Here is a 121,896-nt window from a genome sequence, read left to right on the forward strand (position 1 = left end):
AGCTAACTGAGAATTTGCTGTTTCTGTCCAAACACTCTTTGCTCTCTCAGGCCATCTCAAGATTCCAGCTCTTTACTCTTCTTGGGACTAAAGATGCTGGAAATGTTGGCAGTCATAAGGCTGCTGAGGCTCTAGGAACCCCTGTCCCATTAAGAGCACTGATCTCCCACAGACTAGTCATCTGAGGTGACACCTAGGCTGCCTCCTGAATGCCAGGTAGTGTTCAAGCATAAATTTCTCCTCCTGAGAAGCACTAGAATTCTGCAAGAAAGGGGAAGACGAAGATCTGACTCCTTACCACTCTACTTCCAACCACTGACTCCACAGGAACAAAGAGCGCATCTAAAAGCCATGTGGTCTAAAAGCTCTTGGCATCTTTATCAGCATTCAGAATCCCTCTATAAGTCTCAGGGATGGGGTTGAGCTTTCCAAGCCTCTGCAGCCTGAAGACTGCCCAAAAGCCTCCAAGGAATGGATGTGTAAGAGGTGCGTGGCATCCATAAGGAAAGAGGAGAGGAAGGACAGAGATGTGCAGCAAGTGGCTGACAGTCCAGTCACAGAACACTCATTGGTGGTGTTGGGCAAGGCCCAGAGAATCAATAGCCAGAATGGAAGATGGCTTCCCTCTAAAGAATGCTCAGTTTGGGCTGTTAGAATGCTTAAAAGATATCTAGAGGCCAGGCATGGTGGCTCACACCTGTAAACCCAACGCTTTGGGAGGCTGAGGTGGGAGGATTGCTTGAGCCCAGGAGTTTGAGACCAACCTGGGCAACAAAGTGAGACCCTGTCTCTACAAAAAAGTAAAAACAAAATTAGCTGGGCATGGTGACACACACCTGTAGTCCTAGCTACTCTGGAGGCTGAAGTGGGGAGGATCGCTTGAGCCCGGGAGGTTGAAGCTGCAGTGAGTTGTGACTGTGCCACTGCACTCCAACCTGGGCAACAGAGCAACTCTGTCTCAAAACAAAAAAAAAAAAAAAAAAAAAGAAAAGAAAAAGAAAAAAAGCCAGGCGCAGTGGTTCACACCTGTTAATCCCAGCACTTTAGGAGGCCGAGGTGGGTAGATCACCTGAGGTCAGCAGTTCAAGACCAGACTGGGCAACATGGTGAAACCCCATTTCTACTAAAAATACAAAAATTAGCCAGGCGTGGTGGCACACATCTGTAATCCTAGCAACTCCGGAGGCTGAGGTACGAGAATCGCTTGAACCCAGGAGGTGGAGGTTGCAGTGAACCGAGATTGTGCCATTGCACTCCAACCTAGGTGACAGTGAGATTCCGTCTAAAAAAAAAAAAAAAAAAAAACACTGAATGCAAAATCAGTTGTATCATCTAGGTCTTATTTTTCTTTTTGCTATAAACTCCCTGAGAACAAAGACACTTGCCTGTTAGTTCTGAGCCACTCCCTCATCAGTATCATCCATAGCTGGGATTTGGGCCTGGAGTTAAAACAGAAGTAACTTCCCTGCAGCCCTCACCCCTAGCATTTTTCTTCAACAAATCTGGTTAGAAATGACATCTAAATTAGTCTTGAAGGGAAAGAAGTGCTGCCACATAATGCAGCATGGCATTTGGGATGTTGGGTGTTGCCAGGCAGCTGGTGAGCTCTATTTACATTGCCTGGTGGAAGAGAAGGGTCAGGGAGGGGAATATAATGATATTATTTAATTTTTAATTATTTAATTTTTAATTTTAATTATTTAATTTTTTAAATTAATAATTTAATTAATAATAATCATTAATTAATAATGATATTATTTGATTTTTTAAATAATACCCTTTATTTAGAAATAACTCATATGCCATACAATTCACCCATTTAAAGTGTACAATTTAGTAGTTTTAGTACAAAGTCATGCAGCCATTACCACGACCTAGTGCCGGAACATTTCATCACCCCAAGAAACCCATACTCATTAAGCACTCAGTCCCCATTCCCCACTCCTCGCAGCACTAGGCAACCATGAATCCACTTTCCATCTCAATAGATTTGTCTATTCTGGATGGAATCATACAATATATGATCATATATGACCTTTTGTATCTGGTTTCTTTCACTTAGCATGATGTTTTCAAGGTTCATTCATGTCGTAGCATGTATTAGTACTTCATTCCTTTTTATGGTAATACTACACTGTATGGATCTATCACAGAGAAACAGAACCAATTGGCACAAGGGGATGGGTGGAGATATATTTTAAGAAATTAGCTTATGCAATTTAGGGGATTGGCAGGTCTGAAACTTGGGGCAGGCTGGCAGGCTGGAAATTCAGAAAAGAGATGGTGTTGCAGTCTTGGATCCAAAGGCTTGAAATGCAGGCAGAATTTCTATATCGCAGCCTGAAGGCAGAATTCCTTCTTCTTCAGGAGACCTCGGCTTTTGCTCTTATTGCCTTAAACTGATTGGATGAAGCCCACTGACATTATGGAGGGTAATCTGTCTACTGATTTTGTTAATCCCCTCTGAAAAATACCTTCACTACAACATCCAGACTGGTGTGTGACCAAACAACTGGGCACAATAGCCTAGCCAAGTTGACACATAATATTAACCACAACAGGATTGTCTCCACTTCTTGGCTCTTATGAGGATCATTTGCAGGAATATGTGTTTTCAGTTCACTTGGGTACATACTTAGGAGTAAAATGCTAGATCATATGGTAACTATGTTTTGAGGGATCGCCAGACTCTTCTAAAGTGGCTGCACCATTTTACATTTCCATCAGCCGTGTTCAGCCGTGTATGATGGTTCCAATTTCTCCACATACTTGACAACAATTTTTATCTGTCTTTTTAATTATAGTCATCCTAGTGGATTTGGTTTGCATTTCCCTGAGAGCTAAATGGATTGACTGAGAGAGTGTGTGTGTGAGAGAGACAGAGAGAGAGAGAGAGAGAGTATGTAAGGGCATTTGAACACCAGCTGGTTACGTTCATTCAGTTATTTCACTTTTCTTCTTTTTTACTTAGTCAGATATAGCATTGTGGGGCATTCAGTTACTTCAATAAACAATTATTTGTAAATATTTATAATTGCAATCAGCAAGACAAAGATCTTTGCTCTTAAGGAGGTCACACAGTATAGTGGACATTTGTCCTTTGTGGGGGTTGCTGTCCAGCATATGAACCCCTTTATTTGGGAGAGAGGGCTTAGGAATCTTGGTGGGAAGCAGGTACCCCTTGCAGTCAGAACACAGGCACATGACCTTGGCTCACCCAATCCAAGGATCCATGCCTTGGACTGGGAGCCAGCGACCCAAAGCAGTGGAAAATCTCTGATTGAGACAGCTATGAAAATGTGCCTTTCAGTTCTCCCAGCATGGGGAATGTAAATGACCTTGGCCCTAGCTGCTAGGTTCTAAGTTCACCCCAATATTTGCAACTTTTCTTTGAGGCCACATTGCTCCCAGCCAATGACTGAGCACAGCAGTGATACTAAGTCAGATCCATTTCTGGAAGACAGAACTATTCCAATAAGCAGCTTTGGCTAAAGGACTACCATCAGCTAGGGCAAATTTTATTAGAACTGCTCTTCAGGCCAAGACTCTTCTTTCCCAACCTTCTTCTTGCCTTCTCTTATCCATAAAGATCAGATTTACATTGCAGTCTGACAGTTCTTCCAGCATCTTCCAGTTCTCACCCTCTCTGTCATGGGCATTTCCCTCAATCAATCTCTTGCATACCTAATTCCATCTTAGTATCTGCTCCTTGGAGAATCTGAGTTAACACTGATGGCAGTTAGAGTGGTGGTGGTAGGCACTCACTAGTGCTAGGGAGGTGATCTGGTAATGGCCCAAGATTCATGATCTTTCCTGTTGCTTTCTACTCTTAGCTTGTCCATTGAGTCATCATGTAGTCTAGGGAGATTCCCTTTCTCCTCTTGGTGGTAGTAACAGTGGCAGCTGTGATGTTGGCTATATAGGCCTGAGTCTAGTTCTCCAGTCCAGCTGGTAATTTTGTGAGCTATTCAATATGATTTCAATATATACGTTTTCTGCCTAAATTAGACAGTCAATTTCTGTTGCTCACAACTGAAAACCCTCTGGATTATACAGGGAAGTGACAAAAACATTCAATCACAATACAGCATGATAAAGGTTGTGTATTAGTCCATTCTCACACTGCTATAAAGAAATACCCATGGCCAGGCATGGTGGCTCACACCTGTAATCCCAGCACTTTGGGAGGCTGAGGCGGGCGGATCACTTGAGGCCAGGAGTACAAGACCAGCCTGGCCAAAATGGTGAAACCCTATCTCTACTAAAAATACAAAAATTAGCCAGGCATGGTGGCATGCACCTGTGGTCCCAGCTACTTGGGAGGCTGAGGCAGGAGAATCAATTGAACCCAGGAGGCAGAGGCTGCAGTGAGCCGCGATCACGCCACTGCACTCCAGCCTGGGCAACAGTGTGAGACTCTGTCTCAAAAAAAAAAGAAAAAAGAAAAAAAAAAGAAAAGAAAAAGAAGGAAGGAAGGAAGGCAGGCAGGCCGGCTGGCCCAAGACTGAGTGATTTATAAAGGAACGAGGTTTAATTGACTCACAGTTCCACATGGCTGGGGAGGCCTCAGGAAACTTACAATAATGGCAGAAGGGGAAGCAGGCACCTTCATCACGAGGCGGCAGGAAAGAGTGAGTGCAGGAACGAGGAAGTGCCACACTTTAAAACCATCAGCTCTCATGAGAACTCACTATCACAAGAACGGCATGGGGAACTCACTATCACAAGAACACCCCCATGAACACCCCCATGATCCAATCCCCTCTCACCTGGTCCCCCCACCCCTCACACGTGGAAATTACAATTCGAGATAAGATTTGGGTGGAGACACAGAGCCAAACCATGTCAGGTTGTAACAGAAGCACAGGGTCTGTGGGAGCACATGGGGCACCTAACACAGCCTTTTTTTTTTTTTTTTTTTTGAGACAGGTTCTCACTCTCTTGCCCAGAATGGAGTGCAGTGGCGAGATCTCTGCTCACCACAGCCTCTGCCTCCCAGGGTCAAGCGATTCTCTGCCTCAGCCTCCTGAGTAGCTGGAATTATGGGCACGTGCCACCATGTCCAGCTAATTTTTGTATTTTTAGTAGAGACGAGGTTTCACCATGTTGGCCACGCTGGTCTCGAACTCCTGACCTCAAATGATCCACCCACCTTGGCCTCCCAAAGTGCTAGGATTACAGGCATAAGCCACCGCACCCAGCCACCTAATGTAGTATTTACATCTCCCCAAATGACATTAACTGTACACGACCTGGAATTGCTAGTCAGCTCTTATCACTAATTTTATAAGCTGCTTCAAATTGAAAGACTTGTGACCATCTCCCCAGTTTACTACTTCTTAGGCAGTAGTTTTCATAGTTAAGTTCATATAAGAATAACTTGAGGGCAGAGAAGGACTACTTGCAGACTCCAGAGTGCCAACTTTTGAACAATGCAGGTGGTCAGAGGACTATACTTCGAGAAAAACTGTCCCAGGGATAGCTCTACAGTCTATTCCTAGTACAGTTTTATCCATCATCCTAGTGTTGATTTCAAAAACGTTTGTAGCAGTTTACACCTCTGTGGCCTGGGCCAGAGTTAAGGTCAACTTCAGAGTCATTCGCACACAAGGGTCTGTCCCTGACACCAAGGCTCTTGATTTCCTTGGGCTGCAAACAAAGAATATTACTTCCCTAATATAATTCAGCAATAATGAAACTATGTGCACACATTTTCATATTCTTCCTTATTGGTTACATTAAGCACTTGTTGGACCTTAAGGTGCTCAATCTTATGGTCAAGAAAAGGAGATATTCCAGCAGTGCCAAGAGGAGAAAAGGACTCTCCCTAGACTACATCATGATGACTCAGTGGACGAGCTAAGAGTAGAAAGCAACGGGAAAGATCATGAATCTTGGGCCATTACCAGATCACCTCCCTAGCACTCCTGCCTCACTTATTTGCCTTTACTACTAAAGAAAGGATCCCGAAACCATAAAGGACTTTGGTTTTAATTTTAAAAGAAAAAAGTAGTTATTATTAGAGTAGTTATTAGTAGTGTCCAGAGCAGCAGAGAAAGTAGGGAAAGTCAGGCTGACAGAGTCAGACCCTAGAAAGAGAAATCAGGTAGACAGGATAGTGACATCACAGTGGGCCGGAACAGAAATCAGGCCATGCGAAATCTCTCTCACAAACAGCAGTGTGGTATAGTACAAAGAGCTACATTATGGACTGGAGTAAAAAACTGTGGGATTGGCCGGGTGCGGTGGCTCATGCCTGCAATCCCAGCACTTTGGGAGGCTGAGGGGGGTGGATCACCTGAGGTCAGGAGTTTGGGACCAGCCTGGCCAACATGGTGAAATCCCGTCTCTACTAAAAATGTAAAAATTAGCCGGGTGTGGTGGCATGCTCCTGTAATCCCAACTACTCGGGAGGCTGAGGCAGGAGAATCGCTTGAACCCGGGAGGCAGAGGTTGCAGTGAGCCAAGATCATGCCACTGCACTCCAGCCTGGGCAACAGAGCAAGACTCTGTCTCAAAACAAAACAAAACAAAACAAAAACAACAAACAACTGTGGGATTTAGTCTTGAATCTGCCTTTAAGTCTTCATGTAATCTTGGGTTTCTCTGGAATCTCTAAGATCTCTTCTAGCTCTAACACCTTGTGACCCCCTATTTAAGCATGGCAAATTGATTCTACACACAGCACTGTGGTTATACAGCCACTTGAAGAGGTCAATCACCAAAGTGTCCTAACCAATTTCTCCTAAAGATATACTCTCACATGTGAAATATGTATAATCATGTTGATAATCACCAAAGATGAGGTGCAATGCAAATATCCATCAATAAAGAACTGCTAAAATACATTCTGGTACATCTGCAGTAATTATGAAATACTTAGATTCCACACAGTGCTGCCCTATGGCCATAAAGAAGCTCTGTATGTGCTGATATGAAACAGGCTCCAGTATATATTAAAGGAAAAAAGCAAGGTGCAGGATATCATTTATGGTATGCTACAATTTGTATAAAACTTAAGAATATAAAGAAAAAAATATAAGGTTATACATATACATACATGTACAGAAGATCTCTGAAAGGATACACAAGAAACTGGTAACTGATTGCCTCCGGGGAAGGGAAATGGAAAACTAGGGAGATGGCAGGGAATATATGTATTAATCTTGTCAAAACATTAAAAAAAGAATCTTAACCAACTGTATCATAGACCTCTCTTTTTCAACTATCTAACAACCTAAGAGATCAAAGTTAGGAGTGAATTTGTTTCTGAAAGCAGAAAGAAGATTTTGAGGCAACGTTTTGGCTCAGTCTGGCTCAGAAGTGTGTAGGTAGCTATCGTGGGTCTTAGCTGTTTCCTTCCCTCCCCGCCCTTGACTTGCAGGTGCATCTTGAGAGTTGCTTCAGGCAGCTGACAATGCAAAGGAAACTGGAGAGGCTAGAAGCCTCTGTGTCAGTGAGGCCTGGAAGAAGAGTGAAGCAGCAACCAGAAGTTCACATATTCCCAAGTAAGGCACCTGAAGAGACTTTCTCACTCCTTCAGAAACCTATTGCCGCACCTCCAGGGTAAGTCATGGGATCAGCTGACACCAGGCCACATGCCCAGATAACAAATCAAATTTTATTTCCACTATCAGTCCCCCTGAAGAGCAAAAGAGTGTCCATTCTTTTCTTCAGAAATAAATGTCACAAATAGCATCCACTGAAAGCTAGTAGCAATCTAAAAAGGACAAAGTTTAAAAAGATATATCATTCATAGCCAAGAACTAATCACAGATTAACACAATCAGTGGGAAAAACAATTCATCCTGTTTAGACTTATTTTATGAAGGATAATCATATATAAAATTAACTGAAGCATTATGCTTTGAAATACAATTCATTCAGCAAAAAGCCTAGAACTCAGTTTTAACCTACCAAATGGGCACATTTAACATGTTTTTGTGTGTGTGAAAGGTAATTGACTGGTTTTAACTATTATACAAATTGTAATAAACTAAGGAGATCTTTAGTTTAAATAATATTAATACCAACATTTATTGAGTGCTTACTATGTGCCAAGTACTGTTGTGAGCCCTTTATGATCTAATTTAACACCTGCAATGCCCTTATGAGGTAGGAGCTATAATCATCTCCAGTTTATAGAAAAGAAAGTTGAAACACAGAAAAGCTATGAAAACTTGTCTAAGCTAAAATCACTTAGGTAGTAGAGCTCGGATTTGAACCAAGGAAGTCAGGCTTTGGTCCCTGGGCCCTAGTCATTTAAAACAGCAAACAAATTATGTTGAAAATTAAAATATGGCCTGCAGGGAAATTTTAGGAGTCAATTTGACAATTCCGAGGGTACCAGCCAGAAAGAAAATCTGAATTTGTGAAGTTCATATCTGAACTACTTTAACAGTCACCTAACTGGTTTCCTTACTCTAGTTTCTACATCCTACACTGTCCCACCCTATTGAGCTTCCTAAGATACTGCTATTATCACATCACTCCCTTCACCAAAAGCTCCCATGGGCTCCTTTCTGTCTATCTAATAGATCTCAAACTTGAATGTGCATCATCAACATCTGGGGAGCTTGCTCAAAATACTGATTTCTTAGGCTCCAACCCAGAAAATTTGATGTAGTAGGTCAAGGTGGGGCCTGAGAATCTATGTTTTAAGCAAGCCTGGCAAAACATCGGCCTATGTGGACAGCCCAAACTGTGTGCTAGCATTCAAGACTGTCCATGACCTGGCCCAAACATGCCTAACTCCCAATATAAGTGCTCTATTTTAGAATAGTCATTGTCCTCAAACTTCTCATGTAGGAGATATTTTTTAACTGCAAACATTTGCCCACCCCCTCCAACCCATCAGAATAACCTCTTGCCTTCTTTCCTCCTATCCACTGTACATCCCTCTAGCTCGAGCCCAAGTTTCACTTACTTTATAAGACTCTCTTTAAATTCTCTGGCCCAGTGGATATCATTTGTTTTCTGAATAATTAAGTCTCTACTGTCTGACCCCAATTCTTTTGGTATTTAACTGGTCTCAAGAGTATATGCCTTGCTCCCCTAATAACAATGATGGCTTTTTCAGGGCAGCTAGAGCTGTCCATTAGGGTAGCCACAAGCTACATATGGCTATTTAAACTTAAGCTAATTAAGATTAAATAAAATTAAAATTTCAGGCCTGGCATGGTGGCTCATGCCTGTAATCCTACCACTTTGGGAGGCCAAGGTGGGTGGATCACCTGAGGTCAAGAGATCGAGACGAGCCTGGCCAACATATAGTGAAACCCCGTCTCTACTAAAAATACAAAAATTAGCTAGGCGTGGTGGTGCACACTTATAATCCCAGCTACTTGGGAGGCTGAGGCAGGAGAATTGCTTGAACCCAGGAGGCAGAGGTTGCAGTGAGCCGAGATTGCGCCACTGCACTCCAGCCTGGGTGATAGAGCCAGACTCTGTCTCAAAAAAAAAAAAAAAAAATTAAAATTTCATCAGTCACACTAGAGCACTAGCATATTTCAAGTGCTCAATAGCCCCACATATATGGATAGCACAGATATAGAAGATGTCCACATCACAGAAAGTTCTAATGGACAAGCATAAAGAGTCTGCTGTGGCTGTCACAGCTGCAGCTACCTTCTTACATATTCTCCCTATAAATATTGCTTCCTGTGAACTTAACTAAATATGTACCCTGAGAACAGAAAGTGATGGAATTTCTTTTTAAACTCTGATTCCCATTTCCAATAAAATTAAGGAGCTCAGAAGATGGGTTTCAAATGTAAATATCACTCAGCATTTCTTTTCTTTTTTTTTTTTTTTTTTTTTTTGAGACGTGGTCTTGGTTCACTGCAACCTCTGCCTCCTGGGTTCAAGTGATTCTCCTGCCTCAGCCTCCCAAGTAGCTGGGATTACAGGCACACGCCACCACGCCCAGCTAATTTTTGTATTTTTAGTAGAGACGGGGTTTCACCATGTTGGCCAGGCTGGTCTTGAACTCCTGACCTCAGGTGATCTACCAGCCTTGGCTTCACAAAGTCCTGGGATTACAGGCATGAGCCACTGCGCCCAGCCTATCACTCAGCATTTCTAATCAAGCCTCAAAACCCTTGCCTTCTCTCAATTCTCATCCTTCTGGACGTCTCTGCTGCATTTGGCATTCTGTAGACCAGACTTCCCTCTCCCACTCAAAATGCTCTCCTCCTTTGCTTCTCTGATACTGTAACAACAACAGGAAGAAAGATCATCACTAATTTATTAATTATTTACTTACCTTGTGCCAGGCACCATGCCAAGCACTTTACATGCCTTAACAACCATATTAGGTAAATACTATTATTATCTCCATTTTACAGATGACGTATATGAAGTTCAAAGACGTTAACTGATCTGCTCAAGGTCACTGAAATAGAGGTATTAGGACTAGAACCCAAACATCTTCCGAGGCTCTCCTCATGAGTCATTACTAGATCAAATGCATTAAAAAAAAAGCAGGTGAGATCATCAAAGAACAGAAACAACCCATTCAAGAGAGTCTCGTCTTTTATTTTCCTCCTTTTTGCCTGCCCTTCTAAAACTCTATCTCACATACTTTCTTACTCTATCTCACATACCCCTCTGGTAGATTTTCCAGGTCTTAACAGCCTGGGGAATTTAAAGGCAATTATTAGGTAATTGAGAAAAAAGTAACCACAGTCGATCCAGGAGAGCAGGGGCCATATACTGCCTTTCATTTTCCAGAATTTTATCTTATCCTATACCCTGTAGACCCTGTACATGAAAACCTATGTTGTTCAGAACTTAGAATTTTGATCCAACTACTATGCCAATAGTCCATTTTAATCACACTGGAGGCCATTTATAGGTTTTTGGTTCTCTGGGTTTGCCTCTGTATCCAGCAGCTCCTGCCAGAGCTAGTCAAACATGACTGAGAAGTGCTAGAGGAGTTCAGCTTTAGGTTCGAACAGTCACCAGCTTACTAGTGTTTCACATTACCTTGTTTACTGATACCCTTAATCAGGTCAAACTCAGCACTCCTGGCCAGCAGACAGGGGGTCTGAACGTGGAAAAAAAAGTTTATAGCAACCTTGCCCCCTGCCTTCATGTAAAAGAGATACTAACTCCACTCCCCTCAAACTCACCAGGCTCCCATAACATGTTCTGAGCTATACAAAGCCTAGCTACAGGAGACAAGAAGCCAAGTTAATGACCATGCAGACCATTTAGATTTTGAAGCCTCTATTACTTAGACTAAGGAAGAATAAGGGCCCTCCCCCTCCCCCTCCCCCTCCCCCTCCCCCTCTCCCTCCCCTTTCTTCGGTCTCCCTCTCCTTCTTTTTTTGGTCTCCCGCTGTTATCGAAGCTGGACTGTACTGCCATGATCTCGGCTCGCTGCAACCTCCCTGCCTCGGGCTCCTGTGACTCTCCTGCCTCGGCCTGCCGAGTGCCTGGGATTGCAGGCGCGCGCCGCCACGCCTGAATGGTTTTTGTATTTTTGGTGGAGACGGGGTTTCACCGTGTTGACCGGGCTGGTCTCCAGCTCCTGGCCTCGAGTGATCTGCCTGCCTCGGCCTCCCGAGGTGCTGGGATTGCAGACGGAGTCTCGCTAACTCAATGCTCAATGGTGCTCAGGCTGGAGTGCAGTGGTGTGATCTCGGCTCGCTGCAACCTCCACCTACCAGCCTCCTGCCTTGGCCTCTTAAAGTGCTAAGATTACAGCCTCTGCCCCGCCGCCACCCCGTCTAGGAAGTGAGGAGCATCTCTGCCTGGCCGCCCATCGTCTGGGATGTGAGGAGCCCCTCTGCCCGGCCGCCCTATCTGGGAAGTGAGGAGCGCCTCTGCCCGGCTGCCCATCGTCTGGGATGTGAGGAGCACCTCTGCCCGGCTGCCACCCCGGCTGGGAGGAAGTGAGGAGCGCCTCTGCCTGGCTGCCCCATCTGGGAAGGGAGGAGCGCCTCTGCCCAGCCGCCACACCGTCTGGGAAGTGAGGAGCGCCTCTGCCCGGCCGCCCAGTCTGGGAAGTGAGGAGCGCCTCTGCCCGGCCGCCCTGTCTGGGAGGTGAGGAGCGCCTCTGCCTGGCCGCCACCCCGTCTGGGAGGAAGTGAGGAGCGTCTCTGCCCGGCCGCCCCGTCTGGGAAGTGAGGAGCGCCTCTGCCCGGCCGCCCGGTGTGGGAAGTGAGGAGCGCCTCTGCCCGGCCGCCCCCTCTGGGAAGTGAGGAGCGCCTCTGCCCGGCCGCCCCGTCTGGGAAGTGAGGAGCGCCTCTGCCGGGCCGCCCCGTCTGGGAGGTGAGGAGCGCCTCTGCCCGGCTGCCACCCGGTCTGGGAGGAAGTGAGGAGCGCCTCTGCCTGGGCGGCCCCGTCTGGGAAGTGAGGAGCGCCTCTGCCCGGGCGGCCCCGTCTGGGAAGCGAGGAGCGCCTCTGCCCGGGCGGCCCCGTCTGGGAAGCGAGGAGCGCCTCTGCCCGGGCGGCCCCGTCTGGGAAGCGAGGAGGGCCTCTGCCCGGCCGCCCTGTCTGGGAGGTGAGGAGCGCCTCTGCCCGGCTGCCCTGTCTGGGAGGTGTACCCAACAGCTCCGAAGAGACAGCGACCATCGGGAGCGGGCCATGAGGACGATGGCGGTTTTGTTGAAAGGAAGGGGGTGGGGGAAGTGTGGGGAAAGGAAGGAGAGATCAGATTGTTGCTGTGTCTGTGTAGAAAGGGGTGGGCATAGGAGACTCCATTTTGTTCTGACTAGGAGAAATTCTTCTGCCTTGGGATGCTGTTGATCTATGGCCTTTCTCCCAGCCCCATGCTCTCTGAAACATATGCTGTGTCAACTCAGGGTTAAATGGATTAAGGGCCGTGCAAGATGTGCTTTGTTAAACAGATGCTTGAAGGCAGCATGCTCTTTAAGAGTCATCACCACTCCCTAATCTCAAGTACCCAGGGGCACAAACACTGCAGAAGGCCGCAGGGTCCTCTGCCTAGGAAAACGAGAGACCTTTGTTCATGTGTTTATCTCCTGACCTTCTCTCCACTATTATCCTATGACCCTCCCATATCCCCCTCTCCGAGAAACACCCAAGAATGATCAATAAATACTTCATAAATTAAAAAAAAAAAAAAACAAAAAAAACAAAAAAAAAGAAAAAAAAGGAAGAATAAGGAAAACTGGCTTCTCATCCTAGTTATGCAACTAACTGTGTGTGTGTGTGTGTGTACGTGTGTGTGTATTTAGTGAGAGCTGTTTTCCTTTTACTCTCTATGTACATACCATAAACATTAAATCTATGCATGTACCATAAACATAAATATTTTTCTTAACTTTCCTTTTACTATCTATGCATGTACCACAAATAATATAACCTATAACATAATAGGATACTGTTTTATGTTTTTATACTTTACATTAATACTATTATACAGAATTTTCTATAACTTTTTAACCTTTTTTCCTCAACAGTATGTTTCTGTGTTTTTGTGTGTTTTGTTTTGTTTTGTTTTGTTTAAGATGGAGTTTTGCTCTTGTCTCCCAGGCTGGAGTGCAATGGCACAATCTCGGCTCACTGCAACCTCCGCCTCCTGGGTTCAAGCGATTCTCCTGCCTCAGCTTCCTGAGTAGCTGGGATTACAGGTGCCTGCCACCATGCCCAGCTAATTTTTGTATTTTTAGTAGAGACAGGGTTTCACCATGTTGGCCAGCCTGGTCTCGAACTCCTGGCCTCAGGTGATCCACCCGCCTTGGCCTCCCAAAGTGCTGGGATTACAGGCGTGAGCCACCGTGCCTGGCCAATAGTATGGTTTTCATATATTTTGCTATAGTTCTGTGTTGCTACATACAGCTATAATTCATTCATTTTAACTGCTGTATGGAATCCCATCAGATGAATACATCATAGTTGATGTATTCATTCTGTTGATGATCATTTAGGTTGCTTTTCATTTCTTACTGTCTCAAACAAAATCCTTCAATGGACATCTACATATATACGTGTATCCTTATGTACATGTGGGAGATTATCTCTTGGTTAAATATCTAGGACTGGTATTACTTGGTCATTGGGGTATACCTAAGTTCAGTTTTGGTAGACACTACCAAATAGCTTTTCGGAGTAGTTTACCAATTTATATAACCACCAATAGTGTACAAAAGTTCCAATAAATCCCCATCTTCACCAATACATGGTAATGTCAGTCTTTTTTCATTTGAGCTCTTCTGATGGGTGTACAGTAGTATCTCATTGTGGTTTTAGTTTGAATTTCCCTCATTACTAGTGAGATAGAGCACTTTTCATAGATTTATCATCTGATATGCTTTCTTAAAGCAGGTATCAACAGAAACAAGAAAAGGGTGGCATGATGGACATGGAGGAGAGGTAGTGACTATGAAATGAGGGTGGGAAGTGAACACTGTAGAAAGGAGAGTCTAAGGACATTAAATCAAAGTTTTTGTTTTGTTTTGTTTTTTGAGGCTGAGTTTCACTCTTGTCACCCAGGCTGGAGTGCAATGGCGTGATCTCGGCTCACTGCAACCTCCGCCTCCTGGGTTCAAGCGGGTCTCCTGCCTCAGCCTCCCAAGTGGCTGGAATTACAGATGCCCGCCACCATACCCAGCTAATTATTGTATTTTTAGTAGAGACGGGGTTTCACCATGTTGGCCAGGCTGGTCTCGAACTCCTGACCTCAGGTGATCCACCTACCTCAGCCTCCCCAAGTGCTGGGATTATAGGCGTGAGCCACCATGCCCAGCCAAATCAAACTTTTTGAAGGCACCAGTTTTTCTGAGAACTAGCCAAGTATACATGAATTTGGGAGTTTCTAAGCACAGCAGTTAATGGTGCATCCTTGAACTCCAACCACAAAAAATTCCTCGCAGTGACCTGAGGCCAAGCTCTCCTTTCCACAACAGCAGCAGTTCATGCTGTTTCCTGGCATCTCTCACCATGTTAGTTTCCCAACTGAATCTCAATGCCCTTGTCTCAAAAATGGCAGCACTGGCTTGTCAGATTCCAGCTAGAAAGCAATATGACATCAGTGTTAAAGAGCATAGAAGGGTAAATGCTCTTTGTACCCAGCATCAATCAAACAGAACTTTCTATAGCAGTCTGTAATAGGCAGACTGTAATAACAACATGGTTTATAGTATTGCTTCTAAAATTTTCTTTTGTTTTTCTTTTTTTTCTTTTAAGACTAGGTCTCGCTCTGTCACCCAGACTGGAGTGCAGTGGTGTGAACGTGGCTCACTGCAGCCTCGACCTTCCTGGGCTCAGGTGATCCTCCTGCCTCAGCCTCCCAAGTAGCTAGGACTACAGGTTATGCACCACCATGCCTGGGTGAGATATATATATATATATATATATGTATATAGTTTATTTTGTAGAGACAGGGTTTTGCCATTTTGCCCAGGCTGGTCTCAAACTTCCGAACTCAAGTGATCTGCCTGTCTTGGCCTCCCCAAGTGCTGGGATTATGGGCATGAGCTACCGTGCCCAGCCCTGCTTCTCAAATTTTAATATGAATGTGAATCACCTAGGATCTTTCTAAAATGCAGATTCTAATTTAGTAGGCATGAGGTAAAGCCTGAGACTCTACATTTCTAACAAGCTCTCCAATGCTGCTAATCTGAAGACCACATTTTTATTTTAGAACATGAGCTATGCAGTCAGGCAGACCTGAATTTCAGTCCCAGTTCCACTGTTTTTTAGCTATGAAATGTCAGCAGGCTATTTAATCTCTCTGAGCCTTAGTTTCCTCGCCCATAAAAAGGAGATAAACAGGGAGGCTGAGGCAGGAGAATTGCTTGAACCTGGGAGGCAGAGGTTGCAGTGAGCCGAGATCGTGCCACTGCACTCCAGCCTGGCAACAGAGCGAGATTCTGTCTCAAAAAAAAAAAGAGAGAGAGAAAATTACCACTTCCTAGGGTTGCTGCGGAGATTAAGTGAAACGACACACATAAAAACATGCCTAGCAGCCAGGCACGGTGGCTCACGCCTGTAATCCCAGCACTTTGGGAGGCCTGGCGGACGAATCACCTGAGGTCAGGAGTTTGAGACCAGCCTGGCCAACATGGTGAAACCCTGTCTCTACTAAAAATACAAAAAATTAGCTGGGCATGGTGGCAGGCGCCTATAAGCCTAGCTACTCGGGAGGCTGAGGCAGGAGAATTGCTTGAACCCGGGAGGCAGAGGTTGCAGTGAGCCGAGTTGGCGCCATGCACTCCAGCCCGGGCAACAGTGTGAGACTCTGTCTAAAAACAAAGAAAAAAAAAAAAAGCCTAGCATGGTGCATGGAAAGAGTAATTAATAAATGCTACTTATTATTAATATTCCATGAACTGTCACTCTCAACACATCTATACGCTAAAGACTGCAGTTCAGAATGATTATCTGAAAGCACTGCAAGAGCCTACATTAATCAGAGACAGATTGAATCACATTTAGTCATATTTTGTTAGGCTTATTTCATTGGATTCTAATTCTTTGAAAATTGAGACCTCATCTGTATCAGTCAGGGTCCCAGCAGGAAACAGATGGCACATTCAAATTAGCATAATTGGTGGAAAGTTTAACAAAAGGACTATCTACAAAGGTGTGGGCAGGGTATAGGAAAACCAGCAGAGAGAGAGAATGCATAACTTGGGGCCATTACTACCCTATGCAGAAGAGGATGAGGGGAGAAACACATAGAAGAAAAAAGAAGAATGTGATACAGAGAGTCCCCATGAGAAAGCTGTGACCTTTAGTTAAGGGACAGTAGCTAGCCTGAGGCAATCCTGCAAGGAGGAAGCCAGAAATACACACCCTGACCTCAATTTCTTCCCTTCCTGTGATGTCCTGCCAGGGATCTCCACTGCTCAAACCCTACCAGAAGCCAAAATGGGAAAGGAACTCACTGATGTAATCCACATAGTTTGTCCTCCGGCAGCACAAAGCAGGGTATAAAAGGGTGAGGAATAGATCAGGAGGGTTAAGTAGAAGATACCTGGTACACCACCTGTGACACATATATTCAACTAAAATACATCCAAACCAGAACACTGCATTCCTCTGACCAAGCCAAGAGAGAACAGACTACTGTTTTGGACAAGGTTAAGCTCAACTAATTTATCACGAAATGGGGATCAATAATTTCCAGAGTATCTCCCCATTACATGTCCTATATCATCTAAAATCCAACACAACTAAAACTGAATTCATCTTCCACTACCAACCTAATTTAGCTTTCCCATTTCCCTACCATGGTAGCCTTTGAATATGCCAGTTTCTCAGCCAGCAACATCCTTTCATTTCCTCTGTGCGTATTTACATCTTACTTACCCTTTAAGGTCCAACTCAAATACTTCTCCCTCCTCCAACAGGTCTTTCCCCCAATTACTTTAGCCGCCACTGATTTTCCTTGTGTATGAACTCCCGTGGTGAGTAATTAGGCACTATTGTCAAGTACTGCTATTTAACTGCTTTGTGTATACATATCATCACGCTAATTAAATACTACACTTCTGAAGGGTGGGAACTATGTATTAACTTTCTTTTCCTCCTCATCAAAGGAAAGCAACTTAGACTTATTGCATATAATGAGTATACAATAAACACCTGAAGAATAAAGATAGGGAAAAAAATAGCAGGGAACCAAATTTCCAATCTCGTTTGTACATGAAAGCTTTTCAGAAAAACCCTAGCTCTCTGAGGGCCTGCCTGGCCTTATGTGGAAAGCTACAGGCACAAAGGGCAGCTCTGCTTATCATCTATCCACTTGGCATTTGAAAAAGTCTTCTAAATAACCCTTGAGTTAAACAGAGAATCAAAACAGAAATTACAAACTGTAAAAATAATCAGCAGGAAAATCAGAACCCATCAAAACCTATACTATGCAGCTACAGTGGTACTCATAAGAAAGTTGCAGCATTACATTCACTTATTTATTCCAATATATTCAAATGTATTTCAACTGATAATACATGAATTTTTTTTTTTTTTGAGACAGGGTCTGGCTCTGTTGCCCAGGCTGGAGTGCAGTGGCATGATCTTGGCTCATTGCAACCTCCTCCTCCTGGGCTCAATCCATCCTCTTACCTCAGCCTCCCAAGTAGCTGGGACTACAAGCACAAGCCACCATGCCCAGCTAATTTTTGTATTTTTTTTTGGAGGGACAGGGTTTCACCATGTTGCCCAGGCTGGTCTTCAACTCCTGAACTCAAGTAATCCAACCACCTCAGCCTACCAAAGTGTTGGGATTACAGACGTGAATGACCACGACCAGCCAATACATGAATTATTTTGATTGACAATAAATGCACTAAACAGTTACCTCAAAAATACAGGTAAGTAACAAAATAGCATAACCAAAGAAAGTAGAAAGAAAGAATTAAGTATCTTTTTAAAAAAATCAATGACCCATTTCTCACTACTCCTCCCTCTTACAATGAAACAGAAAATCTTGATGTAAAAACAATCAAGCATGGGAAGACTTTGAAAGGTGGAAAGGACGAGGTGGATTACCTAGAGACCTTAGGACCTAAACAACACTACAGTAATGAGCTGTCTACCATAAATCCCAGATGGGGCGCTGGAGAAGCCTGCAACCTGAAACTGCCAATAGGCCCAGACCCAAAAAAGAGCCCCTTTCTGTTCCCTTTAGTTAAATGACTAGGAAAAGGGTGGCCTAGCAGAAGAGAAAATCTTTTTGATAATATCCACTCTACCGTAATCAAACATCAAAGGAAAATTTCCCCCTTCCCTGTGGTGTCAGCTGTGCCAAACAGAGATACCCATGTCTGCCTCCACGTGGCAGCAGTTAGGCAGGGCAACTAAGCCTTGTGCCTCCCCCACAGGGGTGGTATCAGCAGGACCAAACAGGAGTGAACTTCCACCCTATCTCCCCAGTAGCAAAGAGGTGGAACCAGGCTATGAGAAGTGGTGCTAGATGGCCCTCCACTTTCCCCACTGGGGTAGTATTAGTGGGGCCATCCCTACCTGACAGCAATGAGTTGGTGCAAGTCATCCCTCCATTCCCCATTCCCCCACCTGGAAGGGGTCCGGCAGTGAGCTGAACTTCCCTCCTTCCCCACAGTGCCAACAAGCTAGAACAAAACAGTGTGGCAGTATTCTGCTTCTCCCTAATCCCTGTGTCAACAAGGCCCGACAGGGAGCAGAACTTACAATCTCACCCAGCAGCAACAAAGTGATGTGAGTCGGTTCTATGCTTTTGCCAGGGAGGTATCTGCAAGGCTGAGTGGGGAACTAAACTTTGACTTCCATCCATTGGCAACAAGATGGGGCAAGGTGGCTTCACTTTTGCCAGCGTTAGCAGGGTCCAGCAGAGAGCTAGATATCCACTCCAACACAGACCTGCACACCACATTTAACCCAGGGTGACTGCATGCAAAAAAGGAAAAAGAAACAGGATGTTTTTGGTTGTTTTTCTTTTGAGAGACGGACTCTCGCTCTGTCGCCCAGGCAGGAGTAGAGTGGTGCAATCTCAGCTCACTGAAACCTCTGCCTTCCTGGTTCAAGTGATTCTCCTGTCTCAGTTTCCCAAGTAGCTGGGACTATAATGCATGCACCACCATGCCCAGCTAATTTTTGTATTTTTAGTAGGACGGGGTTTCACTAGATGTTGGCCAGGCTGGTCCCAAACTCCTGACCTCAGGTGATCCGCCCACCTCGGCCTCCCAAAGTGCTGGGATTACTGGCGTGAGCCACCATGCCCAGCCAGAAATAAGATGTTTAGTCTCACAACACAATACATAAAATGTCAAAAATACAATAGAAAATCACTTATACCAAGAATCAGAAAAATCTCAACATGAATGAGAAAATAAAATCCACAGACTCCAGTGCTGAGCTGACACAGATGTTGGAATGATCTGACAAGGATTTTAAAGCAATCATTATAAAAATGCTTCAACAAGCAATTTAAAGTATGCTTGAAACAAATGAAAAGAAGTCTCAGCAAAGAAACAGAACATATAAAAAAGAACCAAATGAAAATTTTAGAATTAAAAAATAAAACAATAAAAATTTTAAAACTCACTGGATGGGCTATAGCCGAATGAATATGACAGAAGAAAAAATCAGTGAACTTGAATATAGAACAACAAAAATTACCCAATCTGAACAAGAGAGAAAATAGACTAAAAAGAAATGAACAGAGCCTCAGCGTCCTAAAGGACAATGAAGAAAAACAGAACATTCATATCACTGGAGTTCCAGCAGAAAAATAGAAAGACTAGGGGGCTGAAAAAGTTCTGAAAAAGTAATAGCTGAAAACTTCCCAAAGATTAAAATGTTGACAGTAGAAGACTGTGGTAAATTACTTATGTATAATGCAATAATTAGAACAACCACTTAAATATCCTTATAAAATATATATTCATAACCTATATAAATAAATGAAAATGGAATTATATGCACCAAACAACAGAGCTGCAAAATACATGAAGCAAAAACTAATAGATAGGAAAGTGCAAATAGATAAGTCCACAATTGTATTTAAAACTTGTAACATTTCTCTCTCAACAAATAACAAGTCAAAATCAAAAAGGATATAGAAGGACTAAACACCACCATCAACCATCAAGGTCTAATTGACATTTACAGAACATTTCACCCACCAACAGCAGAGCAGATGTTCTTTTAAAGAGCACATGCAATCTTCACCAAAACAGATCATATCCTGGGTCATAAAATAAACCTAAACAAAAGGACTGAAACCATGTTAAAAGAACTAAAGCCATAGAGTATATTTTCTGAGCACAAGTTAAACTAGAAATTAATAACTAAAAGACAATGGGAAAATCTCCAAACATTTGAAAATTAAGCAACACACATAAATATACCATAGGTCAAAGAAGAAGTCTCAAGGGAAATTTAAAAAATATATAAAACTGAATGAAAATAAAAATACAATTCTGTGAAGAAAGTCATTGGTAGCTTGATGGGGATGGCATTGAATCTGTAAATTACCTTGGGAAGGATGGCCATTTTCACGATATTGATTCTTCCTACCCATGAGCATGGAATGTTCTTCCATTTGTTTGTATCCTCTTTTATTTCCTTGAGCAGTGGTTTGTAGTTCTCCTTGAAGAGGTCCTTCACATCCCTTGTACGTTGGATTCCTAGGTATTTTATTCTCTTTGAAGCAATTGTGAATGGGAGTTCACTCATGATTTGGCTCTCTGTTTGTCTGTTATTGATGTATAAGAATGCTTGTGATTTCTGTACATTGATTTTGTATCCTGAGACTTTGCTGAAGTTGCTTACCAGCTTAAGGAGATTTTGGGCTGAGACAATGGGGTTTTCTAGATATACAATCATGTCATCTGCAAACAGGGAGAATTTGACTTCCTCTTTTCCTAATTGAATACCCTTGATTTCCTTCTCCTGCCTAATTGCCCTGGCCAGAACTTCCAACACTATGTTGAATAGAAGTGGTGAGAGAAGGCATCCCTGTCTTGTGCCAGTTTTCAAAGGAAATGCTTCCAGTTTTTACCCATTCAGTATGATATTGGCTGTGGGTTTGTCATAGATAGCTCTTATTATTTTGAGATACGTCCCATCAATACCTAATTTATTGAGAGTTTTTAGCATGAAGGGTTGTTGAATTTTGTCAAAGGCCTTTTCTGCATCTATTGAGATAATCATGTGGTTTTTGTCTTTGGTTCTGTTTATATGCTGGATTACATTCATTGATTTGCGTATATTGAACCAGCCTTGCATCCCAGGGATGAAGCCCACTTGATCATGGTGGATAAGCTTTTTGATGTGCTGCTGGATTCTGTTTGCCAGTATTTTATTGAGGATTTTTGCATCAATGTTCATCAAGGATATTGGTCTAAAATTCTCTTTTTTTGTTGTATCTCTGCCAGGCTTTGATATCAGGATGATGCTGTCCTCATAAAATGAGTTAGGGAGGATTCCCTCTTTTTCTATTGATTGGAATAGTTTCAGAAGGAATGGTACCAGTTCCTCCTTGTACCTCTGGTAGAATTCGGCTGTGAACCCATCTGGTCCTGGACTTTTTTTGGTTGGTAAGCTATTGATTATTGCCACAAAAAAGAGCGCGCATCGCCAAGTCAATCCTAAGCCAAAAGAACAAAGCTGGAGGCATCACACTACCTGACTTCAAACTATACTACAAGGCTACAGTAACCAAAACAGCATGGTACTGGTACCAAAACAGAGATATAGATCAATGGAACAGAACAGAGCCATCAGAAATAATGCCACATATCTACAACTATCTGATCTTTGTCAAACCTGAGAAAAACAAGAAATGGGGAAAGGATTCCCTATTTAATAAATGGTGCTGGGAAAACTGGCTAGCCATATGTAGAAAGCTGAAACTGGATCCCTTCCTTACACCTTATACAAAAATCAATTCAAGATGGATTAAAGACTTAAATGTTAGACCTAAAACCATAAAAACCCTAGAAGAAAACCTAGGCATTACCATTCAGGACATAGGCATGGGCAAGGACTTCATGTCTAAAACACCAAAAGCAATGGCAACAAAAGCCAAAATTGACAAATGGGATCTAATTAAACTCAAGAGCTTCTGCACAGCAAAAGAAACTACCATCAGAGTGAACAGGCAACCTACAAAATGGGAGAAAATTTTCGCAACCTACTCATCTGACAAAGGGCTAATATCCAGAATCTACAATGAACTCCAACAAATTTACAAGAAAAAAACAAACAACCCCATCAAAAAGTGGGCAAAGGACATGAACAGACACTTCTCAAAAGAAGACATTTATGCAGCCAAAAAACACATGAAAAAATGCTCACCATCACTGGCCATCAGAGAAATGCAAATCAAAACCACAATGAGATACCATCTCACACCAGTTAGAATGGCATAAATCTAATGATTTGGCAATCTAAATCATTAGAATGGCAATCTCACACCAGTTAGAAAGTCAGGAAACAACAGGTGCTGGAGAGGATGTGGAGAAATAGGAACACTTTTACACTGTTGGTGGGACTGTAAACTAGTTCAACCATTGTGGAAGTCAGTGTGGTGATTCCTCAGGGATCTAGAGCTAGAAATTCCATTCGACCCAGCCATCCCATTACTGGGTATATACCCAAAGGACTATAAATCATGCTGCTATAAAGACACATGCACACGTATGTTTATTGCGGCATTATTCACAATAGCAAAGACTTGGAACCAACCCAAATGTCCAACAATGATAGACTGGATTAAGAAAATGTGGCACATATACACCATGGAATACTATGCAGCCATAAAAAATGATGAGTTCATGTCCTTTGTAGGGACATGGATGAAATTGGAAATCATCATTCTCAGTAAACTATCGCAAGAACAAAAAACCAAACACCGCATATTCTCACTCATAGGTGGGAATTGAACAATGAGAACACATGGACACAGGAAGGGGAACATCACACTTTGGGGTCTGTTGTGGGGTGGGGGGAAGGGGGAGGGATAGCATTGGGAGATATACCTAATGCTAGATGACGAGTTAGTGGGTGCAGCGCACCAGCATGGCACATGTATACATATGTAACTTACCTGCTCATTGCGCACATGTACCATAAAACCTACAGTATAATAATAATAAAATAAAATAAAATAAAATAAAAATAAAAAAAATAAAAATACAATATATCAAAATGTACAGAATGCAGCTAAAGCAGTGGTGACAACAAAATTTATAGGACTAAACACTTACATTAGAAAAAAGGAGGACAGGGCTGGGTGCAGGGGCTCACGCCTGTAATCCCATCATTTTGGGAGGCCAAGGTGTGCGGATCACCTGAAGTCAGGAGTTCGAGAGCAGCCTGACCAACATAGTGAAACTGTGTCTCTACTAAAAATACGAAAAATTAGCCAGGCATGGTGGTGGGCGCCTGTAATCCCAACTACTAGGGAGGCTAGGGCAGGAGAATCGCTTGAACCCAGGAGGTGAAGGTTGCAGTGAGCCGAGATCGCATCATTGCACTCCAGCTTGGGCGACAAGAGCGAGGCTCCATTGCAAAAAAAAGAAAAAAGGAGGACAGAGGGAGGGAGGGGGACAAAGGTTGAAAAACTACCTATTGGGTACTACATTTGCCACTTGGGCAATAGAATCATTAGAAGCCCAAACCTCAGCATCATGCAATATGCCCATGTAACAAACCTGTACATGTACCCCTGATTCTAAAATAAAAAATTAAATTAAATTAAAGAGAATCCCCCGGGGGTGGGGGGGGGAAGCAAAAGAAAAAAAGGAAAACACTCAAACAAATAATCTAAATACCCATCTCACCTTAAGAAACTAGAACAACAATAGCAAGGCAAACAGAAGAAAGGACGTAACAATGTTAAGAGCATAAATCAAGGAAGTTGAAAACAGAAAAACCATACAGATGATGACTGAAACAAACAGGTGATTCTTTGGGGAAAAAAATCAATAAAATTGATAAACCTCTAGAAAGACTGACAAAGAAAAAACAGAGAAGACACAATTCACCAATATCAGGAATAAAAGAGGATAATAAGAGAATACTATGAACAACTCTGCGTGGATAGATTTGATAACTTAGATTAAATAGACCAATTTCTCAAAAAGCACAAACTACCACAACTCATCCAATACAAAATAGATAATTTGTGAATAGCTTTATAACCATTAAAGAAGTTAAACTTATAGTTTAAAAATTCCTAAAAGAAAAATCTCCAGGCCCAGATGGTTTCACTAAGAATTATACCAAACATTTAAAGAATTAACACAAATTCTTCATAATTTTTGCCAGAAAAAGGGAGGGAATTCCAACTGATTTTATGAGGCCAGGATTACCCTGAGACCAAAATCAGACAAAGATAGTACAAAAAATAATAATTATTATTATTATACCTCACAACTAATTGTGGTTTATTCTAGGTATACAAATCTGGTTAAATATTTGAAAATCAATGTAATCCACCTATCAACAGGCTTAAAAATAAAAACCACATGATCATATCAACCAATGTAGAAAAAGCATTTGACTAAATTCAACATCCATTCATGATAAAAGCTCTTAGCAAACTAGGAATACAAGGTAACTTCATTGACCTAGTAAAGAATATCCACCAGAAAACTAGAGCTAACATCATACTTAAGGTTAGGGGTGGCAATGGCAGTGGCACGGGGGCCGCTGGCCTCCATTAAAAAAAAAAATGTTGAAAGACAGTGCTTTCTCCTTAAGATCAGAAAAAAGGCACGGATGTGTGCTTCTCACCACGGTGATTCAACATAGTACTGGAAGTTCTAACTTGCTCAATAAGGCAAGAAAAATGAAATAAAGGAATAAATATTGGAAAGGAAGAAATAAAATCATCCCTATCCTCAGATGCATGACTGTTTATGTAGAAACTCTCAAAGAATCAACAGGAAAAAAACCCTACTGATACACACAACAAATTAGATGGATCTAAAGGGAATTACGTGGAGTGGAAAAGCCAATCTCAAAAGATTCCATTTATATAACATCCTTAATGATGAAATTACAAAGATGGAGAACAGATTAATGGTTACCAAGTTTAGGGACATGGGATGAGAAAAGGTGAGTGTGACTATACAGAGGTAGGAGGATCTTTGTGGTTACAAAAAGTCCTATATCTTTATTTTGATGGTGGTTACACAAATCTATGCACGTGTTAAAACTGCACAGAATTTTGGGACAACTGGATATCCACCTGCAAAATAACTAAGTTGGACTCTTACTTCACACCACATACAAAAATTAATTGAAAATGGATGACAGGGCTGGGCATGGTGTCTCACACCTGTAATCTCAGCACTTTGGGAGGCCAAGGGGAGGATCACTTGAGGCCAGCTGGGCAACATCGTGAGATCCTGTCTCTACAAAAAATGTTTTAAAAATCAGCCGGGTATAGTGGCACATGCTTGTAGTCCCAGCTACTCTGGAGGCTGAGGTCAGGGGATCACTTGAGCCCAGGCGTTCAAGGCTGCAGTGAGCTATGACTGCACCAGTGCACTCCAGCCTGTGCGACAAAGTGGGACACTGTCTAAAAAAACAAAAAACAAAACAAACAAACAAACAAACAAAAAACACTAAACTAAAATGGATGAAAGACTCAAGTGTAAGAGATAAAATTTTAAGACTCTAAGAAGAAACAGGCATAAATCTTCATGAACTTGAATTAAGCAGTGGTTTCTTAGATATGAGACCAAAGGCACAAGCAAAAAAAAAAAAAAAAGATAAATTGGACTTTATCAAAATTAAAAACTTTTGTGCTGCAAATAATACTATCAAGAAAGTGAAAATACAACCCACATAATGGGAGAAAATTTTTGCAAATCATATATCTGATAAGGGACTTGAATATACAGAATAAATAAATACCTCTTAAGGCCAGGCGTTGTGGCTCATGCCTGTAATCCCAGCACTTTGGGAGGCTGAGGTGGGCGGATCACCTGAGGTCAGGAGTTCAAGAACAGCCTGGCCAACATGGCAAAGCCCTGTCTCTACTAAAAATAGAAAAATTAGCTAGGCATGGTGGCATGCGCCTGTAATCCCAGCTACTCGGGAGGCTGAGACAGGAAAATCACTTGAACCCGGGAGGTGGGGGTTGCAGTGAGCCAAGATCTCACCACTGCACTCCAGTCTGGGCAACAGAGTGACTCTGTCAAAAAAAAAAAAAAAAAAAAAAAAAACCCTCTTAAAATTCAAAAATAAAAAGACAAATTACCAAATTTCAAATGAACAAAAGGCTGAAATAGACATTTCTCCAAAGAAGATATACAAATGGCCAATAAACACATGAAAAGATGTACAATATCATATTAAACATCAGAAACACGCAAATCAAAACCACAGTTAGATGCCACTTCATGCCCATTAGGATTGCTAAAATCAAAATGACAGCCGGGCGCAGTGGCTCACGCCTGTAATCCCAGCACTTTGGGAGGCCAAGGTGGGCGGATCATCTGAGGTTAGGAGTTTGAGACCAGCCTCGCCAACATGGTGAAACCCCATCTCTACTAAAAATACAAAACTTAGCCAGGTGTGGTGGCAGGCCCCTGTAATCCCAGCTACTTGGGAGTCTGAGGCAGGAGAATCGCTTGAATCTGGGAGGCAGAGGTTGCAGTGAGCCAAGATCGTGCCACTGCACTCCAGCCTGGGCAACAGAGTGAGACTCTGTCTCAAAAAAAAAAACAAAAAAAACAAACATGTGGCAAAATTGGAACCTACATACATTGCTGGTGGGATTGTAAAATAATACAGCTGCTTTGAAACTGATCTGGCAGTTCTGCAAAAGGTTAAGTATGGAGTTAACATATGACCTAGCAATTCCACTCCTAGGTATATAATAAAGAGAAATGAAAATATATGCCCATAAAAAACTTGTACATGGATATTCACCACAGCATTATTCATAATAGCCAAAAAATGAAAGCAGCCCAAATGTCCATCAACTAATAAATGAATAAACATAATGTGGTATATCTATACAATGGAACATCATTCAGCATTAAAAAAAAATTACTGAAACACGCCACAACATGGATGAATTTTCAAAACACTGGTAAGTGAAAAGTGCCTGTCACAAAAGATTACATATTGTATGATTCCATTTATATGATATATCCAAAATAGGCAATCCATAGAAACAGAAAGTAGATTCCTTTTGTCTATGGCAAGGGTAGGGAAAAAAGGCTAGTGGCTGTTAAGTGATACAGAGTTTGGGGCACGGGGGGAGTGATAAAATGTTTTTAAATTAATGGCAGCGATAGAGGCAAAATTCTTTAATATACTAAAAAACAATGAACTGCACATTTTAAATGGGAGAATTGTATGATATGTGAATTATGTCTCAATAAAACTGTTATTTTAAAAAATGCGGCCTGCGTCCTGGCCACTGGTGCGGGCGTGAACAGGAAAATAAAAAAAATTGTTTTAAAATAATAAAAATGCATAGGCCTATATACACACAAATGAGTACATGCAAAACTGGTGAAATCTGAATACAGTTTGTACATTTTATCAACACCAATTTCATAGTTCTGATATTGTACTATAGTTATACAAGTGATTACCATTAGCTAAAACTGGGTGAAGGGTACATAGGACTTCCTTATACTATTTTTACAACTTTCTGTGAATCTATAATTATTTGAGAACAAAGAGTGGCTGGGTTCAGTGGCTCATGCCTGTACTCCCAGCACTTTGGGAGGCCAAGGCGGGCGGATCATCTGAGGCCAGGAGTTCAAGACCAGCCTGGCCAACATGGTGAAACCCTGTCTCTACTAAAAATATAAAAATTAGCCAGGCATGGTGGTGGGTGCCTATAATCCCAGCTACTCAGGAGGCTGAGGCAGGAGAATAGCTTGAACCTGGGAGGCGGAGGTTGCAGGGAGCTGAGATAATGCTACTGCACTCCAGCCTGGGTGACAGAGCAAGACTCTGTCTCAAAAATAAATAAATAAAATAAATTTTTCTTTTTAAAAAAGCAAAAACAAAAATCCTCGATATGAATGTTTATAGCAGCTCTATTTATAATTGACAAACATTGGGAAACAATCCAAATGCCCTTCAAAGAACAGAATAAACTGTGGGTATATCCATACAAAGGAATACTGTTCAGCAATAAAAACAAACCATGTATACACACAACAGCTTGGATGAATTTCAAAGCCATTATGATGAATGAAAAAAGCCAGCCTCAAAAGTGATTGCACCAAGTCATGAAATCAACCTAAATGCCCATCAATAATAGACTGGATAAAGAAAATTTGGTACATATGCACCATGGAATATTATGCAGCCACAAAAAGGAATGAGATCATGTCCTTTGCAAGGACATGGATGGAGTTGGAAGGCATTATTCTCAGCAAACTAATGTAGGAACAGAAAACCAAATACCACGTGTTCTCACTTATAAGTGGGAGCTAAATGATGAGAGATGGACTCATGGTAAGGACAACATACACTGGGCACATGTGGGAGGAGGTGGGGGGAGGAGTTGCATCAGGAAGAATAGCTAATGCATGCTGGGCTTAATACCTAGGTGATGGGATGATCTGTGCAGCAAATCACCACGGCACATGTTTACCTACATAACAAACCTGCACATCCTGCATGTATACCTCTCTACTTCACATAAAAGTTTTAAAAAATTATGAATTTTTTTAAGTTATTGCCCTACTGCACTCCAGCCTGTGCAACAGAGTGAGACCCTGTCTCTAAAGCAAAAACCAAACCAAACCAAAACTAAACTAAAATGGATGGTTCCATTTATATGACAGTCTTGAAATGACAACACTGTCATTAGAGAACAGATTATTGGTTGTCAGAAGTTAGAGGTGAAGGGAGTGGATAGGAGGGTTAGACTGGAGATAAGGGCATGCAGTATGAACTCTTTTTTAAGAAAGCAGATTTTATGGAATATAGACATATGACCCTCTTCTGCCCTTTTGGACCTCTCATGAAAGTGAAGAGCGAGATGATTGACAGCATTAGATCAATTATTATTAATATCATTATGCCACTTGCTGAAAGAACTGAAGCACTTGTACAGTTTATGCAGAACTTCAGGGAGGTTTGTATTCATCAAGACAAGATTCATCTCACAGTGGTGTATTTTGGTAACGAAGGACTGTCTAAAGTCAAGTCTAGCCTAGAATCTGTCACAAGTGAGTCTAATTTTTCACAATTACACCGTGGTCTCATTGAAGGAAGAATTTAATCGTGGATGAGGACTAAATGTGGGTGCCCAAGCTTGGGACAAGGGAGAGGTCTTTATGTTTTTCTGTGATGTTGATATCTATTTCTCAGCCGAATTCCTTAACAGCTGACAGTTAAATGCTGAGCCTGGTAAGAAAGTGTTTTACCCTGTGGTGTTCAGTCTTTACAATCCTTCCATTGTTTATGCCAACCAGGAAGTGCCATCACCTGTGGAGCAGCAGCTGGTTCACAAAAAGGATTCTGGCTTTTGGAGAGATTTTGGCTTTGGAATGACTTGTCAGTATCGATCTGATTTCCTGATCATTGGTGGATTTGACATGGAAGTGAAAGGTTGGGGTGGAGAAGATGTTCATCTTTATCAAAAATACTTACATGGTGACCTCATTGTGATTTGGACTCCGATTCCTGGTCTTTTCCACCTCTGGCCTGAAAAACGCTGTGCTGATGAGCTGACCCTTGAGCAGTACCGCATGTGCATCCAGTCTAAAGCCATAATTGAGGCCTCTCACTCCCACCTGAGAATGCTGGTATTCAGGGAGGAAATAGAGACGTATCTTCATAAACAGGCATACAGGACAAACAGCAAAGCTGTTGGTTGAAATAATAATTAATGCGTTACTGTGTGAACTGCAAACCAGCACTATTTATTTAGCCTTAATTCCACTTCCGGATGCAGTGCCTCTTTTGGAGAAGACATGTTTACTTTTCCTTTCTGACATTACTTTAGCAGTTCAACTTGATGAGAGATGAAAAAAACAAATGTTTCAACACAAAGTCTCTGTTTTGTGAGAATACTGCACTATGGAATAATTGACAAATTGAAATCTGGTATTTGTCCCAAAAGTTGTTTTGAGTTAGTTCTACCTGGTGCCCATGTTCTGATTGTGTGTGGGATTGCATGGTGTCCTGATTGCATCTAGGTGGAGCGGATGGAATGTGCTGGGCCGCTGTTGGGTGGAGAGCAACACATTCTTACAGAGGAGATGAAGTGCTATGAGCATAGTGTGTGGACAGGTATCTTCATCTGCCCACCCCTGAGTCAGCATGCTTGATTTGATAGCTTGAAGAATCCTTTTCCACTGAAGCAGAGGATAATTATTTGACACATCTGAAATCCCCAATCAATCAACCAAGAGAAAGGTAGAAATAAAAACTCCTTAACTTACTGTTGCTTAGCCTCCTGAAAGTCTGTTTTTAAGCAAATGGGTAATAGTAGAAAACAGGTTAGAATCTATGGCTTGATTAAAAATATAATGTTATTACATTATCATCATGCTCAGGATTAGTAGTCAGAGTTGCTGTAGACTATTTTGCACAAACAGAAAAGAACATGGAAACCTTTTTAACAGAACATTTAATTATGTTGGAGTACAGGATCCTAGCTGTGTCTGGGAACACTAGTTTATGTGTGCTAGCTACATCAGGATCTTCCCATGGTGGTTCAGAATAGATGAGCATAGCAAGGTTTTGTTTTTGCTTTCGATTTTCTCATTTGGCATGGACCCATATGTATTTGCTTTCCTTTTTTCTAATATATTAATATATGCTACATTTGTATTTGCGTTACTATAATACTTTGAGTTGAAAAAAGAGTTTCATTGTGGGGAGAAAAAGCAAATGGTATACCACAAGATCACACTGATTTGAGAAAAGGGAGGAGGAGAGGAAGATAGTCTGAATGGAAATCTGAAATATGGAATGTTTTAGAGAAATATATCACTTGCATATAGAATGTTTTGAGGTATAAATTAATGAGACAAAGTGAAGAAGAAATTATATTCAGATAGGACTGCACTACATTATTTGTCACACATGGATCTGTTACCATCAGGTCAATTCCTAGCATGCATAAATTTTTTAACTTTTGGCTTTTAAAAGAGACCTATGTTGAATTCTATTAGTATGTAAACCCCTGAAAATTCACTGAAGAAAAATCATTACTCTTTTTCTCAGTAAATCATATCATCTGAAATATTACAAATTTCAAATTTCTAGGTGCTATATTAATTCAATATTATAATAACTCTTACCTAATTATTCTTACAAGTTTTAAGTTGTGGTAGTGTTTAGGGATTTTTTTAAAGATGTGTGAAATGTTCTCTGCAAAATCAGACCACTGTCTCCTTTTATATATTAATACAATTATGTATTATGAAGACCAGTGAATTATAATATTTAAAGTGAGATAACGTAATTATTTGCAAAGGTAAGTTACAGCTTGTTTTTTGAGAGAATCAAATGAGTTTACTTTTCCTCCTGTTGTTTTTAAACTGGCTTTTAGTTTAAAGATGGAAGCTAACCAATGGAAATGTTACTATGTTTTCGACGTTTATTAAACAGTACCAATAAAGTATTTTATTACCAGAAAAAATAAATTTTTAAAAATGGTATAGATGTGTTTTTAAAAAGTCAATTTTAATATGTGATAATTTTTAGAGAGAAAGAAAAGATAAAAGAGATAGGAAACCAGATTAAGAGAGATATTGAAATATCAAGTTTTTAAAAAATGGGCAATACTATAGTATATAGGGGAGTGACATCAGCAAAATAGCAGATTAGGTAGCTCTAAACTCCTATTCCTCCACAGAAACATAGCAAAACAAACAGAAACCGTCAAAGCCAACTTTTTCAGGACTTTGAAAAACAGTCAAATGTGAACACTGAAGCAACAACAAAAAAAGAAACTAAAATGGCAGGAGAGCTTTGTGGCATTTTTACTCATCCTTGCCCCACTCCTCTGGCTTGATGGTGGTTTAGAAGATGGCAGCCTGCATTCCCAGTTTAAGACCCTGTTCTCTGGTTCCAGAGACAGCAGAGCAAATCTTATTCACAAATTATTGTGTAGGTCTGTGTATTAGTCCATTCTCACACTGCTATTAATATAAAGAAATGACTGAGACTGGGTAATTTACAAAGAAAAGAGGTTTAGGCCAGGCACGGTGGCTCATGCCTGTAATCCCAGCACTTTGGGAGGCTGAGGTGGGCGGATCACTTGAGGTCAGGAGTTCAAGACCACCCTGGCCAATATGGTGAAACTCCGGCCCGACTAAAAATACAAAAATTAACCAGGCATAGTGGCGCAGGCCTATAATCCCAGCCACCTGAGAGGCTGAGGCAGGAGAATCACTTGAACCTGGGAGGCAGAGTTTGCAGTGAGCAGAGATCATGCCAGTGTACTTCAGCCTGGGCGACAGAGCAAGACTCCATCTCAAAAAATATAAATAAATAAAAATAAAAATAAAAATAAAAATAAAAATAAACTGCTTCAAAAGAGGCTGAGCATAGTGGTGGACACCTGTAATCCCAGGCCGAGGTGGGTGGATTGCTTGAGCTCAGGAGTTCAAAACCAGCCTGGGCAACATGGCAAAACCCTGTCTCTATTAAAAAATAAATAATAAAGTGCTGAAAGAAAACAAAATATTATCAACAAAGAATTCTATATCCAGCAAAACTGCCCTTCAAAAATGGAGTAATAAAACATTCCCAGGCAAACAAAAGTTAGGGGAGCTCGTTACCTGTAGACCTGCCCTGTGAGAAATGCTAAAGGGAAGCCTTCAAGTTGAAACAAAATGACACTAGATAGTAATTTGAAGCCATATGAAGAAATGAAGATCTCCGGTAAAAGTAACTGCATACAAATAAAAGCCAGTAATACTGCAAGTCTGGTTTGTAACTCCATTTTATTTCCTACATGATTTAAAAAGCAAATGCTTAAAAATAATTTTAAATTTATATTACTGGGCATACAACGTACAAAAATGTAAGCTGTGACAACAAAGTGGGGTGGAGCTACAAAGGAACAGAATTTTTATATGCTATTAAAACTATGCTGGTATCAATTTAAACTAGAGGGTTATAAATTCAAGATGCTGACTGTAGTCCCCATAGTAACCACTAAGAAAATATATTTTTAAAAACCCTATACTGTCTAGAAATACATACATAGATGATAAAAACCATAAAGAAACACAAGGAAATAATTAGCAAAAAAAAAAAAAAAAAAAAAAAAGTCAGAATCATGGCTACTTTTGCAGGGAAGGAGGGAGCTGTGATTTGAATGTGGCAAATGGAGGAGCCTCTGGGATGGCTCACAACATTCTATTTCTTGACCTGGGTGGTGGTTCCAAGGGTGTTCACTTTAAAATAACTCCTCAAGCTTTGTTTTGTGTAGTTTTCTCTAACTGTGCTTTATTTTATATTTAAAAACTTGTTAAAAATAGCAGAGATAGAAAGGGGAGATGAACCAAGATGAGTCAGGGAAGGCTTCTTTGAGGAGGTAACATTTAAATCGAGCACTGAAAGATAAGAAAGGGCTACTAAAGTAAAGGGTGGGGCCGGGCACGGTGGCTCACGCCTGTAATCCCAGCACTTTAGGAGGCTGAGGCAGGTGGATCACCTGAGCTCAGGAGTTCAAGACCAGCCTGGCCAACATGGTAAAGCCCTGTCTCTACTACTAATAAAAAATTAGCCGGGCATGGTGATGCACACCTGTAATCCCAGCTACTCTGGAGGCTGAGGCAGGAGAATCCCTTGAACCCAGGAGACGGAGGTTGCAGTGAGCCAAGATTGGGCCATTGCATTCCAGCCTGGGCAACAAGAATGAAACTCCGTCTCAAAAAAAAAAAAATTTTTTTAAATAAAGGGTGGGAAGAGAGTATCTGAGGCAGAGAACAGGTGGCAGAATATAAGGAGTAGGATATAAGGAGGCCCTGAGGCAAGACTATGTAGTTGTTCCTACTCCAGTAGCTAACAGTTGGGGCTGGAGTCCAGTGGGCATGGGGAAAGCTGGAACAAAGAGGAGGAACTTGAGAGGTGGGTAGGTGTAGATTGCTCAGGGCATTTTAGCATGAGAAAGGAAGTTTGAAATTTATTCAAAGTATAAGGAAAGCCATTGAAGGTATTTATTTATTTATTTGAGACAGAGTCTCACTCAGTCACCCATCCTGAAGTGCAGTGGCACAATCTTGGCTCACTGCAACCTCCACCTCCTAGGTTCAAGCAAGCACGTCCAGCTAATTTTTGTATTTTTAGTAGAGGCAGGGTTTCACCATGTTGGCCAGGCTGGTCTCGAACTCCTGATCTCAAGTGATCCACCTGCTTCGGCCTCCCAAAGTGCTGGGATTACAGGCATGAGCCACCATGCCCGGCCACTGAAGGTTTTTAACCAAGAGAGTGCCATGTTCTCATTTCGGTTTCCAAAGAATTATCTTGCCTATTAGATGGGAAAATATTTGGAAAAGGGCAAAAATAGAAATGCAATGAGGCTATTGCAGAAACGCAGGGAAGAGGTGATAGGAACTTGCAGGTAGATGAGAGCCATAGATCTGAGAGATACGGGTAGTTTCTAAATTCTCTTTTTTATAATATTACACAACAATCCACAGTTATCAACTATTAAAAATAACCACTAGAACAAAACAAAGAAAATAATAATAATCTTCCTCACTATTCCACTTTGCTTTCCCACCTCTGCCCCTCCAAGGTAACAAATGTTGTTCTGATGTTGTCAAATCATTTCTCCATGCTCATACAGACATAAACAAATATATATACATGTTTATAGATTAGAAGGGTTAATTATGTTTTGCAGAAATATAACTATCCCATAAAAATAGCCGAGCTTGCTGATGCATGCCTGTAGTCGCAGCTACTCAGGAGGTTGAGGTGGAAGGATCACTTTGAGCCCAGGAGTTTGAAGCCAACTGGTGCAACATAGCAAGACCTCATTTCTAAATAAATAAATAAATAAATGAATATTACAAAAACAAAATAAATTATGAAATAGAAAGTAAATTGTCAAAAAATCCCAGCAGAATTGATCAATAAAACTAAAAGACCAATAAATCAGAGACCTAGAGATACTGTGACAGGCAGTACTACTAGGTTGGTGGTAAATATAAGAAAATAAAATAAAAACATTTGAAAAAAGGTGCAAAAGAAAAATAGCTGGGCCAGGTGTGGTGGCTCACACCTGTAATCCCAGCACTTTGGGAGGTTGAGGCAGACGGATCACAAGGCCAGGAGATGGAGACCATCCTGGCTAACACGGTGAAACCCTGTCTCTACCAAAAAAAAAAAAAAATTAGCCGGGCGTGGTGGTGGGTGCCTGTAGTCCCAGCTACTCGGGAGGCTGAGGCAGGAGAATGGAGTGAACCCATGGGGTGGAGCTTGCAGTGAGCTGAGATCACGCCACTGCACTCCAGCCTGGGTGACAGAGCGAGACTCCATCTCAAAAAAAAAAAAAAAAAAGAAAAATAGCTTTGTTTTCTGAGTCATGAAAGAACCCTAATAGGTAACTCAGGTTGGGTTAAAAGGGAAGTGTCATACCAGGGTCAGATCAGTAGAATCCCACAACCAACAAAACTATACCCACTGGGGGAACTGCTGTATTTACTTATGCCCCTCTAATATTTCAGTTTAAAAGCTATAATTTATTCCTGATGACACATAACACTAGGCAATTCTGTTCACTCTTCGCTGATTCTATCTCTACTAATTGTCAAGATAATATTAAATAATACCATATATGCTCATCTGCTTAGATCCAATCTCGTCATAAGCCTGCTCTTCACCAATCCTCATGTTAACCAATCTAATGTTAGCCAATTAGTAACAAGAAAATGATCCCAGTTATTGCTAATATTTTACCTTGCATGAGGTCTGATATGGTTTGGATGTTATCCCCTCTAAATCGCATGTTAAAATATAATCCCCATGTTGAAGGTGGGGCCTGGTATGAGGTGTTTGGGTCATAGGGGTGGATCCCTCATGGTTCGGTGCTGTCCTTGCAATAGTGAGTGAATTCTCGTGAGATCTGGTTGTTTAAAAGTGTGTGGCATCTCCCTCCCTACTCTCACCATGTGATGTGCAAGCTCCCACTCACCTCCTGCCATGAGCAAAAGCTCCCTGAGGTCTCCTCCAGAGCCAAACAGATGTTGGTGCCATGCTTCCTGTACAGCTGGTAGAACTGTGAGCCAATTAAAACTCTTTTCTTTATAAATTACCCAGTCTTGAGTATTCCTTTATAGCAACACAAGAACGGCCTAACACAAAAAATTGGTACCGGATGTGAGGCACTGCTATAAAGAAAACGTGGAAACAACTTTGAAACTGGGTAATGGGTTGAGTTTGGAAGAGTTCAGAGGGCTCAGAAAAAAGACAGGAAAATGAAGGAAAGTTTGGAACTTCTTAGAGACCAGTTAAATTGTTGTGACCAAATCGTTGATAGTGATATGGACAGTGAAGTACAGGCTGCCAAGATTTCAGATGGAAATAAGGAACTTGTTGGGAACTGGACAAAGGTCACCCTTGTTATGCCTTAGCAAAGAACTTAGCTGTATTGTGTTCATGCCCTAGGGATCTGTGGAAGTTTGAACTTAAGAGTGATGACTTAAGGTATCTAGCAGAAGAAATTTCTAAGCAGCAAAGCATTTAAGATGTGATCTGCCTGTTTCTAATAACTTATGCTCAGAGGCAGGAGCAAACAAATAACTTACAGTTGGAATTTATAATTAAAAGGGAAGCAGAGTGTAAACATTTGGAAAATTTGCAGCCTGGCCACGTGCAAAGAAAGAAAAAGCTTTTTTGGAGGAAGGATCCAAGCAGGCGGCAGAGATCCAACCACTTGTTACAGAGTTCTGCATGACTAAAAATGAGCCAGGTGCTGATAGCCAAGACAATGGGAAAAGGACTTTGAAGGCATTTCAGAAATATTTGAGGCAGCCCTTCCCATCACCGGCCTGCAGGCCTAAGAGAAAATAACGTTCCCTGGGCCAGCCCAGGGCCCTGCTGCCCTGCACAGCCTCGGGACACTGCTCCCTGCATCCAGGCTGCTCCAGCTCCAGCCTTGGCTCAAAGGGCCCCAGATACGGTGTGGGCCACCACTCTGGAAGGTGCAAGCCATAAGCCTTGGTGGCTTCCATGTGGTGTTAAGTCTGTGGGCACATAGAGTGCAAGAGTGAAGGAGACTTGGCAACCTCTGCCAAGATTTCAGAAGATGTATGAGAAAGCCTGGGTGCCTAAGTAGAAGCCTGCTGCAGGGGCAGAGCCCTCAGACAACCTCTACTATAGTGGGCAGTGCAGAGCAGAAATGTGGGGTGGGAGGGCCCATACAGAATCCCCAATGGGGTACTGCCTAGTGGAGCTGTGGGAAGGTGGTCACTATCCTCCAGATCCTGGCATGGTAGATCCATCAGCAACTTGGACCTTGAGCCTGGAAAAGCTACAGGCACTCAACTTCAACCCGTGAGAGCAGCCACAGAGGCTGTCCCCTGCAAAGCCATGGGTATGGATTGCCCAAGGCCTTGGGAGCCCACTCCTCACACCAGAGTGCCCTGGATGTGGGCCATGGAGTCAAAGGAGACTATTTTGGAGCTTTAATATTTAATGACTGCCCTGCTGGGTTTTGGACTTGCTTAGGGCCTGTAGCCCCTTTCTTTTGGCTGATTTCTTCCTTTTGGAACAGGAATGTTTAGCCAATGCCTGTACCTCCACTGTATCTTGGAAGTAAATAACTTGTTTTAATTTTATAGGCTCATTGGTGGAAGAAACTTATCTCCAAATGAGGCTTTGGACTTGAAATTGAGACTTTTGAGTTAATACTGGGATGAGTTAAGACTTTGCAGGACTATTGAGTAGGGATGGTTGTATTTTGAAATGGGAGAAGAACATAAGAATTGAGGGGGCAGGGCAGAATTATATGGTTTGGATATATTCGTACACCCAAATCTTATGTTGAAATGTAATCCCTGGCTGGGCGCAGTGGCTCACGCCTGTAATCCCAGCACTTTGGGAGACCAAGGTGGGCGGATCACCTGAGGTCAGGAGTTTGAGACCAGCCTGGCCAACATGGTGAAACCACGTCTCTACTAAAATATAAGAATTAGCTGGGCATGGTGGCAGGTGCTGGTAATCCCAGCTACTTGGGAGGCTGAGGCGGGAGAATTGCTTGAACCCAGGAGGCGGAGGTTTCAGTGAGCTGAGATTACGCCACTGCACTCCAGCTTGGGTGACGAGAGTGAAACTCCGTTTCAAAAAAAAAAAAAGAAATGTAATCCCTAATGTTGGAAGTGTGCCTGCTGGGAGGCATTTGGGTCGTGGGGCTGGATCCCTCATGGCTTGGCCTCATGATAGTGAGTGAATTCTCCTAAGATCTGGTTTTTTAAAAGTGTGTGGCACATCCCCCCAACTCTCTTGCTCTTGCTTTCACCATGTGATGTGCCTGCTCCAGCTTCACCTTTTGCCACGAGTAAAAGCTCCCTGAGGTCTCCCCAAAAGCCGAGCAAATGTTGGTGCCATGCTTCCTGTACAGCCACTAGAATTGAGAGCCAATTAAAACTCTTTTCAGGTATTCCTTTATAGCAGTGTGAGAATGGCCTAATACAAGGTCTAATCAGAATTTAGCCTGTCTCAGTCACGTTTCCTGTCTCAGTCACATTTCCATTCACCTTCTTCAGTCAAAACTTTTCCTCCATACTTCTAAGCAGGTACCAAAGAAAATAACATGAATTCAGAGTCATCTATAAAATAAGAAAACAACTAAATCAAGATGGGGGAAAGGCACAGTAAATTATTCCTCTACCTAACACATTTCTGGGGATGACAGAAAAACAGCGGTATCAACTGGGTTACTTCCCTTGATGGCTAGCACAAGATCTCAGCTATAGACAGCTCCCCTTGGATGGCAAGTATGGAGAAAAGAAGGGGAAAACGCAACCTCCAGTTGGCCAAAAATCAATCTACATATTTAGAAAAGCCTTCAGCTGAGGCCTTTCAAAGGACTGTAAAGTGCCTCATTCAGATAAAGATAAGTGTTCATATAGAGTATCATCCAAGCCTGGACACTTTTGTGAATGAAAGGAGGCACTATTAGTAATGATTCTGGGATGGAGGTTGGCAAATTTTTCCTAAAAATGGCCAGATAGTAAATATTTTAGGTTTTAGAGGACACATACGATCTGTGTCATATATTCTTTTTCTTTTTAACCCTTTAAGAATGTAAAAACCATTCTAAGCCCAGACACCATAAGAAAACAGGCCAGGAGGCCGGGCACAGTGGCTCACGCCTGTAATCTCAGCACTTTGGGAGGCCAACGGGGGAGTCACCAGAGGTCAGGAGTTCAAGACCAGCCTGATCAACATGGCAAAACCCCATTTCTACTAAAAATACAGAAAAATTAGCCAGGCTTGGTGGCACATGCCTGTAATCCCAGCTACTCAGAAGGCTGAAGCAGGAGAATCGCTTGAACCTGGGAGGTGGAGGTTGCAGTGAGCCGAGATCGCACCATTGCACTTCAGCCTGGGCGACAAGAGCAAAACTTGGTCTAAAAAAAAAAAGAAAGAAAGAAAGAAAACAGGCTAGGATACAAGTCTGGCCATGGGCTTGGGGGAAAACACACATCAAGTCTGTTCTGGTCAAATAGATACATAAGTCACCCTAGCTGAAGGCCTGGTCTGAGATCCAATTCAAAATTTAGAATTAAGAGTAAGTATGTAGGCCAGATGTGGTGGCTAACACCTGTAATCCAAGCACTTGGGATGCCAAGTGGGTGGATCACCTGAGGTAGGAGTTCAAGACAAGCCTGGCCAACATGGTGAAACCCTATCTCTACTAAAAATACAATAATTAGCCGGGCGTGGTGGTGTGCGCCTGTAGTCCCAGCTATTCGGGAGGCTGAGACAGTAGAATTGCTTGAACCCGGGAGACAGACGTTGCAGTGGTCTGAGATCATGCCACTACACTCCAGCCTGGGTGACAGAGCAAGACTCCGTCTCAAAAAAAAATAATAATAATAATAAAAATTTTTAAAAACCTACAATGATGAGAGTATGTCAGAGGGAGGAGTCAACTGAAAGAGCTCCCCAGGCGAAAGTTGGAACAATTTGAGCAAGAAAATAAAGAGGTATTGATTATAATCAGAGGATAAAATAAATATATGTGAGCCCGTACTGTATAAATGAATGATTTAATAAACAAATGTATAAGAATAGACAGACCCCCCCCCCATACAGAAGAATTCCAAACAACTTTTGTAGATACTCCACCTCAAGGAGGTGGAGGATAACTCCCCATTCTATAAGTGTGGCCAATGCATACTGATTTCCTTCTAAAGAGTACAGGATAGAAAGTAGGGGGAGTATCTTTACAGTGGAGAAATCCGATAAACACTGCCTCGGCCAGGTGATCAAGGTTAACATCATCAGTGATAAGTCATGTTGACAGCATGTATCCTTGATATGATATGATGAGGATGGCACGTTACCTCTGTGGCCTTCCTCCCAAGAACACATAACTTCAGTCTAATCATGAGAAGAACATCAGATAAACACCAAGTGAGGGGTATTCTACAAAATACCTGATGAACACTCCTGTCAAGGTCATCAAAGACAAATACAGTGGCTGGATGTGGTATCTCATGCCTATAATTCCACCCCTTTGGGAGGCCACGGTGGGAGGATCACTTGAGGCCAGGCGTTCAAGACCAGCCTGGGCAATATAGCAAGACCCTTCTCTAAAAAGAATAAAAAATAAATCAGCCAAGGATGGTGGTGCATGCCTGCAGTCCTAGGTACTTGGGAGGCTGAGGCAGGAGGATTGCTTGAGCCCAGGAGTTTGAGGCTGCAGTTAGCTATGATCACACTACTGCACTCCAGCCTGGGCCACAGAACCAGACCTTGTCTCCAAAAAACAAAACAAAACAAAACAAAATCTGAGAAGCTTAAGTTAAAAACTAAGGAAATCTGAATGAAGTATGGACTTTAGTTAATAACAATGTATTAATACTGGTTCATTAATTGTAACAAATACAGCATCGTAAGATGTTAACAATGAGGGAAATTGGGTGTTAGGGATGGTAACTCACTGTACTGTCTTAGCAATTTTTCTGTATATCTAAAACCATTCTGAAAAATAAAGCATTTTATAAAAAGTTCACTAAGTATGATACAGTTTGGCTAGAAGAGATAGAGATACGCAGAGCAGAGGCAGTTTCTCTGGTACCTGAGGTCTGCAAGACCTTTGACCTAATACAGACCCTGAAGCCAGAATGCCTAGGTTTGAATTCTGGCTTTACCATTTATTAGCTAGGTAACCTTTGGCAAGTTATGTAACCCCTTTGTGAACAACTTCATCTCTGAAAAGTAGGAATGATAGCCCCTACTTTGTCATGCTGTAGTAAGGATTAAATGAATTAATGTGTATAAAGTGCTTTAATGAGCCCTGGCACAAAGTAAATTCTATATAAATATTTTGTAAAATTAATAAAAACTATGATGACTAAAAGTTCCTTTAGTAATTATCTATAATCATACAAGGTAAGGAGATATGAGTTTGGTTGCTATGAACCAGGTAGTGGTTGCCACAGACATGTCAGTACCTTGACAACCATTATTAGGACATTGCCATAGCTTTTATAAGTGGACAACCTGAGCTGTGTTAATCTGACAAGAAGGCTAGAAAGCTCAATGCATCTTCCTATTACTCTGCATATCTTATGTCTTCCATCCAAAAAGAATCAACTTATCAGATAAATAACCACCTCATGGTAAGCAAAATATGTCACTATCTTCATTTTACAGATAAGATAAGAAATTTGGAAATGAGGTTTAGTTGAGGTGATTTCACTTCAGGCTACCCAGAAGAGGCACTAGAAATAAAGGATCAGTCCAGCAATCCCTAATTCAATCATTTTCCCAGTTGGGTTATCATACCTACCTTTCCTTATAAAGGAAGAACTTGTCTGATGCCTATTTGACACTTCTTGGTGGCACTGACAAACACAGAGAGCCTGACATCAAGTTAGAAGGCTCTGCCAATTATTAGGAAACAGACATGAAGCGGTTACTGGCCTCTTCTCCAAGGGAGATGGCTATTAAGGAACCCAGACAATTAGGCTCTGATGTTTCAGGCTCCTGGTCATATCAGCTTCATGGCAAAACTGGAGTAAGGCTGGTTTTGATCACAGGCCATATATAAGGTTTCTCTTTTGTCTGGCATAAGCCAGAGCCATTCTCCAGGAGGTCCTTATGGGAAACCTAATGATCTCCTAGGGTCTGAGCTGTGCTATAAGAAATGCTATGAAATGTTAGTATTTTGGAATGGCAACTCTCCAAAACAGTAAATGACTGGATGACTCTGCAGAATCCTGATAAATCCATTAATAAGCTGGCACATAAACTGTGCTCATCAGATAGCTAAGCAAAGCCCATCGAAGCATTAACTGAAGTACTTTGCTAACCCAACCAGGGCTTCCTCCAGTTTTGGGCTTCAACATACAGTCGTCCCTCAGTAAACTCGGGGGAAATGGGTTCCTGAACCCCCTCATATACCAAAATCTGTGCATTCTCAAATCCTGCAGTTGGCACTGCGAAACCCATGTATATGAAAAGTTAGCCCTGCATATACGTGGGTTTCACAATCACAAATATCCTCATTTGGTTGAAAAAAAAAAGCCTGGTATAAGTAGACTCATGCAGTTCAAACCCATGTTGTTCAAGGGTCAACCATAATTAGTCATTAGGAAAATGTAAATCAAAACCACAATGAAATACCTACCTCACACCCACTAGGATAGCTGTAAACAAAAAACAAGCATTACTGGTGGGAATGTAAGATGTTGTAGCCACTTTGCAAAACAGCCTGGCAGTTCTTCAAGAGGTTAAATATAGATTTATTACATAACCCAGCAGTAATACTCCTAGGTATATACCCAAGAGAAAAGAAAACATATCCACACAAAAACTTATATACAAATGTTTATAGCAGCATTATTCATAAGAGCCAAAAAGTGGAAATAATCCACTTTCCAAGGATGAACCTTGAAGTGATTGCGTAAATTATTCTTCCAAATCCAGCTGCGCATTGACATCACCTGGGAAGCTTATGCAGCTCCCTGGCAATCTTTGGGGATGGGACACCTGGATTAATGTTTGAATCCAGACTAGACGATCTCTACGGTCCCTGACAGATCCAAAACTTGTATAAAATCTCTAATAGTGGGTCACCAATGCCCATATCTTTGAAGAAGAGACATTATTGGTACTTGGAACAGGTCTCCCAATAGGTCCTTCTAGAAGCCTAAGTTGGTTCTTCTCTTAGGCATCATCCCAACCTCCACAAGGTTGAATACAGATATTCTTAACAAGGATGAACTATGGCTGAAGGGATACGCCACATCTGATTATGTCTGTGTAGGCTGCTATACTAAGAAATCACCCCATTTTGAAGAAAGCTACTCATTAGCACAGAACTTGTCACTGCAGTTGAGAATAACCAGTTCCTCCTTCTATGACATTTATAGACACAGTTGGATAGAATGAAGTAATAGACTTCTAACAATCCCAGGCTTTCTGTTTATCAGCACCTGTTTAGTCATAAGCTGACTAAAGGCTCAGTGTTTATAATGGGACTTATTTCTTATTTTCTTTCTTCTCTTAATATTTAAGAACTAAGATGAATCATGTTCCGGCTTTTGTCCTCCTGCTGCTCTTGGCTAAAGACAACAGAAGAGAAAAGAAGGTAATATTACAATTATTTCCCTAGGCCTATTCCACTATTTCCTCCCACAAATCTGCCCATAGTCCCTCAAGGGACAAATCTTCATAATATATATTGTTAGGTGAAGTGACTAAGCAGTGTTTGTAAGATTGGGGGCAAGGTTGAGGAGGGATGGCCAATTGTACAAGGTTAAGTGAATCAGGCAAGAAAAGCATCCTTGGCGGCTTTGGTGAGGGGCTCCCATACCACCTTCTACTGCTTTGGCTGGGCCTTTTATGGTACATACATTGAGATTACTGCAGGCAGAATCCCAAACAATAAGGAAGAGTATAACTCTCTGTTTAGCCTAAAACCTACCTGTTTTAAGACTTTGGGCTCATTTTTCTTTTTCATTTACAGGAATGTGGCCATCCCTATCATTGGCTTGAACAACTCAGGCAAAACTGTTCTTGTGGAGGCATTCCAAAAATGTAAGGAACTAAGAGCATTAGATACTGGCGTGGGTCTCCCATGGACCCCAGAATCCAGTGAAATAATCATTCCTTCTTAGCATTACTTCATGGCCCTCAGTTTCCCTCTTTTTGTGCATAAACACCTCCTAACACACACACACACACACACACACACACTCTATCTCTCTCTCTCCCTCCCTCCCTTCCCCACATTACATAAACAGCCTGTTTATGTAATGTCTGTCACCTGCTTCCTTTACAAGATATCCTAATTGAAAGTCCTTTCATAGGGTCAGTAGGCATGAGTTCAAACTATGTAAAGCATTGCAGTCAATTATGAAGGATAGGATGTTTGAAATGATGTCTAGTTTCAGGGCTCAATTAAAGTGGAATTTGGTCTAGATAAGAGAGACAAGTGTGGGACGATAAAGAAGTTTAATAACATGAAATTCTGTGACAGCTAATATAGAGAGTTGGAGCTTGAGAAATGTTGTCAGTTCCGATACGTGCAAGTTTAATACCAGGTCTCTAGTTCAGTATCTTGACATTTCAAGAAGCAGTTACACAGAATTTCAGAAAGCTACTATACTACTTATTAAGGACCAATCAAAGAAGCCAGCACTGTCTGTCACAGGATGCCCTCCATCCATGTTCATTGGATAAATGAAGTAGTATGATGACGTGGTTGAGTTTTATCTAACCTGGCATCCCTGAACAAAAAAGCCTAACCTGACTCCTCTGCCACTGACCTACCTGAAGTGCTCATCAATTTCCCTGAACTACAGCAACAGCCTTCTGGCTGATCTTGTCATCTCCAGTTGTCTCCCCAGTATTCAATCCACATAGCTACCAGAAGGACTTAATACAAAAGCTGATCATGGCACTTCCCTGCTCAAAACTGTTCAATGCCATTATCTCCAAGATAAAACTTAAGTTTCTTAGCAGTACACAAAACCCTCTATGAGTTGGTCCTTGAGTCCTTCTCCAACTTCATTTCCCATGCTCTCTGCACATGCCCTCTGATACAGCCACAACAAATGACTTGCCATCCCCCTTTTCTAGTTCTGTACATGCTGTCCCACTACCTAGCATTTTACCTCCACCATTATCTACCTGCTAAATCAAAAGCCTCAAGTCACAGCCCAGCTTGACCTCAGGAATGCCTTCCCTATCAGTGCCCTCCTTCCTCAGCTCCCACTCTATTCCATGCATCGCTCTGGCATGCACTTATTACAACATCATCAGGCAATTGCAAGTCCATCCCCTAAATTGTGAGCCTCTTGAGGAGAAATAATGGATTTTTTCCTCTCTGTATCTTTAGCCTGTGGCCTTTTAGCATTTTCAGGTAGGTATTCAATAAATATTCATGGAATGGATATTCTCCCCCATTCCACCATTCACCTGAGACAACATGTTGCCATTTTCTTTGCTTTTTTTTTTTTCTCTCTGAGACAGAGTCTTGTTCTGTCACCCAGGCTGGAGTGCAGTGGTGTGATCTCAGCTCACTGCAACCTCCACCTCCCAAGTTCAAGCGATTCACATGCCTCAGCCTCCCGAGTAGCTGGGATTACAGGTGTGCACCACCACACCTGGCGATTTTTTTTTTATTTTAGTAGAGATGGGGTTTCACCATGTTGGCCAGGCTGGTCTGAAACTCCTGGGCTCAAGCAATCCTCCTGCCTCGGCCTCCCAAAGTGCTGGAATTACAGGTGTGAGCCACTGTCCCTGGCCCACTTGTTATTTTTGAGTAGTCTAATACAGATATAGCAAATGTCACATCAAAGTTTTGGCTGAAAATTATTTTATCTGAAAACTATAATTTAAAAGTTCATTGCCTAACATGAAATCAGAAGAGATGTTATAAAAATCACATTTAAACATAATAATAATATATACATATACACACATACATATGTATTCTCATTTCCAAAGACCCAAAAGCATATTACTAACTTTTCACGTTAATGACTCATTTTAGCAATGCTATGGAAAATGTCACAAGCAGATCTAAGACTTCAAATAAGAAGTTATGAATTCTAGTCTTAGTGCTCCCAGGTATGGGTGCAGAGAATGTATAAAGTCATTTTGCTACTAATGTGGGAAGAGAGCTAGGCTAGAATGGTCAGTTCAACAGACTGGAATGCATATAAAGGCTGCCGTTTTCCATTTTCCTTCTTTTTTTTGTTAGTTTTTTATTGTTTTTTTTTTTTTTTGAGATAGAGCTTCACTCTTGTCCCCCATGCTGGAGTGCAGTGGCATAATCTCAGCTCACCGCAACCTCTGTCTCCAGGGCTCAAGTGATTCTCCTGCCTCAGCCTCTCAGGTAGCTGGGATTACAGGCGTGTGCCACCGCACCCAGCTAAGTTTTTTTTTTTTTTTTTTTTTTGTATTTTTAGTAAAGATGGGGTTTTGCCATGTTGGCCAGGCTGGTCTTGAACTCCTAACCTCAGGTGATCCGCCCGCCTCAGCCTCCTAAAGTGCTGGGATTACAGGCGCAAGCCACCGTGCCCGGCCAAGACTACTGTTTTCAACTCCATTTCTATGGGAGCTGAATGAGGTATGGAATTCCCTATGAGATTTTGTGTTCTGGCTATAGCTTTTCAAAGGAAAATGTGTCTAAGTCTAGCATGGTTTCTTGGAAGAGATATGTGGGAGACAACTTCATACCCTCATCTACAGTAACAACCACCATAAACATTTATTGAACACCTACTGTGTGTAAGGTAATACAGACATCCTCCCTCATATAGCTTATGTTTTAGTTGGAGAGACAAAGCAAGCAAAAAAAGAGGTGAAGGACCAGCTCAGCAGACCATGTGCTCAACAAGAAAGAGAGAGAGAAGTGAGAAGTGGACAGGCCAGAGAAGTCTTCCTAAACAGTACTTGAGCTGGGTATTGAAGGGTGGGAGAGAAGAACCTCCTGTTCATTCATTCATTTATCAGATTAATTCAATAATGAATGTGCTTGGCATCATGAATGTAATGGTGAATAAATTTCAATAAAATTGAAAGGGTTCCTGTCCTGTTGCAGTTTATAACCTAGATAAATAAACCATAGAATTTATAACACTGTAATATGTGCTATGACAATAGTAAACTCAGAAGAAAGGTACCTTACCCAGATGGCCGGTGTGTGGGAAAACTCTAGAATAAACAAGATCAGAATTGACATTTAAAAAAATAGGCATTAACTAAGCAAAGAGTAGAAGTGTTCTAGGCAGAGAGAATGGCATCTTGTAACATCCCAGGGCAAGACAGAGCAAGACATTGATGTACAGTGGGAGAAGTAAGGGCAAAGGAACCAAGGGAAGAACAGATTGGGTATGTACTAGGGACAGTGTGGACACTCGTTAGGTTACAGCGCTAGGAGATAGGTCTGGCAGGTTAGGAGGTGAAGGAGTCTGTATTATATCAGGAAGCAGTGGACACTCACTAAAGGTTACTGAGCCAGAAGAGGATAGCATGGGTAAAGCGATGATTTAGGAAGATAGCCCCCAAGTATGGGCAGGTTGGCAGGATGCTTCAGTGGGATTTCTCAGAGCAGGCTCTAGTCAGGGTTCAACAAATTATTTGATCTAACTATATTTCCCTACTTTGTGATTGCTTTTCCTCTCTTCCCCTCTGCATAGTACTTCCCAGTAGGATAGACAACTGCATGAAATCGGAACCGACTCTACTCCTGTTAGATGAGTATGGAGTTTCGATCTAAGTGATTGCTTCTCCTCTTTTCCCCTATGCATAGTACTTCCCAGTAAGACAGACCATTGCATGAAATCGGAACTGACTACACTTTTGTTAGATGAGTATGAACTTTCCATCTATGACCTGAATGGAGACCTGAAGGGCCGGGAAGCATGGCCAAACTACTATGCACAGGCCCATGGGCTTGTTTTTGTCCTGGATTCCAGTGACATAAGACGCATGCAGGAAGTGAAGATCATCTTAACACATCTGCTGTCTGATAAAAGAGTGGCAGGGAAACCCATCTTACTGTAAGATTCTGCCTTTCTGTCCTATTTCTGCTTCCCAATTTGTACCCTTAAATGTATAGAAATGAAGGGTGGGGTGGTCCCTTTGTCACACCCAGCTAGGCCTCCTGTTCCCTTAGGCTCAATGAGGTAGAGTGGCCCAATTTTCTGGGGTCTGTTCTCAAGAGCTACTTTCTACCACACACTGCCATGGGGGACATGTTACCTGACTGTACAAACGTAATTTTGAAGGGAAGCATCAAAGGGAAATGAAAAGTGGTATCCACCACCTCCACCCCTTGACTCTTCCTGAAGACTACCTTCCTGAATTTGCTTATCATCTTTTCTGGTTTCGGTCTCTGATCCTGAAACCTCATGATAGCAAAGAACTCCTATCTTGTATAATTGATGCCAATGACCTCCTCTCTGATCAGATTGCTCAAAAGTTACATAACTAGCACTTATTCCAGGGCGATAATGCAGGTGGCCAGTCAATTCTCATCCCCGCCCCCAACTCCCTTTATGCTTCTTTCATTCCTCATTAGCAACCCCAACTAGAGCATGAACAGAGTTTGGGAAAGGATGTAAAAACTCCAAATCTGTTCATAGCCCAGTTAGCAATTCTAATTAAAGTTTGATAGCATAATGTAGGGGAAGTGAGAAATGAGCCCTGGGGGGACTATCTTGGATTCAAATGATTTGTGCTATACTTTCCATCATTGAAAGTTGGCTAGAAAAATGTCTAGCTCATCTCATTAGGTATGTCTTTAAACCTAATTCCTGGATATGTAGCAGTTATAGTAGAATTTGTTCTCCTCCTCTTTCCCTTCTTTTCTCGCCTTTTGCTTCTATTTTGGTTTCACTCTTCCACTCTTTTTTCCTCCCTCTCTCATATGCTCTGTTTTAGCTTAGCAAACAAACAAGACAAGAAGAAAGCCCTCATGCCTTGTGATATTATTGACTATCTACCTCTAAAGAAGCTAGTGAAAGAGAGTAAGTGCCCATGCCGAGTAGTAAGTGTCAACCTCTTCCTTCCCTCTTCCTCTGGAGCCCAGCTGATGCAGCCCTTGGCCCATTCTATAATCAGTCCCATATGTTGGGTTTGGGGCAAAGTCTCTCCCTGTCAGGCAACACCCACAGTGATTCCTGACTTGATGGTGATAATAAATATTGCATTCTGCCTTCAAAATAGTTCTGTAAAGTGGACACATGAATATCCCCATTTTATGGATAAAAAAGCCAAGGCTCAGAGTATCTATGTGACTTGCTCAAGGTCACACACCCAAGACACCATAACCACTTTATTAAAGGACCTCAGATTTTATGTCTGTCATTTGCCTTCTCAGATGTGAATGCTGAGTGTCTCCTAGAAGTCTCAGAGCCTCTCTAGGCATAGCAGAGTTTATGTGTTCCTTCACTCTTTGAATGAGAGTGACTGGTTCTACAGGCCCCAGGGGTCCCAGGCTCCAGGTCTGCAGCCTTCTCTTCTCTTTTGTCACAGGAGCCATGTTCAGCCATCAGAAACCTTGAGAGAAGAAACCATCAACCCATAGTTGAAGGACTGCGCTGGCTATTAGCTGTCATTGATACTTGCCAACTACCACCTACCTCGAGCATCTCAATCTCCAAGAATAACATAGGCTCTGGAGAAAGATGCTCATCACACAGGTACTGAGATGCCTCTATGAGATTTACTGATAAGAAAAGCTGCAGGGATCAGTCTTTCTTACGAGCAAGGAGTTCTGGGAGGTGTTTGGATTCTGGGTGGCATTGAGCAAGCCTCTTGATATCATTGGCTCAAATGGGGCTAGGGCAGTGCCCACCAACACTTCAACATTGTTAGGTATACCCCATCCCTGGCATAACTTGAGTGGTCATATGAGGGGAATGATTTTCATAAAGGTAAGCCAACCTATCAGCATTAGAGCTTCCCCAAAACAGGGTTTCTAATATCTGATTTGCCATGTGGAGGAGAAAAGGAACATGAGCCCCTTAAGGAGCCTACTGGCATTATTCTACGGATGAATGCCATGAACCTACTCAATATTCTCAGCCTCTAGTTCTATAATCCTCCCAATAATGAGGAATGATGGGAGAGGACAGAAATGTTGAAAAGAGGAAAAAGAAAAAGAAAATAGGAGCTGATCAGAGTTTTGAGGAGCAAAAGGCCTAAACATCCTCTTGCTCTGTTGTCACTTTCATTGCCCAAAGGCATATGGCAGGGATGGGGTAGTAGCCTGCATTAGATAAAGAAGCTTGAAGTGTGTCTGTTTCTACTACTGCTGTCCTTTCCATCTTCCCCCAGCTTCTCCACCAGAACAGGAATGTCAAAGGAGAAAAGACAGCATCTGGAACAATGCTCAATCGAAGCTAAGCCTCTAAAGTCAATCCTACAGGTAAATGGCCCTTTAAATGTTAATACTCAGTGACCAATCCCTGAACATGTGGGCACCAACTAACTTTCCCCCCACCATCTTCTTGCTGTACAGAAAGAAGGTACAAGATTACGGTCTAAAAAGAATATGTCAGTAACATTTGCTTTAGATGAACCCATGAAAGAAGGTGAATGTTCTAGGAGAACTAGAGCTCAGAATACTACAAAGCTTCGCTACAATTGAAGGAGTGGCTTATAGACTCCAGCTCCATATGTTGATGACAATATTTTTGAAGGTAATGCTGGATCAGTGGTTAGAGAAGAAAATTTACAATTTCTACAATAGTATTCCAATTTTGAGCCTGAATTTCTTTCCTCACTCTATGGTTGGTGATTAGAAGAGAAACAGAAGAAGTACAGGAAGGGTGCTTGGGTACCACCTTCTGGTAGTCCAGCATGATGCCCCAGCACTGGTTGACACAAGATCTTTAGATGGCTATAGGGTTATCTTAAAGTTTATTATTCCAGTAGTGAAAGTACGAGAACTTTATATATATACATATGAGATATATATCTCATATGTATATATATATATCAAGAACTTTAAAAACATGAATACACTATGAACCAGTAATCTCAATTCTTGAGCTGTCTCCAAGGATAATTACACAAGTACCCAAAAAACGATGCTCAAGGATATTTAATCACAGCACTCTGTACAATAACTAAAAGTGGGAAACAGCCTGTATGTCCAACAATGGAGAATGGCTAAATAAATTAGGATGCATCTATGCCATGGAATATATGCATACTTTAAAAAGGCTAATGTGGACTTATATTTACTGACATGGAAAGTTTTCCACAACCTGGCATTTTTGTTAGGGAAAACAGCAAGTTAGAGTACAGCACGTATAGCACGATACATATACAGATATAGAAATACCTGGAGGAATATCACTGAAAGATACTAGGTGGTTGTGAGATGTAAAAGGCCAAGGTGCCTTTCCTTTGGATTTTTGTTTTATTAGAAATTTTCTCTTTTTGGCCAGGCATAGTGGCTCACGCCTGTAATCCCAGCACTTTGGGAGGCTGAGGCGGGCGGTTCATGAGGTCAAGAGATCAAGACCATCCTGGCCAACATGGTGAAACCCCGTCTCTACTAAAAATACAAAAATTAGCCAGGCACGGTGGCGGATGCCTGTATTCCCAGCTACTGGGGAGGATGAGGCAGGAGAATCTCTTGAACCCAGGAGGTGGAGTTTGCAGTGAGCCGAGACAGCGCCACTGCACTCCAGCCTGGCAACACAGCACGACTCCATCTCAAAAAAAAAAAAAAAAAAAAAAAAGACATTTTCTTTTTTTATAATAAGCAGATATCATTTCTCCCAATACAAAAAAAAAGCTATGAGGGCTTAAAGGCTGTAGTTACTGGCCACTCATTCTCAGTATTCCTTAGGACCCCAGTCTCCAAGATTGTCAACTGTCAATATTATAATGTCATCTCAGCTCTGAAAGGGACATGGCCTTTTATATCCCTGGCTACCTTGGAGCTTTGGGTTGTTACACCTACATGGAGGGGCTTGGACTTGGCCTGGGCCACTAACAAGGAGACAGACACTGCTCTGGGGACAAGGGGTGAGGATGAGAGCAGAGAGTAGAGCGAAGGAAGTGGTAGAAGAGGAAGTGTTTTTTTAGATAACTACCCCTAAATCTTTGTCCAAAATTTAAATCCATTTTCCTTTCTATAACTCCAGAACTTATGGCAAAAAAGAGAATGGATACCTGGGACATAGATAAGATGTTACTGGAAAATTCCTGTGAATAAGCCTTTGGTTCCTATAGTTAATACTACTTAAATGAAGGGCAGAGGGGAGAGAGCAACAGTGAGAGAAAGTACGAGGCCAGGGCAGAGGATGGGCACCTCATGGGGTGCAGTCTATACCCTGTTGGAAACTGGCCAATACCCTCCTACCCTGAAATGGTCTGGGAAGGACAGGAAGCCTGGCACTTGGCTTCACTTACAATAACTGACCTTTTTCTCTTTTTACTTTCAACAGACTACTAAAGAGAAAAACAGAGGGAAACCAAAAGAAACAGTTGATATGCCTCCCTCAGCAAACAGGTTCATCTCCAGAACTATGAGGACTACCCGGTTTTTAAATTTCCATTTGATAATATTTCTACACTCCCCATACAACTCCACCTACTCTAATATCACATCCCTGAGAACCCCTGTTGTTCCTGTATATCTATATTCTAGCCATCAAATCAATCCTATACTCACTGAGAGGCTCAAGAAGAGTGAGATAGCATCCATTGAGAATGAAGACCACCTTGGTAAAAAAGAACAGAGACTTTACATCTTTGTACCGAGATGCTGCTGACAAAGCTTGTGGACAATAAGTCATGGGTGATCAACCAAAATTGAGCCTTAGAAATACAGGGTTCATTTAGAAATAAATATTTTTTTCTTTAAGGTTCTTGGGCAGAAAAGGATTGGCAAAAATAAATAGAACTTCTTTGCTGAGAATTATGCTCTACTGAATCATTTTCAGTCATACCTCCATAAACAACTTTGTTTTAAAGCCCCAGATACTGTCTGTGAAGCCCAGAACAATTGCTTTGCTGTCCCTTCAGGAACAGCAACTGCTGCCTCTACCAACACTTTGGTTAGCTATGCAAAAAAATGTAGGCACTTGAATGCATTGATCCCTCTATCCCAAGGGTGGCAGTGGTAGTGGTAGTAGTTATTTACCATTACTACTACTATAGGTTGAGTATCCCTTATCTGAAATGCTTGGGACCAAAAGCATTTCAGATTTCAGATTTACTTTCATTTAGGAATATTTGCATTATATGTACTTACTGGTTGAGCATCCCTAATCCAAAAATCTGAAACATTCCAATGAGCATGTCCTTTGAGTGTCATGTCAGGACTCCAAAAGTTTCTAATTTTAGAAGATTTTGGATTTTGGATTTTCAGATTAGGGATGCTCTATCTATATCACCTTCACCATGAGCAGCATAGCCACCATTTATTGAGTGCATTCTGGATGCCAGGCACAGTGCTAAGTTCTTTTTTTTTTTTTTTTTTTTTTTTTTTGAGACAGAGTCTCGCTGTCTCCCAGGCTGGAGTGCAGTGGCATGATCTCGGCTCACTGCAAGCTCCGCCTCCTGGGTTCACGCCATTCTCCTGCCTCAGCCTCCCGAGTAGCTGGGACTACAGGCGCCCGCCACCACGCCCAGCTAATTTTTTGTATTTTTAGTAGAGACGGGGTTTCACCGTGTTAGCCAGGATGGTCTCGATCTCCTGACCTCGTGATCCACCCGCCTCGGCCTCCCAAAGTGCTGGGATTACAGGCATGAGCCACCACGCCCGGCCCACAGTGCTAAGTTTTTTATTTCCATTATCTTATTCACAACAACCCTTGGGGGTAAGAACTATACCTGACTGCATTTCACAGATGAGGAAACTAAGGGGCAGAAAAGTCAAACTTGCCCAAGGTCCCACAGCCTACAAAAAGCAGAGCAGGATGTTCTCTCATATGTGGGAGCTTAAAAAAAAAGTGGATCTCATGAAGATGGAGAATAGACTGACAGTTTCCAAAGGACAGGAAAGTGCGGGGTGGTGGGGGTTGGGCGGGAGATGAAGAGAGGCTGATTAATGGATACATATATACAGTTTGACAGATTGGTAGGGTGACTACAATAATCTATTGTATACTTCAAAATAGCTTGAAGAGAATAACTCAAATGTTCTAGCATAAAGACAAATATTAAAGGTGATGGATATCCCAATTACACTGATTTGATCTTCATAAATTATACGACGTATTAAATTATCATACGTACCCACAAAATGTGTACATATATATCAATTTAGAAATTAAATTGAATTTTAAAATTTGGGGGTGAGGAAAAAAAAAAGCAGAGCAGGGAATTCAATCCCGATCTTTCTGACTCTAGAGCTACTTAAAGCCAGAAAGAAAGAGAAAGCTTTATCTAAGAAAAAATGCTGGCCGGGTGCAATGGCTCATGCCTAGCACCTTGGGAGGCCGAGGTGGGTGGATCACTTGAGGTCAGGAGTTCAAGACTAGCCTGGCCAATATGGTGAAACCCCATCTCTACTAAAAATACAAAAATTAGCCGGGCATGGTGGCACGAGCCTGTAACACCAGCTACTCGGGAGGCTGGGGCTGGAGAATCGCTTGAACCCCAGAGGTGGAGGTTGCAGTGAGCCAAGATTGCACCACTGCACTCCAGCCTGGGCAACAGAGTAAGATTCTGTCTCAAAAAAAAAAAATGCTGAAGTATATCCATGCCCATGTCAGGAGAATTATTTTAATATCAATAAGCACATCAATAGTGGTAGCACACACTGTTGATTCAGCACTTCCATCTTGCCAGGTGCTGGGCTAAGTGCTTTATATATATAATTACCTTTCATCTTCAAAAGCCTCTGAAGTTGATTCTACCACCACCATCTTACAGAGGCAGAAGATGATGTTCACAGAGGTTAAATAATGTTTCCCTGGGGACCCTGGGACAGGAGGTGGCAGAAATGGTTTTCAAACTAAGGTCCTACTCCATAACCCTTGCTCTACCCTATACCATCCCACCAAGCAGTACAAATGAACTAACTCATAACTGCTTCTGAGGGATAGAAACTTTGTACAGAAAGATCCCTCTTACAACCCCATCTGGAAGGTCTGACACTGTAGATGGCTGCATCATTTGCTCTTATCTTCAAGGAAACCATCCCAAGCACCTTATAGGTCTTTGATAGGATTCTGACTGAGGCAAAGCTTAGAATTATGAAGCTGAAAGGAACCTTACAGAGCCTCCGGTCCAACCCCTGTTGTTATAAAAATGAGGAACTTGAGGTACAGAGAGGTTAAGTGGCTTGCCCAAGATGGTACAGCTGATGGCTGGCAGAGCTGCTCCTAAAAATCCAGATCTCATGTGCCCAAGCCAGTGCTCTACTCTGTTCAAAAATACTGTATCATCCCTGGGTCTTCTTTGGCCTCTCAGCCCATCTACCTTCCTCCAATTTGCCTGATAAATATCACTGGAGAATTCTGCTGACAATCATTCTCACCTGGGGGTGCAACAAATATCTCTCCTGAATAAGAGTTTTATGAGGCAGGAGACTATGAATCAACAAACCGTAAGAAAATTGGATCATGCACATTTCTCTTTAATAACATGTGTGTTTATGAGGCAGGCATACTTTCTCAGCCGATAGAGAAGGGTAAGTGGATGGGAAAAAGGGATGGGATTGTACCCTATGAAGGTGAGCTGGGTGAAGAATCTAAGTTGAATAACAACTAACAAAACTGAATTTCAGTATATTGGCATACTTCCTTTTGTGCAATGTAGGTGTTCCTGGGTGTCAACCAAATTTTCCTACATAGAATCTATCGATCACAAAAAGTTATTTAGATACCCTCCTCCCAATACAATCAGTGTACCCTTAGTCATGTAAAGAAAAAAAAATCTCTTTTTGAGTGAATCTTAATTGTGTTGCTACGGGCTGTTAATATGCTTTCCAAACCTCTTACCAAGCTGGGTGACCAGGCAATTTCCCCCAGTGAAGGCAGGAATTAACAGTGCCTACCTCAAAGGCCTGCTGTAAAGTTTAAAAGGGATGATACACACAAAAATGTTTACAATAGTGCCTGGCACATCCTAAGTAGGATATTAAATGTTAGCTACTATTATGTTGATTTAGGGAAGGAGCTTGGTGAGATCGTTAGAAAGCTATAGTCCACCTTCTGGGATAGGTATCCACTTTTCTGTAGAAAGCAACCCAAAGAGAGATGTCTTAGACTTTCAAGTACAAAGTGAATAGAGAATCTAGGGTAATTACAACCAATGCCTCCCATATTTTTCTCTTTGAGAATCCTAAATCTGCCAAAGAGGTTTTACAAATCTCTTTCTCAGTGGGGCAGCCCAGGGACCAAGAAATGGATAGTTTCTTGAGCCTGGAGGGCAAATTTTCTTAAAGGCAAGTGGTTGCCTTCGAGTTTCTTTTCTTTAGTTGTCAATGTCTTGGTCACTCTCCAGGATGTTTAGAATGTAGCTCCCGTCAGAGGCACTTGCAGCTTATGAATGACCCTGGCCTATCATTCACTCATATGGCTCTGGGTATGTTTCTATCTTATCTTTCAGGGACAGACCTGGGCTTTCTGACTAGAGAATTCACTATGAATAGGTAGAGAGGTCCTTCTGCTCTGAATGGTTTTCAACTCCTGCACTCCAGTCCTCACTTGTCATTCATGTGTTATGTCTACCTGCCAGTAGCACTCTGTCGGCAGGGTTGTTAAGCAACCTATGACCTCTGTAGGAAAATGAGTCATATAGTTAGCACGCAGCAAAGGTTAAGAAAGAACAGTGATAATTCAGGGTTGGAGCATGGAAACCAGTGGTAGCTAAACTAGTTATAAATCCCCCAGAGATTCAAGTGTTGGGTGTTTGGGCCATACCAGTTGTGTTTTTATTTTTGTTTTAGTGGCAGGGTCTTGCTCTGTCACCCAGATTGTAGCGCAGTGCCACAATCATAGCTCGCTGCAACCTCGAACTCCTGGGCTTAAGCAATCCTCCCACCTTGGCATCCCAAAGTGCTGAGACTACAGGTGTGAGCCACTATGCCCAGCCCCAGTTGCGTTGTGAATATTGCTCTTTCCTCTCAATAACGTCTTCAAATCACTCATTTTCAAGGCAGTTGCTACTGGCAAGATGTAATAAGTGCACTCAACACAACATCACTCTTCTCAGGAGAATCCTGCCAACTAGTATTCTTAACCATAAGATGGCTATGACTGACTTAAGGGTCAAGCCTGGACTCACTGCTTTGTTACTCAACCCTGTAAACCCTTTATTGGAAGACCAAAACTTAAATTTCTGAAATGAAGGAGTATAGAGAATGAGAACTGTCACCCAACTTTCCAAGACTGAAACCATCCCCTCATCCCGCTGTATTTTTATAGCTGCAACTAAAAGAACTATAGCCATGGCACCCCTGATCTGTACCTTATTCCTTTAGCTGTAATAAAACGTTCTCCCACTCCCCTTGCCTTTTTTCTCATGTCAAGCTCTGGAGGAAACAATTGTTATCCCACGCAGGAGAAGGTGGCAGATGCTTTCTGCTATTGGCACATAGATAATATCAGCTCAGGGGGAATGTACTTCCCCCCCTGTGCCCAGTAAGTGCCAGGCTCTGGTCCAGGGAGCCTGAGGTGGCTCTACTGTTGGGTGGTGGGAGAGCAATGTTAACAAAGCACTCAGGCTGTGCTGTGCACTGATGACTCAGGAATCCCACGCGATCCCACGCTCATGCTAGTCGCCACATCCAGGAACTAAAATAGACCTCTGGTGCTATGAGACAGCAGGCCTTTAGATCTGCTCAGAAAAATAAGCCCAGTCCTAACAACTGGCTTGCTATTCAATACAATGGAATGTTACACAGCCATTAAAGATGGCAATTATGTGCACTGTGTGGGTGGAAACCAGAATGTGAAATAATGTTAAGTGAAAACAGCAGAATAGGAAAGAGCAGATATACATGCTGATCCTAACTATGTAAAGCATACATATAAGAGCACTTCTCTAAAGAACTTAAAAGAATGAAGGGTTCCACAGTTATTTTACATTCCACACCCCCTACTCCAACACATTCTTAATATACATTTTTTCTTTTTTTTAGAAAATTGTCATGCTGATCACACTAGGTTACAAAGACACCTGTCTTTTAGTGGAGTCAACTCCACTGATAATGTGGTTCAGGGACTAAAGGAGAACTGAATACTAAGGGGGCTGGTGCCCCGTCATTTGGAGCAACGTGGATGGAACTAGAGGTCATTATGTTAAATGAAATAAGCCAGGCACACAAAGACAAATATCGTATGTTCTCACTCATATTTGGGTGCTAACAAAGTTATCTCATGGAGGTAGAGAATAGAATGATAGATACCAGAGGCTGGGAAGGGTGGAGGGGGGAGCGGAGAAAGAGATGTTGGTTAATGAATACAAACATACAGTTATAATAGAAGGAATAAGTTCTAATGTCCAATAGCACAGTAGGGTGACTATAGTTAACAATAATTTATTGTATATTTCAAAACAGCTAGAAGAGTTTAAACATTCCTAACAAAGAAAAAATGTTTGAGGCAACAAATATCTCAATTACCCTGATCTGATCATTACACATTGTATGCATATATCGAAACATCACATGTATCCGAAAAAATATGTGCAACTATTATGTATCAACAAAAATGGCCTGGATCGTTCCTCTTCCTCCCCTTGCCCCCTTATGTTCAGGGAACTTGCTCAAACACAATTACCATTTCAGGTTTGGCACTACAGTGGAGTTCCTTCCTAACTCCAAGCCGACCAAATAAGTCTAAGATGGGAGATTAAGAAAATTTACATTTCCAGCCTGGGCAACATAGCAAGACCTCATCTCTACTAACAATCAAAAATTAGCCAGGTATGTTGGCACGTGCCTGTAGTCCCAGCTACTCAGGAGGCTGAAACAAAAGGGTCACTTGAGCCCAAGAGACTGAGGCTGCAGTGAGCTATAATCACAGCACTGTACCCAGCCTGGGCAACAGAGTGAGACGCTACTCAAAAAACAAAAAAACAAAAAATAACTTATATTGAACCTCTTTTAGTTGGGCCACTGTGTTTTGAACTAGCCTTGCTTATATGGAAAGAAAGGAACTAGATTTTTTTTTTTGATAGGCTTCTAGAAGTTCCATATTTGTGAAACAATTGTTACACACTACCCCTCTTGTCACCTTGTCAGGGGTTGTACTTACAGTCAGTCAAACATCTAGCACATATCTGGGTATCTGAGTGAGTAAAATTCTCTCCCTCGAGATGTGGCCTTAACACCTTTCCAGATCTGGTTTTTCTAAAATTAGCTTTCAATCAGTATATTTAGTTTTCCGAAGACTATAGTTAGTTTCTTTTAACTTTGCATTTTGAAATAATTTTACATTTACTCAAGAGTTGTAACTATAGTTCAGAAAGTTCATGTATACCCTTAACCTAGCTTCCCCTAACGATAGCATCTCATCTTCTGGTACACTGATCAAAACTATCACATTAACATTAACATTAGCATCATACTAGTTACTAGACAATAGACTTTATTTAGACTTCGGTTTTTTCACTAATGTCCTTTTTGTTGTTGTTGTTCAAGATTTAATTCAGGATCCCATACAACATTTATAGATTGGTTAGTTTACAAAAAAAAATCCTACAAACAGGTTTCCTCTTAAGGAGTTGAAAGGGCAAGCTAGTAGGTGTTCTAAGCAAGTTATGATCCTGAGCCACTCTACCCAGAAGGGAACTCCATCACTTCTGTACCAAAGCCCTTAATCCATGACGCCTCATCACAGTTATTTTCAGAAAACATGTCTTACATTAGCACTTCTCGCAGTAGTACAAAATGATTTGACAAGTAGGTTATTTTTAGCAACCAACATTATGAAGGTGACAAAATGAGAGAAATAGCCTTCCTTGTCTGCTTTCTATGCTTCGTTTTTCTTCAAACCGTATATAAATTTTTACTAAAAGCTGTAATATTTGACTAAAACATAAATGCTGAGAAACACCCACACCAACAGGGAAGGGACTCTGCGACGTGTTTGGTTTGACTTGCCTAAAATTAATTATTGAAAACACAGAAAATTGGCCTGGTGCAGTGGCTCACGCCTGTAATCCCAGCACTTTGGGAAGCTGAAGTGGGCGGATCACTTGAGGTCAGGCGTTTGAGACCAGCCTGGCCAACATGGTGAAATCCCATCCCATCTCTATTAAAAATACAAAAATTATCCGGGCGTGGTGGTACACGCCTGTAATCCCAGCTACTCAGGAGACTGAGGCAGGAGAATCACTTGAACCCGGAAGGCGGAGGTTGCAGTGAGCCAGGATCATGCCACTGCACTCCAGCCTGGGTGACAGAGTGAGACTCCATCTCAAAAAAAAAAAAAGAAAAGAAAACTTACAGGAAACAAATTATTTTTGCCAGTTAATCTCAATAATGGGAAGGGAAAGCAGGCCATGACATCCATTTATTTGTCAACAAATAATCAGATGATTAAGAATGACACCTATTACAAAATTAGCCAGGCGTGGTGGCGCATGCCTGTAATCCCAGCTACTCGGGAGGCTAAGGCAGGAGAATCACCTGAACCCAGGAGGTGGAAGTTGCAGTGAGCCAAGATGGTGCCACCACACTCCAGCCTGGGCAACAGAGCGAGATTCTGTCGCAAAAAAAAAAAAAAAGAATGACACCCATTTCATGCATGCTATGTGCCAAGCAATTTGCAAAGTGTTTTATGTATACATAGATTGTTTCACTAATTGGTCACAGCAATCTCCATGAAATAAGTGCTATTATTATCCTTATTTTACATGGAGATGGGTGATAAAAAGAGCATTGGAGAGGTCAAGTAACTTGTCCTAGATCACAGAGCATGTAAGTGATAGAGTCAGGATTTAGGCCAGGTCAGCCTGACTCCAAAACTGCTCTGCTTGGCCAGTATGCTATATCGCCTATCTAAGCACCTGCCATATTTCAGACACTGTGCTAGGTGTTACATATACAACAGTGACCAAGATATAGCTCTTGTCCTCTTAAACCTTACAGTCTAGTTGGAGGAGACAGACTACTAAACAGCTTAGTATAGCCCTCTCTTCTCTGATATTCCTTGGCTTGGTTACATATAAAGGTAATCAGTAAAGGCAAATGGTAAATACCAATATCCTGAAATGTTTCAATTCCTTTTGTAGGTCCTCAGAGCAAAGGCCTCTCCCCTCCATGTATCATGAATGTCCCTAATAGTTACGAATGGACTAGATGATATTTACCTGTTCCTCCATTGTGTGGCTCTAGGCCACATGTGGGCACTGCCACCCTGCTTAGTCTCCTTTGAAGAGAGACAATGAGAAACATAATGTGGAAATACATGTATTAATGAAATAGAATCACCTGATGGAAAATTTTTAAGTGTAAGACATAATAGCTGTATTTCATTTCAATTGTCCTTTTGCACTAACATTAATTGGCAAGTACTAAGGGAGCTTCATGACTGCACTTTATGGGCATGCCATTTTGAAATATATTCCTTAGGAAAGTGACAACGATGCCCCTGTAAGCTATACATTTCCAATGTGATTTTGAAGATAAAGGGTTGGAAGACTTACATCTCAACAAATGACAATCATCTTCTCCCTTCCAGCCCAAAAACAATCAAAGAGCATTATCTAATATCATAATACTGTGCTTCTCAATGCTGGCTGCATATGGGAATCACCGGGGAAATTTTAATATTACCAACGCCTGTGTCCCACCTCCAGTGATTGTGATGACTCAGCTGGTCTGGGCATGGTGTGCACTTGGAAGTTGGGAAAGATCCCTGGGAGATTTTAATATACATACAAATTTGGGAACCACAGCCCTAATCAGAGGATCATAACCCCGACTGACTGCAAATTAGAATCACCTTGGGGATCTTTTAAAAATTCAGATGTTTGGGCCACACCCCAGACCAATTAAATCAGAATCTCTGGAGGATCAAATCCTAGAACTAGGAAGTTTTTTAAAAAGCTCCCTCAGGTGATTCCAATGATGTGCAGCCAAGGCTGGAAACCACCGTAGTAGGTGAAACTCCAAATCTGAAAAGGCAATGACAAAATTTGCACTCATTGGTTCAGCAACTCTCAGATGAGCCTAATGAGAAGAAGCCTGTTCTAGAAGAGGAGTGGGAAGCAGGCTGAGGATAACTGTCCTGCCTTAATATTAAAATGACTTCACTTTTCTCTCACATGTATGAGAGTTAATTTTTTTTCTTTTTTCTTTTTGAGACGAAGTTTCGCTCTTGTTGCCCAGCCTGGAGTGCAATAGCGCAATCTTGGCTGACTGCAACCTCCACCTCCTGGGTTCAAGTGATTCTCCTGCCTGAGCCTCCTGAGTAGCTAGGATTACAGGTGCCCACTACCGTGCCCAACTAATTTTTTGTATTTTTAGTAGAGATGGGGTTTCACCATGTTGGCCAGGCTGGTCTGGAACTTCTGACCTCAGGTGATCCACCTGCCTTGGCCTCCCAAAGTGCTGGGATTATAGGCGCGAGCCACCGCACCCGGCCTGAGAGCTAATTTTATTAACTTAGGCTAGGAATTATAATCTTTCGCTAGAATTACTAGTAACTGATGATACCTTAGCCCTACTTTCTACCACACCCCCCAAAATAATGGCAGAAGGAATGAGAAAGGAAGTGCTTTAAAGAAATAAAAACCTTTGCAAAGGACTGCAAACCAGTGGTCAGAACACCTGGGTAAGTCTAGAAGAGTAGCAAGCAGAAAGACAAGCTATCTGGCCTATGTATTACCCAACTACTGTAGTTACATTTTATCTGCAACCTGGTGTGCACTTTTACTCATCACACCAAACACCGGGCTTAGAGACCAAAAATCCAAAGTGATTCTCATCCTTGGCTACACACGAGTCATCTGGAGAGCTTTTAAAATAATGATGCTAGGGCTACACCCAAAATGAATTAAATCAGAATGTGAAGTGATGACACTCAGGAACTTGTTTTTGACGGTCTCCAGGTGATGTGCAACCAAGGCTAAGAATAGTTGCTCTGAACCAGTGGTTCCTAAATTTGAATGCACACCAGAATCACCTGAAAGACATGCTAAATTAGATTGCCCTAGTCCCAGTGATTCTGATTCAGTTGAGGGAGAGCCCAAATGTGTGCATTTCTAACAAGTTTCCAGGTGATGCCAAAGCTGCTGGTCCAGGGATCACACTTGGACAGGTAAAACTCGACTACTGGTTCACAACCTTGACTGCATACTAGAATCACCTGGCAGGGTGGACAGTAATTTTAAAAAGACTGATGACTAAGACCCTCCCCAAACCAATTAAATTGGAATGTCTGGGGCCCAGGCATCAATATTTTTTATATATTTTTTGAGACTGGGCTGCACGCTGTTACCTAGGCTGGAGTGCAGTGGTACAATCATGGCTCACTGGAGCCTCGACCTCCCAGGCCCAAGTAATCCTCCCACCTCAGCCTCCTGAGCAGCTGGGACTACAGGCACACACCACCATGCCCGGAAAATTTTTTTGTGTGTGTGGAGATGGAGGTCTCACTATGTTGCCCAGGCTGGTCTCAAACTCCTGGATGCAAACAGTCCTCCCACCTCAGCCTTCCAATGTGCTGGGATTACAGGCATGAGTCACTGCACCCAGCCCGGATCTTGGTTTCTAAACACCATTCTACACTGAAAGGAACCAGGGCTCATTGGAAATGGCTGGTTCCGGGACTGGGGCAAGGAAAATGTAAAGTGATCCTGGGAATCTTGTGCCAGAATCTAAGGAAGTGCTCAAATACTAATGGAGGCATGTTAAGTAACATGAGAGCCAGCTGAAGGGACTCTCACTGGCCAAACTGTAGAAAATTTGAGCATCAAAAGGAAAATACTTGAACTGAACTTAAAACACAGAATTCAAATAAGAAAATCACTGAATCAAGTGATATTCAAAAAAAAAAAAAAAAGTGGGGGGAAACAACTTTGCCACTACTGTGCCAGACCACTGTCAACTCCAATTTGGACAGAACCAGATTCAAGAGGCCGAAGAACAGATCCAGAGACGGCAAACAAGACATGGTGTTTTTTTGTTTGCTTTTTTGTTTTAACTGGGGGCTTACATTCAGGGGAGAGTCCAGTGGTGATGGGCTGGACGGAACTGCAACCACTTGCAAAAGCATGGGGTTTATATAGCATTTTCACCTAACACCCTCCTCCTAACAACCTGCAGCTGGCAACCTTCATTTAAACCAAAACAAAGGACCTCAATTCCCTGTATGGCCTGCATTTCACCGGACAGGCCAGGAGCTCAGATGTTCCCCATAGATCAGAAATGGATCTCTGGGTTCCCGAGCTGGAAACTCCCTATCGCATTCAGGTGCATCTGCCATACAGGGCCATTCTCAGGCTATTGCTATCTTCAGTTATTGCTATCAGGTGCATTTACCATACAGTCACCATAGTAATTATTAGGAAGCAATTATTATACTAACTTCTTGCTCTAAAAATTGGTATTGAAAGGGAAAGACTTAGGTCTTTACCTGGCTTTTTTGGAGGAACTCTAGTTCATACCCTCTAGATAGGGAAAAGCTCATTTTTATAAAAGAGTGACAGCTGGCTGGGTACAGTGGCTCACGCCTGTAATCCCAGCACTTTGGGAGGCCGAGGTGGGTGGATAACCTGTGGTCAGGAGTTCGAAACCAGCCTGGCCAACATGGCGAAATCTCATCTCCACTAAAAACACAAAATTAGCTGGGCCTGGTGGCAGGTGCATGTAATCTCAGCTACTTGGGAGGCTGAGGCAGGAGAACTGCTTGAACCCGAGAGGCAGAAGTTGCAGTAAGCCGAGATCGCGCCATTGCACTCCAGCCCGGGAAACAAGAGCAAAACTCCGTCTCAAAAAAAAAAAAAAAAAAAAAAAAGTGACAGCTAATAAACACAGACCGATTGACAGAATTAGGAAATCATGGCTTTTCAATCCCCAATTAAATTATTAATTTACCATCAGTGGGTATACGAAAATAAACAAAAAAGTTAGAAAGTAATTATTTGTTGTTGAGACAGGGTCTTGCTCTGCCACCCAGGCTGGAGTTCAGTGACACGATCTGGTCATGGCTTACTGCAGCCTCTACCGCTCAGGCTCAAGCTAATCTCCTACCTCAGACCCCCAAGTAGTTGAAAATACAAGTGCGTGCCACCATGCCAAGCTTTTTTTTTTTTTGGTAGAGACATGGTCTCACCATATTCCCCGGGCTGTTCTCAAACTCCTGTACTCAAGAAATCCTTCCGCTTCAGTCTCCCAAAGTGCTGGGATTACAGGTGTGAGCCACCGCATCTGACCAAAATAAATTAAAAAATTAAAAAATATTAAATGACTGAGTCAGGAAACAGTAATCAACGGATGCTAAAATCTTTAGGGAAGAGGTTGTTGGGAAACAGGATAGTCACATGGCATTAGAGTGACATCCAATAGCTTTTTTTTTTTTTTTTTTCTGAGATGGAGTTTCGCTCTTGTTGCCCAGGCTGGAGTGCAATGGCACAATCTCAGCTCACTGCAACCGCCGCCTCCTGAGTTCAAGCGATTCTCCTGCCTCAGCCTCCCAAGTAGCTGGGATTACAGGTGTGTGCCACCATGCCCAGCTAATTTTTGTATTTTTAGTAGAGACGAGGTTTCACCACGTTGGTCCAGGCTGGTCTTGAACTCCTGACATCAGGTGATCCACCTGCCTCAGCCTCCCAGAGTGCTGGGATTACAGGCATGAGCCACTGCACCCAGCCAACATCCCACAGATTTCTTATTAATTACAAAGAGGAAAATTACATAGAGAGTTCTGACGGCCATCAACCTAAACATCACCTTTACTACAAGTGAGCAACTGAAATAATGTACCTCCTAATGGGATGCAACATGAAGTACATACCATCACTTTAAGTTTCTGGCGTTTTTTTGTTTTTGTTTTGTTTTGTTTTTTGAGACAGGATCTTGCTGTGTCACCCAGGCTGGAGTGCAGTGGCACCATCACGGCTCACTGCAGCCTCAACCTCCTGGGCTCAAGCAATCCTCCCACCTCAGCCTCCTAAGTACCTGGGACTACAGACATGCACCACCACATCCAGCTAATTGTTAAATTTTGGATTTTTTTGAGACAAGGTCTTGCTCTGTCATGCAGGCTGAAATACAGTGGTAAAACCATGGCTCACTGCAGCCTCCACCTCCCAGGCTCAAGCAATCCTTCTGCCTCAGCCTCCAAAAGTATCTGGAACTACATGTGTGCACCACAGTGCCTGGATAATTTTTTTATTTTTTGTGGAGATAGGGTTTTGCCATATTGCCCAAGTTGGAGAAAAAGATTTTAAAACTTTCCTTCATGACACTGTTTTTGGGAAAACAACAACAACAACAATAAAAAACAAAAAACAACAAAAAAAAAAACGTTTAAAACTGATATAAAACCCTATCACACAGAAAAAAAAAAACATATTTTGGTTCTCAAGATTTGGTTCTCTATGTTACCCAGGCTGGGTCTGGTCTTGAACTCATGGGCTTAAGTGATCCTCCTGCCTCCACCTGAGCCACTGCCCACAGACCACTTAAGTATTCTTGTCAAAAATGTGTTTTGTTTTGTTTTTGTTTTTGTGGTTTTTTTTGAGATGGAGTTTCGCTCTTGTTGCCCAGGCTACAGTGCAATGGCACAATCTCAGCTCAGTGCAATCTCCGCCTCCCGGGTTCAAGCAATTCTCCTGCCTCAGCCTCCCAAGTAGCTGGGATCATAGGCATGCGCCACCACGCCCAGCTAATTTTGTATTTTTAGTAGAGATGGGGTTTCTCCATGTTGGTCAGGCTGGTCTCAAACTCCCGATCTCAGGTGATCTGCCCGCCTCGGCCTCCCAAAGTGCTGGGATTACAGACGTGAGCAACCGTGCCCGGCCATCAAAAATGTTTTAATGTGAGTCTAATCAAGCCACTAGACCTAACTTCAAGTTTATAAGAAATTTACGTCAAGAAAAAGTTAAACATGAACACACGTAAACAAAACATCCTGGTTTACCCAGGACTGAGGGGTTTCTCAGGATGTAAGATCAGTGTTCAAACTAGGAGAACCCTAGGCAAACCAGGACAGTTGGTCACCTTAAAATCAGACAAATCCATAATGTGGAACAGACCTGGTTTCTAAAAAGTCAGTGCCTTAGGTAAAAAGAAAAAGTGAGGAGATCATTCTAGATTAAGAGAGACTAAAGAGGCCATACACGGAGGCTCATGCCTGTAATCCCAGCACTCTGGGAGGCCGAGGTGGGTGCATCACTTGAGGTCAGGAGTTCAAGACCAGCCTAGCCGACATGGTGAAACCCCATCTCTACCAAAAATACAAAAATTAGCCAGGTGTGGTGGCACACACCTGTAATCCCAGCTACTCGGGAGGCTGAGGCAGGAGAATCACTTGAACTCAGGAGGTGGAGGTTGCAGTGAGCTGAGATCGTGTCACCGCACTCCAGCCTGGGCTGTGACAGAGCAAGACCATCTCCCAAAAAAAAGAGATACTAAAGAGACACAGACAAAACCACCAAATGTAACATGTGAATTGGCCATAAAAAACATTTTGGGGACAGTTGGGGAAATTGAATATAAAGCAGTGCTACCCTGCCAGTCCACAGATGTAAATGAACAATGTCGCTAAGTCAGTACACTGTGTAATTCAGCTGCCTTTTTTTTTGTTGTTTGTTTTTTTTTGAAAGACTTTTTTGATAAAGAATGTGGTACTCTGGCACTCTGGGAGGCCGAGGCGGGCAGATCACTTGAGGTCAGTAGTTCAAGACCAGCCTGGCTAACATGGTGAGACCCCATCTCTACTAAAAATACAAAAAAAATTAGCCAGGCATGATGGCACATGCCTATAATCCCAGCTAAGTGGGAGGCTGAGGCACAAGAATTGCTTGAGCCCAGGAGGCAGAGGTTGCAGTGAGCCAAGATTGTGCCACTGCACTCCAGCCTGGGTGACAGAGCAAGACTTCCACTCAAAAAAAAAAAAAAAAAGAAAAGAAAGAGAGAAAAGAAAAAAAGAAAAAGAAAAAGAATGTGGGCCAGGTGCGGTGGCTCACACCTGTAATCCCAGCATTCTGGGAGGCCGAGGTGGGTGGATCACCTGAGGTCAGGAGTTCAAGACCAGCCTGGCCAACATGGTGAAACCCCGTCTCTACTAAAAATACAAAAATCAGCCGGGTGTGGTAGCACACACCTGTAATCCCAGCTTCTCAGGAGGCTGAGGCAGGAGAAACGACTTGAACCCAGGAGGCGGAGAGGCGGAGGTTGCAGTGAGCCGATATCGCGCTGCTGCACTCCAGCCTGGGTGACAGAGTGAGACTCCATGTCAAAAAAAAAAAAAAGAAAAAGAAAAAGAATGTGGTACTATGATACACACTTTGGTATAAACTCCTTATCTCTTTGTGAAACATCAGGTAGTCTCCAGACCACACCTCAAGAAGCACTGAACTACATTACACGACATTAGTGAAGATTAGTGAGGTACTGCTAATTTTCTTAGTTGAACTCATAATATTATGGTTATGTAGAAAAATGTCCTTATGCTTAGAAGATAGATGTATAAGGTATACACGTATCTGTATACCTTATACAGATAGATGAGGTATCTAAAGATGAAGAGTTGGCCGGGCGCAGTGGCTCATGCCTGTAATCCCAGCACTTTGGGAGGCTAAGGTGGGAGGATTGCTTGAGCCCAGGAGTTTGAGACCAGCCTTAGCAAGATGGTGAGATCTTCTCACTACAAAAAAATTAAAAAATAGCCAGGCATGGTAGCAAACACATGTAGTCCCACCTACTTGGGAGGCTGATATAGGAGGATCCCTTGAGCCCAGGAGTTCAAGGTGGCAGTGAGCCATGATGGCGCTACTGCACTACAGCCTGGGTAACAAAGCAAGACCCTGTCTTAAAAAAAAAATTATGACTCACTGAAGACTCAGATGATTTTTAGCATTTTTAAAGCAATAAAGTACATTTTAATTAAGGTACATACACTGGTTTTTTAGATGTAATGATACTGCACACTTAATAGACTATAGTATAAGCAATGTTTATATGCACTGGGAAACCATAAAATTCATGTTACTTGCTTTATTGAGATATTCACTTTGTTGTGGCAATCTGGAACCAAACCCGCAATATCTCTGAGGGCATAACTATAAACAAATAACAAAATTATGAGGAAGTTGATTTTCCATAGCCAATCCTGTATTTATTCATTAAATATTCCTTGAAAGAGGAATATTTAAGTTAAAAACAGAAAGGTAAATAGAGTTAAGCCAGAAGAGGTAGGGAAAAGAATATTCCAAGCTGAGGAAACAGAATGTAAATAGGACCAAAAGGGAAGAACTTTCTCCTTTTCAGGGAAAGGAATCTAATATATCTAGAGAAATGGAGTTCTTCAGATTATGAAGTGGCTTTTGAGCTTCATCAATAATGTTGGACTTTATTTTAAAAGCAATAGGAAGTTGGCTGGGTGCAGTGGCTCATGCCTGTAATCCCAGCACTTTGGGAGGCCAAGGTGGGTGGATCATTTGAGGTCAGCAGTTCGAGACCAGCCTGGTCAACAAGATGAAACCCTGCCTCTACTAAAAATACAAAAAAAAAAAAAAAAAAAAAAAAGATCCAGGCATGATGGCACACGCCTGTTATCCCAGCTACTTGGGAGACTGAGGCACGAGAATCGCTTGAACCCAGGAGGCAGAGGTTGCAGTGAGCTGAGATTGCACCACTGCACTCCAGCCTGGGTGACAGAGTGAGACCGTGTCCCAAAATTACTAACTAAATAAAATAAAATAAAAGCAACAAGAAGCCAATGACAGATTTTAAGTAATGGAGAAACATGAAATTTGCATTTTTTCTTAAGAGATAGGGTCTTGCTATATTGTCCAGGTTGGTCTTGAACTCCTGGGTTCAAGCAATCCTCCAGCCTCAGCCTCCCCACTAGCTGGTATTTCAGGTGTGTGCCATGGTGCTAGAATGAACTGGGGCAAGAGTGAATACAAGCAGCAACAGTTGTGAAGATGACTACTGCAGCAATAACCTGGAGAGAGATGATGGAAGCCTGCAGGGATGGCGACTTTGTGAAAAATTGGATGAGGCCAATAGTACAGGAGAAGGACTCAAAAATCATTCCCAGACTCTGGCTTGGGTGACTGAGTAAATTGTTATATTCATTAAGACTGAGAATAGAGGAGGAAGAACATGTTTAAGGGAAAGATGGAAAGCATTCAACATTAGATATATTGAGTTTGAAGAATCTAGAAGATATCCAAGAGGAAGTTACCTTATAGGTAGTTGGATACAGGAATGAAGAGGAACTCTGTTTTCTGGCTTAAGTGATTGATATAGATGGTATTGCCATTTGCTGATATAGGGAATAAATGGAAAAAAAATTGCTTTTTTGAAAATTTCAGTTATAAAAATAATATAACCCATCACATAAAATTTAAAAATAAGGAAATAAATTTATGCAACTACCATAAACCAACACTTTCGGAGGCTGAGGCAGGTGGATCACCTGAGGTCAAGAGTTCGAGACCAGTCTGGCCAACATGGTAAAACCCCGTCTCTACTAAAAATACAAAAATTAGCTGGGCGTGGTGGCAGGCACCTGTAATCCCAGCTACTCAGGAGGCTGAGGCAGGGGAATCGCCTGAACTGGGAGGCGGAGGTTGCAGTGAGCTGAGATCACGCCACTGTACTCCACCCTGGGTGACAGAGCGAGGCTCCATCTCAAAAAAAATAAAAATAAAATAAATCTTTCTGGCTGCTCCTCCTTGGGCTAGATAATTCTTATACATAGCAAGGGTTCAGCTGGAAGATTTCTTTGATACACAAACTAACCAATTCAGAGCTATATTCCCTCTATCTGGCATGGACACCCCAAGAGACAACATTCCAGTGTCCTAATCACCCCATGGCCAGGTACCAGACAACTAGGGAGCACCCCTATACCTTATTCAAAGTAGCCAATTCTAAACTGTTCACTCTGCCCTGCATTGCCTTTCCCAAGGAAACTCAAGTAACGGCAGTGGCCTAAACCTTCCCCTCTTCTGTCTTCTGCCTCGTGCCCACCCTGGTGTCTTTCCCATGTAGCTCTATGTGGCATAATATGTCTCCTGTCTCTAGGACCTGTGAGCATAATAGACTTTGTTTTCCTGAGCCTCTCCTGTGTCTCCTCTTGTGGCTATACCTGACCCACCATCTAAAAAAAGAATAGAAAACATTATATAGTAGCTTTAACAGCCATATTTTTCTAAGAAGGAGGCTTCTCTAGAATGTTTGATTGAGAAGAATTAAAAATACCAGTTAACCTGATATCACTTTGTGAATCAGACAACGCTTACTAAGTTACACATCCTTAGGCCTTTAGATTATCAAAACATAACCTAAATTGTTGGGCAAGTACCCAAGAACAACTCCAGAGTTGATGAAATCATGGACTAGAGAACGTTAAATACCATCAGTTTTCAATATCCAGTTTATTATGTTATATTAGATTTTGGAGCTTTTTGCCTCCACACTACCCAGCACAATTATAGGTATTCAGTCTCTCTGAAAATCTCCTTTCCCTTAGGGTCTCTCCAATAACCAATTCTTCCTCCACGGGTGAGAGTTAATTGGTGCTATTGCTCCTAGGGATAACTACATTTTCTTTTTTTTCTTTTTTTTTTTTTTTGAGATGGTGTCTCGCTCTGTCACCCAGGCTGGCGCAATTTCAGCTCACTGCAACCTCCACCTCCCAGGTTCAAGCAATTATCCTGCCTCAGCCTCCCGAGTAGCTGGGATTACAGGTGCCCACCACCAGGGAAAACTACATTTTCAAGGGGCATTCGAGATGCCTTAAAACCAAGAAAACCCAAAAGAATTAATCTCATCTGATGATCACTCAGTAACCCTGTATTCACTTCATGGCTTACTCTGCTTTTAAAAAACCTCGACTGTTTCTGGTTTTAACCCTTAACTACCTCATGAATCCAGAAGTCTTAGAAATATCTAAAAATTGTAGCATCTCTGAGCAAATGCACAGGCTCCAGTCAATGTAAAATTATTACCAACTGCTTAAAAAAGGTCATTTGTCCACACCATAAGCAGAAACAGATGGAGGAGACAAGACTATAAACTAGAACCAAGGCTGACAGCTATAGGAAGAAACAGTCCAGATCCAGGAGTGGGGAGTGGTCAAACCCAAGCAAACGGGCATGATTGAAAGGGAATCTGAAAACTAAGGTTAAGTCGGCCTTGGCGGGGTGTGGTGGCTCACGCCTATAATCCCAGCACTTTGGGAGGCCGAGGCGGGTGGATCACTTGAGGTCAGGAGTTTGAGACCAGCCTGGCCAACATGGTGAAACCCTGTCTCTACTAAAAATACAAAAATTAGCCGGGCATGGTGGCACGCACCTTTAATCCTAGCTACTGGGGAAGCTGAGGCACGAGAATCACTTGAACCCGGGAGGCAGAGGTTGCAGTGAGCCGAGATCACGCCACGACACTCCAGCCTGGGCAAGAGTGAGACTCTATCTCAAAAAAACATCTGCCTCAGACCAGAGGCCTAATACATTCTTCCTATTCACAAACCAAAGGTTGGTTTCCACTGTAATGCTCCCAGGGTCTGCAATGTAGCAATATGCCAAACCTGAAAGTTTCTGAAACTTCAGCCTTAACAAATAGCCTGCAGTCTTCTAGGAGGCTGCTTATCGAGTAAAGAGGAGCACCAGCTCACAATGTGGGGTGTGAGGGAACAAATCCACAGGTACAACTTGCTGCAGGACAAAGGGCTCGCCTAAGAGCTTCTTAGCAGGGTCTGGAGGACAGCACAGCCTGTAGAAACAGAACATCGCATCAGTTCCCAGGAATAAAAGGAAGAACCCACAGGAATACAATTGCCTAAAATAGAGGCCCTTCCACTGTGTTCCCACAGGCCCCCTGTGTTTCTCTTATACAGCATTTATCTTATTTAATATAACTGTTTTTCTTCACCATCTTCCTTACTGAATTATAATCTTTTTAAGGGTAGAAATGAAGTAAACACTGCTTGGTATTCATCTCTGGGTTCCCAGTATGTGGCACAGAATAAGGGTTCAATACATATTTGGTAAATGGAGCTGAAGGGCCTGTATGTTTATAAGGCCTTAAGATACATAACCACCAAACTGTTCTAAAAAGGGTTGTACCAATTTACATCCCAACCAGCAAAGTAGAAGAGTATTTGTTTGCCTGGGTAATATTCAATACAGTCATGCATCACTTAACGATGGGGGTACATTCTGAAAATTGCATTGTTAGGCAATTTCTTCATTGTGTGAACATAATAGAGCATACTTACAAATATCTAGATGACAGAGCCTACTATACATCTAGGCTATATGCTATAGCCTATTTCTCCTCAGCTACAAATCTGTATAGCATGTTACTGTACTGAATACTGTAGACAACTGTAACACAGTGGTAAGTATTTATATATCTAAACATTAAAAAGTACTGTAAAAATATAGTAGAAAAACTGGTCAACCTGGACAGCATAGTGAGACACCATCTCTACAAAATTCTAATTTTAATTTTTAACTGATTTTAAAATTAGTTGGGTGTGGTAGTACATGCCTGTACTTCTAGCTACTCTGGGGGCTGAGGCCAGAGAATCACTTGAAACCAGGAGTTCAATACCAGCCTCGGCAGCATAGCGAGACTCTGTCGTTAACAAAAAATAAAAAATAAATAAAATAAGGTCCGGGCATGGTGGCTCATGCCTGAAATCCCAGCACTTTGGGAGGCTGAGGTGAGAGGATTGCTTGAGCTCAGGAGTTCGAGACCAGCCGGGGCCACATGACAAAACCCTGTCTCTACAAAAAACACAAAAATTAGCCGGGCATGGTAGCTCGCACCTGTAGTGCCAGCTACTCAGGAGGCTGAGGCAGGAGGATGTCTTGAGCCCAGGAGATAAAGGTTGCAGTGAGCTGAGATCACACCACTGTACTCTAGCCTGGGACAGGATCATCAATATCACTGTTTTGCACCTCCAAATCTTGTCCCACTAGAAGGTCTTCAGGGGCAATAACATACATGGAGCTGTCATCTCCTATGATAACAATGCCTTCTTCTGGAATACCTCCTGAAGGATCTGCCTGAGGCTGTTTTACAGTTAACTTTTAAAACATAAGTAGAAGGAGTATCTGCTAAAATAATACAAGTATAGTATAGAAAGTATATAAACCAGTAACACAGTCGTTTTATTATCCAGTATTATGTACTATAGATAACTATATGTACTTAATTTTATAAGTGGTGATGCTGGTGTAAACAAACCTACTGACAGCACAATAAGTTTGTTTATACCAGCATGACCACAAACATGTAAGTAACCCATGTGCTGAAATGTTACAACAGCTATGATGTCACTAGGCCATAGGAATTTTTCAGCTCCATTATAATTTTTTTTTTTTTTTTTTTTTGAGACGGAGTCTCGCTCTGTCGCCCAGACTGGAGTGCAGTGGCACAGTCTTGTCTCACTGCAACCTCCGCCTCCCGGATTCAAGCGATTTTCCTGCCTCAGTCTCCCAAATAGCTGGGATTACAGGCACACGCCACCACCACACCCGGCTAATTTTTCTATTTTAGTAGAGACGGGGTTTCATCACGTTGGCCAGGCTGGTCTCAAACTCCTGACCTCAAGTGATCCGCCCGCCTCAGCCTCCCGAAGTGCTGGGATTACAGGCGTGAGCCACCGCGCCCTGTCAGCTCCATTATAATCTTATGGCACCAACATCATATATTCAGTCCATTGTTGACTGAAATGTTATTACGTGACACAAGACTGTAGTTTAAATAGCATTATCCCATTATAATCAAATACATGACAAAAATATTCACTATCGCATCTACAATGGAACATTTTCTTATCCAATATAATAAGCAAAAGGAATAAATGAGTATTAGAAGGAGAGGGACAGAATTATTTTTACATGGTGATCATATATATGGTCAGCTACCACAACAATGTGAGAATCAACGAAAAAATAATAAAACTAATAATAGAGTAAGGTAGCTGTATACCAGATTGGCAATAACTAATTAGAAAATGTCATGAAGACTGGGTGCGGTGGCTCACACCTGTAATCCTAATACTTTGGGAGGCCAAGGCAGGTGGATCACCTGAGGTCAGGAGTTCAAGACCAGCCTGGCCAACATGGTGAAACCCTGTCTGTACTAAGAAAACAAAAGTTGGCTGGGCGTGGTGGTGCATACCTGTAATACCAGCTACTCAGGAGGCTGAGGCAGGAGAATCACTTGAACCCGGGAGGTGGAGGCTGTAGTGAGCCAAGACCATGCCACTACACTCCAGCAAGATGAGACTCCATCTCAAAAAAAAAAAAAAAAAAAAAGAAAAGAAAAAAAAAAGAAAATGTCATGAAAAGATCCCATTCATAATAAAAAGCTCGCCAGGCACAATGGCTCACGCCTGTAAGCCCAACACTTTGGGAGGCTGAAGTGGGAGGATAGTTTGAGCCCCAGAGTTTAAGACCAGCTGGAATAACATAGTAAGACTCTGACTCTACAAAATTTTAAAAATTAGCCTGGTGTGGTGACTCACGCCTATAGTCCCAGCTACTTAGGAGGCTGAGGTGGAAGGATGGCTTGAGCCCAGGAGGTCGAGGCTGCAGGGAACTGTGATTGCACCACTGTACTCCAGCCTGGGCAACAGAGCAAGACTCCATCCCAAAAAAAAAAGCATCATGTAGAATAGTGCTTATAGTATGCTTCTACTTGTCCGATAAAAAAGGAGAGCTAGTATGTACACACATACGTGTGCACACACATGCACTCATGCTTGTAGTGTCACAGAATATCTCTGGTAGTCCACACAAGAAACTGCTCAGAGTGGTGACATCTGAAAGACTAGGGGTCAGGAGTAAGAAACTCATTTTTACCCTATATTCTTTTGTATTATTTGAATTTTCTCTCTCTCTCTTTTTTTTACTGTTTTAGAGATGGGGTCTCACTCTATCACCAAGGCTGGAGTGCAGTGGCACAATCATAGCTCACTGCAGCCTTGAACTACTGGACTCAAGTGATCTTCTCAACTCACCCTCCTGAGTAGCTGGGATTACAAGCATAAGCCACTGTGTCTGGTTTATTTGAATTTTTTCTACCATATGCACATACTGACTTTTTTTTTAATTGAAATAGGATTTCCCTCTATTGCCCAGGCTGGAGTGAAGTTGAGTGATCACAGCTCACTGCATGCAGCCTTGACCCCCCCAGGCTCAAGCAATCCGCCTATCTCAGCCTCCCAAGTAGCTGGGACTATAGGCACGTTACCACGCCCAGGTAATTTTTGTATTTTTACTAGAGACAGGGTTTCACCATGTTGCCCAGGCTGTTCTCAAACTCCTGGGCTCAAGGAATCTGCCCGCCTCAGCCTCCCAAAGTGCTGGGATTACAGGTGTGAGCCACTGCGCCCAGCCAAATTCTATACTTTAAGTGGGTGAAGTACGCGGGGGCAGTGATACATGCCTATAGTCCCAGCTACTAGGAGGTTGACACGGGAGGACTGCTTGATCCTAAGGGTTCAAGGCCAGCCTGAGCAACACAGCAAAACCTCATCTCTTTAGAAAAAAAAAAGTTGAATTGTATGATATATGAGTTGTATCTCAATAAAGCTATTATTTTAAAAAAATACCTTAGCGATCTCTTATTATCAGAACATAGAGAACATCTGCATTTTTTATAGCAGTGTAGTGTTTCATTGAATGGATGTGGCATAGTTGATTTAACCAGTTCCCCACTAATGGACTTTCGGAGTATTTCAACTTTTCCTGTTAAATATTGCAATGAGTAACTTTGTAGATATGTCATTTTATGTGTGTGAGAGTATCTACAGGATAAAACCTCAGGAATGGAATTACCATGTGAAAGGGTATATATACATTTGTAATTTTAATCTATATTACTAAATTTCCCTCCATAGGGATAGTACCAACTTACATAGGGTTAGTACTCAATTTACACAGCTCATTTTTTAGAATTATTTTCCCATATTATTACCAATAGTGCATTATCAAGCTTTTGTACTTTTGCCAATCTGAGGTATAAAAAGAAGTACCTCAGGGTACTTCTAATTTGCATTTCTATCATTATGAGAGAGACAGCATCCTCTCATATTTTGTAAATACCTTTATAATACTGCCTTTTCATATCCTCGGTTCATTTTTCTATTGGCTGCTGGAATACAGTGGTGCAGTCTCGGCTTACCAATTTCTAGGAGTTTCTTAGATTAAGGAAAAAAGTCTTTGTGATGTGAACTGCAAATTATTTCCCAGTTTGTATGCTGTCTCCTGTCTTTGCTTACAGTGCTTTTCATCATGCATAAATTAATGATTTTTTTCAATAGTCTTATTGAGATAATTTGCATACCATGCCGGGCACAGTGGCTCACGCCTGTAATCCCAACACTATGGGAGGCCAAGGTGGGCAGATCATCTGAGGTCAGGAGTTTGAGACCAGCCTGGCCAACATGGTGAAACCCTGTCTCTACTAAAAACACAAAAATTAGCCAGGCGTGGTGGCAGGTGCCTGTAATCCCAGCTACGTGGGAGGCTGAGGCAGAAGAATTGCTTGAACCAGGGAGGTGGAGGTTGCAGTGAGCCAAGATCATGCCATTGCACTCCAACCTGGGTGACGGAGTGAGATTCAGTCTCAAAAAAACAAAACAAAACAAAACAAAAAAACAATTCGCACACCATACAGCTCACCCATTTATACAGTTCACTGGTTTTTAGTATATTCACAGAGTTATGCATCTATCACTACAATCAATTTCAGAACATTTCATTAGTGAAGAAGATACCAAACACCCACTAGCAATCACGCCCCATTTAATCTCCAAAGTCCCACCCCCAGACCAAGGCAACAACCTATCTACTTTCTGTGTCTACAGATTTGCCTATTCTAGATAGTTCCTATAAATGGAATGATATAATATATGATCTTTTGTGCCTGGCTTCTGAATACCAGTCCCTTATGAATGATTTGCAAATAGTTTCTCCTATTCTGTGGCTTGTCTTTCACCTTTCTCAATGGTATTCGTAGCACAAAACATCTTTTTAAATTTTGATTTTTTTTTTTTGAGACAGGGTCTCACTCTGTCACCCAGGCTGGAGTACAGTGGCGTGATTTCAGTTTACTGCAGCCTTGACCTCCTGGATTCAAGCGATTCTCATGCCAAGTAGCTGGGGTTACAGGCATGCGCCACTATGCCCAGGTAATTTTCGTCGGTTTTTTTTTTTTTTTTTTTTTGAGATGGAGTTTCACTCTTGTTGCCCAGGCTGGAGTGCCATGGCGCAGTCTCAGCTCACTGCAGCCTCCACCTCCTGGGTTCAAGCAGTTCTCCTGCCTCAGCCTCCCGAGCAGCTGGGATTACTCAGGTGATCCACCCACCACCTCTTCCCAAAGTGCTGGGATTACAGGCCTGAGCCACTGTGCCCAGAAACATTTTCTTTTAATTTTAAAAAATTTCTTCCTATTGGGCCGGGCATGGTGGCTCACGCCTATAATCCCAGCACTTTGGGAGTCCAAGGTGGGCGGGTTACGAAGTCAAAAGTTCAAGACCAGCCTGACCAACATGGTGAAACCCTGTCTCTACTAAGAATACAAAAATTAGCCAGGTATGTGGCACGTGCCTGTAATTCCAGCTACTCAGGAGGCTGAGGTAGGAGAATTGCTTGAACTCGGGAGGTGGAGGTTGCAGTGAGCCATGATCATGCCACTGCACTCCAGCTTGGGTGACAGAGCAAGACTCCGTCTCAGGAAAAAAAAAAAATTTCTTCCTATCTGTAGTTATGCTCTCTTTCTCATTTAAGACTATATTTTTGTGTTTTGCCCCTTAATATTGTTGATTAGGCTTATTTATTTAATTTTTTTCTTCCAATAACACCTTCTTGCTTTCTCATCAAATCTACAGGTTTTTTTGTTTTGTAAGTCATTAATTGATGGATTTTTAAAATCATTATTGAGTTCTTCCTTCAGTTTCCTTTGGGTTTATTGTTCTTTTTCTAGCTCATGACTTGAAAGCTCAAATCACTTAGTTTTTTATACGTTGACATATAATGATTACATAATTTTTAATTCTCATTTGTTTCATTCAAATATATAATCTGTACTTTATACCTGTCTATGTTGTTTCAATGCTACAAATAAATTATATTACTTACAGTAAAAAGTGAGAGAGAAAAAGATTACAAAATATAAAGATTTCAAAAATCAAAATAGCTGACCAGGGTCAGAACTAGAGTGAAGTGAAAGGCACTTGCATGGGGTGCAAAATTTAATGGGGTGCCAAAAAACTCAGTAATCGAATGTTTTGATGCAATATTTTAGAATATCAAATTGGAAAACTGCAGCCTACAGGCTAGCCACTTGCTTTTATAAGGTTTTATTGGAACCAAAGCCAGAATTCAGGTAAGGCAGTAAGGCGGGGTTCAACAAGCACAAGGGCAGATCCCACCTTTCCCACCTTTTAAAAAAAATGTAATATTTTGTTCATCATGAATTATTTTGGATTAATTTTGATATTTGAAAATATTGGGCCAGACATGGTGGCTCACGCCTGTAATCTCAGCACTTTGGGAGGCCAAGACAGGAGGATCACTTGAGCGCAGGAGCTCAAGACCAGCCTGGGCAACATAGTGAGACTTCGTCTCTATAAAAAAATCAAAAAAATTAGCCAGGCACTTTGGTAGGCCGACGCAGGAGGATCACCGGCACCCAGGAGTTTGAGACAAGCCTGGCAACATAGTGAGACCTTGTCTCTACAAAAAAAATTAAAAATTAGCCAGGTGTGGTAGTGTGCACCTGTAGTCTCAGCTACTTGGGAGGCTGAGGCAGGAGGATCTCATGAGCCCCAGGAGGTCAAGACTTCAGTGAGCCGTGATTGTGCCACTGTGCTCAACCTGGGTGACAGAGTGAGACTCTGTCTCAAAAGAAAAGAAAATATTGCATTAAAAATTTAGCCATTAAAAAAAGCTGTAGTGGAATAGAAACAAACAAACAAAAAATATCTTGATTGCTGAGATTTTTAACACATTTTTTTTTTTTTGAGACGAAGTCTCTCTCTGTCGCCCAGGCTGGAGTGCAATGGCACGATCTTGGCTCTTGGCTCACTGCAACCTCTGCCTCCCGGGTTCAAGCGATTCTCCTGTCTCAACCTCCCGAGTAGCTGGGATTACAGGCGCACACCACCATGCCCAGCTAATTTTCTGTATTTTTTTAGTAGACATGGGGTTTCACTGTGTTCCCCAAAGTGGTCTTGAACTCCTGAGCTCAGGCAATCCACCCACCTCGGCCTCCCAAAGTGCTAGGATTACTGGCATGAGCCACCACACCCGGCTGACACATTCTTAAATTTTGCACCCAAACTAAGTACCTGACTTGCCTCATCCTTGACCCTGCCCTGTAATTGAGTCTTAAAGGTGGTATTTTTTTGGTTTCAGTTTATTTACACTTCTAATGACTTGAAAGCTCAAATCACTTTCCAATTGTGTGTACAATAAGCATGAATGACTTTGATAATCAGAACAAAAAATTTTAAACAGAAGTCAAGACTTACTCAATGACATTCCTAGTGGATTCACCATGGAGCTTGCAGGAAACAAAAACTAGCGTGTGGATGGCCCTGAAGTTTCGAATGGCTTGAATCACCTTGTAATCTGAAGGAAGAAACACCTTGCTATTAGTATAATTAACTACCATGGTCTCTGTTATCACAAACTTCCAACTGACCAGAACTCAGAATTGATTAGAAATAGAGGGGAAACAGGTTCAGAGCCAGCCCACTGGGAGCACCCGTTGCACGGTGTGGAAAAGAAGAACCAAAGTTGGTGGACAATACTGGGAACATCAAAATAGCTGTTCATCCTTACGCAGTCCGGCACGGGCTGGGTTCACCACAGCAACAATTGACTGTCCATCTTCCTTTGACTTTAGCAGCCCTGGCAAAATCTTCTCTGCTCGACCAGTATGAAATTCAGAGTTGGTGATGCCTATGGAAGACAGGCCCACAGGACATAACTCAAGCCCAGCAGTAGGGGAAAGCTTCAGCTTCACAGAAATGCACAGGAGCAAAGGGCTCTGCCATCTTCCCTTTGGATCTAGCATCACTCCAAGTAACAAGGAAAGAAGTGCTTTTGGACAGACCCACTTCATTTTTTCCAAAGTACTTTCCCTTGGAATATCTCAGTAAGCCTTTCAGCTTGAGCAACTAGTGTTTACACTTTTTTTTTCTTTTCTCTTGCGACGGAGTCTCACTCTGTCGCCCAGACCGGAATGCAGTGGCGCCATCTCGGCACACTGCAACCTCCACCTCCCGGGTTCAAGCAATTCTCTGCCTCAGCCTCCCGAGCAGCTTGGATTACAGGCGCCTGCCACCACGACCGGATAATTTTGTATTTTTAGTAGAGACGGGGTTTTACCATCTTGGCCAGGCTGGTCTTGAACTCCTGACCTCATGATCCACCCGCCTCAGCCTCCCAAAGTGCTGGAATTACAGGCATGAGCCACCATGCCCGGCTATTTTACAACTTCACAACTCACATAGCATGCAAGGACCTATACCAAGACGAGAACCTTGACTTTTGCTCAAGTGCTCTTCCTGCTATATCAGACATTTTCGCCAAATGCCTCAGGAGTTTTCTGTAGGTGAAGTAGTGAGGGCAAGATGATCTATTTTCTACATTGCAGTTTGACAGAAGACTGTGTTTGAAGAAAAGATTTTGTTGCTGAAAATATAGGTTTGAAACCTATTGTATTATGCTATAAGGCCTCGTGAGTCTAATGCCAAGGAGATTCTTCTTCAATTCTGTCCAAAGTTTTGCAACTTTTCTTCCTATCAGCTAGACATGTACCTTCCCTTAGGCTCCTCTTCTAGATAGGAAAAAAGTTAGATACTGGTACCTATTCCAGAAAACCATGAGGATCTATTTCAGAAAACCATTCTGACCACTCCAGAATTCCCTCCCTTCCTCCCTGTGGGTCAGGGATACAGTAGCTGCCTTTTCCCACACAACTCTTTCCATAGCACAGAAACAACTGCATCCCTTAATTTCTACACAGACTGTAAGCTGTGTACCATTGAAGGCTGCAGTCCATCTTGCATCCTCCACTGCCTGCTCCACCAATTCAATCCCAAGGACCCGAGATGTATGCTGAGACAGAGAGAGGCCAATCACACCTGAAGAAGTAAAAGAGAATAAGAAGAAGGCATTTTAGGGTTTGGGTGTGGTAGTTTGCTTGTTTTTTGTTTTGTTTAGTTTTTTGTTTGTTTGTTTGTTTGTTTTAAACAAGGTCTCACTCTGTAGCCTAGGCTGGAGTGCAATGGCACAATCACAGTTCACTGCAGCCTCGACCTCCCAGGCTAAAGCAATCCTCCTGTCTCCGCCCCCTGAGTAGCTAAGACTACAGGTTCACGCCACTATGCCCAGCTAATTTTTAAATTTTTTGTAGAGACAGGGTCTCACTATTTTGCCCAGGCTAGTCTCCAACTCCTGGGCTCAACCAATCCTCCTGCCTTGCTTCACAAAGTGTTGGGATAACAGGCATGAGCAACCACACTTGGCTGCAGTTTTAGGGTTTTAGACCAACAAGGTTATGCCTGCACCACTACCACTACCTCTCCCCGACCACCTCCGCAAGCTACAAGGGCCTTGGGAGCTAAGCAGCAGGCAGATTCTGCCCTGGGCTTCCACTTGCCAGTTCCACAGCAGATGTCAAGAAGGATGGTGTCAGAGTTCACTCCAGTCAGCTCCCCCACAGTCCGATACAGCATCTCTGCACCAGCAGTGTTAATCTGGAAAAAGGCATCTGGAGAGATGCGGATCTTCAAGCTCAGAAGTTCTTCAAAGATGTAGGGTTCCCCAAACAGAAGCTGATAGGGAGACTGCTGATGGCTGCAACGGGTCATGGTACTGGAAAGGAATAAAAGAAGAAAGCATCTTGAGCTGTGAGCAGTGGCTCATGCCTGTAATCCCAGCACTTTGGGAGGCCGAGGCGGGCGGATCACCTAAGATCAGGAGTTCGAGACCAGCCTGGCCAACATGGTGAAATCCCGTCTCTACTGAAAATACAAAAATTAGCCAGGTGTGGTGGCACATGCCTGTAATCCAAGCTACTCAGGAGACTGAGGTAGGAGAGTCACTTGAACTCGGGAGGCAGAGGTTGCGGTGAGCCAAGATTGTGCTACTGCCCTCCAGCCTGGGTAACAGAGCGAGATTCGGTCTCAAAAAAAAAAAAAAGAAAAAAAAAGCATCTTGAAATGGCAGACCATCACATCCCTAGTGGTTGGGTAGAAAGGGAGGCCCCAGCATCTCAGCTAGGAGAGACAGTCCTTGCCATGGCCCTGAGAGCTCTGCAAGGGTTTCCCCCTCAGGGGATGAAAGTCCATGTGGACACTCTCACATCTATATTCTGGCCTGTGTTCTCAGACCCAGCTGGTGTACAAGGACCAGAACCATTTAGCCAATATCCTCCACCATCAATCAGCAACCCTGCATCAGCAATCCATAAACCAAGAGTCTGGCAAGCCATCAGCCTATTTGGCTGTCCCAGGTTTACCTTTCCTGGAAGTAAAGTGAGGTCAAGTCACAGGCTGCTCCAGGACCTCTGATGAAAAATTCCTTTACAATCTCCTTCTGAACATGGAGCTCCTCCTGCCCAGACCACAAAATTAGCAGTTAAACAAAGACTCATCCCTGACAAATTTTCTCTCTAAGCTCTATAGTAATCAGCCCTGCAGTAGTCAGATGCGAAGACATTTCACAAATCTTATTAGAAATAACACTTAACATAAAGCAGGCCAGACATGATGGTTCATGCCTGTAATCCCAGCACTTTGAGAGGCTGAGGTAGGAGGACTGCTTGAGCCCAGGAGTGTAAGACAAGCCTAGGCAACATAGCAAGATCCTGTCTACAAGAAATCGAAAAGTCTGGGAGCGGCGGTTCACACCTGTAATCCCAGCACTTTGGAAGGCCAAGGCAGGCAGATCAGCTGAGGTCAGGAGTTCGAGACCAGTCTGGCCAACATGGTGAAACCCCATCTCTACTAAAAATACAAAAATTAGCCGGGCATGCTGGCACGTGCCTGTAATCCCAGCTACTTGGGAGGCTGAGTCAGGAGAATTGCTTGAACCCAAGAGGCAGAGGTTGCAGTGAACTGAGATCATGCCATTGCGCTCCAGCCTGAGTGAAGAAGCGAGTCTCTGTCTCAAAAAAAAAAAAAAAAAAAAAAATCAAAAAAATTAGCCAGGTGTGGTGACGTATGCCTGTAGTCCCAGTTACTTGAGAGGCTGAGGTGGGAAGATTGCTTGAGCCCAGCAGTTTGAGGCTACAGTGAGCTTTGATTGCACCACTGCACTCCAATCTGGGCAAAAGAGTGAGACACTGTCTCAAAATACAAAAAATAAAATTCTTACATAACTACAGAGAGCCTAAGTATTAGCTTGATACCAATATATATTGCAATAAACCATGTAGGAACAATAGGGTTAAAAATATCAGACATCAAAGGACCTGGGTTCAAATCCTACCTTTGCTATTTACTGATTCTTTAACCTTAGGTATTTCTATGCCTCCATTTCCTCAGGTGTAAAATGAGGGTGACAATATCTTTCCTTCTGCCTACAAGTTTGTTGAGATGATCACATAAGTATACGAATGTTTTAACACAGGTATGTTTGAAAGCACCAAGTGCATGACAAATGCAAAGTACTATTTGGGTTATGAAATTCTGACACTGCAGTCTCTATTGAAGTGGCATTTGGATTTGGAAGAGCAACTACTACCATGGGCAAAGTTCTTGTGAAATTACTTGGGAGTTCTCACATGATAATTAACTTGGCAGCCTAGCCACAGTCTCTGTGGTTTGATTATGCAAGCAGTATGGTTAAATAGTATCCTTGCCATCTTCTCCTCATCCCTAACCCCTCTCCCCAATCGACACAAATATTCTGTGGATGTACTGTTTCTGCTATACGCCCTGAAACTTGCAAAAAACCAATTACAGTTATAGTTAGTAGTAGTAAAACTTAAGGTTGCTTAACATCTTGTGAGGCTCACCTGACTTAAATTCTGGGGATGGAAAGTGATGATAGCCATTGTGTGCCCTTGGCTATTGGTGCGGACTGTGAGCTCACGCCAGTATCCACCTTCATGAAATACAAGGCAGGGCTCCAATGGAGACTGTCGAAGGAATACTTCATAGTACTAGGAAGAGAACCAAATTATTACACAAGCAAAACTAGCAAGTTTCACAGCTGTTTACTCATGCTAGGTGATTGTTTGTGGTTACATTTTGTCCCCCAAAAATTCCTATGTTGAAGCCTTAACCACCAGTACTCAAAATGTGTCTATATTTTGAGACAGGCGATTTACTTAAAATGAGGCAGTTAAGGCAGGCCTTAATCCAATCTCACTGATGTCCTTTTTTTTTTTTTTTTTTGAGACGGAGTCTCACTCTATCACCTAGGCTGGAGTGCAGTGGCACGGTCTCGGCTCACTGCAACCTCTGCCACCCGGGTTCAAGCAATTCTCCTGCCTCAGCCTCCTGAGTAGCTGGAATCACAGACACCCACCACCAAGTCTGGCTAATTTTTGTATTTTTAGTAGACACGAGGTTTCACCATGTTGGCCAGGCTGGTCACGAACTCCTGACTTCAGGTGATCCTCATGCCTGGGCCTCCTAAAGTGCTGGGATTACAGCTGTGAGCCACCACACCATGCCTGCTGTCCTTATAAGAGAAAATGTGGACACACAGAGACACCAAGGTTGGGTGCACAAAGAAAAAGACCATGTGTGGACACAGCAAGAAGGTGTCTATGCAAGCCGAGGAGGGAGGTCTCAGCAGAAACCAAATCAGTGGAGACTCTGATCTTAGACTTCTAGCTTCCAGACAAGGAGGAAATAAACTTCTGTTAAGCCACTCAGTCTGCAGTATTTTGTAATGGCAGCCCTTGCAGACAAATACAGTGATATAAGAAACATGATTGACTGGGCACAGTGGCTCAAACCTGTAATCCTAGCACTTTGGGAGGCCAACGTGGGAAGATTGCTTATGTCCAGGAGTTCAAGACCACCTGGGCAACATGGCCTGTCTACAAAAAATAAAAAAATTAGGCCGGGTGCAGTGGCTCAAGCCTATATTTCCAGCACTTTGGGAGGCCAGGGCAGGTGGATCACTTTGAGGTCAGGAGTTCGAGACCAGCTGGACCAACATGGCAAAACCCCGTCTCTACTAAAAATACAAAATTTAGCCGGGCGTCAGGGCAGGCACCTGTAATCTCAGCTACTTGGGAGGCTGAGGCAGGAGAATTGCTTGAACCCAGGAGGCGGGTTGCAGTGAGCCGAGATCGCGCCACTGCACTCCAGCCTGGGCAACAGAGCGAGACTCCATCTCAAAAAAACGGCAACAACAACAACAAAATTAGCCAGACATGGTGACACACGCCTGTAGCCCCAGCTACTCGGGAAGCTGGGGTGGGAGGATCGCCTGAGCCCAGGTGGTCAAGTTTGCAGTGAGCCGAGATCTTACTCCAACCTGGGCAACCTGTGTCTCAGAAAAAAAAAAAAAAGAATCATGATCCCTGCCCTGTGACTTTACAGATGATGCTATCAATTATATTCTGAACTGTAAGCTCCATGAAGCTAGAGTTGTTTCCTTAGTCTGACATATGTGTTCAATAAATATTATTGAAAAATTGTATGAATGACTGAACAGGAAAGGTATTCTTATTTAAAACTTCAGTTTATTTATGGAAAATAATCTTCCCTTTCTGTGAATTCCTAATGTATTACTAAGCTGCTATGATTCCACTCTTACTTTTAATGTCCTGATATAAGCACATCATTTCTATATTTTTTCATATAACCTGGTACCAACTACATTATGGCTTAGTCAGATCCTCAATTTCCTCCTGGTATATACAAGTCAAATGCAATCCTGATTTAGTTGTTGTGATCTCAAAAATCCTTAAAGCCAATTGCTGCCATAACAGGAAACACCATCTGATTTACTAGGTCCTTTTGTTCTCATAATGCATGTGTTCTGGGTCCACTGTGTTCTCAAACAAACCACAAATTACGTAGTAAAGGGGGGAATTATACAAAAAAAACAGTGCTACCTGAGAGGTAAGATCAATTAAGGTTGTACTTGATCACTTTTGCTATAATTTCATATAAGATGTCCTTGATTTTTACTCAACATAGTTTTCAAATTTTAAGGTTGGTGATTTAAAGAAAGCCTAGTTCCACTGGGCATGATGCCTCCCGCCTGTAATTCCAGCACTTTGAGAGGCTGAGGTGGGCAGATCATTTGAGGTCAGGGGTTCAAGACCAGCCTGACCAACATGGCAAAACCCCGTCTCTACTAAAAATACAAAATTTAGCCAGGCATGGTGGCGGGCACCTGTAATCCCAGCTACTTGGGAGGCTGAGGCAGAAGAATCACTTGAACCTGGAGGTTGTAGTGAGCTGAGATTGTGCCACTGCACTCCAGCCTAGGCAAGAGTGAGACTCCATCAAAAGAGAAAGAAAAGAAAGAAAGAAAGAGGAAGAAAGGAAGGGAGGGAAAGAAACAGAGAGAGAGAGAGAAGGACGGAAGGGAGGGAGGAAGGAAGGAAGGGAGGGAGGGAGGAAGGAAGGAAGGAAAGAAAGAAAAAAAGAGAGAGGAAGGAAGAAAGAAATTCCGACTAGTTCAACTGTTGTTTACTGGCTGGTTAGAAAGAAATGCTTTTTGGAAGCAAGATTCAAATATCATATAAAGCCTGGTGCAGTGTCTCTCGCCTATAATCCCAGCATTCTGGGAGGCCAAGGCGGGTGGGTGGATCACTTGAGGTCAGGAGTTTGAGACCAGCCCGGACAACATGGTAAAACTCCATCTCTACTAAAAGTACAAAAATTAGCCAGGCGTGGTGGCACACACCTGTAATCTCAGCTACTTAGGAGGCTGAGCAGGAGAATCGCTGGAACCCAGGGGGCAGAAGTTGCAGTGAGCCGAGATCACACCACCGCACTCCAGCCTGGGTGACAGAGCAAAACTCCGTCTCAAAAAAAAAAAAAAAAAAAAAAAAAAGTCATATAGGTTCTGGAAGGACGGTAATTGAAAAACTGAGCTTGACCTAAAAGATAATGGGTAAATATGAAATGCAGCTTCCCCACTGTATGACCTAGGGTCTTGGTTTCTTCACTGTAAGATGGAAACTGAAACTCCTATTCTTATACGGGAATGCTTAAGTAAGTATTAAGATTAAAGGGAACTTCTGGTTAAAGTAACAGACTATTCCACCTAAAATAACAGAATATTCCACCTAAAAATCCTACTAAATGAAAATCCTACTAAAATGAAACAAAGGAATTAAAAAGGCATAAGCTTATTTAGGTTCATTGTTTCCAACAATTCTCCCTTCTCTTTACTGCACCATCATTGCCTTCACTCAGTACTGGATCATTCCCATCAATATACTATCAGATTGCTTTTACTCTCCCATTTTAAGCAGAATAAAAAAGGAATCTTCTTGACCCTATATTCCCCAACTCTGCTCCTCTTTGTCGTAAAACTAATCACAAGAACTGAACCTATTCACTGCCTCCCATTCTTCTCCTTCTACTCACCCACCTGAATCAGGTCACCACTACTCCGCGAAAACAGTTCACATTAAGGTCACCCCCGACCTCCTTGTTTTGAAGTCCAATGGTCCACTCTAAGTCCTCACTTCCTTGACCTATCGGCAAGCATTGGGCACAGGTGATAAGCCACTCCTTCTCTGTTTACTTTCTTCCTCTGGCTCCCAGGGAAATCTTACTCCTCTTTCTTTTTTTTTTTTTTTTTGAGATGGAGTCTCACTCTGTCGCCAGGTTGGAGTGCAGTGGCGCGATCTCGGCTCACTGCAACCTCTGCCTCCCGGGTTCAAGCGATTCTTCTGCCTCAGCCTTCTGAGTAGCTGGGACTACAGGCGCATGCCAACAAGCCCGGCTGATTTTTGAATTTTTTTTTTTTTTTTTAGTAGAGACAGGGTTTAACCATATCGGTCAGGCTGGTCTTGATCTCCTGACCTTGTGATCCACCCACCTTGGCCTCTCAAAGTGCTGGAATTACAGGCATGAGCCATGGACTCCTGTTTCTTACAACTTCACTGACCGTTCCTTCAGTCTCCTTTACTGGTTCTTCCTCTTCTTCCAAACCTCTTAAAATGAGAGTGCCCCAGGGATTGGTCCCTGTTCCTCTTCACTTTTCTATCTACTCTCACTCCCTTGGTGATCTCTTGCCAGCCTCATAATTTTAAATGACATCTACATGCTAACAACTCCTGGATTTCTCTCTCTTGAACCCCAGTCTAATATATCCAACTACTTAACATATCCATTCAGATGTTTAATAGGCACCTCAAATACAACATGACCCAAACTGAACTACTCATCTCCTCCAACCCAAATCTGCTCTACCAGTCTTTCCAGTCTGTTGACAGTAACGTCATCCCTCCACTTGCTCTACACAAAACACCTGGGGCCATTTTTTCATATTAAGGTATAATTGATATATAAAATTTGCACCTGTTTTTATGTATACATTTTGATGAGCCTGGACATATACATGTACTTGGGATACCAACCCCCACCAGCCAAGGGTACTAAACACATTCATTACCTCCAAAAAATCTCCTTGTTGGAGCCATTTTTTACTTCTTGCTCTTTTTTTTTTTTTTTTTTTTTTTTGAGACGGAGTGTCGCTCTTGTCACCCAGGCTGTAGTGCAATGGCGTGGTCTAGGCTCACTGCAACCTCCACCTCCTGGATTCAAGCGATTCTCCTGCCTCAGCCTCCCCAGTAGCTGGGATTACAGGTGCCCACCACCACATCCGGCTAATTTTTTTATTTTTAGTAGAGATGGGGTTTCACTATGTTGGCCAGGCTAGTCTCAAACTCCTGACCTCAGGTGATCTGCCCACCTCAGTCTCCCAAAGTGCTGGAATTACAGGCATGAGCCACTGCGCCCAGCCACTTCTCTCTGTCTCTTATACCTCTCATTCAATCCATCAGGAAATCCTGTTGTTCTACCCTCAATGTATATCCATCTCCACTGTTACCACTGATCGATCTACATCATCTCTCACCTGGATTACTGCTGCTGCACAGCTTCTCTCAATTGGTCTCCCTGCTTCTATCCAACCACGCCCCCACCAATAATCCATTCTCAACACAACAACCAGAGTGATCATTAAATCATATCATGACATTCTTCCCTCACCCCATCAAAACCTCTGATGGTTCCCCATTTCATTCAGAATGATGTGGTTTGGCTCTATGTCCCCACCTAAATCTTATCTCAAATTGTAATCCCCACGTGTTGGGGGAGTGGCCTGGTGGGAGGTGATTGAGTTATGGGGGTGGACTTTCCCTTGCTGTTCTGGTGATGGAATTCTCACAGGATATGGTTGTTTGTTAAGTGTGTGGCACTTCCCCCTTCTTCTCTCTCTCTCATGCTTCACCATAGTAAAATGTGCTTGTTTCACCCTCCACCATGATAGTGTGTACTGAGGCTTCCCAGGCATGTGGAACTGTGAGTCAATTAAACCTCTTTTCTTCATAAATTACCCAGTCTCAGGAAGTTCCTTATAGCAATGTGAGAACAGACTAATACACAGAATAAAAGCCAAAGTCACTACCATTAACTCTCACCTCATCTCCTACTATTCTTCCTCTCATTTGCCTGGGTCTACTGTCAGTTCCTCCAAAAAGCCAGCCACACTCTCATCTCGAGGTCTTTGCAATAGCTCTTTCTTTTGCCTAAAATGTTTTTCCCTCAGACCTTTGCATGGCTAACACCCTCACTTAAGTCCTTATTCCAGGGTTCTCAACATCAGCACTACTGACATTTGGGGGCAGAAAATGCTTTATTGTAGGGGGCTGATCCATGCATTGTAGGATCTTTCATTTCATTTCATTTTCATTCATTTCCGCTCAGAAAGAACAGAGCAAGATTCTTTCTCATAAATAAATAATAATTAAAAATAAAATAAAATTACAACCCATACTTCCTCCAGCCCCCAAAACTTCTTATCCTCCTTACTCTATTTTTTCCCATGGCACTTATCACCTTTCAACATATCATATGATTTACTTATTTTTTAAAAAATCTGTCTCCCCCACAACTAAAATTTAAATTACACAAGGGAAGGGAACTTATTTTCTTCATTACTGTAACCTAAGCATCTAGAATAGTGCCTTGAACTTATAGGGGTGCAAAAGTACTTATTGAATAAATAAATGAAAGAACAAAGATAATGGGAGAGAAGACAACAGAAAAGCAAACTCAGTAAAATCTCAGAAGATGGGATGGCCGAATAGGAACAGCTCCGGTCTACAGCTCCCAGCGCGAGCGACGCAGAAGACGGGTGATTTCTGCATTTCCATCTGAGGTACCGTGTTCATCTCACTAGGGAGTGCCAGACAGTGGGCGCAGGTCAGTGGGTGAGCGCACCGTGCGCCAGCCGAAGCAGGGGCGAGGCATTGCCTCACTCGGGAAGCGCAAGGGGTCAGGGAGCTCCCCTTCCAGGGGTGACAGACGGCACCTGGAAAATCGGGCCACTCCCACCCGAATACTGTGCTTTTCCGACGGGCTTAGGAAACGGTGCCCCAGGAGAGTATAGCCCGCACCTGGCTCAGAGGGTCCTACGCCCACGGAGTCTCGCTGATTGCTAGCACAGCAGTCTGAGATCAAACAGCAAGTCGGCAGCGAGGCTGGGGGAGGGGCGCCCGCCATTGCCCAGGCTCGCTTAGGTAAACAAAGCAGCCTGGAAGCTTGAACTGGGTGGAGCCCACCACAGCTCAAGGAGGCCTGCCTGCCTCTGTAGGCTCCACCTCTGGGGGCAGGGCACAGACAAACAAAAAGACAGCAGTAACCTCTGCAGACTTAAATGTCCCTGTCTGACAGCTGTGAGGAGAGCAGTGGTTCTCCCAGCACGCAGCTGGAGATCTGAGAATGGGCTGACTGCCTCCTCAAGTGGGTCCCTGACCCCTGACCCCCGAGCAGCCTAACTGGGAGGCACCCCCCAGCAGGGGCAGACTGACACCTCACACGGCCAGCCAGGTACTCCAACAGACCTGCAGCTGAGGGTTCTGTCTGTTAGAAGGAAAACTAACAGAAAGGACATCCACACCAAAAACCCATCTGTACATCACCATCATCAAAGACCAAAAGTAGATAAAACCACAAAGATGGGGAAAAAACAGAGCAGAAAAACTGGAAACTCTAAAAACCAGAGTACCTCTCCTCCTCCAAAGGAACGCAGTTCCTCACCAGCAACGGAACAAAGCTGGACGGAGAATGACTTTGACGAGCTGAGAGAAGAAGGCTTCAGACGATCAAATTACTCCGAGCTACGGGAGGATATTCAAACCAAAGGCAAAGAAGTTGAAAACTTTGAAAAAAATTTAGAAGAATGTATAACTAGAATAACCAATACAGAAAAGTGCTTAAAGGAGCTGATGGAGCTGAAAACCAAGGCTCGAGAACTACGTGAAGAATGCAGAAGCCTCAGGAGCCAATGCGATCAAATGGAAGAAAGGGTATCAGCCCTAGAAGATGAAATGAATGAAATGAAGCAAAAAGGGAAGTTTAGAGAAAAAAGAATAAAAAGAAACGAGCAAAGCCTCCAAGAAATGTGGGACTATGTGAAAAGACCAAATCTACGTCTGATTGGTGTACCTGAAAGTGACGGGGAGAATGGAAACAAGTTGGAAAACACTCTGCAGGATATTATCCAGGAGAACTTCCCCAATCTAGCAAGGCAGGCCAACATTCAGATTCAGGAAATACAGAGAACGCCACAAAGATACTCCTCGAGAAGAACAACTCCAAGACACATAATTGTCAGATTCACCAAAGTTGAAATGAAGGAAAAAATGTTAAGGGCAGCCAGAGAGAAAGGTCGGGTTACCATCAAAGGGAAGCCCATCAGACTAACAGCGGATCTCTCGGCAGAAACCCTACAAGCCAGAAGAGAGTGGGGGCCAATATTCAACATTCTTAAAGAAAAGAATTTTCAACCCAGAATTTCATATCCTGCCAAACTAAGCTTCATAAGTGAAGGAGAAATAAAATACTTTACAGACAAGCAAATGCTGAGAGATTTTGTCACCACCAGGCCTGCCCTAAAAGAGCTCCTGAAGGAAGTGCTAAACATGGAAAGGCACAACCGGTACCAGCCACTGCAAAATCATACCGAATTGTAAAGACCATCGAGACTAGGAAGAGACTGCATCAACTAACGAGCAAAATATCCAGCTAACATCATAATGACAGGATCAAATGCACACATAACAATATTAACTTTAAATGTAAATGGACTAAATGCTCCAATTAAAAGACACAGACTGGCAAATTGGATAAAGAGTCAAGACCCATCAGTGTGCTGTATTCAGGAAACCCATCTCACGTGCAGAGACACACATAGGCTCAAAATAAAAGGATGGAGGAAGATCTACCAAGCAAATGGAAAACAAAAAAAGGCAGGGGTTGCAATCCTAGTCTCTGATAAAACAGACTTTAAACCAACAAAGATCAAAAGAGACAAAGAAGGCCATTACATAATGGTAAAGAGATTAATTCAACAAGAAGAGCTAACTATTCTAAATACATATGCACCCAATACAGGAGCACCCAGATTCATAAAGCAAGTCCTGAGTGACCTACAAAGAGACTTAGACTCCCACACATTAATAATGGGAGACTTTAACACCCCACTGTCAACATTAGACAGATCAACGAGACAGAAAGTCAACAAGGATACCCAGGAATTGAACTCAGCTCTGCACCAAGCGGACCTAATAGACATCTACAGAACTCTCCACCCCAAATCAACAGAATATACATTTTTTTCAGCACCACACCACACCTATTCCAAAATTGACCATATACTTGGAAGTAAAGCTCTCCTCAATAAATGTAAAAGAACAGAAATTGTAACAAACTGTCTCTCAGATCACAGTGCAATCAAGCTAGAACTCAGGATTAAAAATCTCACTCAAAACCGCTCAACTACGTGGAAACTGAACAACCTGCTCCTGAATGACTACTGGGTACATAATGAAATGAAGGCAGAAATAAAGATGTTCTTTGAAACCAACGAGAACCAAGACACAACATACCAGAATCTCTGGGATGCATTCAAAGCAGTGTGTAGAGGGAAATTTATAGCACTAAATGCCCACAAGAGAAAGCAGGAAAGATCCAAAATTGACACCCTAACATCACAATTAAAAGAACTAGAAAAGCAAGAGCAAACACATTCAAAAGCTAGCAGAAGGCAAGAAATAACTAAAATCAGAGCAGAACTGAAGAAAATACAGACACAAAAAACCCTTCAAAAAATTAATGAATCCAGGAGCTGGTTTTTTGAAAGGATCAACAAAATTGATAGACCGCTAGCAAGATTAATAAAGAAAAAAAGAGAGAAGAATCAAATAGATGCAATAAAAAATGATAAAGGGGATATCACCACCGATCCCACAGAAATACAAACTACCATCAGAGAATATTACAAACACCTCTATGCAAATAAACTAGAAAATCTAGAAGAAATGGATAAATTCCTCAACACATACACCCTCCCAAGACTAAACCAGGAAGAAGTTGAATCTCTGAATAGACCAATAACAGGAGCTGAAATTGTGGCAATAATCAATAGCTTACCAACCAAAAAAAGTCCAGGACCAGATGGGTTCACAGCCGAATTCTACCAGAGGTACAAGGAGGAGCTGGTACCATTCCTTCTGAAACTATTCCAATCAATAGAAAAAGAGGGAATCCTCCCTAACTCATTTTATGAGGCCAGCATCATCCTGATACCAAAGCCTGGCAGAGACACAACAAAAAAAGAGAATTTTAGACCAATATCCTTGATGAACATTGATGCAAAAATCCTCAATAAAATACTGGCAAACAGAATCCAGCAGCACATCAAAAAGCTTATCCACCATGATCAAGTGGGCTTCATCCCTGGGATGCAAGGCTGGTTCAATATACGCAAATCAATAAATGTAATCCAGCATATAAACAGAACCAAAGACAAAAACCATATGATTATCTCAATAGATGCAGAAAAGGCCTTTGACAAAATTCAACAACCCTTCATGCTAAAAACTCTCAATAAATTAGGAATTGATGGGACATATCTCAAAATAATAAGAGCTATTTATGACAAACCCACAGCCAATATCATACTGAATGGGCAAAAACTGGAAGCATTCCCTTTGAAAACTGGCACAAGACAGGGATGCCCTCTCTCACCACTTCTATTCAACACAGTGTTGGAAGTTCTGGCCAGGGCAATTAGGCAGGAGAAGGAAATCAAGGGTATTCAATTAGGAAAAGAGGAAGTCAAATTGTCCCTGTTTGCAGATGACATGATAGTATATTTAGAAAACCCCATTGTCTCAGCCCAAAATCTCCTTAAGCTGATAAGCAACTTCAGCAAAGTCTCAGGATACAAAATCAATGTGCAAAAATCACAAGCATTCTTATACATCAATAACAGACAAACAGAGAGCCAAATCATGAGTGAACTCCCATTCACAATTGCTTCAAAGAGAATAAAATACCTAGGAATCCAACTTACAAGGGATGTGAAAGACCTCTTCAAGGAGAACTACAAACCACTGCTCAAGGAAATAAAAGAGGATACAAATAAATGGAAGAACATTCCATGCTCATGGGTAGGAAGAATCAATATCATGAAAATGGCCATCCTTCCCAAGGTAATTTACAGATTCAATGCCATCCCCATCAAGCTACCAATGACTTTCTTCACAGAATTGGAAAAAACTACTTTAAAGTTCATATGGAACCAAAAAAGAGCCCGCATCGCCAAGTCAATCCTAAGCCAAAAGAACAAAGGTGGAGGCATCACACTACCTGACTTCAAACTATACTACAAGGCTACAGTAACCAAAACAGCGTGGTACTGGTACCAAAACAGAGATATAGATCAATGGAACAGAACAGAGCCGTCAGAAATAATGCCACATATCTACAAGTATCTGATCTTTGACAAACCTGACAAAAACAAGAAATGGGGAAAGGATTCCCTATTTAATAAATGGTGCTGGGAAAACTGGCTAGCCATATGTAGAAAGCTGAAACTGGATCCCTTCCTTACACCTTATACAAAAATCAATTCAAGATGGATTAAAGACTTAAATGTTAGACCTAAAACCATAAAAACCCTAGAAGAAAACCTAGGCATTACCATTCAGGACATAGGCATGGGCAAGGACTTCATGTCTAAAACACCAAAAGCAATGGCAACAAAAGCCAAAATTGACAAATGGGATCTAATTAAACTCAAGAGCTTCTGCACAGCAAAAGAAACTACCATCAGAGTGAACAGGCAACCTACAAAATGGGAGAAAATTTTCGCAACCTACTCATCTGACAAAGGGCTAATATCCAGAATCTACAATGAACTCCAACAAATTTACAAGAAAAAAACAAACAACCCCATCAAAAAGTGGGCGAAGGACATGAACAGACACTTCTCAAAAGAAGACATTTATGCAGCCAAAAGACACATGAAAAAATGCTCACCATCACTGGCCATCAGAGAAATGCAAATCAAAACCACAATGAGATACCATCTCACACCAGTTAGAATGGCAATCATTAAAAAGTCAGGAAACAACAGGTGCTGGACAGGATGTGGAGAAATAGGAACACTTTTACACTGTTGGTGGGATTGTAAACTAGTTCAACCCTTGTGGAAGTCAGTGTGGCGATTCCTCAGGGATCTAGAACTAGAAATTCCATTCGACCCAGCCATCCCATTACTGGGTATATACCCAAAGGACTATAAATCATGCTGCTATAAAGACACATGCACACGTATGTTTATTGCGGCATTATTCACAATAGCAAAGACTTGGAACCAACCCAAATGTCCAACAATGATAGACTGGATTAAGAAAATGTGGCACATATACACCATGGAATACTATGCAGCCATAAAAAATGATGAGTTCACGTCCTTTGTAGGGACATGGATGAAATTGGAAATCATCATTCTCAGTAAACTATCGCAAGAACAAAAAACCAAACACCGCATATTCTCACTCATAGGTGGGAATTGAACAATGAGAACACATGGACACAGGAAGGGGAACATCACACTTCGGGGACTGTTGTGGGTTGGGGGGAGGGGGGAGGGATAGCATTGGGAGATATACCTAATGCTAGATGACGAGTTGGTGGGTGCAGCGCACCAGCATGGCACATGTATACATATGTAACTTACCTGCACATTGCGCACATGTACCATAAAACCTAAAGTATAATAATAATAATAATAATAATAATAATAATAAAAGAAAAAAAAAACGAAAAAAAAAAAAAATCTCAGAAGATGGACAGCAGAGTGAAGTGACAAGTGACTTAGCAAGGTGAAGGAAGCCACATCTGGAGTGACCACAGAGGGGGACCTGATAAATCAAAAGGCTTATCTGCTCTACACAATCCTGGTAAGGCTCACACCTAAAGGTGCAAAATACTGCAGGAAGCTGAGATGGGGTAAGATGCATGACTAAACTCAGGGTTTGGCTAAAAAGTCTAGATGCAAAACTGGCAAATGTTGGCCAGGTGCGGTGGCTCACACCTGTAATCCCATCACTTTGGGAGGCTGAGGAGGGTAGATCATTTGAGGTCAGGAGTTTGAGAACAGCCTGGCCAACATGGTGAAACCCCGTCCCTACTAAAAATACAAAAGTTAGCTAGGCACAGTGGCACGTGCCTATAGTCCCAGCTACTTGGGAGGCTGAGGCACGAGAATCGCTTGAACCCAGGACGTGGAGGTTGCAGTGAGCCAAGATCACACCAGTACACTCCATCCAGCCTGGGCGACAGAGTGAGACTTTGTCTCAAACAAACAAACAAAAACTGGCAAATGTCTTCATCCTACCAAAAACTTCCATCTTCCTCTACCAGGAGACTGAAGATGTTTTTCTCAGGAGAAACTGAACCCATCAAAGTTCAGAACTTGGAGATACCAGGCACATTGATGGTGGCAGAGAGATGGAAGCAGGAAAAGCCTATATAGATCTGTATTCTTTTTTTTTTTTTTTTTTCAGATGGAGTCTCGCTGTGTCGCCCAGGCTGGAGTGCAGTGGTGCGAACTCGGCTCATTGCAACCTCCACCTCCCGGGTTCAAGCGATTCTGCCTCAGCCTCCCAAGAATCTGGGACTATAGGTGCCTGCCATTGTGCCTGGCTATTTTTTGTAGTTTTAGTAGAGATGGGGTTTCACCATGTTGGTCAGGCTAGTCTCAAACTCCTGACCTTGTGATCTGCCCGCCTCGGGCTCCCAAAGTGCTGGGATTACAGGCGTGAGCCACCACATCGAGCATAAATCTGCATTCTTAATGCTGTGAGATCTGGGCCCCTTTCTATACCTCATTCCAGAAGGCCAGCAGCCAGGCAGGAGATTTGGATATAATTCTTTGTAGGAACTGAATAACCCCAGAGAAAATAACTCAAGAGACAGAGACATGGAAGACTTGTCCGCAATCACCAGCAGTAAATCCAAGAATCAGTAAACCCACTCAAGATGAACTATTAACTGGTCAAAGCCCATTTTTTTTTTTTTTTTGACACAGGGTCTTGCTCTATCGCCCAGTTTGGAGTGCAGTGGCACCATCTAAGCTCACTGAAGCCTTGACCTGCTGGGTTCAAGCAATCCCCCTGTCTCAGCCCTGCAAGGAGCTGGGACTACAGGTGAGTGCCACCACCCTCATCTAATTTTTTTTGTATTTTTAGTAAAGACAGGGTTTTGCCATGTTGCCCAGGCTGGTCTTGAACTCTTAAACTCAAGTGATCCACCCACTTCGCACGCCCAAACTGCTAGGATTACAGGCATGAGCCACCACACTGGTCCTAAGGCCTCACTCTTAAATATGAACAGCCAGCCAAGTATTACCAGCTATTTGGTTAACACCTCCATTATAAAAGACAATGCCCAAAACAAATACACAGGAAAAAAATCCAGAAGAAAACAGACAGTTCAAACAGGAAAAAAAGCAAATAGAGGCTGGGCACGGTGGCTCACGCCTGTAATGCTAACACTTTGGGAAGCAAAGGTGGGCAGATCACCTGAGGTCAGCAGTTCGAGACCAGTCTGGCCAACGTGGCAAAAACCCATCTCTATTAAAAACAAAAAAATTAGCTGGGCGTGGTGGCACGTGCCTGTAATCTCAGCTACTTGGGAGGCTGAGGCAGGAGAATTGCCTGAACTTGGGAGGCAGAGGTTGCAGTGAGCCAAGATTGCACCATTGCACTCCAGCCTGGGCAACAGGAGCAAAACTCTGTCGTAGGAAAAAAAAAAAGCAAATAGAAATATAAGTTAATGTTACATTACTAAAAAAGAACAGAATGCTATATGAAAGGAGCAATTAGAGAACAAGAAAAACCTTTTGAAAATTAAAGACACAATGATAGAGACAAATTCAATAAAGCTGTTGGTATGTAGGTCAATAAAATTTCACAAAAAGAACAAAAAGGCAAAGAGATGAAAAACAGGAAAGAAATGAGCGGAAGATGACAGAAGCAATCCATAAGGTCCCCAAATCTAATAGGAAGAATAGAGAGCACATAGAAAATGAGGGAGAGGGGGCCGGGGGTGCCTATAATCCCAGCACTTTGAGAGGACAAGGTGGGTAGATCATTTGAGGTCAGGAGTTCGAGACCACTCATGCCAACCTGGTGAAATCCCGTCTCTGCTAAAAATACAAAAATTAGCCAAGCGTGGTGGCAGGCACCTGTAATCTGAGCTACTCAGGAGGCTGAGGCAGGAGAATCACTTGAACACAGGAGGCAGAGGTTGCAGTGAGCTGAGATCACGCCATTGCACTCCAGCCTGGGCAACAGAGAGACCCCTCTCAAAAAAAAAAAAAAAATCAGGGAGAGGGGCTGGGCGCAGTGGCTCACACCTGTAATCCCAGCACTTTGGGAGGCCGAGGTGGGCAGATCACGAGGTCAGGAGATCGAGACCATCCTGGCTAACACTGTGAAATCCCGTCTCTACTAAAAATACAAAAAATTAGCTAGGCATGGTGGCACGCGCCTGTAATTCCAGCTACTCGGGAAGCTGAGGCAGGAGAATTGCTTGAACCCGGGAGGCAGAGGTAGCAGTGAGCCAAGTTCACACTACTGTACTCCAGCCTGGGCAACAGAGTGAGACTCTGTCTCAAATAAATAAATAAATAAATAAAATAAAATACAAAAAAAATTAGCTGGGCGTGGTGGCTGGTGCCTGTAATCCCAGCTACTCAAGAGGCTGAGGCAGGAGAATCACTTGAACCCGGGAGGTGGAGGTTGCAGTGAGCCAAGATCACACCATTACACTCCAGCCTGGGCAAAAAGACTGAAACTCCATCTCAAAAAAAAAAAAAAAAAAAGACTAGAGACCAGCAAAAGAAGCCCCAGGATAACAGCCATGCAGAAGACAGGCTGGACCTAGGATGGCAGACTCCAGGAAAAAGGTCTTCAGGGAAAAACTTCAACTGAAGCTTTTGAGATATGGAAAATATTGATGAATATCTGACAGATCTTATAAAGCACTTGGGAAGAAATTGGCGGCCAGGCACGGTGGCTCACGCCTGTAGAACCAACACTTTGGGAGGCCAAGGTAGACGAATCACCTGAGGTCAGGAGTTCAAGACCAGCCTGGCCAACATGGTGAAACCCCATCTCTACTAAAATTACAAAAATTAGCTGGGAGTGGTGGCGGGCCCCTATAATCCCAGCTACTTGGGAGGCTGAGGCAGGAGAATTGCTTGAACCCAGGGGGCGGAGATTGCAGTGAGCCAAGACCGCACCATTGTAATCCAGCCTGGGCGACAAGAGCAAAACTCCAGGTCAAAAAAAAAAAAAAAGAAAAGAAATTAGCAATCGGCTTACAGAAAATGAAGGAGGCTGGGTACGGTGGCTCACACCTGTAATCCCAGCACTTTGGGAGGGCGAGGCGGGTGGATCACCTGAGGTCAGAAGTTTGAGACCAGCCTGGCTAACATGGCAAAACCTTGTCTCTACTAAAAATACAAAAATGGGCCAGGTGTGGTGGCGTGTGCCTGTAATCCCAGCTACCGGGGAGGCTGAGGCAGGAGAATCACTGGAACTTGGGGGTGGAGGCTGCAGTGATCCAAGATCTCGCCACTGCACTACAGCCGGGGCAACAGAGCGAGACTCCATATACAAAAAAATAAAGAAAGAGAAGAAAGAAAACAAAGCAAATGGGAAAATGAGGTAATTATTCATGCCAATAAAAACAAAAAGATACAGAATACATTATACTATTAATATGTAGGACTATGCAACTATTAAAAAGTCAAGTATACTATTCTGTGAAAAAAAAATCAAGATGCAGAACAATGTCTATAGTAGGCAGCCTTTTAACTATGAAAGTGGGGAAGATACAAATATCTATTAACATTTTCTTTTTTTTTTTTTGAGACAGAGTTTCACTCTTGTTGCCCAGGCTGGAGTACAACGGCATGATCTTGGCTCACCGCAACCTCCGCCTCCCGGGTTCAAGCGATTCTCCTGCCTCAACCTCCCAAGTAGCTGGGATTACAGGTATGTACCACCACATCCGGCTAATTTTGTATTTTTAGTAGAGACAGGGTTTCTCCATGTTGGTCAGGCTGGTCTCGAACTCCTGCCCTCAGGTGATCTGGCCGCCTCGGCCTCCCAAAATGCTGAGATTACAGGCGTGAGCCACTGTGCCTGGCCTACATTTTTTTTTTTTTTTTTTGAGACATGGTCTCGCTCTGTCACCCAGGCTGGAGTGCAATGGTGCGATCTCGGCTCACTGCAACCTCTGCCTCCCAGGTTCTAGCGATTCTCATACCTCAGCCTCCTGAGTAGCTAGGACTACAGGCGTGTGCCACTACGCTCGGCTAATTTTTATACTTTTAGTAGAGATGGGGTTTAGCCATGTTGGCCAGGCTGGTCTCGAACTCCTGACCTCAAGTGATCCACCTGCCTTAACCTCCCAAAGTGCTGGGATTACAGGCATGAGCCACCATGCCTGGCCTACATTTTCTGAAATCAGCAAAAATAAAAAAAAAAATCTTACCCATGACAGGGAGGGAACTGGGTAGAGGGGTCAGAGGTGAAAGCTAGACCTCCCTGAATATACCTTTATTTTGTAGACTTGATTTTGGAACCTAGTAAATATTTTTTAAAAGTATAAAACAAAATTTAAATTTAAAAAAATCTGTAAAATTTGAAAGCAAAATGGAAAAAAAAAGAACCTGTGTATCAAGTATCCAGTTAGTGGCTTAACTACAAAGAGTGGAATTATTTCAAGGGACACAGTAATTTGACATAAAGAACTAGAAAGAGACCAGGCGCAGTGGCTCACACCTGTAATCCCAGCACTTTGGGAGGCCGAGGTGGGTGGATCACTTGAGGTCAGGAGTTCAAGACCAGACTGGCCAACATGGTGAAAACCCACCTCTACTAAAAATTCAAAAAGTAGCTGGGTGTGGTGGCATGGGCCGGTAGTCCCAGCTACTTGGGAGGCTGAGGCATGAGAATTGCTCAAACCCAGGAGACGGAGGTTGCAGTGAGCTGAGATCATGCCTCTGCACTCCAGCCTGGGCAACAGAATGAGACTGTCTCAAAAAATAAAAAATAAAAAATAAGTGTCTCAGAGGTCAGGCATGGTAGCTCATGCCTATAATCCCAGCATACTCTGGGATACAGAAGGTGGCAGAATTGCTTGAGGCCAGGAATTCGAGACCAGCCTGCACAACATGGCAAGACCTCATCCAAGAAAGAAAGAAAGAAAAAAATGTATCAGAGGCCAAGCTCATGATGTACTACCTTATCACCACTTCACCTCATATTCCTCAATTCTGTTCTGCTGAAAACATTAGCCTTCCAAATACTTCAGACACCTGACACTTGCTATAGTACCCTCATCAGCACTTCCTCCTAATACATCCCTACTATGAAAAAGTCCTTAGATGCCTGACCTTTACAAAAATGGACACAGTTCTCGCTTCCCTCTCCACTCTCTCTGAAATGAAAACCTAGCAATGTTTTCTCCATAGTTAGAAGGTATGCTTTCAGTACAGAGCCCCTCCTTCCCTCTAGCACTAGAATTGGCTCTATTATCAAAATGTCAGGGATGTTGCTGTTGTAGACTACAATGCCCCAGGTCATTCTCAACCAGCTCTTGTTCCATTTTACCTGTGCCACTTGACTGTGCTTCTCAGGGATGTTTTTCAGATGATTAGACTGCACGCAGACCATGTTCCCATCTATGGAAAGAAAAATAATTTACATGGTTTTATTCTTAAAAGATTATTTAAAAGAAAATGCCTGGCAACTCAAACTTCTATCGTCAAAGTGGGATATGTAGACATGAAGAAGCAAATACAATCTCATGGCCACTTTTCAGAGAAAACCTAATTATTTCCTGGTCTAGCCATTAAGCAGCTAATTATTTATGAAGCTACTCCTCAATATTTTCTCTCACGCCACAAATGCGCTATATGACAACGTCTGTTTTCTGTTCAGATTTTAAGAGGGAAATAAAATGTAATGGGTTTTATTTTTCTATTACTGAATAACAGAACACTGACGTCACATAGTCATTTAATTCAGCACACAGGAGGGAAAAAAGCCAAGTGCATGCCCTAACAAACTGTAGTTTAAGGCATATGGATATTAAACTGTGTGACTAATATCAAATGATGATATTTCAAGTGGATTTATTGAAAATGGGCAAACACAAAGCTCAGGAATGGGCCAAGCACAGTGGCTCATGCCTGTAATCCCAGTACTTGGGGAGGCTAAGGCGAGTGGATCACCTGAGGTCAGGAGTTCAAGACCAGCCTGGCCAACATAGCGAAACCCCGTCTTTACCAAAAATACAAAAATTAGCTGGGTGTGGTGGTGCATGCCTGTAATCCCAGCTACTCAGAGGCTGAGACAGAAGAATCACTTGAACCCGGGAGGCGGAGGTTGCAGTGAGCCGAGATCACGCCACTGCACTCCAGCCTGGGTGACAGTGCGAGACTCCATCTCAAAAAAAAAAGAAAGCTCAGGAATGGAATCTGGGAACGGATAACTGAAAGTAAGTCTCAGAAATATGCCACCATGATTCCCCTCACCGATACACACCTCCCCTACCAATTCTTTTAAGGTAGATTTACCACAGAAATAATTTTCAGAGATATGGGGATGTGAAATAGGAAGACAACTAACAAGGAGATTGCTCCCACTGCAGAAAGCAGCATAAAATGATGATGACAACAATGATGATGAGACAGCAGCAGCAACAACACCAGCATTTACTAAGTGTTTACTAGGTATCAGGCATATATAGCTTTTAGAGGAAGAAAGGGCGAGGGTTGCGTTTTCTATCACTGTGTTACAATGACTACCCATCAGAAGTATCCATAATCAACCTTGTGATCACGTTCTGCATCAAAGACTTCCAATTTAATTTTCTTCTTTAAGGCCACCGTATTTTCCACTTCTACTGACACTTCTCTGCGCCCTTTCATTCCTCTTCAGTCTTTGGTTTATACGACCTTCAACTGACCTCTCCAAGTTCCCAGGTAGAACCCCACAGTCTTTGGATTGCCATCTGGACCTCGGTTCACAGAGAAGGTGGACTTATTTCGGTAACCATTGATGACAGGCTGGAGAGGGCAGAAGGACAGGAGGGGGATGAGAGGTCAAATGAAACCAAGGAAGATAACAATAAAGGGAAAGCAGGAATGTTCTCTGGATGAGGACAAATAAGGTTTGCTTGGAGGGTATGGCATATGTGAAATTCTATGGCTAAGAAGATCAAGACAGTCCATAGAAGGCGAGTTCCAATCTTGCCATAAAGCAGGAGTCAACAAACTACTTATGTCAAGAGCCAAAGAGTAAATAATTTAGGGCTTTGCAGGCCATATGGTCGCTGTTGCAACTACTCAACTCTGCCATCATAGTGCAAAAGCAGCCATAGGCAATACATAAACAAGTGAGCTTGGCTGTGTTCCAATAAAACTTTATTTACAAAAATCAGGCAGCAAGACAGAATTGGCCTAAAAGCTGTAGTCTGCTAACCCCTGCCATAAATTAAATTCCACTCCTCTGTGGCCACATTAGAAAGGTTTCCAATGTTACATGGGAAAATTGTGTGGGGATGGCAGGGAGAAAGGTTTCCAAAGTTTGGAACGTTTCTAAGGAGGTAATAGTGGAGTTGTTGATACAACGGACTCTCTATCAGATAGACCTGAGCGTGAATCTCAGCTCTGGCCCTTTCTAAATGTGTGTCCTGGGCAAATTACTAAATCTCTCTGGGCCTCAAGGTCTTCATCTATAAAATGATAGTATCTACCCCTCCAGGTTATTATAAACAGTAAAATGTGACAATGATGCATGATAATCATTTAGCATAGGGCCTGGTCCCTAGCAAGTACCCAGTAAATATCAGCTAATGTTATTAGCACTAAGGGGCCTTAATAGATAAGGAATAGGGAGATGGGGGCTTACAGAGGGTATAATAGGATGGAGAAGACAAGAGAGCCTCTCAGATTTGGGTACAGCCGTTGTCACACTGACTCCATTGAGCATTTGGATATAAGACTCTAGTCTTTGTAAAATTTTCTTCTGAGCTGCAAATTTCACCTGCAATAGAATATAAGCAATGAAACGAAATACTGGCTGGGCATGGTGGCTCACGCCTGTAATCCCAGCACTTTGGGAGGTCGAGGTGGACGGATCACCTGAGGTTAGGAGTTTGAGAGCAGCCTGACCAACATGAAGAAATCCCATCTCTATTAAAAATACAAAAATTAGAGGGGCGTGGTTGTGCATGCCTGTAATCCCAGCTACTCGGGAGGCTGAGGCAGGAGATTCGCTTGAACCCAGGAGGCAGAGGTTGTGGTGAGCTGAGATCACACCATTGCACTACTCCAGCCTGGCCAACAAGAGCGAAACTCCGTCTCAAAAAAAAAAAAAAAAAAAAAGACATGAAATACTTTTGTAGCTTCACCGCAAAGAATGAAAAACAAACAGGACAAAAGAAGAGTGTCCCACAGATTCTTGGCTCATGGTCTTAACAGATGAGGAACCCAGAATGAAGTAACAAAAACAGACCTAAAAAGGTAATGAGGAAAGGTCAAGAATGAGCTCTTGTGTAAGCTCATCATTTTATCTGACCTTTCAGACTGAACACTCAAGGTATATGTCAGTTCTGCCCAGCAGAGCTTTCCACAATGGAAATGTTCTATTTGCACTGTGTTCTACGTATACAGTAGCCACTAGCCATATGTGGTTACTGAGCAATTGAAATGTGGTCAGTGGGAATGAAGAACTAAATTTTAAAAAAATTTTTTTTAGAGAGAGTGTCTCACTCCCGTCACCCAATCTGGAATGCAGTAGTAAGATCTTGGTTCATTGCAGCCTTGATTTCCCAAGCTCAGGTGATCCTCCCACTTCAGCCTCCCAAGTAGCTGGGACTACAGGTACACACCACCATACCTGGCTAATTTTTTGTATTTTTAGTAGAGATGGGGTTTCGTTATGTTGCCCAGGCTGGTCTCAAACTCCTGGGCTTAAGCGATCCACCTGCCTCAGCCTCCCAAAGTGATAGGATTACAGGGGTGAGCCACCATGCCTGGCCTAAATTTTTTGTTTTTTTGTTTTTTTGAGACGGAGTCTCACTTTGTCACCCAGGCTGGAGTGCAGTGGTGAGATCTCCACTCACCTGGAACCTCCGCCTCCCAGGTTCAAACGATTCTCCTGCCTCAGCCCCTCGAGTAGCTGGGATTACAGGTGCATGCCACCACACCTGGCTAATTTTTTTGTATTTTTAGTAGAGATGGGGTTTCACCATGTTAGCCAGGATGGTCTCGGATCTCCTGACCTCATGATCCGCCCGCCTCAGCCTTCCAAAGTGCTGGGATTACAGGCATGAGCCACCGCGCCTGGCCCTAAATTTTTAATCTTAATTTTAATTAACTTACAGAGTCAGCCCTGCTATAACATGACATAAGTGTTCCTATAGCACACTATGCAAAATCACTCACAAAAAGATCTCAAGGCTCATGGGAAAAACAGGATTAGGCATACAACATTCCAAAACTTTATCAATAACACCCACAGAAAAGATTAAGAACCTAATAAAAACAGCAGCACTGTTTTGTACATGGCAAGTGGTTAAGAAATATGAATAGTAAGCTAGGCACGGTGGCTCACGCCTACAATCTCAACATTTTGGGAGTCTGAAGCAGGCGGATCACTTGCATCTAGGAGTTCAAGACCAGCCTGGGCAACATGGCAAAACTCTGTCTGTACAACAAATACAAAAAATTAGCCAGGCATAGTGGTAAATGCCTATAGTCCCAGCTACTAGGGAGGCTGAGGTGAGAGGATCCCTTGAGCCCTGGAGGCAGAGGTTGCAGTGAGCCATAATCACACCTCTGCATTCCAGCCAGGCAACAGAGTGAGACACTATCTAAAAAAAAAAAAAAAAAAAAGAAAGAAAAAAGAAACATGACTACTACAATAAGGATAACACTTTACCCTGACAATGACCTGAAGTTTGCTTATGGAAGTGGGTATCAGAAGAACTGCAGCTTGGGCCGGGTGCAGTGACTCACACCTGTAATCCCAGCATTTGGGGAGGCCAAGGCAGACAGATCACCTGAGGTCGGGAGTTCAAGACCAGCCTGGCCAACATGGTGAAACCCTGTTTCTACTAAAAATATAAAAATTAGCCTGGCATGGTGGCATGTACCTGTGGTCCCAGCTACTGGGGAGGCTGAGGCAGGAGAATCACTTGAACCCGGGAGGCAGAGGTTGCAGTGAGCTGAGATCACACCACTGCACTCCAGCCTGGGCAACAGAGCCAGACTGTATTTAAAAAAAAAAAAAAAAAAAAGAATTGTAGCTTGGAGTTATCATGAAGTCATAAAAAGAGGGCTATGTGAGTCAGATGGAAAGTTCTAACACCAGATGTGGATGGGTATGGCTCATAACAAACACACTGGGGGAACTGAGGGAGCTGGTAGATGTTTGAGGTGTGTGCATGCATTCATTTTTATATGTTCTTAAATAGTTCGGTTCAGCTGAGTATGGTCTCCTTTCATCTAGCGTTTCTTATGGACAAAATTATTTCTAAGTAAACATGAAATTTGCATTATGCTCAAATTTTCCCTAATATGTCAATTAGTTAGAACAAATTTCTCTTTTCTAAATAAGCAGTAGAGCTTATTTAGAATTAAGCAGTAGAATTGGCTGTATTCAAATTTAAATTGCCACATATGGCCACTGGCTACCATGTTGGAAAGCACAGCTACATGTGAAACAGCAAGAGCACTGCCACTCACATACACAGAGCTATAAGTATAACAAAAACGCAAGGAAGAGAGGAAACAGACATTTGGATCTATGGGTCTAGAGTGAGGAAGATATAATTGGCCTAAAGTTCCAATTTTGGAGTCAATAGCATAATGAGTTTAAGAAGCTGCTTGGGATTCTGCGTAGAACTGTCCAGTCAAGGCCCGGCATGGTGGCTCACACCTGTAATCCCAGCACTTTGGGAGGCCAAGGCGGGCAGATCACCTGAGGTCAGGAGTTCAAGACCAGCCTGGCCAACATGGCCTATCTCTACTAAAAACAGAAAAATTAGCTGGGCATGGTGGCGCACGCTTGTAATCTCAGCCACTCAGAAGGCTGAGGCAGGAGAATTGCTTGAACCTGGGAGGTGGAGGTTGTAGTGAGCCGAGATTGCACCACTGAACTGCAGCCTGGGTGACAGAGTGAGACTCCATCTCAAAAAAACTTAAAATTAAAAATAAATAAATAAATAACTGCCCAATCAATCTTCCTACGAGTCCAGCACCATTCTCCTGGAAAGGAGGGGTAAAGACTTAGGCTGGGCACCTACCTTGAGCTGTTCTTCATAGCTCAACCTCCAGAGTGGTGTCACAACATCAGCCAGCCTTGAATACAATAATTCAAGCAATTCTTTAATTATATAAATATGTACTGAGTGCCTACTATGCATAAGTACTTTCAGAAAACCTAACTCTCATGCTCTCTAGGGAGATGGAGTCTGGGAGAAGATCCCATTTTGATGTTGTCTACTAACAAAGCAGAACAGATGAGGCAAACCTAATATAAGAAAAATCCAGATTTATCAGGAGGTAATTAATCATATTACAAAAGGCTTCACTGTTGGGTTTCTTTAAATAGCTTACCTTCCCAATGCTTTTAAAATATAATTTGATTTAGAAAATACATTTGTTGCATAAATGAGGTATATTTGTGCTTATATGGCTGCAATGGGACTACTCATCTCTAATCCATCTAATATCATTCTGGGTTCCTGGTTTTCAGCAAACCTGTCCTGGACTTATTAAAGACAAGGTCCCAGATTAGCATCTTCTTTCTGATAAAAACACACTCAAAGACAAAGAGAACGGTTTCTGCAACCCCAAAGCATTTCCACCAATATTCTTCAGACGTCCTCAAATTTGCCCTGGGTATCCTACCTCAGGTGGCCCCTCAAATCCTTGTAATGCTACATTAGTTACATTAGGAATACAGAATTTCAGTAGATGCACAGATTGAGACTTGCTAAGGAGAGAGGACATCAGCCTGGCCTTTACCTTTCCTGCCAGGAACCATCTAGTGGTCCAAGATGGCTTGGTTTCTTCTGACTTTTTTGTCCTTTCTGACACTTCGTGGCTATCACACGGGTGAAATCTCCCTTACATACTGTGCCCAGAAAGAGCTGTGACCATCCTGGTGGATTTCTGGCATACCAGGGAAGCAGTCCTGGTTTGGAGAAGAGACCCGCCATGGAGATGAAGTATCTGAGGCTGTGCAGTGGGACTCTTCTCTTAAGGCCTGCCATCCAAAGAACACACTGAAATCCACCTGCATGAAAGGTACACATACAGGGGTCGGGAAATGGAAGCACAACTATCAAACCCATTCATCCATTTATAAACCCTTATGGAACTCAAGCGCCTAGCAGAATGCTGGCACACAGCAGACAGTAAAAAGCAAGCCTGTTGAGCAGAACTGAATCACTGTATGCAAGGTATGTTTTGGTTCCTAAAATAAAGAGATGAGGAAAATATAGTCTCTGTCCTCCAGGAAAGAGTTCAAATCTCTGGATATATTTCTATGACAAATCTCTTTCCCTATTCCACCTTCCTAACCAACAGCCAATCAAGCAGCTAATATTTAGTAAGTGCTTACTATGTACAAGACATCATGCCACACTAGACACCAGAGGGGTTACAAAGGTTAAATCTAATTAAGGAGATTAAATGCTGACACAGGAAAAGACATTAGGAAATAACACAGTATGCTTGGTTCCTGATGAGTGCTCAGAAAAGGCTTCCCAGAGCAGGGAGGCATGGCGCTGAGTCTTTGTTTTTTAAGACAGTCTCATTCTGTCGCCCAGGCTGGGGTGCAGTGGCATGATCATGGCTCACTGCAGCCTTGACTTTCTAGGCTCAAGCAACCCTTCCACCTGAGCCATGCAAGTAGCTGAAACTACAGGTGTGCACTACCACACCATTCTTTTAATTTATAGTAGAGACAGCCAGGAGCAGTGGCTCACGCCTGTGATCCTAGCAGTTAGGGAGGCCGAGGCAGGTGAATCACCTGAGGTCAGGAGTTCGAGACCAGCCTGGCCAACATGGCAAAACCCCATCTCCACTAAAAATACAAAATTAGCTGGGTGTGGTGGTGCATGCCTGTGATCCCAGCTACTTGGGAGGCTGAGGCAGGAGAACTGCTTGAACCTGGGAGGCAGAGGTTGCAGTCAGCCGAGATTGTGCCATTGCACTCCAGCCTGGGCAACAGAAGCAGAAACTCTGTCTCAAAAAAAATAAATAAATAAGGTGGGGCGCGGTGGCTCACGCCTGTAATCCCAACACTTTGGAAGGCTGAGGCGGGCAGATCACGAGGTCAGGAGTTCGAGACCAGCCTGGCCAACATGGTGAAACCCCGTCTCTACTAAAAATACAAAAATTAGCCGGGGATGGTGGCACGTGCCTGTAGTCCCAGGTACTCAGGAGGCTGAGGCAGGAGAATCACTTGAACCTGGGAGGCAGAGGTTGCAGTGAGCCAAAATCGTGCCACTGCACTCCAGCCTGGACGTCAGAGTGAAACTCCACCTCAAATAACAAACAAACAAACATAGTAGAGACAAGGTCTTGCTATGTTGCCTAGACTGGCCTCAAACTCCTGGGCTTAAGTGATCCTCCCACCTAGGCCTCCCAAAGTGCTGGGATTACAGGTGTGAGCTGCCACGCCGAGCCAGAAACTGCGTCTTAAAGGATGGTGGAGAGATGAATTAGATGTTTGAAGGACAGCAGGGAGACCAGTCTGACTAAAACAGTAGTTCATTTTAAGGAATAGAGGCAATAGGCTGAAAAGTTAAGTCAAAGTGAGATTTAAAAGAATGTTCATGCCTGAATAAAACATGGACTTTATTGTGAAGGTAATAGTGAGATGACGGAGGCTTTATGTAGAGAATTAAAGATGAAATAAGGAGGCTAATAAAAAGCAAGTTTGGCTGGGTGCAGTAGCTCACACCTGTAATCCCAACACTTTGGGAGGCCAGGGTGGGCAGATCACAAGGTCAGGAATTCGAGACCAGACTGGCCAATATGGTGAAACCCTGTCTCTACTAAAAATACAATAATTAGCCAGGCGTGGCGGCAGGCACCTATAGTCCCAGCTACTCGGGAGGCTGAGGCAGGAGAGTCGCTTGAACCCAGGAGGCAGAGGTTGCAGTGAGCCAAGATCATGCCACTGCACTCCAGACTGAGTGACAGAGCGAGACTCCGTCTCAAAAAGAGAAAAAAAAAAAAAAAAAAGCAAGTTCATGTTTGAGACATATTGTGTTTAGAATGGTGGGGAAATATCCAAATGGAAATGTCTAGCAAGTAAGTAGAGAAGCAGTAGGATAAGTCGAGAGAGATGGCAGGGATACAGATTTCATTGAGTGTCTATAAGAAATACAAGCTGTAAGATGAAAAAGGGCTTTGAGGCCAAGCATGGTGGCTCATGCCTGTAATCCCAACACTTTGGGAGGCCAGGGCAGGCAGATCACAAGGTCAGGAGTTCCAGACCAGCCTGGCCAACATGGTGAAACCCCGTCTCTACTAAAAATACAAAAATTAGGACCGGGAGCGGTGGCTCATGCCTGTAATCCCAACACTTTGGGAGGCCGAGGCAGGTGGATCACGAGGTCAGGAGTTCGAGACCAGCCTGGCCAATATGGTGAAACCCCGTCTCTACCAAAAATACAAAAATTAGCTGGGCGTGGTGGCATGCACCTGTAGGCCCAGCTACTCGGTAGGCTGAGTTAGGAGAATTGCTTGAACCCAGGAGGCGGAGGTTGCAGTGAGCCGAGATCACGCCACTGCACTCCAGCCTGGGCGATAGAGTGAGACTCAATCTCAAAAAAAAAAAACCCTACAAAAATACAAAAATTAGCCAGGCATGTTGGCAAGTGCCTGTAACCCCAGCTACTTGGGAGGCTGAGGCAGGAGAATTGCTTGAACCTGGGAGGTGGAGGTTGCAATGAGCCAAGACTGTGCCATTGCACTCCAGCCTGGGCAACAAGAGCAAAACTCTGTCTCAAAAAAAAAAAAGGGGGGGTGGAGTGCTCATGTCTGTAATCCCAGCACTTTGAGTGGCTGAGGCAGGAGGATCAATTGAGCTCAGGAGTTTGAAACAAGCCTGAGCAATATAGTGAGACCCATCTCTTAAAAATAAAAAAGGGGGCTGGGCGCAGTGGCTCACGCCTGTAATCCCAGCACTTTGGGAGGCCAAGGCAGGCGAATCACCTGAGGTCGGGAGTTCAAGACCAGCCTAACCAACATGGAGAAACCCCGTCTCTACTAAAAATACAAAATTAGCTGGGCATGGTGGCACATGCTGAGGCAGGAGAATCGCTTGAACTCAGGAGGCGGAGGTTGTGGTGAGCCGAGATCACACCATTGCACCCCAGCCTGGGCAACAAGAAGGAAACTTCATCTCAAAAAAAAAAAAACAAAAAACAAAAAAACAGGCTGGGTGTGGTGGCTCACGCTTGTAATCCCAGCACTTTGGGAGACCGAGGCAGGCAGATCACCTGAGGTCAGGAGTTCGAGACCAGCCTGAGCAACGTGGTAAAACCTTGTCTCTACTAAAAATACAAAACAAACAAACAAACAAACAAAAACATTAGCCAGGCATGGTGGTGGGCACCTGTAATCCCAGCTACTCAGGAGGTTAAGGCAGGAGAATCACTTGAACCCAGTAAGCAGAAGCTGCAGTGAGCCTAGATAACGCCACTGCATTCCAGCCTAGGTGACAGAGCGAGACTCCATCTCAAAAAATAATAATATTAATAATATAACAAAAATTTTAAAAACTAAGAAAATAAAAATAAAAAAACAGGCCAGGCGTAGTGGCTCACACCTGTAATCCCAGCACTTTGGGAAGCTGAGCGGGCAGATCACTTGAGGTCAGCAGTTTGAGACCAGGCTGGCCAACATGGTGAAACCCCGCCTCTACTAAAAATACAAAAATTAGCTGGGCATGGTGGCATGTACCTGTAGTCCCAGCTACTCGGGAGGCTGAGGCATGAGAATTGCTTCAACCTAGGAGGTGGAAGTTGCAATGAGCTGAGATCACACCACTGCACTCCAGCCTGGGCGATATAGTGAGACTCAGTCTCAAAAAAAAAAAAAAAAAAAAAAATCAATCAATCAATCAAAACAAAATTTTTTCTAAAGTGCTTTGAGTAAAGGCAAGAGCAAAAGACCAATGACTATATCTGGGAGAAAGGTAATATTTGGAGAGCAAGAAAAGATGCTGGTGTCTCAGAAGGAGAGTCAAGAGAGCCTGGAGGCCTGGAGGCCAAGGCAGATACCTCTGAGGAAGGCAGAATCACATCCATTAAGTTTGGGACAAAAGAAAGAAGGGAAAGAAGGCAATGGGAAGTGGCAGGCAGTGGGAACATATGAAGGCTTTGAGATTTTAGGAGTACAGATCCTAGTCAGACAGCCAGACCTGTCCTGGGTGGTCCACTGGCCCCACCACTCACTACCTAGGTGGCCGTTGCCAAGTTAATCATTCTCTCTGACATTCCTTTTTTTCACTTGTAAAATGGAGACAATGGTATCTACCTTATATAGTGGTTGTAAGAGTTGAAGATAATTAATAAAAAGTACCTAGGCTGCTGGGCACAGTGGCTCACACCTATAATCCCAGCACTTTGGGAGGCCGAGGCAGGTGGATCACCTGAGGTCAGGAGTTCGAGACCAGCCTGACCAACATGGAGAAACCCTGTCTCTACTAAAAATACAAAATTAGCCAGATGTGGTGGTGCATGCCTGTAATCCCACCTACTCAGGAGGCTGAGGCAGGAGAATCACTTGAACCCGGGAGGTGGAGGTTGCAGTGAGCCGAGATCACGCCATTGCACTCCAGCCTGGGCAACAAGAGCGAAACTCCGTCCCCCCCGCAAAAAAAAGTACTTAGGCCAGGTACAGTGTGGCTCACGCCTATAATCCCAGCACTTTGGGAGGCCAAGACAAGAGGACTACTTGAGCCCAGGAGTTTGAGACCAGCCTGGACAACACAGTGAGACCCCGTCTCTACAAAAATTAAAATATTAGCCAGGCATGGTGGCATGCGCCTGTAGTCCCAGCTACTCGGGAGGCTGAGGTGGTAGCATCACTTGTGCCCAGGCAGCCATGATCATGCTCCAGCCTGGGTGACAAAGCAAGACCCTGTCTCGAAAAAAAAAAAAAAAAAGTACTTAGCAGAAGATTAGACAGGTATGTTTGTGAAACTCTGAGCAGAGTCCAACACCTGGCAAAATATCTTCAGTAAGCATTACTAGTAACTGTCATGATGTGTTTAAAGATAGTATTTAACTGAGTAGAGATGGCAACACTGAAAGAGGGGAGTGGGAGAAGGAACAATGGGAGTAACTATGAGACAAAAGCTGGAAGAGTTAACATGGGTGACAATGAGAACACAAGTAGAGGGCTTCCCTTTGCAACACAGGACTCTATGGTATGTCTACATTGCTGTGAAAGCATCTGGTTTTTGTTTGTTTGTTTTAAAAATGAGATGGGGTTGGTCGGGTATAGTGGCTCACACCTGTAATCCCAGCACTTTGGGAGGCCGAGATGGGTGGATCACCTGAGGTCAGGAGTTCGAGACCAGCCTAGCCAACATGGTGAAACCCTGTCTCTACTAAAAATACTAAAATTAGCCGGGCATGGTGGCAGGCACCTGTAATCCCGCTACTCAGGAAGCTGAGGCAAGAGAATTGCTTGAACCTGGGAGGCAGAGATTGCAATAGGCCAAGATTGCAACAGAGCAGAACTGGGCGACAGAGCGAGACTCCATCTTAAAAAAAAAAAGAGATGGGGTCTCGCTATGTTTTCCAAGCTGGTCTCAAACTCCTGGACTCAACCAATCCTCCTGTCTCAGCCTCCCAAAGTGCTGGAATTATAGGCATGAGCCACCATGCCCAGCCATAAGCACCTATTTTAAGTACTTGGGACACTTGAATGGACTTGGCCTGACATTCTGTTAACCTGCTGTGAAATTTGTATTTTGCCCTTAAGCTCTACCTTGGATTTCATCCCAATGTTAAGTCATAGCCTAATTCAGAATTTTACATTTATATATATATACACACACACACACAGAAAATTATTGCTAAATTAACATTCCATGATCAATAAGTAACATAGAGGATGACGACACAGGTGCTGCAATATTTAGCCCATACACCATTTTGTATGATTACAAAGTACTAAAGAAAGTGACTGTCATAGCATGTGACATTTGGGGGATTTCAAATTTTTTACAAAATATACTTAAGCTGGCCCAGAGTTCAGGTGTTAATGATAGCATCCTCCACTCAACACCCTCCCCCCCATCAAGAAGCAACAAGACAGTACAGTTAAGAACACAGGCTTTGGAGCCATGTTCTTTGTTACCAAAGAAAAAAAAAACAACAGTCTTACTTTGTCACCCAGGCTGGAGTGCAGTGGCACATTCTTGGCTCACCGCAACCTCCGCTGCCTGTGTCAAGCCATTCTCCTGCTTCAGCCTCCCGAGTAGCTGGGATTACAGGCACCCCCCATCGCACCCAACTAATTTTTGTATTTTTAGTAGAGACGGGGGGGCATCTCATCATGTTGGCCACCCTGGTCTCGAACTCCCGACCTCAAGTGATCCACCTGCCTCAGCCTCCCAAAGTGCTGGCATTACAGGCATGAGCCACCACATTCGGCTGGAGCCATGTTCTAATCCCAGCTCTACTTCTCACTAGCTATGCGGTTTTAGGTAAGATATTAATACTTAAGCGCTATGAATCTCAGTGTCACCATCTATACAAATAGGACTGAGAACACCTATCTTTCACAGTTTTGGTGAGAATTAAAAGCATTCAAATATATGACATGTTCAGGACTGTGCTTAAGACAGCCAGTGCTCAACATGTGTCACTGCTCTTTCTTAGGCTCTGATTCAAAGCATATCACTTGGTTTCTTCATGCCTCAACATCTCCAACCTGCAAAACTGACAAGATGTAATAATGCATGCAAGTGCTGTGAGGATGAGTACAGTTATGTGGGAAATTTAAAAAACAACGTACACACACATAGACACATAAATTTTCTGACCCTCTACATGAGTGCCTGCTGCAGTGTAGTGAGGTTATGGCCTGTGCTGGACTACCTGTTAATATTCTCAAAAGTGTGTGAGAGCCGGGTGCAGTGGCTTACAACTGTAACTCCCAGCACTTTGGGAGACCAAGGCAGGAGGATTGCTTAAGGCCAAGAGTTTGAGACCAGTCTGGGCAACATAGCGAGATCCGGTCTCTACAAAAAGTTTTAAAAATTAGCCAGGTGTGGTGGCACACACCTGTAGTCCTAGCTACTTAGGAGGCTGAGACAGAAGGATCACAAGTCCAGCAGTTCAAGGCTGCAGTGAGCTATGATTGTGCCATTGCATTCCAGCCCAGGAGGGAGACCCTGTCTCAAAAAAAAAAAAAAAAAAGCCAGGCGAGGTGGCTCACGCCTGTAATCCCAGCACTTTGGGAGGCCAAGGCGGGTGGATCACTTGAGGTTAGGAGTTCGAGACCAGCCTGGCCAACGTGGTGAAACCCTGTCTACCAAAAATATACAAAATTAGCTGGGTGTGGTGGCGCACGCCTATAATCCCAGCTACTCAGCAGGCTGAGGCAGGAGAATTGCTTGAACCCGGGCAGAGGTTAAAGTGAACCCAGATCATGCCACTGCACTCCAGCCTGGGCAAGAGACTCCTTCTCAAAAAAAAAAAAAGTGTGTGGCCTGTGAGAATGTACGTATTCGATACGGAGGATGGCAAAACCCAGAGAAAGGAAATGAATGAAGAGGCAAGAGACATAAAGAATGACTTGGTGGGTCTGAGGAGGCCAGTGGCCTTGAAGCCCAGACTACAGGGGAAGGGAGTAGAGCTGATCCAGGAGAGGGGTCCTGTCCCTCCAGTCAGCAGGAAAGTCAGGAGGAAGGAAACTGCAGGCCCATTTGAGGATTTGCAGAGGAGGGACAAGGGAGCTGGGGAATTTGAAGATAGCTATTCCCACCCCAATGACATTTAGACTTTTTTGTGAGAGTGTGGGTCCTCTCACTGGTGACTCTGCCATGACTGTAGTTCATTTGCCCTATACCCCAGCAGGAGGGTCCCTGTCCATCTAGGTCTCTTCCAAATTATCAAGTATGGTCTAAAACAGGACCTTATTATTTCCAGGTGCCAACCAGCCATCATTCTAGGTAAAGAGCCTATCATATTTAGTAACTTCTGTGGTGAAATTTCTTTTTCAAGGCAGCACACTCATACTAGTCAAGGTGAGTTCTGTTTCTTTCTTTCTTAATGTCAGGGGAGGCATTTGTTCACAGAAGAGACTATTTTCTTTTTATATTTTGTCCTGTTTTAAATAAATGCTTGGGGCCAGGTGCGGTGGCTCACGCCAGTAATCCCAGCACTTTGGGAGGCTGAGGCGGATGGGTCACCTGAGCTGAGGAGTTCAAGACCAGCCTGACCAACATGGAGAAACCCTGTCTCTACTAAAGGTACAAAATTAGCCAGGTGTGGTGGCACATGCCTGTAATCCCAGCTACTCGGGAGGCTGAGGCAGGAAAATCGCTTGAACCTGGGAGGCAGAGGTTTCGGTGAGGCGAGATCGCACCATTGCACTCCAGCCTGGGCAACAAGAGTGAAACTCTGTCTCAAAAAAAAATAAAAAATAAAAAATAAATGCTTGGGGGCCAGGCGCGGTGGCTCACACTTGTAAACCCAGCACTTTGGGAGGCCGAGGCGGCCGGATCACCAGGTCAGGAGTTCGAGACCAGCCTGACCAACAGAGTGAAACCCACTCTTTACTAAAAATACAAAAATTAGCTGGGCGTGGTGGCGGGCGCCTGTAATCCCAGCTACTCCAGAGGCTGAGGCAGGAGAATCACTTGAACCCGGGAGGTGGAGGTTGCAGTGAGCCGAGATCGCACCACTGCACTCCAGCCTGGGTGACAAAGCTATACTCCGTCTCAAAAAAATAAAAAATAAAATAAATAAATAAATGCTTGGGAGTTTTTTCCTTAGCAAAAGAAAAAAAAGTGTGTGAGCGGTCGTGCTCGACTGTTCTATACCTGCCTCAGGAATTGATCAGGAAGAGCCCTGGAGTCCAGAGTAGCCCAAATAGGAAGGCAGGCTAACTCTCCTGTGCTCAGGGAGGTTCAAATCAAAGAGACTATGTGGTAGGTCTGACCTGCACAGGGCCAAGGATCCCTTTTGGAGCAAAATGTTCACCCACCGACAAGGGTCCTGCTTGCACTCTCTGCTCACCCTTCCTTCAGCTGGACCGGCCCCAGACACTATTCCTTGCTAAACCAAACAAGCAAATGGGTTGACTGCTGTGTCATGCCCCGACTGCAGCCCACAGGCAGTCAGGTCCTTGTCTCCCCAACAAGACTCCACTAGCCCTTCCATTCCCTTCTTCTTTAGGCAAGTTCTGCCCACTGTGTCTGCAGGAAGGGTTAACAAAGAGGAGACACTAGAAAAGGCTACCACTAAACTTGACCGGGCTGCAGGGCCCGGAAGGACGGAAAGTAAGGGAGTGGGAGGAGTTAGGGCACAGGCCCACGCTGGGCTGGACACGACCTTGCGCAGTCACCGTCGGGTCCCGTCCCCAGCCCCGCCTGCCTCCTCCATTCCCCGCCCCGCGGACAGTTCGGCATAGTAGGGAGTTTTCTGTAAAGCAAGGATTAAATCAGGTTTTCCGGGCTATTTATCCACCTTACCTTCCTTCGTAACCAATAAATCCTCTTACAAACCTGAGGCGGCAAACTAAAAGGCCAGCGGATGGCCTGGTTTGCTGCGGCGAGGAAACAGTCACTTCCTGGTGCGCAAGGCGCCTCTACTCCCGCCGCAAGCGCAGCCAACCCTTGGCAAGCGCGGCGGGACGCGGGGCTCCTCCCAGCGTCGGCGAGGCAGCAGGCCCCGGCACCTCGACTCCTCTCGGGGAGTACCCCTCCCTACTTTGCTGGGGGAACCTTCTATGGAGACCTTCCTTAAAAAGCACTCATAGCCCTAATACCCACCGCCTTCCTTCTCTAAGTTCTCCTCTCCTCCCCTCCCCGCGGCCCCGCCCACCACCTGCTCTTTCCTCACCGTCCCATTGGTGGATCTACATAAGAGACTCACGAAGACACACTGCGGTGTTAACTGCATTAGCCATCCCAGGGATGCTTGCAGTTTAAGTCTTCCAACTCAAGGAATAGTTTTCTCATGATAGAATTGCAGACATCAGATCCATAACGGGTTGGAAGATTGGGAGATGAGAAGCAGGGCGGTTCCGTGAAATGGCATCCTTTGGTAAAAGCCAGATCTATTCTGGGCCGTGGGGTTTCTCAAGCATTCATTCTCTTTTTACACTGCATCAGAAAAATACTTTATAGTTTCTTCACTGGATCCCACTCAAGACTATTAAATCCTAAACCCTCAGAAATAATCTTTTTCTTCAACTACAGAACTCAAAAAGAGGACAGATGTCTCTTTTTGGTTGATTCACTACCTCCTGGACTACATTCAGTAATACCTCTAATTTTTAGAGGAGTCATTAGCCCAGCCACATGAGTAAGAAAACTTGAAGTATACACACATCTGTGTGCTGTAAAATATTGTTGCTTTAATAGAGTAAAATTTACAGCAAAGTGAACCTACCGAGGTGGGTGCGGTGGCTCACGCCTGTAATCCCAGCAGTTTGGGAGACCGAGGCAGAAGGCTCACCTGAGGTCAGGGGTTCGAGACCAGCCTGACCAACATGGTAAAAGCCCATCTCTACTAAAAATACAAAAATTAGCTAGGCGTGGTGGCACACACCTGTAATCCCAGCTGCTCAGGAGGCTGAGGCAGGAGAGTCACTTGAACCCAGGTGGTGGAGGTTGCAGTGAGCCGAGATCACGCCATTGCACTCCAGCCTGGGCAAAAAGAGTGAAACTCCGTATCAAAAAAAAAAAAAAATAGTGAACATACATTTAATGATATTTAATTTTTATGCTTAATAGTAATTGTGCTTAAGTGGAAAACACTTTGTAGTCAACATTTCATGTATTAATATTTATTCAAAGCATAACATGCCTATTATGTGTAAGGCAATGCATTAGCCTTAGTGAGTACAGTAGTAAATTAAACAAGGCCCAATACTTCAAATAGCAGCAAACATTGAATCAGTCAGAATAGGATTCAAAGCCCAGATCTGCCACTTATTTTTTATTTTTCTGTTTTTCGAGATGGAGTTTTGCTCTTGTTGCCCAGGCTAGAGTGCAATGGCGTGATCTCGGCTCACCGCAACCTCCACTTCCCAGTTTCAAGCGATTCTCCTGCCTCAGCCTCCCGAGTATCTGGGATTACAGGAGTGCACCACACCCAGCTAATTTTTGTATTTTTAGTAGAGATGGAGTTTCACCACGTCAGTCAGGCTGGTCTCTATCTCCTGACCTCAGGTGATTGGCCTGCCTCGGCCTCCCAAAGTGCTGGGATTACGGGCATAAGCCACCACCCCCAGCAGATCTGCCACTGATAAGCTGTGTCCACTTGAGCAAGTTATTTCATTACTCAGTGCCTCAGTTTCATCATCTGAAAAAAAAGTCCACAATAATTGTACCTACCTCATAAGGTTGTGACA

At 43.1% G+C, this 121,896-nt stretch overlaps 2 protein-coding genes and 1 pseudogene across 21 annotated transcripts; 2 read left to right on the plus strand and 1 right to left on the minus strand.

The window, feature by feature from the left end:
* The first annotated feature begins 28,875 nt into the window (after window positions 1-28,875).
* LOC129024152 (chondroitin sulfate N-acetylgalactosaminyltransferase 2-like) lies at window positions 28,876-30,266 on the plus strand (annotated as a pseudogene).
* A 3,062-nt stretch (window positions 30,267-33,328) lies between these two features.
* On the minus strand, window positions 33,329-120,369 carry TRMT2B (tRNA methyltransferase 2 homolog B). 20 transcript variants are annotated; one of them, XR_008497100.2, is made up of 14 exons: window positions 120,011-120,336; window positions 110,305-110,575; window positions 109,581-109,635; window positions 106,181-106,315; window positions 105,237-105,336; window positions 103,877-103,947; window positions 85,703-85,849; window positions 84,203-84,297; window positions 83,342-83,556; window positions 82,722-82,823; window positions 81,517-81,636; window positions 81,204-81,303; window positions 73,239-73,423; window positions 33,329-35,396 (listed from the first exon to the last, which is right to left on the minus strand). XR_008497100.2 is itself a non-coding variant. In XM_063660632.1 (14 exons), the coding sequence occupies exons 2-13, from the start codon at window positions 110,550-110,552 to the stop codon at window positions 75,861-75,863; spliced, it is 1,485 nt and encodes a 494-aa protein (XP_063516702.1). In that variant the 5' UTR covers window positions 110,553-110,575; window positions 120,311-120,339; the 3' UTR covers window positions 73,293-73,423; window positions 75,845-75,860. The 20 variants fall into 20 exon arrangements, 13 of the variants coding, with proteins under 13 accessions (XP_054327666.1, XP_054327667.1, XP_054327672.1 ...); XR_010125492.1 differs by lacking the exon at window positions 33,329-35,396 and adding an exon at window positions 72,061-72,335 and having other exon boundaries at window positions 73,091-73,423; window positions 120,011-120,355; XM_063660632.1 differs by lacking the exon at window positions 33,329-35,396 and adding an exon at window positions 75,845-75,957 and having other exon boundaries at window positions 73,293-73,423; window positions 120,311-120,339.
* Window positions 42,109-53,483, plus strand: ARL13A (ADP ribosylation factor like GTPase 13A). The gene is made up of 9 exons (XM_054471700.1): window positions 42,109-42,209; window positions 44,110-44,182; window positions 44,561-44,631; window positions 48,356-48,605; window positions 49,489-49,594; window positions 50,083-50,249; window positions 50,887-50,977; window positions 51,071-51,251; window positions 53,013-53,483. The coding sequence occupies exons 2-8, from the start codon at window positions 44,124-44,126 to the stop codon at window positions 51,197-51,199; spliced, it is 873 nt and encodes a 290-aa protein (XP_054327675.1). The 5' UTR covers window positions 42,109-42,209; window positions 44,110-44,123; the 3' UTR covers window positions 51,200-51,251; window positions 53,013-53,483.
* Window positions 120,370-121,896: the final 1,527 nt, after the last annotated feature.

The sequence above is a fragment of the Pongo pygmaeus genome, chromosome X, assembly GCF_028885625.2.
Source record: "Pongo pygmaeus isolate AG05252 chromosome X, NHGRI_mPonPyg2-v2.0_pri, whole genome shotgun sequence".
Classification (NCBI taxonomy): Eukaryota; Metazoa; Chordata; class Mammalia; order Primates; family Hominidae; genus Pongo; species Pongo pygmaeus.

Coding starts and splice junctions, on each gene's coding strand:
- ARL13A (XM_054471700.1), top strand. CDS start 44,124: ATGTTCCGGCTTTTGTCCTCCTGCTGCTCTTGGCTAAAGACAACAGAA. Junction 48,606..49,488: donor GCAGGGAAACCCATCTTACT/GTAAGATTCTGC, acceptor GCTCTGTTTTAG/CTTAGCAAACAAACAAGACA. Junction 50,250..50,886: donor GAAAGATGCTCATCACACAG/GTACTGAGATGC, acceptor ATCTTCCCCCAG/CTTCTCCACCAGAACAGGAA.
- TRMT2B (XM_054471691.2), bottom strand. CDS start 110,552: ATGGCAGGCCTTAAGAGAAGAGTCCCACTGCACAGCCTCAGATACTTC. Junction 84,298..85,702: donor ATCCCCAGAATTTAAGTCAG/GTGAGCCTCACA, acceptor TGGTCTGGGCAG/GAGGAGCTCCATGTTCAGAA. Junction 81,637..82,721: donor ATGGACTGCAGCCTTCAATG/GTACACAGCTTA, acceptor TGTCTTCCATAG/GCATCACCAACTCTGAATTT.